This window comes from Chiloscyllium plagiosum, unplaced genomic scaffold (assembly GCF_037043375.1).
Source record: "Chiloscyllium plagiosum isolate Xiang-an unplaced genomic scaffold, Cpla_swu_hap1 HiC_scaffold_137, whole genome shotgun sequence".
NCBI classification, from domain to species: Eukaryota; Metazoa; Chordata; class Chondrichthyes; order Orectolobiformes; family Hemiscylliidae; genus Chiloscyllium; species Chiloscyllium plagiosum.
In genome coordinates, this window is record NW_028270276.1 from 1 (window position 1) to 126,366 (window position 126,366).

Sequence of the window (126,366 nt, forward strand, 5' to 3'; positions counted from 1 at the left end):
TATGTGAGTGTGTGTGTCTGTGTGCGTGTGTGTGTGTCTGTGTGTGTATGTGAGTGTGTGTGTATGTGAGTGTGTGTATGTGAGTGTGTGTGTGTGTGTGAGTGTGTTGTGTGAGTGTGTGTGTGTATGTGTGCGTGTGTGTGTATGTGAGTGTGTGTGTGTGTTAGTGTGTGTGTCTGTGTGAGTGTGTGTGTGTCTGTGTGCGTGTGTGTGTCTGTGTGCGTGTGTGTGTATGTGAGTGTGTGTGTGAGTGTGTGTGTCTGTGTGAGTGTGTGTGTGTCTGTGTGAGTGTGTGTGTCTGTGTGCGTGTGTGTGTATGTGAGTGTGTGTGTGAGTGTGTGTGTCTGTGTGAGTGTGTGTGTGTCTGTGTGCGTGTGTGTGTCTGTGTGCGTGTGTGTGTATGTGAGTGTGTGTGTGAGTGTGTGTGTCTGTGTGAGTGTGTGTGTGTCTGTGTGCGTGTGTGTGTCTGTGTGCTTGTGTGTGTATGTGAGTGTGTGTGTATGTGAGTGTGTGTATGTGAGTGTGTGTGTGTGTGTGAGTGTGTGTGTGTGTGTGAGTGAGTGTATGTGTGCGTGTGTGTGTATGTGAGTGTGTGTGTGTCTGTGTGAGTGTGTGAGTGTCTGTGTGCGTGTGTGTGTCTGTGTGCGTGTGTGTGTATGTGAGTGTGTGTGTGAGTGTGTGTCTGTGTGAGTGTGTGTGTGTCTGTGTGCGTGTGTGTGTCTGTGTGCGTGTGTGTGTATGTGAGTGTGTGTGTGAGTGTGTGTCTGTGTGAGTGTGTGTGTGTCTGTGTGCGTGTGTGTGTATGTGAGTGTGTGTGTATGTGAGTGTGTGTGTGTGTGAGTGTGTCTGTGTATGTGTCTGTGTGTGTGTGAGTGTGAGTGTGAGTGTGTGTGTCTGTGTGTGAGAGTAATGAGGTGCCCCATAGCTGAGCTGGGTTGAGGGCGGACTGATGTTGCTATTGAACTGCGGTGGGCAGCGCTCACTCCTCTGTCTCTCTGCTCTGTACTTTCCCAGGCGTGTGTCCCAGCCATACCCCCTTCCCCTGGCCCAGTATCTCTGGCCCGTGGACAGTGGGCACTGGGACCTGTTGGCTGGTCTTGGCGTTGGGGGTTGTGATGAGGCCAGAACCTGGCGATGCCCATCAGGAGAGGCACTCCATCCGGATCGAGGGAGACATTACCCTGGGGGGCCTGTTCCCGGTGCATGGGAAGGGTCTGGCCGGGATCCCGTGTGGGGATATCAAGAAGGAGAAGGGAGTCACCGACTGGAGGCCATGTTGTACGCCCTGGACCAGGTCAACAGTGACCCCACGATCCTCCCCAACCTGACGCTGGGCGCCCGGATCCTGGACACCTGCTCCCGGGATATCTACGCCCTGGAGCAGTCGCTGACCTTCGTCCAGGCCCTGATCCAGAAGGACACTTCGGATATCCGGTGCTCCGACGGAGAGCCGCCCATCATTCCCAAACCGGAGCGGGTCATCGGGGTCATAGGGGCATCAGCCAGCTCGGTCTCCATCATGGTGGCCAACATCCTGCGGCTGTTCGCGGTAAGGTCACCCAGCCCCGGCCTCTCACCTCTAACCCCTCGCCCCTCGCCTCCCTAACCCCAAACCCTCATCCCTAACCCTAACCCTAACCCCAAAACCCTAACCCCAAACCCCAAACCCTCATCCCTAACCCTATCGCAGGTCACCCAGCCCCAGCCTCTCACCTCTAACCCCTCGCCCCTCACCTCCCTAACCCCAAACCCTCATCCTAACCCTAACCCTAACCCTAACCCTAACCCTAACCCTAACCCTAACCACAAACCCTAACCCCAAACCCCAAACCCCAAACCCTCATCCCTAACCCTATCGCAGGTCACCTAGCCCCGGCCTCTCACCTCTAACCCCTCGCCCCTCACCTCCCTAACCCAAACCCTCATCCTAACCCTAACCCTAACCCTAACCCTAACCCTAACCCTATCCCTAACCCTAACCCTAACCCTAACCCTAACCCTAATCCCAAACCCTAACCCCAAACCCTCCCTAACCCTAACCCTAACACTAATCCCTAACCCTAACCTGAACCCACATCCCTAACTCCAAACCCTAACCCTAATCCCAACCCTAAACCCTAACCCAAACCGTAACCCTAACCCCAAACCCTAACCCCAAACCCTCCCTAACCCTAACCCTAACACTAATCCCTAACCCTAACCTGAACCCACATCCCTAACTCCAAACCCTAACCCTATCCCAACCCTAACCCTAACCCCAAACCGTAACCCTAATCCCAAACCCTAACACCAAGCCCGAACACCAAACCCTAACCCCAAATCCTAACCCCAAACCCTAACCCCTAACCCTAACCCCAAACCCTAACCCTAATCCCAACCCTAACCCTAACCCCAAACCGTAACCCTAATCCCAAACCCTAACACCAAGCCCGAACCCCAAACCCTAACCCCAAATCCTAACCCCAAACCCTAACCCCTAACCCTAACTCCAAACCCTAACCCTAATCCCAACCCTAACCCTAACCCCAAACCGTAACCCTAATCCCAAACCCTAACACCAAGCCCGAACCCCAATCCCTAACCCCAAACCCAAAACTGAACCCAAAACACTAACTCCAAACCCTAACCCTAACCCTAACCCCAAACCCTAATCCCAAACCCTAACCCTAACCCCAAACCCTAACCCCAAACCCTAACCCCAAACCCTAATCCCAAACCCTAATCCCAAACCCTAATCCCAAATCCTAACCCCAAACCCTAACCCCAAATCCTAACCCCAAATCCTAACCCCAAATCCTAACCCCAAACCCTAACCCCAACCCCAAACCCTAACCCCAAACCCTAATCCCAAACCCAAACCCCAAACCCTAACCCCAAACCCTAATCCCTAACTCTAATCTCAAACCCTAATCCCTAACCCTAACCCCAAACCCCAACCCCAAACCCTAACCCCAAACCCTAACCCTAATCCCAACCCCAAACCCTAACCCCAACCCCAAACCCTAACCCCAAACCCTAACCCCAACCCCAAACCCTAACCCCAAACCCCAAACCCTAATCCCAAACCCAAACCCCAAACCCTAACCCCAAACCCAAACCCCAAACCCTAATCCCTAACCCTAACCCCAAACCCCAACCCCAAACCCTAACCCCAAACCCTAACCCTAATCCCAACCCCAAACCCTAACCCCAACCCCAAACCCTAACCCCAAACCCTAACCCCAACCCCAAACCCTAACCCCAACCCCAAACCCTAACCCCAAACCCCAAACCCTAATCCCAAACCCAAACCCCAAACCCTAACCCCAAACCCAAACCCCAAACCCTAACCCCAAATCCTAACCCCAAACCCTAACCCCAAACCCTAACCCCAAACCCTAACCCCAAACCCTAACCCCAAATCCTAACCCAAAACCCTAACCCAAAACCCTAACCCCAAACCCTAACCCTAACCCTAACCCTAACCCCTAACCCTAACCCCTAACCCCAACCCCAAACCCTAACCCCAAACCCTAACCCCAAACCCTAACCCCAAACCCTAACCCCAAACCCTAATCCCAAACCCTAACCCCAAACCCCAACCCCAAACCCTAACCCCAAACCCTAACCCCAACCCCAAACCCTAACCCCAACCCCAAACCCTAACCCCAAACCCCAAACCCTAATCCCAAACCCAAACCCCAAACCCTAACCCCAAACCCAAACCCCAAACCCTAACCCCAAATCCTAACCCCAAACCCTAACCCCAAACCCTAACCCCAAACCCTAACCCCAAATCCTAACCCAAAACCCTAACCCAAAACCCTAACCCCAAACCCTAACCCTAACCCTAACCCTAACCCCTAACCCTAACCCCTAACCCCAACCCCAAACCCTAACCCCAAACCCTAACCCCAAACCCTAACCCCAAACCCTAACCCCAAACCCTAATCCCAAACCCTAACCCCAAACCCTAACCCCAAACCCTAACCCCAAACCCTAACCCCAAATCCTAACCCAAACCCTAACCCCAAACCCTAACCCCAAACCCAAACCCTAACCCCAAACCCTAACCCCAAACCCTAACCCCTAACCCCAAACCCTAACCCCAAACCCAAACCCTAACCCCAAACCCCAACCCCAAACCCTAACCCCAAACCCTAACCCCAAATCCTAACCACAAACCCTAACCCCAAACCCTAACCCCAAATCCTAACCCAAACCCTAATCCCAAACCCTAACCCCAAACCCTAACCACAAACCCTAATCCCTAATCCTAACCCCAAACCCTAACCCCAAACCCTAACCACAAACCCTAATCCCTAACTCTAATCTCAAACCCTAATCCCTAACCCTAACCCACAACCCTAACCCAAACCCCAAACCCTAAATCCTAACCCCAAACCCTAATCCCTAACACGAACCCACAAACCTAACCCGAACCCTACATCCTAACCACAAACCCTAATCCCTAACCCTAACCCCATCACTCCGTCTCCCTCATGGTCACCAACATCCTGTGGTTCTTCATGGTAAACCCAACCCCCAGCCCCTTACCCTATCACCACTAACCCCCAGCTCAAACCACCAACTCTAACCCCTGACCCGAACGCTAACCCTCACCCCTAACTCTAATCCCTAACCCTCACCTCCGGACCCACAACCCTCACCCCAACCCTCACCATAACCCTCACCCCAACACCCAACTCTAACCCCTTGCCCCAAGCCCTTATCCAAAGACCCAACCTTCACCCCTAACCCCTGAACCTCAACGCTCACCCTCAACCGTTACCATGACCCTAACCCTGAAACACAGCACTGACCCTCACACAGCACCCACTCCCTCAGCACTGACCCTCCCACAGCACCCACTCCCTCAGCACTGACCCTCCCACAGCACCCACTCCCTCAGCACTGACCCTCCCACAGCATCCACTCCCTCAGCACTGACCCTCCCACAGCACCCACTCCCTCAGCACTGACCCTCTCACAGCACCCACTCCCTCAGCACTGACCCTCCCACAGCACCCACTCCCTCAGCACTGACCCTCCCACAGCGCCCACTCCCTCAGCGCTGACCCTCCCACAGCACCCACTCCCTCAGCACTGACCCTCCCACAGCGCCCGCTCCCTCAGCACTGACCCTCCCACAGCACCCGCTCCCTCAGCACTGACCCTCCCACAGCACCCACTCCCTCAGCACTGACCCTCCCACAGCACCCGCTCCCTCAGCACTGACCCTCCCACAGCACCCGCTCCCTCAGCACTGACTCTCCCACAGCACCCACTCCCTCAGCACTGACCCTCCCACAGCACCCGCTCCCTCAGCACTGACCCTCCCACAGCACCCGCTCCCTCAGCACTGACCCTCCCACAGCTCCCGCTCCCTCAGCGTTGTGTGTCGGGTAACTCCCCTTTCCCTCTGTGTTCCTCACTTTCGTGCAGATCCCTCAGATTAGTTACGCCTCGACGGCCCCGGAGCTCAGCGACAACAATCGCTATGACTATTTCTCGCGGGTGGTGCCCCCGGACTCCTACCAGGCCCAGGCCATGGTGGACATCGTCAAGGCGCTGGGCTGGAACTACGTCTCCACCATCGCCTCGGAGGGTAACTACGGCGAGAGCGGCGTCGACGCCTTCGCTCAGATCTCCAGGGAAGCGGGTAAGGGCCCGGTCTGTCGAACCCCCCCCCACCCAACCTTGCGTCCGAACCTCACAGTGGGGCCTGGAAAATGGCGTCTGCCATCAAAGAGCACCCTGGGATACATAGGTTGAACGCAACAGGCCCTGGGCAGGTCTGGTTGGCGAACTGAGGCCTAGTCGGCGCTCCGAAGCCTCTGTAAAGTGGCCCCTCAAGATGGCCGCCGCGGAGGGCCGGAGGCGGCCTTGTTCTGTGCCGTTTTGTGCTTAACGGCCTTTCTCTTACTTTCGTTTCCTTCCAACACCCCCCCCCCGACCCCCCCACCCCAACAAATACCACACCCCCCTGCCCACTCCCCGCTGACCCCTCAGGGGGCGTCTGCATCGCCCAGTCTCTGAAAATCCCCCGGGAGCCCAAACCGGGCGAATTCGACAAGATCATCCACCGACTGATGGAGACGCCCAACGCCCGCGGGATCATCATCTTCGCCAACGAGGACGATATCCGGTGAGTGGGGGGGGCATGGGGAGGGGGGCATGGGGAGGGGGGCATGGGGAAGGGAGCCGGGGCAGGGGGCAACGGGCATTCAGCATGCGGTGTGGGGAAGGGGCAAGGGGCAAGGGGCGAGGGACGTGGGGCGAGGGGCATTGGCCTTGGGATGGGAGACAAGGGTCATGGAGTAAAGGGCGAGGGGCAAGGGGCGAGGGGCGAGGAGTGTGAGGCGTGGGGCGAGCGGCGTGGGGCGAGCGGCGTGGGGCGAGGGACGAGGGGCGTGGGGTGAGGGGCGAGGTGCAAGGGGCGTGGGGCAAGGGGCGAGGGTCGTGGGGCATGGGCCATGGGACAGGAGACAAGGGTCATGGAGTACGGGGCGAGGGGCGAGGGGCGAGGGGCGAGGGGCGAGGGGCGTGGGGCGAGGGGCGTGGGGCGAGGGGCGTGGGGCGAGGGGCGAGGGGCGTGGGGCAAGGGGCGTGGGGTTAGGGGCGTGGGGCGAGGGGCGAGGGGCGAGGGGCGTGGGGCAAGGGGCGAGGGGCGTGGGGCGAGGGGCGTGGGGCAAGGGGCGAGGGTCGTGGGGCATGGGCCATGGGACAGGAGACAAGGGTCATGGAGTACAGGGCGAGGGGCGAGGGCGAGGGGCGAGGGGCGAGAGGCGAGGGGCAAGGGGTGAGGGTGAGGGCGAGGGGCAAGGGATGAGGGCGAGGGGCGAGGGGCAAGGGGTGAGGGCAAGGGGTGAGGGCGAGGGGTGAGGGGCGAGGGGCGAGGGCGAGGGGTGAGGGCGAGGGGCGAGGGGCGAGGGGCAAGGGGTGAGGGTGAGGGCGAGGGGCAAGGGGTGAGGGCGAGGGGCAAGGGGCAAGGGGTGAGGGCAAGGGGTGAGGGCGAGGGGTGAGGGCGAGGGGTGAGGGGCGAGGGGCGAGGGGCGAGGGCGAGGGGTGAGGGGCGAGGGGCGAGGGGCGAGGGGCAAGGGGTGAGGGTGAGGGCGAGGGGCAAGGGGTGAGGGCGAGGGGCGAGGGGCGAGGGGCAAGGGGTGAGGGCGAGGGGCGAGGGGCGAGGGGCAAGGGGTGAGGGCGAGGGGCGAGGGGCAAGGGGTGAGGGCGAGGGGCGAGGGGCGAGGGGCGAGGGCGAGGGGTGAGGGGCGAGGGCGAGGGGTGAGGGGCGAGGGGCGAGGGGTGAGGGGCGAGGGGCGAGGGGTGAGGGGCGAGGGGCAAGGGGTGAGTGCGAGGGGGAAGGGGCGAGGGGTGGGGCCGAGGGGTGAGGGCGAGGGGCAAGGGGTGAAGGGCGAGGGGCAAGGGGCGAGGGGCGAGGGGCGAGGGGCGAGGAGCGATGGGCAAGGGGCGAGGGGCGAGGGGCGAGGGGTGAGGGTGAGGGGCAAGGGGTGAGGGGCGAGGGGCGAGGGGCGAGGAGCAAGGGGCGAGGGGCGAGGGGCAAGGGGTGAGGGCGAGGGGCAAGGGGTGAGGGTGAGGGCGAGGGGCAAGGGGTGAGGGGTGAGGGGCGAGGGGCAAGGGGCAAGGGGTGAGGGCGAGGGGCAAGGGGTGAGGGGCGTGGGGTGTCGGGCAAGGGGCATGGGCCTTGGGACGGGAGACAAGGGTCATGCGTACAGGGCAAAGGGCAAGGGTCATGGGGTGCAGGGCAGGGGGCAAGGGGCAAGGGGCAGGGGGCAAGGGGCAAGGGGTTACATCAACAACAACCTCAACTACCCTCACCCCCACCTCAACTACCCTCATCCCCACCTCAACTACCCTCACCCCCACCTCAACTACCCTCACCCCCACCTCAACTACCCTCATCCCCACCTCAACTACCCTCACCCCCACCTCAACTACCCTCACCCCCACCTCAACTACCCTCACCCCCACCTCAACTACCCTCATCCCCACCTCAACTACCCTCACCCCCACCTCAACTACCCTCACCCCCACCTCAACTACCCTCACCCCCACCTCAACTACCCTCATCCCCACCTCAACTACCCTCACCCCCACCTCAACTACTCTCACCCCCACCTCAACAACCCTCACCCCCACCTCAACTACCCTCATCCCCACCTCAACTACCCTCACCCCCACCTCAACTACCCTCACCCCCACCTCAACTACCCTCATCCCCACCTCAACTACCCTCACCCCCCACCTCAACTACCCTCACCCCCACCTCAACTACCCTCACCCCCACCTCAACTACCCTCATCCCCACCTCAACTACCCTCACCCCCCACCTCAACTACCCTCATCCCCACCTCAACTACCCTCACCCTCACCTCAACTACCCTCACCCCCACCTCAACTACCCTCATCCCCACCTCAACTACCCTCACCCCCCACCTCAACTACCCTCATCCCCACCTCAACTACCCTCACCCCCACCTCAACTACCCTCACCCCCACCTCAACAACCCTCACCCCCACCTCAACTACCCTCATCCCCACCTCAACTACCCTCACCCCCACCTCAACTACCCTCACCCCCACCTCAACTACCCTCATCCCCACCTCAACTACCCTCACCCCCCACCTCAACTACCCTCACCCCCACCTCAACTACCCTCATCCCACCTCAACAACCCTCACGCCCACCTCAACTACCCTCACCCCACCTCAACTACCCACACCCCCATCTCAGCTAACCACACCCCACCTCAACAACCCTCACCCCCCCTCAACTACCCTCACCCCCCACCTCAACAACCCTCACCCCACCTCAACTACCCTCACCCCCCACCTCAACTACCCTCACCCCCCACCTCAACCACCCTCATCCCCACCTCAACTACCCACACCCGACCTCAACTACCCTCACCCCACCTCAACAACCCTCACCCCCACCTCAACTACCCTCACCCCCCACCTCAACGACCCACACCCCACCTCAACTACCCTCACCCCCACCTCAACTACCCTCACCCCCACCTCAACTACCCTCACCCCCGCCTCAACTACCCTCACGCCCGCCTCAACTACCCTCACCCCACACCTCATCTACCCTCACCCCCACCTCAACTACCCTCACACCCACCTCAACTACCCACACCCCCACCTCAACTACCCTCACCCCCACCTCAACTACCCTCACCCCCGCCTCAACTACCCTCACGCCCGCCTCAACTACCCTCACCCCACACCTCAACTACCCTCACCCCCACCTCAACTACCCTCACACCCACCTCAACTACCCACACCCCCCACCTCAACTACCCTCACCCCCACCTCAACTACCCTCACCCCCCACCTCAAATACCCACACCCCCACCTCAACTACCCTCACCCCCCACCTCAACTACCCTCACCCCCACCTCAACTACCCTCACCCCCACCTCAACTACCCTCATCCCCACCTCAACTACCCACTCCCCACCTCAACTACCCTCACCCCCACCTCAACAACCCTCACCCCCCACCTCAACTACCCTCACCCCCACCTCAACTACCCTCACCCCCACCTCAACAACCCTCACCCCACCTCAACTACCCTCACCCCCCACCTCAACTACCCTCACCCCCACCTCAACAACCCTCACCCCCCACCTCAACTACCCTCACCCCCACCTCAACTACCCTCACCCCCACCTCAACAACCCTCACCCCACCTCAACTACCCTCACCCCCCACCTCAACTACCCTCACCCCCCACCTCAACAACCCTCACCCCCCACCTCAACTACCCTCACCCCCACCTCAACTACCCTCATCCCCACCTCAACTACCCTTACCCCCACCTCAACTACCCTCATCCCCACCTCAACTACCCTTACCCCCACCTCAACTACCCTCACCCTCACCTCAACTACCCACTCCCCACCTCAACTACCCACCCCCCACCTCAACTACCCTCACCCCCACCTCAACTACCCACACCCCACCTCAACTACCCTCACCCCACACCTCAACTACCCACACCCCCACCTCAACTACCCTCATCCCACCTCAACAACCCTCATCCCCACCTCAACTACCCTCACCCCACCTCAACTACCCTCACCCCACCTCAACTACCCTCATCCCCACCTCAACTACCCTCACCCCACCTCAACTACCCTCACCCCACCTCAACTACCCCCACCCCCACCTCAACTACCCACACCCCCACCTCAACTACCCTCATCCCACCTCAACAACCCTCACGCCCACCTCAACTACCCTCACCCCACCTCAACTACCCACACCCCCATCTCAGCTAACCACACCCCACCTCAACAACCCTCACCCCCCTCAACTACCCTCACCCCCCACCTCAACAACCCTCACCCCACCTCAACTACCCTCACCCCCCACCTCAACTACCCTCACCCCCCACCTCAACCACCCTCATCCCCACCTCAACTACCCACACCCCACCTCAACTACCCTCACCCCACCTCAACAACCCTCACCCCCACCTCAACTACCCACACCCCACCTCAAATACCCTCACCCCCCACCTCAACTACCCTCATCCCCACCTCAACTATCCTCATCCCACCTCAACTACCCTCACCCCACCTCAACTACCCACACCCCAACTCAACTACCCTCACCCCCACCTCAACTACCCTCACCCCCACCTCAACTACCCTCACCCCCGCCTCAACTACCCTCACGCCCGCCTCAACTACCCTCACCCCACACCTCATCTACCCTCACCCCCACCTCAACTACCCTCACACCCACCTCAACTACCCACACCCCCACCTCAACTACCCTCACCCCCACCTCAACTACCCTCACCCCCGCCTCAACTACCCTCACGCCCGCCTCAACTACCCTCACCCCACACCTCAACTACCCTCACCCCCACCTCAACTACCCTCACATCCACCTCAACTACCCACACCCCCCACCTCAACTACCCTCACCCCCACCTCAACTACCCTCACCCCCCACCTCAACTACCCACACCCCCACCTCAACTACCCTCACCCCCCACCTCAACTACCCTCACCCCCACCTCAACTACCCTCACCCCCACCTCAACTACCCTCACCCCCACCTCAACTACCCTCACACCCAGCTCAACTACCCTCACCCCCACCTCAACTACCCTCACCCCCCACCTCAACTACCCTCACCCCCCACCTCAACTACCCTCATCCCCACCTCAACTACCCTTACCCCCACCTCAACTACCCTCACCCCCGCCTCAACTACCCTCACGCCCGCCTCAACTACCCTCACCCCACACCTCAACTACCCTCACCCCCACCTCAACTACCCTCACACCCACCTCAACTACCCACACCCCCCACCTCAACTACCCTCACCCCCACCTCAACTACCCTCACCCCCCACCTCAACTACCCACACCCCCACCTCAACTACCCTCACCCCCCACCTCAACTACCCTCACCCCCACCTCAACTACCCTCACCCCCACCTCAACTACCCTCATCCCCACCTCAACTACCCACTCCCCACCTCAACTACCCTCACCCCCACCTCAACAACCCTCACCCCCCACCTCAACTACCCTCACCCCCACCTCAACTACCCTCACCCCCACCTCAACAACCCTCACCCCACCTCAACTACCCTCACCGCCCACCTCAACTACCCTCACCCCCACCTCAACAACCCTCACCCCCCACCTCAACTACCCTCACCCCCACCTCAACTACCCTCACCCCCACCTCAACAACCCTCACCCCACCTCAACTACCCTCACCCCCCACCTCAACTACCCTCACCCCCCACCTCAACAACCCTCACCCCCCACCTCAACTACCCTCACCCCCACCTCAACTACCCTCATCCCCACCTCAACTACCCTTACCCCCACCTCAACTACCCTCACCCTCACCTCAACTACCCACTCCCCACCTCAACTACCCACCCCCCACCTCAACTACCCTCACCCCCACCTCAACTACCCACACCCCACCTCAACTACCCTCACCCCACACCTCAACTACCCACACCCCCACCTCAACTACCCTCATCCCACCTCAACAACCCTCATCCCCACCTCAACTACCCTCACCCCACCTCAACTACCCTCACCCCACCTCAACTACCCTCATCCCCACCTCAACTACCCTCACCCCACCTCAACTACCCTCACCCCACCTCAACTACCCCCACCCCCACCTCAACTACCCACACCCCCACCTCAACTACCCTCATCCCACCTCAACAACCCTCACGCCCACCTCAACTACCCTCACCCCACCTCAACTACCCACACCCCCATCTCAGCTAACCACACCCCACCTCAACAACCCTCACCCCCCCTCAACAACCCTCACCCCCCACCTCAACAACCCTCACCCCACCTCAACTACCCTCACCCCCCACCTCAACTACCCTCACCCCCCACCTCAACCACCCTCATCCCCACCTCAACTACCCACACCCCACCTCAACTACCCTCACCCCACCTCAACAACCCTCACCCCCACCTCAACTACCCACACCCCACCTCAAATACCCTCACCCCCCACCTCAACTACCCTCATCCCCACCTCAACTATCCTCATCCCACCTCAACTACCCTCACCCCACCTCAACTACCCACACCCCAACTCAACTACCCTCACCCCCACCTCAACTACCCTCACCCCCACCTCAACTACCCTCACCCCCGCCTCAACTACCCTCACGCCCGCCTCAACTACCCTCACCCCACACCTCATCTACCCTCACCCCCACCTCAACTACCCTCACACCCACCTCAACTACCCACACCCCCACCTCAACTACCCTCACCCCCACCTCAACTACCCTCACCCCCGCCTCAACTACCCTCACGCCCGCCTCAACTACCCTCACCCCACACCTCAACTACCCTCACCCCCACCTCAACTACCCTCACATCCACCTCAACTACCCACACCCCCCACCTCAACTACCCTCACCCCCACCTCAACTACCCTCACCCCCCACCTCAACTACCCACACCCCCACCTCAACTACCCTCACCCCCCACCTCAACTACCCTCACCCCCACCTCAACTACCCTCACCCCCACCTCAACTACCCTCACTCCCCACCTCAACTACCCTCGTCCCAACCTCAACTACCCTCACCCCCACCTCAACTACCCTCACTCCCCACCTCAACAACCCTCATCCCCACCTCAACTACCCTCACACCCACCTCAACTACCCACACCCCCCACCTCAACTACCCTCACACCCACCTCAACTACCCACACCCCCCACCTCAACTACCCTCATCCCCACCTCAACTACCCTCACCCCCATCTCAACTACCCTCATCCCCACCTCAACTACCCTCACACCCACCTCAACTACCCTCACCCCCACCTCAACTACCCTCACCCCCACCTCAACTACCCTCACCCCCCACCTCAACTACCCTCACCCCCCACCTCAACTACCCTCACCCCCACCTCAACAACCCTCATCCCCACCTCAACTACCCACATCCCCACCTCAAGTACCCTCATCCCCACCTCAACTACCCACACCCCACCTCAACTACCCTCACCCCCACCTCAAATACCCACACCCCCCACCTCAACTACCCTCACACCCACCTCATCTACCCTTCCCCCACCTCAACAACCCTCACCCCACCTCAACTACTCACACCCCCACCTCAACTACCCTCACCCCACCTCAACTACCCTCACCCCACCTCAACTACACTCACCCCCCACCTCAACTACCCTCATCCCCACCTCAACTACCCTCACCCCCACCTCAACTACCCTCATCCCCACCTCAACTACCCTCACACCCACCTCAACTACCCTCACCCCCACCTCAACTACCCTCACCCCCCACCTCAACTACCCTCACCCCCCACCTCAACTACCCTCATCCCCACCTCAACTACCCTCGTCCCAACCTCAACTACCCTCACCCCCACCTCAACTACCCTCACTCCCCACCTCAACAACCCTCATCCCCACCTCAACTACCCTCACACCCACCTCAACTACCCACACCCCCCACCTCAACTACCCTCACCCCACCTCAACTACCCACACCCCCCACCTCAACTACCCTCATCCCCACCTCAACTACCCTCACCCCCACCTCAACTACCCTCATCCCCACCTCAACTACCCTCACACCCACCTCAACTACCCTCACCCCCACCTCAACTACCCTCACCCCCCACCTCAACTACCCTCATCCCCCACCTCAACTACCCTCACCCCCACCTCAACAACCCTCATCCCCACCTCAACTACCCTCATCCCCACCTCAACTACCCTCATCCCCACCTCAACTACCCTCACCCCCACCTCAACAACCCTCACCCCACCTCAACTACCCTCACCCCCACCTCAACTACCCTCACCCCCCACCTCAACTACCCTCACCCCCACCTCAACTACCCTCACCCCCATCTCAACTACCCTCACCCCCACCTCACCTACCCTCACCCCCACCTCAACTACCCTCACCCCCTACCTCAACTACCCTCACCTCCTCCTCAACTACCCTCACCCCACCTCAACTACCCTCATCCCAACCTCAACTACCCTCATCCCCACCTCAACTACCCTCATCTACACCTCAACTACCCACCCCCCCACCTCAACTACCCTCACCCCCACCTCAACTACCCTCACCCCCACCTCAACAACCCTCACCCCACCTCAACTACCCTCATCCCCACCTCAACTACCCACTCCCCATCTCAACTACCCTCACCCCCACCTCAACAACCCTCACCCCCCACCTCAACTACCCTCACCCCCACCTCAACTACCCTCACCCCACCTCAACTACCCTCACCCCCACCTCAACAACCCTCACCCCCCACCTCAACTACCCTCACCCCCCACCTCAACTACCCACTCCCCACCTCAACGACCCACCCCCCACCTCAACTACCCTCACCCCCACCTCGACTACCCTCACCCCCACCTCAACTACCCACACCCCACCTCAACTACCCTCACCCCACACCTCAACTACCCACACCCCACCTCAACTACCCTCACCCCCCACCACAACTACCCTCACCCCCACCTCAACTATCCTCACCCCCACCTCAACTACCCACACCCCACCTCAACAACCCTCACCCCACACCTCAACTACCCTCACCCCACCTCAACTACCCTCACCCCACCTCAACTACCCCCACCCCCACCTGAACTACCCACACCCCACCTCAACTACCCTCATCCCACCTCAACAACCCTCACGCCCACCTCAACTACCCTCACCCCACCTCAACTACCCACACCCCACCTCAACTACCCTCACCCCCCACCTCAACTACCCCCACCCCCACCTCAACTACCCTCACCCCCACCTCAACTACCCTCACCCCCACCTCAACTACCCACACCCCACCTCAACTACCCTCACCCCACACCTCAACTACCCACACCCCACCTCAACTACCCTCACCCCCCACCTCAACTACCCCCACCCCCACCTCAACTACCCTCACCCCCACCTCAACTACCCTCACCCCCACCTCAACTACCCACACCCCACCTCAACTACCCTCACCCCACACCTCAACTACCCACACCCCACCTCAACTACCCTCACCCCCCACCTCAACTACCCTCACCCCCACCTCAACAACCCTCACCCCACACCTCAACTACCCTCACCCCACCTCAACTACCCTCATCCCACCTCAACAACCCTCATCCCCACCTCAACTACTCTCACCCCACCTCAACTACCCTCACCCCACCTCAACAACCCTCACCCCCCACCTCAAATACCCTCACCCCCCACCTCAAATACCCTCACCCCCCACCTCAACTACCCTCATCCCCACCTCAACTATCCTCATCCCACCTCAACTACCCTCACCCCACCTCAACTACCCACACCCCACCTCAACTACCCTCACCCCCCACCTCAACTACCCTCACCCCCACCTCAACTACCCTCACCCCCGCCTCAACTACCCTCACGCCCGCCTCAACTACCCTCACACCCACCTCAACTACCCTCACCCCCCACCTCAACTACCCTCACCCCCACCTCAACTACCCTCACCCCCACCTCAACTACCCTCACACCCACCTCAACTACCCACACCCCCCACCTCAACTACCCTCATCCCCACCTCAACTACCCTCACCCCACCTCAACTACCCACACCCCACCTCAACAACCCTCACCCCCCACCTCAAATACCCTCACCCCCCACCTCAACTACCCTCATCCCCACCTCAACTATCCTCATCCCACCTCAACTACCCTCACCCCACCTCAACTACCCTCACCCTCACCTCAACTACCCTCATCCCCACCTCAACTACCCTCACCCCCACCTCAACTACCCTCACACCCACCTCAACTACCCTCACCCCCGCCTCAACTACCCTCACCCCACCTCAACTACCCTCACCCTCACCTCAACTACCCTCATCCCCACCTCAACTACCCTCACCCCCACCTCAACTACCCTCACACCCACATCAACTACCCTTACCCCCACCTCAACTACCCTCACCCTCACCTCAACTACCCTCATCCCCACCTCAACTACCCTCACCCCCACCTCAACTACCCTCACACCCACATCAACTACCCTTACCCCCACCTCAACTACCCTCACACCCACCTCAACTACCCTCACCCCCGCCTCAACTACCCTCACGCCCGCCTCAACTACCCTCACCCCACACCTCAACTACCCTCACCCCCACCTCAACTACCCTCACACCCACCTCAACTACCCTCACACCCACCTCAACTACCCTCACCCCCACCTCAACTACCCTTACCCCCCACCTCAACTACCCTCACACCCACCTCAACTACCCTCACACCCACCTCAACTACCCACACCCCCCACCTCAACTACCCTCATCCCCACCTCATCTACCCTCACCCCACCTCAACTACCCTCACCCCCACCTCAACTACTCTCACCCCCGCATCAACTACCCTCACCCCCACATCAACTACCCTCATCCCCGCCTCAACTACCCTCACGCCCGCCTCAACTACCCTCACCCCACCTCAACTACCCTCACCCCCACCTCAACTACTCTCACCCCCACCTCAACTACCCTCATCCCCACCTCAACTACCCTCACCCCCACCTCAACAACCCTCACCCCCACATCAACTACCCTCACCCCCACCTCAACTACCCTCATCCCCACCTCAACTACCCTCATCCCCACCTCAACTATCCTCATCCCACCTCAACTACCCACACCCCCCACCTCAAGTACCCTCATCCCCACCTCAACTACCATCACCCCCACCTCAACTACCCTCACCCCCACCTCAACTACCCTCACCCCACCTCAACTACCCTCACCCCCCACCTCAACTAACCTCACCCCACCTCAACTACCCTCACCCTCACCTCAACTACCCTCACCCCCACCTCAACTAACCTCACCCCACCTCAACTACCCACCCCCCCACCTCAACTACCCTCACCCCCACCTCAACAACCCTCACCCCCACCTCAACTACCCTCACGCCCACCTCAATACCCACCCCCCCACCTCAACTACCCTCACCCCACACCTCAACAACCCTCACCCCCACCTCAACTACCCTCATCTCCTCCTCAACTACCCTCACGCCCACCTCAACAACCCTCACCCCCACCTCAACTACCCTCACGCCCACCTCAACTACCCTCACCCCACACCTCAACAACCCTCACCCCCACCTCAACTACCCTCATCTCCTCCTCAACTACCCTCACCACCACCTCAACTACCCTCACCCCCACATCAACTACCCTCACCCCCACCTCAACAACCCTCACCCCCACCTCAACTACCCTCACGCCCACCTCAACTACCCACCCCCCCACCTCAACAACCCTCACCCCCACCTCAACTACCCTCACCCCCACCTCAACTACCCTCATCTCCTCCTCAACTACCCTCACCCCCACCTCAACTACCCTCACCCCCACATCAACTACCCTCACCCCCACCTCAACAACCCTCACCCCCACCTCAACTACCCTCACGCCCACCTCAACTACCCACCCCCCCACCTCAACTACCCTCACCCCACCTCAACTACCCACACCCCCACCTCAACTACCCTCACCCCCACCTCAACTACCCTCATCCCCACCTCAACTACCCTCACCCCCACCTCAACAACCCTCACCCCCACATCAACTACCCTCACCCCCACCTCAACTACCCTCATCCCCACCTCAACTACCCTCACCCCCCACCTCAACTACCCACACCCCCACCTCAACTACCCTCACCCCCACCTCAACAACCCTCACCCCCACCTCAACTACCCTCACCCCCACCTCAACTACCCTCACCCCCACCTCAACTACCCTCACCCCCACCTCAACTACCCTCACCCCCACCTCAACAACCCTCACCCCCACCTCAACTACCCTCACCCCCACCTCAACAACCCACACCCCACCTCAACTACCCTCACCCCCACCTCAACTACCCTCACCCCCACCTCAACTACCCTCACCCCCACCTCAACCACCCTCATCCCCACCTCAACTACCCTCACGCCCACCTCAACTACCCTCACCCCCACCTCAACTACCCTCACCCCCCACCTCAACTACCCTCACCCCCACCTCAACTACCCTCACCCCACCTCAACTACCCTCACCCCCACCTCAACTACCCTCACCCCACCTCAACTACCCTCACCCCCACCTCAACTACCCTCACCCCACCTCAACTACCCTCACCCCCACCTCAACTACCCTCACCCCACCTCAACTACCCTCACCCCCACCTCAACTACCCTCACCCCACCTCAACTACCCTCACCCCCACCTCAACTACCCTCACCCCCACCTCAACTACCCACACCCCACCTCAACTACCCACACCTCACCTCAACTACCCTCACCCCCACCTCAACTACCCTCACCCCCACCTCAACTACCCTCACCCCCACCTCAACAACCCTCACCCCAACCTCAACTACCCTCACCCCCACCTCAACTACCCTCACCCCCACCTCAACTACCCACACCCCCACCTCAACTACCCTCACCCCCACCTCAACTACCGTCACCCCCACATCACCTACCCTCATCTACACCTCAACTACCCTCACCCCCACCTCAACTACCCTCACCCCCACCTCAACTACCCTCACCCCCACCTCAACTACCGTCACCCCCACATCACCTACCCTCATCTCCTCCTCAACTACCCACACCCCACCTCAACTACCCTCATCCCCACCTCAACTACCCTCATCCCCACCTCAACTACCCTCACCCTCACCTCAACTACCGTCACCCCCACCTCAACTACCCTCACCCCCACCTTAACTACCCTCACCCCCACCTCAACTACCCTCACCCCCACCTCAACTACCCTCACCCCCCACCTCAACTACCCTCACCGCACCTCAACTACCCTCATCCCCACCTCAACTACCCTCACCCTCACCTCAACTACCGTCACCCCCACATCACCTACCCTCATCTACACCTCAACTACCCTCACCCTCACCTCAACTACCCTCACCCCCACCTCAACAACCCTCACCCCCACCTCAACTACCCTCACCCCACCTCAACTACCCTCACCCCCACCTCAACTACCCTCATCTCCTCCTCAACAACCCTCACCCCCACCTCAACTACCCACACCCCACCTCAATCACCCTCACGCCCACCTCAACAACCCTCACCCCCACCTCAACTAGCCTCACACCTCACCTCAACTACCCTCACCCCCACCTCAACTACCCTCATCTCCTCCTCAACAACCCTCATCGCCACCTCAACTACCCTCACCCCACCTCAACTAGCCTCACACCTCACCTCAACTACCCTCACCCCCACCTCAACTACCCTCATCTCCTCCTCAACAACCCTCATCGCCACCTCAACTACCCTCACCCCCACCTCAACTACCCTCATCTCCTCCTCAACTACCCTCACCCCCACCTCAACTACCCTCACCCCCACCTCAACTACCGCCACCCCACCTCAACTACCCTCATCTCCTCCTCAACTACCCTCACCCCCACCTCAACTACCCACACCCCAACTCAACTACCCTCATCCCCACCTCAACTACCCACACCCCCCACCTCAACTACCCTCACGCCCACCTCAACAACCCTCACCCCCACCTCAACAACCCTCACCCCCACCTCAACTACCCACACCCCACCTCAACTACCCACACCTCACCTCAACTACCCTCACCCCCACCTCAACTACCCTCATCTCCTCCTCAACTACCCTCACCCCCACCTCAACAACCCTCACCCCCACCTCAACTACCCACACCCCACCTCAACTACCCACACCTCACCTCAACTACCCTCACCCCCACCTCAACTACCCTCACCTCCACCTCAACTACCCTCACCCTCACCTCAACTACCGTCACCCCCACCTCAACTACCCTCACCCCCACCTCAACTACCCTCATCTCCTCCTCAACTACCCACACCCCCACCTCAACTACCCTCATCCCCACCTCAACTACCCTCACCCTCACCTCAACTACCGTCACCCCCACCTCAACTACCCTCACCCCCACCTCAACTACCCTCACCTCCACCTCAACTACCCTCATCCCCACCTCAACTACCCTCATCCCCACCTCAACTACCCTCACCCTCACCTCAACTACCGTCACCCCCACCTCAACTACCCTCACCCCCACCTCAACTACCCTCACCCCCACCTCAACTACCCTCACCTCCACCTCAACTACCCTCATCCCCACCTCAACTACCCTCACCTCCACCTCAACTACCCTCACCCTCACCTCAACTACCGTCACCCCCACCTCAATGACCCTCAACTCCACCTCAACTACCCTCACCCCCACCTCAACTACCCTCACCCCAACCTTAACTACTCTTACTCTCACCTCAACCACCCTCACCCCCACCTCAACTACCCTCACCCCCACCTCAACTACCCTCGCCCTCTCCTTAACTACCCTCATCCCAACCTCAACTACCCTCATCCCAACCTCAACTCCCCCAACTGCCTCCTCCACGACCTACCCTCCACCCACTCAAGTATGTCCCAACCCTCACCTCGACCACTCCCTCCCGCATCCCAATTACCCTCACCCTACCTTCTCTGCCCCCTCTCCCTCCTCAACATCCCCTCCCCTCCCCCACCCCTTCAGGACCCACCTCTCCAACCATGTCCAGCACCCCTGTTCAGCTCCACCTCCCCACGTCACATCCCACCACCCTCGCCTCCAACCCGCTCTTCCTGAGCGAGCTCACACCTCCCCTGAACTGTTCGACCGCGTGGTGCATCACCTGGGGCGGGCGATGAGGGTGGCCCTTGGGTAGTGCGTCATCCTTGGCGGGGGGGGGGGGGGGGGGGGGGGGAGGGAGGCGGGTCAGGTCTATGCGCCCCTCGCCATCTCCTCCTCCCACCCCGCCCCTCCTCCCCAACACCCCCTCAGCCCCACCATTTCCTCACCCTCCCCGGTTCTAACCTCTGCCTCCCTGTCTCAACCCCCACCGCCCCCCCCCCCCCCCCCACCCCCTTGCCCCGTCTCTCTCAGGAGGGTGCTGAAAGCAGCCAACGCGGCCAACCTGACTGGCCACTTCCTGTGGGTGGGCTCGGACAGCTGGGGGGCAAAGGCCTCGCCGGTCCTGCACCAGGAGGAGGTGGCCGAGGGAGCAGTGACTGTCTTGCCGAAGAGGGCGTCCATCGAGGGTAAGGAGACGACGGCGATAACTACCCCAACCTCTCCCCACCCCCCGCCCCCGAACCCCAACACCGCCCCCGAACCCCACTCCGTGAGCCCTGACCAGGCCTCCGCGAGCGACGCTCAGGAAAGTCCCAGGCTCTGGTTGAGGCCTACGGCGTTCTCAGGGCAACCGGAGCCTGGGCTGGGATTCGTTAGGCCTGGCTCAGGGATTAATCGGGTGAACTTCCACTGGGCACTCCCTCTCTTTCTCTGTCTTTCTTTCTTTCTCTCTCTCTCTCTCTCTTTCTGAGTCTCTCTATCTCTCCTTTTCTCTTTCTCTATCTCTTCCACTATTTCACTCTCTTTCTCTCCCTCTCTCTTTTTTCCCTCTCTTTCTCTTTCTCTCTCTCTCTTTCTCTGTCTCTCTCCTTTTCTGTCTCTCTCTTTCTCTCTATCTCTTTCTCTCTCTCTTTATTTCTGTCTCTCTCTCTCTCCCCTCTGTGTCTCTCCCTCTCCTTCTCTCTCTGTCTCTTTCTCTCTCTCTCTATCTCTCTCTCTCTTTATTTCTGTCTCTCTCTCCCTCCCCCTCTCTCTTTCTCTATCTCTCACTCTCCCTCTCTCTATTTTTCTCTTTCTTTCTATCTCTTTCTCTCTCTCTCGTTATTTCTGTCTGTCTCTCTCCCTTTCTCTTTCTCATTCTGTTTCTCTATATCCACCCTGACCTGCACATCCCTGGGCACTACGGGGACAATTTAGCACGGCCAATCCACCCTAACCTGCACATCCCTGGGCACTACGGGGACAATTTAGCACGGCCAATCCACCCTAACCTGCACATCCCTGGGCACTACGGGGACAATTTAGCACGGCCAATCCACCCTAACCCGCACATCCCTGGGCACTACGGGGACAATTTAGCACGGCCAATCCCACCCTAACCTGCACATCCCTGGGCACTACGGGGACAATTTAGCACGGCCAATCCACCCTAACCTGCACATCCCTGGGCACTACGGGGACAATTTAGCACGGCCAATCCACCCTAACCTGCACATCCCTGGGCACTACGGGGACAATTTAGCACGGCCAATCCACCCTAACCCGCACATCCCTGGGCACTACGGGACAATTTAGCACGGCCAACCCACCCTAACCTGCACATCCCCGGGCACTACGGGACAATTTAGCACGGCCAATCCACCCTAACCTGCACATCCCTGGGCACTACGGGACAATTTAGCACGGCCAATCCACCCTAACCCGCACATCCCTGGGCACTACGGGACAATTTAGCACGGCCAATCCACCCTAACCTGTACATCCCTGGGCACTACGGGGACAATTTAGCATGGCCAATCCACCCTAACCTGCACATCCTTGGGCAGTACGGGGACAATTTAGCACGGCCAACCCACCCTAACCTGCACATCCCTGGGCACTACGGGGACAATTTAGCACGGCCAATCCACCCTAACCTGCACATCCCTGGGCACTGCAGGAACAATTTCCCATGGCCAATCCACCCTAACCTGCACATCCCTGGGCACTACGGGACAATTTAGCACGGCCAATCCACCCTAACCTGCACATCCCTGGGCACTGCAGGAACAATTTCCCATGGCCAATCCACCCTAACCTGCACATCCCTGGGCACTACGGGACAATTTAGCACGGCCAATCCACCCTAACCTGCACATCCCTGGGCTCTACGGGACAATTTAGCACGGCCAATCCACCCTAACCTGCACATCCCTGGGCTCTACGGGACAATTTAGCACGGTCAACCCACCCTAACCTGCACATCCCTGGGCACTACGGGGACAATTTAGCACGGGCCAATCCACCCTAACCTGCACATCCCTGGGCACTATGGGACAATTTAGCACAGCCAACCCACCCTAACCTGCACATCTTTGGACTGTGGGAGGAAACCCACGCAGACACGGGGAGACTATGCAAACTCCACCCAGACAGTCGCCCGAGGCTGGGATCGAACCCGGGTCTCTGGCGCTGCCACTGAACCACCAATGGGGGGGTGGGGGGTGCCATTGGCACCGAAGTGACGGAGCTTGGGATGGAAATGTCCGGGAATATCCCATGTTTCGAAAGGGTCAGGTCCGAGAACAGCAGGAGCTGGGGGTTTTTAACTGAGGTGCTGTCACTCAGAAGGGAACTGAGGTTGAATTATCCAATCAGAGCATCCGTCGAGAGGTTGGGGGGGGAGGGGGGGGGGGGTGGGTGGAGTGGGGGTGCAAAATGATCCCAAACAACATCAGCCACTGGTGGGAGTTGCTCAGAGGCCACCAATTGGAAATGGGGATGTTAGATGTCAAGATGCTTGAAGGTGGACCCTCAGTTTGTACAGCCCAGAATGCACTCTGCCAAACCAGCCGGGCAGAGTGCATTCTGGGCTGCGGTCGGATGGGGATCTGACTCGGGATCGCTTTTCGGATTTTGTGCTGTGTCCGGAGGAAGGCCAAATCAGTCACAGAGCTGGAAACACACCCTTCGGCCCATCCCGTCCGTGCCGACCCAGATATCCCAACCCAAGCTAGTCCCCCATTTGCCAGCACTTGGCCCATCTCCCCCTAAACCCTTCCTATCCATGTCTCCCCCCCCCCCCCCCAATCCTTTTAAATGTTGGCATTGTACCAGCCCCCACCACTTCCTCTGGCAGCTCGTTCCACACACGCACCACCCTCTGGGGGAAAAAGTTACCCCTCGGGTCCCTTTCCCCCCTCTCACCTTAAACCTACCCCCCCTCTAGTTCTGGGCTCTCCCCACCCCAGGGGGAAAAGACCTTGTCTATTTACCCTATCCATGCCCCCCCCTCATGATTTTATAAACCTCTAGTTCTGGACTCCCCCCACCCCAGGGGGAAAAGACCTTGTCTATTTACCCTATCCATGCACCCCTCATGATTTTATAAACCTCTAGTTCTGGGCTCCCCCACCCCAGGGGGAAAAGACCTTGTCTATTTACCCTATCCATGCCCCCCCCTCATGATTTTATAAACCTCTAGTTCTGGGCTCCCCCACCCCAGGGGGAAAAGACCTTGTCTATTTACCCTATCCATGCCCCCCCCTCATGATTTTATAAACCTCTAGTTCTGGGCTCCCCCACCCCAGGGGGAAAGACCTTGTCTATTTACCCTATCCACACCCCCCTCATGATTTTATAAACCTCTAGTTCTGGGCTCCCCCACCCCAGGGGGAAAAGACCTTGTCTATTTACCCTATCCATGCCCCCCCCTCATGATTTTATAAACCTCTAGTTCTGGGCTCCCCCCACCCCAGGGGGAAAGACCTTGTCTATTTACCCTATCCATGCCCCCCCCTCATGATTTTATAAACCTCTAGTTCTGGGCTCCCCCACCCCAAGGGGAAAAGACTTTGTCTATTTACCCTATCCATGCCCCCCCCCCCCCCTCATGATTTTATAAACCTCTAGTTCTGGGCTCCCCCCACCCCAGGGGGAAAGACCTTGTCTATTTACCCTATCCATGCCCCCCCCTCATGATTTTATAAACCTCTAGTTCTGGGCTCCCCCACCCCAGGGGGAAAAGACCTTGTCTATTTACCCTATCCATGCCCCCCCCCCCCCCTCATGATTTTATAAACCTCTAGTTCTGGGCTCCCCCACCCCAGGGGGAAAAGACCTTGTCTATTTACCCTATCCATGCCCCCCTCATGATTTTATAAACCTCTATAAGGTCACCCCCTCAGCCTCCGACGCTCCGGGGAAAACAGCCCCAGCCTGTTCAGCCTCTCCCTGTAGCTCAGACCCTCCAACCCTGGTAACATCCTTTTCTGAACCCTTTCAAGTTTCACCTTACTGTGAAACTACCTTTGGGAATGAGAAACCCGTGTTGGAGTACACAGATCCCTGAAAGTTGCCACCCAGGTCGATCGGGTTGTTAAGAAGGCGTACGGTGTGTTAGCGTCTATTGGGAGAGGGATTGAGTTTCGGAGCCACGAGGTCATGCTGCAGCTGTACAAAACTCTGGTGCGGCCGCACTTGGGAGTATTGTGTACAGTTCTGGTCACCGCATTATAGGGAGGATGTGGAAGCTTTGGAAAGGGTTCAGAGGGGATTTCCCGGGATGTAATGGAGGGAAGGTCTTATGGGGAAAGGCTGAGGGGCTTGAGGCTGTTTCCGTTAGAGAGAAGGAGGTTGAGAGGTGACTTAACTGAGACGTATCAGATAATCCGAGGGTTAGATAGGGTGGACAGGGAGGCTTTCCCCTCGGATGGTGATGGCTAGCACGAGGGGACACAGCTTTAAATTGAGGGGGTGATAGATACAGGACAGATGGCAGAGGGAGTTTCTTTACTCGGAGAGTAGGAGGGGGTGTGGAACGCACTGCCTGCCACAGTAGTAGACTCGCCAACTTTAGGGGCATTTAAATGGGCATTGGATAGGCATATGGATGTGAATGGGATAGTGTAGGAGGGAGGGGCTTCAGATTGGTCAGCACAGCAATGGAGGGCCTGTACTGCGCTGGAACGTGCTATGATCATGTGCATGCAAAATTGTTCAGCTTTTAGGCAGGTTCTCAAAGCGGTTGAAGGGAAATGATGAAGGTGCGAGGGGTAAATTGGGGAACGACAGATTGGGAAAACACGCCAAAATATTCAACGTGAGACAAGAGGCGACGGGTATTTAAAGAAATATCAGAGGACGTACGTCAGAAACTTATGACTCTGAGGCACAGACACCTCAGGAAACATCAATTAACGCAAGTTAATGAGAGACTGCAGTGCATCGAAGGACATGTCTGATAAAAATACTTCGGAATTGGCCGGGGGATTGAGATGTGGGCAAGGAGGGGCCCAGGACGTGTAGCTCAAAAGGGAACAGAAATCCGATCGAAAAATAGAAAAAGTGGATGACAAAGTCTCCCTCAGGTACCAGAAAAGATTAGCGACAGCGAATGTAGGACATTGAGAGGTGGAGACAGCGGGTTTGTAACAGAGACCCAGGAAAGGGAGGGCGAACTGACTGCTGACTTGGCGCGGAGTGTGTAGTTCCCAATATTCCGACGACACCAAACCAACAGGGTGGAAGCAGGCCATTCGGCCCGACGTGACCGCACTTGACCCTCCGCAGAGTAACCCACCCAGACCCATTCCCCCACCCTATTCCTCAACATCCAAACCTGACCAACACACCCGAACACATCCCTGGCCACTACAGGGACAATTTAGCACGTCCAATCCACCCTAACCCGCACATCCCTGGGCACTACGGGGACAATTTAGCACGGGCCAATCCACGCGAACCTGCACATCCCTGGGCACTACGGGGACAATTTAGCACGGCCAATCCACCCTAACCCGCACATCCCTGGGCACTACGGGGACAATTTAGCACGGCCAATCCACCCTAACCTGCACATCCCTGGGCACTACAGGGACAATTTAGCACGGCCAATCCACCCTAACCTGCACATCCCTGGGCACTACAGGGACAATTTAGCACGGCCAATCCACCCTAACCTGCACATCCCTGGGCACTACAGGGACAATTTAGCACGGCCAATCCACCCTAACCCGCACATCCCTGGGCACTACGGGGACAATTTAGCACGGCGAATCCACCCTAACCGGCACATCCCTGGGCACTATGGGACAATTTAGCACGGCCAATCCACCCTAACCTGCACATCCCTGAGCACTATGGGACAATTTAGCACGGCCAATCCACCCCAACCTGCACATCCCTGAGCACTACGGGGCAATTTAGCACGGCCAATCCACCCTAACCTGCACATCCCTGGGCACTATGGGACAATTTAGCACGGCCAATCCACCCCAACCTGCACATCCCTGGGCACTCCGGGGACAATTTAGCACGGCCAATCCACCCTAACCTGCACATCCCTTGGCATTATGGGGACAATTTAGCACGGGCCAATCCACCCCAACCTGCACATCCCTGGGCACTCCGGGGACAATTTAGCATGGCCAATCCACCCTAACCTGCACATCCCTGGGCACTACGGGGACAATTTAGCACGGCCAATCCACCCTAACCTGCACATCCCTGGGCACTATGGGGACAATTTAGCACGGCCAATCTACCCTAACCCGCACATCCCTGGGCACTACGGGGACAATTTAGCACGGCCAATCCACCCTAATCTGCACATCCCTGGGCACTATGGGGACAATTTAGCACGGCCAATCCACCCTAACCTGCACATCCCTGGGCACTACGGGACAATTTAGCACGGCCAATCCACCCTAACCTGCACATCCCTGGGCACTACGGGACAATTTAGCACGGGCCAATCCACCCTAACCTGCACATCCCTGGGCACTATGGGACAATTTAGCACGACCAATCCGTCCTAACATGCACATCCCTGGGCACTACGGTGACAATTTTGCACAGCCAATCCACCCTAACCTGCACATCCCTGGGCACTACGGGGACAATTTAGCACAGCCAATCTACCCTAACCCGCACATCCCTGGGCACTACAGGGACAATTTAGCACGGCCAATCCACCCTAACCTGCACATCCCTGGGCACTACGGGGACAATTTAGCACGGCCAATCCACCCTAACCTGCACATCCCTGGGCACTACGGGGACAATTTAGCACGGCCAATCCACCCCAACCTGCACATCCCTGGGCACTACGGGGACAATTTAGCACGGCCAATCCACCCCAACCTGCACATCCCTGGGCACTACGGGGACAATTTAGCACGGCCAATCCACCCTAACCTGCACATCCCTGGGCACTACGGGGACAATTTAGCACGGCCAATCCCGATAACCTGCACATCCCTGGGCACTACGTGGACAATTTAGCACGGCCAATCCACCCCAACCTGCACATCCCTGGGCACTACGGGGACAATTTAGCACGGCCAATCCACCCTAACCTGCACATCCCTGGGCACGACGAGGACAATTTAGCACGGCCAATCCCCATAACCTGCACATCCCTGGGCACTACGGGGACAATTTAGCACGGCCAATCCACCCTAACCTGCACATCCCTGGACACTACGGGGACAATTTAGCACGGCCAATCCACCCTAACGTGCACATCCCTGGGCACTACGGGGACAATTTAGCACGGCCAATCCACCCTAACCTGCACATCCCTGGGCGCTACGGGACAATTTAGCACGGCCAATCCACCCTAACCCGCACATCCCTGGGCACTATGGGACAATTTAGCACGGCCAATCCACCCTAACCTGCACATCCCTGGGCGCTACGGGACAATTTAGCACGGCCAATCCACCCTAACCCGCACATCCCTGGGCATTATGGGGACAATTTGGCACGGCCAATCCACCCTAACCTGCACATCCCTGGGCACTACGGGGACAATTTAGCACGGCCAATCCACCCTAACCTGCACATCCCTGGACACTACGGGGACAATTTAGCACGGCCAATCCACCCCAACCTGCACATCCCTGGGCACTACGGGGACAATTTAGCACGGCCAATCCACCCTAACCTGCACATCCCTGGACACTACGGGGACAATTTAGCACGGCCAATCCACCCTAACGTGCACATCCCTGGGCACTACGGGGACAATTTAGCACGGCCAATCCACCCTAACCTGCACATCCCTGGGCACTACGGGACAATTTAGCACGGCCAATCCACCCTAACCTGCACATCCCTGGGCATTATGGGGACAATTTAGCACGGCCAATCCACCCTAACCTGCTCATCCCTGGGCACTACGGGGACAATTTAGCACGGCCAATCCACCCTAACCTGCACATCCCTGGGCACTCCGGGGACAATTTAGCACGGCCAATCCACCCTAACCTGCACATCCCTGCGCACTACAGGGACAATTCAGCACGGCCAATCCACCCTAAACTGCACATCCCTGGGCACTATGGGGACAATTTAGCACGGCCAATCCACCCTAACCTGCACATCCCTGGGCACTACAGGGACAATTCAGCACGGGCCAATCCACGCGAACCTGCACATCCCTGGGCACTATGGGGACAATTTAGCACGGCCAATCCACCCTAACCTACACATCCCTGGGCACTACGGTGACAATTTAGCACGGGCCAATCCACGCGAACCTGCACATCCCTGGGCACTATGGGACAATATAGCACGGCTAATCCACCCTAAACTGTACATCCCTGGGCACTACGGTGACAGTTTAGCACGGCCAGTCCACCCTAACCTGCACATCCCTGGGCACTACGGTGACAATTTAGCACGGCCAATCCACCCTAACCTGCACATCCCTGGGCACTACGGGGACAATTTAGCACGGCCAATCCACCCTGACCCGCACATCCCTGGGCACTATTGGACAATTTAGCACGGCCAATCCACCCGAACCTGCACATCCCTGGGCACTACGGTGACAATTTACCACGGCAAATCCACCCTGACCCGCACATCCCTGGGCACTATGGGAACAATTTAGCATGGCCAATCCACCCTAACCTGCACATCCCTGGGCACTACGGGGACAATTTAGCACGGCCAATCCACCCTAACCTGCACATCCCTGGGCACTATGGGAACAATTTAGCATGGCCAATCCACCCTAACCTGCACATCCCTGGGCACTACGGGGACAATTTAGCATGGCCAATCCACCCTAACCTGCACATCCCTGGGCGCTACGGGACAATTTAGCATGGCCAATCCACCCAGACCCGCACATCCCTGGGCACTACAGGGACAATGTAGCACGGCCAATCCACCCTAACCCGCACATCCCTGGGCACTATGGGACAATTTAGCACGGCCAATCCACCCTAACCTGCACATCCCTGGGCACTAGGGGACAATTTAGCACGGCCAATCCATCCTAAACCGCACATCCCTGGGCACTATGGGACAATTTAGCACGGCCAATCCATCCTAACCTGCACATCCCTGGGTACTACGGGGACAATTTAACACGGCCAATCCACCCAACCCTGCACATCCCTGGGCACTACAGGGACAATTTAACACGGCCAATCCATCCTAACCTGCACATCATTACTGAGAGAGAGTAACAGAGGGACGTAGTTATCGAGAGAGAGAGTTACAGACGGAGATAGTTATCGAAAGAGAGAGATACAGAGAGAGATAGTTATCGAGAGAGAGAGTTACAGAGGGAGGTAGTTATCGAGAGAGAGAGAGAGAGAGTTACAGAGGGAGATAGTCATGGAGAGAGAGAGAGTTACAGAGGGAGATAGTTATCGAGAGAGAGAGAGAGAGTTACAGAGGGAGGTAGTTATCGAGAGAGAGAGAGAGAGTTACAGAGGGAGGTAGTTATCGAGAGAGAGAGTTACAGAGGGAGATAGTTATCGAGAGAGAGAGAGTTACAGAGGGAGATAGTTATTGAGAGAGAGACAGTTACAGAGGGAGATAGTTATCGAGAGAGAGAGAGAGAGTTACAGAGAGAGGTAGTTATCGAGAGAGAGAGAGAGTTACAGAGGGAGGTAGTTATCGAGAGAGAGAGTTACAGAGGGGGATAGTTATCGAGAGAGAGAGAGTTACAGAGGGGGATAGTTACTGAGAGAGAGACAGTTACAGAGGGAGATAGTTATCGAGAGAGAGAGAGAGAGTTACAGAGAGAGGTAGTTATCGAGAGAGAGAGAGAGTTACAGAAGGAGATAGTTATCGAGAGAGAGACAGAGTTACAGAGGGAGATAGTAATCGAGAGAGAGAGTTACAGAGGGAGATAGTTATCGAGAGAGAGAGTTACAGAGGGAGATAGTTATTGAGAGAGAGAGTTACAGAGGCAGATAGCAATCGAGAGAGAGAGTTACAGAGGGGGATAGTTATCGAGAGAGAGAGAGAGAGTTACAGAGGGAGATTGTTATCGAGAGAGAGAGAGTTACAGAGGGAGATTGTTATTGAGAGAGAGAGTTACAGAGGGAGATATTTATCGAGAGAGAGAGAGTTACAGAGGGAGATAGTTATTGAGAGAGAGAGAGTTACAGAGGGAGATAGTTATCGAGAGAGAGAGAGTTACAGACGGAGATAGTAATTGTGAGAGAGAGAGTTACAGAGGGAGATAGTTATCGAGAGAGAGAGTTACAGAGGGAGAGAGTTATCGAGAGAGAGAGAGATTTACAGAGGGAGATAGTTATCGAGAGAGAGAGAGAGAGAGAGTTACAGAGGGAGATAGTTATCGAGAGAGAGAGAGTTACAGAGGGAGATCGTTATTGAGAGAGAAAGTTACAGACGGAGATAGTTATCGAGAGAGAGAGAGTTACAGAGGGGAGATAGTTATTGACAGAGTGAGAGAGTTTCAGAGGGAGATAGTTATCGAGAGAGAGAGAGTTACAGACGGAGATAGTAATTGAGAGAGAGAGAGTTACAGAGGAAGATAGTTATTGACAGAGAGAGAGTTACAGACGGAGATAGTAATTGAGAGAGAGAGAGTTACAGAGGGAGATAGTTATCGAGAGAGAGAGATACAGAGGGAGGCAGTTATCGAGAGATAGAGAGAGTTACAGAGGGAGATAGTTATTGACAGAGAGAAGTGACAGAGGGAGATAGTTATCGAGAGAGAGAGAGAGTTACAGAGGGAGATAGTTATCGAGAGAGAGAGTTACAGAGGGAGATAGTTATCGAGAGAGAGAGAGTTACAGAGGGAGATAGCTATTGAGAGAGAGAGTTACAGAGGGAGATAGTTATTGACAGAGAGAAGTGACAGAGGGAGATAGTTATCGAGAGAGAGAGAGAGTTACAGAGGGAGATAGCTATTGAGAGAGAGTGTTACAGAGGGAGATAGTTATCGAGAGAGAGAGTTACAGAGGGAGATAGTTATCGAGAGAGAGAGAGGGAGTTACAGAGGGAGATAGTTATCAAGAAAGAGAGTTACAGAGGGGGATAGTTATCGAGAGAGAGAGTTACAGAGGGAGATAGTTATCGAGCGAGAGAGAGTTACAGAGGGGGATAGCTATCGCGTGAGAGAGAGTTACAGGGGGACATAGTTATCGAGAGAGATAGAGTTACAGAGCGAGATAGTTATCGAGAGAGACAGAGATAGTTACAGAGGGACATAGTTATCGAGAGAGAGAGAGAGTTACAGAGGGGGTTAGTTACTGAGAGAGAAAAGGTTACAGAGGGCGATAGTTATCGAGAGAGAGAGAGAGGGAGTTTCCGAGGGAGATAGTTATGGAGAGAGAGAGAGTTACGGAGGGAGATAGTTATCGAGAGAGAGAGAGTTACAGAGGGAGATAGTTATTGAGAGAGAGAGTTACAGAGGGAGATAGTTATCCAGAGAGAGAGTTACAGAGGGAGATAGTTATGGAGAGACAGACAGAGTTGCAGAGGGAGATAGTTATCGAGAGAGAGACAGAGTTACAGAGGGAGATAGTTATCGAGAGAGAGAGAGTTACAGAGGGAGACAGTTATCGAGAGAGAGAGAGTTACAGAGGGAGATAGTTATCGAGAGAGAGAGTGTTACAGAGGGAGATAGTTAATGAGAGAGAGAGAGAGAGAGTTTCCGAGGGAGATAGTTATGGAGAGTGAGAGAGTTACGGAGGGAGATAGTTATCGAAAGAGAGAGAGAGTTAGAGAGGGAGGTAGTTATCAAGAGAGAAGAGTTACAGAGGGAGATAGTTATCGAGAGAGAGTGAGAGAGAGTTACAGAGGGAGGTAGTTATCGATAGAGAGAGAGTTACAGAGGGAGATAATTATCGAGAGAGAGAGTTACAGAGGGAGATAGTTATCGAGAGAGAGAGAGTTACAGAGGGAGATAGTTATCGAGAGAGAGAGAGAGAGTTACAGAGGGAGATAGTTATCGAGAGAGAGAGAGTTACAGAGGGAGATAGTTATCGAGAGAGAGAGAGAGAGTTACAGAGGGAGATAGTTATCAAGAGAGAGAGAGTTACAGAGGGAGATAGTTATCGAGAGAGAGAGGTACAGCGGGAGATATTTATTGAGAGAGAGAGTTACAAACGGACATAGTTATTGAGAGAGAGAGTTATAGAGGGAGATATTTATCGAAAGAGAGAGCGTTACAGTGGGAGATAGTTATCGAGAAAGTGAGAGAGTTACAGAGGGAGATAGTTATCGAGAGAGAGAGAGTTACAGAGGGAGATAGTTATCGAGAGAGAGTTACAGAGGGAGATAGTTATCGAGAGAGAGAGTTACAGAGGGAGATAGTTATCGAGAGAGAGAGAGAGTTAGAGAGGCAGACAGTTATCGAAAGTGAGTGAGAGTTACAGGGGGAGGTAGTTATCGAGAGAGAGAGTTACAGAGGGAGATAGTTATCGAGAGAGAAAGTTACAGAGGGAGATAGTTATCGAGAGAGTGAGAGAGAGAGTTACAGAGGGAGATAGTTATCGAGAGAGTGAGAGAGAGAGTTACAGAGGGAGATAGTTATCGAGAGAGAGTGAGAGAGAGAGTTACAGAGGGAGATAGTTATCGAGAGAGAGTGAGAGAGAGTTACAGAGGGAGATAGTAATCGGGAGAGAGAGTTACAGAGGGAGATAGTTATCGTGAGAGAGAAAGTTACAGAGGGAGATAGTAATCGAGAGAGTGAGAGTTACAGAGGGAGATAGTTATCGAGAGTGAGAGAGAGTTACAGAGGGAGATAGTTATCGAGAGAGAGAGAGTTACAGAGGGAGATAGTTATCGAGAGAGAGAGTGAGTTACAGAGGGAGATAGTTATCGAGAGAGAGTGTTACAGATGGAGATAGTTATTGAGAGAGAGAGAGAGTTACAGAGGGAGATAGTTATCGAGAGAGAGTGAGAGAGAGTTACAGAGGGAGATAGTAATCGAGAGAGAGAGTTACAGAGGGAGATAGTTATCGTGAGAGAGAAAGTTACAGAGGGAGATAGTAATCGAGAGAGTGAGAGTTACAGAGGGAGATAGTTATCGAGAGTGAGAGAGAGTTACAGAGGGAGATAGTTATCGAGAGAGAGAGAGTTACAGAGAGAGATAGTTATCGAGAGAGAGAGTGAGTTACAGAGGGAGATAGTTATCGAGAGAGAGTGTTACAGATGGAGATAGTTATTGAGGAAGAGAGAGAGTTACAGAGGGAGATAGTTATCGAGAGAGAGAGAGTTACAGAGGGAGATAGTTATTGAGAGAGAAAGTTACAGAGGGAGATAGTTATCGAGAGAGTGATAGATACAGAGGGAGATAGTAATCGAGAGAGAGAGTGTTACAGAGGGGAGATAGTTATCGAGAGAGAGAATTACAGAGAGAGATAGTTATCGAGAGAGAGAGAGAGTTACAGAGGAAGATAGTTATCGAGAGAGTGAGAGAGTTACAGAGGGAGATACTTATCGAGAGAGAGAGTGAGTTACAGAGGGACATAGTTATCGAGAGAGAGAGTTACAGATGGAGATAGTTATCGAGAGAGAGAGAGTTACAGAGGGAGGTAGTTATCGAGAGAGTTACAGAGGGAGATAGTTATTGAGAGAGTGAGAGATACAGAGGGAGATAGTTATTGAAAGAGTGAGTTACAGAGGGAGAGAGTTATCGAGAGAGAGAGTTACAGAGGGAGATAGTTATTGAGAGAGTGGGAGATATAGTGGGAGATAGTTATAGAGAGAGAGAGTTACAGAGAGAGCTAGTTATCGAGAGAGAGTTACAGAGGGAGATAGTAATCAAGAGAGAGGGAGAGAGTAACAAACGGAGAAAATTATCGAGAGAGAGAGATTTACAGAGGGGGATAGTTATTGAGAGAGAGAGAGGTACAGAGGGAGATAGTTATCGAGAGAGAGTTACAGAGGGGGATAGTTATCGAGAGAGAGAGAGTTACAGAGGGAGATAGTTATCGAGAGAGAGAGAGATACAGAGGGAGATAGTTATCGAGAGAGAGAGAGTTACAGAGGGAGATAGTTATCGAGAGAGAGAGGTACAGCGGGAAATATTTATTGAGAGAGAGAGTTACAAACGGACATAGTTATTGAGAGAGAGAGTTATAGAGGGAGATATTTATCGAAAGAGAGAGAGTTACAGTGGGAGATAGTTCTCGAGAGAGAGAGTTACAGAGGGAGATAGTTATCGAGAAAGTGAGAGAGTTACAGAGGGAGAGAGTTATCGAGAGAGAGAGAGTTACAGAGGGAGATAATTATCGTGAGAGAGAAAGTTCCAGAGGGAGATAGTTATCGAGAGAGAGTTACAGAGGGAGATAGTTATCGAGAGAGTGAGAGAGAGAGTTACAGAGGGAGATAGTTATCGAGAGAGAGAGAGAGAGAGTTACAGACTGTGATCGTTATCGAGAGAGAGAGTTACAGAGGGAGATAGTTATCGTGAGAGAGAGTTACAGAGGGGGATAGTTATCAAGAGAGAGAGAGTTACAGAGGGAGATAGTTATCAAGAGAGAGAGAGTTACAGAGGGAGATAGTTATCGTGAGAGAGAGTTACAGAGGGGGATAGTTATCAAGAGAGAGAGAGTTACAGAGGGAGATAGTTATCGAGAGAGAGAGAGTTACAGAGGGAGATAGTTATCGAGAGAGAGAGAGTTACAGAGGGAGATAGTTATCGAGAGAGAGAGTGTTACAGATGGAGGTAGTTATTGAGAGAGAGAGAGAGTTACAGAGGGAGATAGTTATCAAGAGAGAGAGAGTTACAGAGAGAGATAGTTATTGAGAGAGAGAGAGTTACAGAGGGAGATAGTTATTGAGAGAGAGAGTTACAGAGGGAGATAGTTATCGAGAGAGAGAGTTACAGAGGGGAATAGTTATTGAGAGAGAGAGAGTTACAGAGGGAGATAGTTATTGAGAGAGAGAGAGTTACAGAGGGAGATAGTTATCGAGAGAGAGAGAGTTACAGAGGGGGATAGTTATTGAGAGAGAGAGTTACAGAGGGAGATAGTTATCGAGAGAGAGAGAGTTACAGAGGGGGATAGTTATTGAGAGAGAGAGTTACAGAGGGAGGTAGTTATCGATAGAGAGAGAGTTACAGAGGGAGGTAGTTATCGATAGAGAGAGAGTTACAGAGGGAGATAGTTATCGAGAGAGAGTGAGAGAGAGAGTTACAGAGGGAGATAGTTATCGAGAGAGAGTGAGAGAGAGTTACAGAGGGAGATAGTTATCGAGAGAGAGAGAGTTACAGAGGGAGATAGTTATCGAGAGAGAGACAGTTACAGAGGGAGATAATTATCGTGAGAGACAAAGTTACAGAGGGAGATGGTTATGGAGAGTGAAAGTTCCAGAGGGAGATAGATATCGAGACAGAGAGAGAGTGAGAGAGAGTTACAGAGGGAGATAGTTATCGAGAGAGAGAGAGTTACAGAGGGAGATAGTTATCGAGAGAGAGAGTGAGTTACAGAGGGAGATAGTTATCGAGAGAGAGTGTTACTGATGGAGATAGTTATTGAGAGAGAGAGTTACAGATGGAGATAGTTATCGAGAGAGAGAGTTACAGAGGGAGATAGATATCGAGACAGAGAGAGAGAGAGTGAGAGAGAGTTACAGAGGGAGATAGTTATCGAGAGAGAGAGAGTTACAGAGGGAGATAGTTATCGAGAGAGAGAGTGAGTTACAGAGGGAGATAGTTATCGAGAGAGAGTGTTACTGATGGAGATAGTTATTGAGAGAGAGAGTTACAGAGGGAGATAGTCATCGAGCGAGAGAGTTACAGAGGGAGATAGTTATCGTGAGAGATAAAGTTCCAGAGGGAGATAGTTATCGTGACAGTGATAGATACAGAGGGAGATAGTAATCGAGAGAGAGAGTGTTACAGAGGGGAGATAGTTATCGAGAGAGAGAGTTACAGAGGGAGATAGTTATCGAGAGAGTGAGAGATACAGAGGGAGATAGTTATCGAGAGAGAGAGAGTTACAGAGGGAGATAGCTATTGAGAGAGAGAGTTACAGAGGGAGATAGTTATTGACAGAGAGAAGTGACAGAGGGAGATAGTTATCGAGAGAGAGAGAGAGTTACAGAGGGAGATAGCTATTGAGAGAGAGTGTTACAGAGGGAGATAGTTATCGAGAGAGAGAGTTACAGAGGGAGATAGTTATCGAGAGAGAGAGAGGGAGTTACAGAGGGAGATAGTTATCAAGAAAGAGAGTTACAGAGGGGGATAGTTATCGAGAGAGAGAGTTACAGAGGGAGATAGTTATCGAGCGAGAGAGAGTTACAGAGGGGGATAGCTATCGCGTGAGAGAGAGTTACAGGGGGACATAGTTATCGAGAGAGATAGAGTTACAGAGCGAGATAGTTATCGAGAGAGACAGAGATAGTTACAGAGGGACATAGTTATCGAGAGAGAGAGAGAGTTACAGAGGGGGTTAGTTACTGAGAGAGAAAAGGTTACAGAGGGCGATAGTTATCGAGAGAGAGAGAGAGGGAGTTTCCGAGGGAGATAGTTATGGAGAGAGAGAGAGTTACGGAGGGAGATAGTTATCGAGAGAGAGAGAGTTACAGAGGGAGATAGTTATTGAGAGAGAGAGTTACAGAGGGAGATAGTTATCCAGAGAGAGAGTTACAGAGGGAGATAGTTATGGAGAGACAGACAGAGTTGCAGAGGGAGATAGTTATCGAGAGAGAGACAGAGTTACAGAGGGAGATAGTTATCGAGAGAGAGAGAGTTACAGAGGGAGACAGTTATCGAGAGAGAGAGAGTTACAGAGGGAGATAGTTATCGAGAGAGAGAGTGTTACAGAGGGAGATAGTTAATGAGAGAGAGAGAGAGAGAGTTTCCGAGGGAGATAGTTATGGAGAGTGAGAGAGTTACGGAGGGAGATAGTTATCGAAAGAGAGAGAGAGTTAGAGAGGGAGGTAGTTATCAAGAGAGAAGAGTTACAGAGGGAGATAGTTATCGAGAGAGAGAGCGTTACAGATGGAGATAGTTATTGAGAGAGAGAGTTACAGAGGGAGGTAGTTATCAAGAGAGAAGTGTTACAGAGGGAGATAGTTATTGAGAGAGAGAGTTACAGAGGGAGATAGTTATCGAGAGAGTGAGAGAGAGAGTTACAGAGGGAGATAGCTATCGAGAGAGAGAGTTACAGAGGGAGATAGTTATCGAGAGAGAGAGTTACAGAGGGAGATAGTTATCGAGAGAGAAAGTTACAGAGGGAGATAGTTATTGAGAGAGAGAGTTACAGAGGGAGATAGTTATCGAGAGAGTGAGAGAGAGTTACAGAGGGAGATAGCTATCGAGAGAGAGTGAGAGAGAGAGTTACAGAGGGAGATAGTTATCGAGAGAGAGTGAGAGAGAGTTACAGAGGGAGGTAGTTATCGATAGAGAGAGAGTTACAGAGGGAGATAATTATCGAGAGAGAGAGTTACAGAGGGAGATAGTTATCGAGAGAGAGAGAGTTACAGAGGGAGATAGTTATCGAGAGAGAGAGAGAGAGTTACAGAGGGAGATAGTTATCGAGAGAGAGAGAGTTACAGAGGGAGATAGTTATCGAGAGAGAGAGAGAGAGTTACAGAGGGAGATAGTTATCAAGAGAGAGAGAGTTACAGAGGGAGATAGTTATCGAGAGAGAGAGGTACAGCGGGAGATATTTATTGAGAGAGAGAGTTACAAACGGACATAGTTATTGAGAGAGAGAGTTATAGAGGGAGATATTTATCGAAAGAGAGAGCGTTACAGTGGGAGATAGTTATCGAGAAAGTGAGAGAGTTACAGAGGGAGATAGTTATCGAGAGAGAGAGAGTTACAGAGGGAGATAGTTATCGAGAGAGAGTTACAGAGGGAGATAGTTATCGAGAGAGAGAGTTACAGAGGGAGATAGTTATCGAGAGAGAGAGAGAGTTAGAGAGGCAGACAGTTATCGAAAGTGAGTGAGAGTTACAGGGGGAGGTAGTTATCGAGAGAGAGAGTTACAGAGGGAGATAGTTATCGAGAGAGAAAGTTACAGAGGGAGATAGTTATCGAGAGAGTGAGAGAGAGAGTTACAGAGGGAGATAGTTATCGAGAGAGTGAGAGAGAGAGTTACAGAGGGAGATAGTTATCGAGAGAGAGTGAGAGAGAGAGTTACAGAGGGAGATAGTTATCGAGAGAGAGTGAGAGAGAGTTACAGAGGGAGATAGTAATCGGGAGAGAGAGTTACAGAGGGAGATAGTTATCGTGAGAGAGAAAGTTACAGAGGGAGATAGTAATCGAGAGAGTGAGAGTTACAGAGGGAGATAGTTATCGAGAGTGAGAGAGAGTTACAGAGGGAGATAGTTATCGAGAGAGAGAGAGTTACAGAGGGAGATAGTTATCGAGAGAGAGAGTGAGTTACAGAGGGAGATAGTTATCGAGAGAGAGTGTTACAGATGGAGATAGTTATTGAGAGAGAGAGAGAGTTACAGAGGGAGATAGTTATCGAGAGAGAGTGAGAGAGAGTTACAGAGGGAGATAGTAATCGAGAGAGAGAGTTACAGAGGGAGATAGTTATCGTGAGAGAGAAAGTTACAGAGGGAGATAGTAATCGAGAGAGTGAGAGTTACAGAGGGAGATAGTTATCGAGAGTGAGAGAGAGTTACAGAGGGAGATAGTTATCGAGAGAGAGAGAGTTACAGAGAGAGATAGTTATCGAGAGAGAGAGTGAGTTACAGAGGGAGATAGTTATCGAGAGAGAGTGTTACAGATGGAGATAGTTATTGAGGAAGAGAGAGAGTTACAGAGGGAGATAGTTATCGAGAGAGAGAGAGTTACAGAGGGAGATAGTTATCGAGAGAGAGAGTTACAGAGGGAGATAGTTATTGAGAGAGAAAGTTACAGAGGGAGATAGTTATCGAGAGAGTGATAGATACAGAGGGAGATAGTAATCGAGAGAGAGAGTGTTACAGAGGGGAGATAGTTATCGAGAGAGAGAATTACAGAGAGAGATAGTTATCGAGAGAGAGAGAGAGTTACAGAGGAAGATAGTTATCGAGAGAGTGAGAGAGTTACAGAGGGAGATACTTATCGAGAGAGAGAGTGAGTTACAGAGGGACATAGTTATCGAGAGAGAGAGTTACAGATGGAGATAGTTATCGAGAGAGAGAGAGTTACAGAGGGAGGTAGTTATCGAGAGAGTTACAGAGGGAGATAGTTATTGAGAGAGTGAGAGATACAGAGGGAGATAGTTATTGAAAGAGTGAGTTACAGAGGGAGAGAGTTATCGAGAGAGAGAGTTACAGAGGGAGATAGTTATTGAGAGAGTGGGAGATATAGTGGGAGATAGTTATAGAGAGAGAGAGTTACAGAGAGAGCTAGTTATCGAGAGAGAGTTACAGAGGGAGATAGTAATCAAGAGAGAGGGAGAGAGTAACAAACGGAGAAAATTATCGAGAGAGAGAGATTTACAGAGGGGGATAGTTATTGAGAGAGAGAGAGGTACAGAGGGAGATAGTTATCGAGAGAGAGTTACAGAGGGGGATAGTTATCGAGAGAGAGAGAGTTACAGAGGGAGATAGTTATCGAGAGAGAGAGAGATACAGAGGGAGATAGTTATCGAGAGAGAGAGAGTTACAGAGGGAGATAGTTATCGAGAGAGAGAGGTACAGCGGGAAATATTTATTGAGAGAGAGAGTTACAAACGGACATAGTTATTGAGAGAGAGAGTTATAGAGGGAGATATTTATCGAAAGAGAGAGAGTTACAGTGGGAGATAGTTCTCGAGAGAGAGAGTTACAGAGGGAGATAGTTATCGAGAAAGTGAGAGAGTTACAGAGGGAGAGAGTTATCGAGAGAGAGAGAGTTACAGAGGGAGATAATTATCGTGAGAGAGAAAGTTCCAGAGGGAGATAGTTATCGAGAGAGAGTTACAGAGGGAGATAGTTATCGAGAGAGTGAGAGAGAGAGTTACAGAGGGAGATAGTTATCGAGAGAGAGAGAGAGAGAGTTACAGACTGTGATCGTTATCGAGAGAGAGAGTTACAGAGGGAGATAGTTATCGTGAGAGAGAGTTACAGAGGGGGATAGTTATCAAGAGAGAGAGAGTTACAGAGGGAGATAGTTATCAAGAGAGAGAGAGTTACAGAGGGAGATAGTTATCGTGAGAGAGAGTTACAGAGGGGGATAGTTATCAAGAGAGAGAGAGTTACAGAGGGAGATAGTTATCGAGAGAGAGAGAGTTACAGAGGGAGATAGTTATCGAGAGAGAGAGAGTTACAGAGGGAGATAGTTATCGAGAGAGAGAGTGTTACAGATGGAGGTAGTTATTGAGAGAGAGAGAGAGTTACAGAGGGAGATAGTTATCAAGAGAGAGAGAGTTACAGAGAGAGATAGTTATTGAGAGAGAGAGAGTTACAGAGGGAGATAGTTATTGAGAGAGAGAGTTACAGAGGGAGATAGTTATCGAGAGAGAGAGTTACAGAGGGGAATAGTTATTGAGAGAGAGAGAGTTACAGAGGGAGATAGTTATTGAGAGAGAGAGAGTTACAGAGGGAGATAGTTATCGAGAGAGAGAGAGTTACAGAGGGGGATAGTTATTGAGAGAGAGAGTTACAGAGGGAGATAGTTATCGAGAGAGAGAGAGTTACAGAGGGGGATAGTTATTGAGAGAGAGAGTTACAGAGGGAGATAGTTATCGAGAGAGAGAGAGTTACAGAGGGAGATACTTATCGAGAGAGAGAGTGAGTTACAGAGGGACATAGTTATCGAGAGAGTTACAGATGGAGATAGTTATCGAGAGAGAGAGAGTTACAGAGGGAGGTAGTTATCGATAGAGTTACAGAGGGAGATAGTTATTGAAAGAGTGAGTTACAGAGGGAGATAGTTATCGAGAGAGAGAGTTAGAGGGAGATAGTTATTGAGAGAGTGGGAGATATAGTGGGAGATAGTTATAGAGAGAGAGAGTTACAGAGGGAGCTAGTAATCGAGAGAGAGGGAGAGAGTTACAAACGGAGAAAATTATCGAGAGAGAGAGATTTACAGAGGGGGATAGTTATTGAGAGAGAGAGAGGGACAGAGGGAGATAGTTATCGAGAGAGAGTTACAGAGGGAGATAGTTATCGAGAGAGAGAGAGAGATACAGAGGGAGATAGTTATCGAGAGAGAGAGAGTTACAGAGGGAGATAGATATCGAGAGAGAGAGGTACAGCGGGAGATATTTATTGAGAGAGAGAGTTACAAACGGACATAGTTATTGAGAGAGAGAGTTACAGAGGGAGATATTTATCGAAAGAGAGAGTGTTACAGTGGGAGATAGTTATCGAGAAAGTGAGAGAGTTACAGAGGGAGATAGTTATCGAGAGAGAGAGTTACAGAGGGAGATAGTTATCGAGAAAGTGAGAGAGTTACAGAGGGAGAGAGTTATCGAGAGAGAGAGAGTTACAGAGGGAGATAATTATCGTGAGAGAGAAAGTTCCAGAGGGAGATAGTTATCGAGAGAGAGTTACAGAGGGAGATAGTTATCGAGAGAGTGAGAGAGAGAGTTACAGAGGGAGGTAGTTATCGAGAGAGAGTGAGAGAGAGAGTTACAGAGGGAGATAGTTATCGAGAGAGAGTGAGAGAGAGTTACAGAGGGAGGTAGTTATCGATAGAGAGAGAGTTACAGAGGGAGATAGTTATCGAGAGAGAGTGAGAGAGAGAGTTACAGAGGGAGATAGTTATCGAGAGAGAGTGAGAGAGAGTTACAGAGGGAGGTAGTTATCGATAGAGAGAGAGTTACAGAGGGAGGTAGTTATCGATAGAGAGAGAGTTACAGAGGGAGATAGTTATCGAGAGAGAGTGAGAGAGAGAGTTACAGAGGGAGATAGTTATCGAGAGAGAGTGAGAGAGAGTTACAGAGGGAGATAGTTATCGAGAGAGAGAGAGTTACAGAGGGAGATAGTTATCGAGAGAGAGACAGTTACAGAGGGAGATAATTATCGTGAGAGACAAAGTTACAGAGGGAGATGGTTATGGAGAGTGAAAGTTCCAGAGGGAGATAGATATCGAGACAGAGAGAGAGTGAGAGAGAGTTACAGAGGGAGATAGTTATCGAGAGAGAGAGAGTTACAGAGGGAGATAGTTATCGAGAGAGAGAGTGAGTTACAGAGGGAGATAGTTATCGAGAGAGAGTGTTACTGATGGAGATAGTTATTGAGAGAGAGAGTTACAGATGGAGATAGTTATCGAGAGAGAGAGTTACAGAGGGAGATAGATATCGAGACAGAGAGAGAGAGAGTGAGAGAGAGTTACAGAGGGAGATAGTTATCGAGAGAGAGAGAGTTACAGAGGGAGATAGTTATCGAGAGAGAGAGTGAGTTACAGAGGGAGATAGTTATCGAGAGAGAGTGTTACTGATGGAGATAGTTATTGAGAGAGAGAGTTACAGAGGGAGATAGTCATCGAGCGAGAGAGTTACAGAGGGAGATAGTTATCGTGAGAGATAAAGTTCCAGAGGGAGATAGTTATCGTGACAGTGATAGATACAGAGGGAGATAGTAATCGAGAGAGAGAGTGTTACAGAGGGGAGATAGTTATCGAGAGAGAGAGTTACAGAGGGAGATAGTTATCGAGAGAGTGAGAGAGAGAGTTACAGAGGGAGATAGTTATCGAGAGAGAGTGAGAGAGAGAGTTACAGAGGGAGATAGTTATCGAGAGAGAGTGAGAGAGAGTTACAGAGGGAGATAGTAATCGAGAGAGAGAGTTACAGAGGGAGATAGTGATCGTGAGAGAGAAAGTTACAGAGGGAGATAGTTATCGAGAGAGAGAGAGAGTTACAGAGGGAGATAGTTATCGAGAGAGAGAGAGTTTCCGAGGGAGAAAGTTATCGCGAGAGAGAGAGTTACAGAGGGACATAGTTATCGAGAGAGAGAGTTACAGATGGAGATAGTTATCGAGAGAGAGAGAGTTACAGTGGGAGGTAGTTATCGAGAGAGAGTTACAGAGGGAGATAGTTATCGAGAGAGAGAGTTACAGAGGGAGATAGTTATCGAGAGAGTTACAGAGGGAGGTAGTTATCGAGAGAGAGAGTTACAGAGGGAGATAGTTATCGAGAGAGAGAGTTACAGAGGGAGATAGTTATCGAGAGAGTGAGAGAGAGAGTTACAGAGGGAGATAGTTATCGAGAGAGAGTGAGAGAGAGAGTTACAGAGGGAGATAGTTATCGAGAGAGAGTGAGAGAGAGTTCCAGAGGGAGATAGTAATCGAGAGAGAGAGAGTTACAGAGGGAAATAGTTATCGAGAGAGAGAGTGAGTTACAGAGGGAGATAGTTATTGAGAGAGAGAGTTACAGAGGGAGATAGTTCTCGTGAGAGAGAAAGTTACAGAGGGAGATAGTTATCGAGTGAGTGATAGATACAGAGGGAGATAGTAATCGAGACAGAGAGTTACAGAGGGAGATAGTTATTGGGAGAGAGAGAGAGTTACAGAGGGAGATAGTTATTGGGAGAGAGAGAGAGTTACAGAGGGAGATAGTTATTGAGAGAGAGAGTTACAGAGGGAGATAGTTATCGAGAGGGAGAGTTACAGAGGGAGATAGTTATCGAGAGAGAGAGTGAGTTACAGAGGGACATAGTTATCGAGAGAGAGAGTTACAGATGGAGATAGTTATCGAGAGAGAGAGAGTTACAGAGGGAGGTAGTTATCGAGAGAGCGTTACAGAGGGGGGTAGTTATCGAGAGAGAGAGTTACAGAAGGAGATAGTTATCGAGAGAGAGTCACAGAGGGAGATAGTTATCGAGAGAGAGAGTTACAGAGGGAGATAGTTATCGAGAGAGAGAGTTACAGAGGGAGATAGTTATCGAGAGAGAGAGTTACAGAGGGAGATAGTTATCGAGAGAGAGAGTTACAGAGGGAGATAGTAATCGAGAGAGAGAGAGAGAGTTACAAATGGAGAAAATTATCGAGAGAGAGAGATTTACAGAGGGGGATAGTTATCGAGAGAGAGAGAGTTACAGAGGGAGATAGTTATCGAGAGAGAGAGTGAGTTACAGAGGGAGATAGTTATCAAGAGGGAGAGAGTTACAGAGGGAGATAGTTATTGAGAGAGAGAGAGTTACAGAGGGAGATAGTTATCGAGAGAGAGAGTGAGTTACAGAGGGAGATAGTTATCGAGAGAGAGAGTTACAGAGGGAGATAGTTATCGAGAGAGAGAGTTACAGAGGGAGATAGTTATCGAGAGAGAGAGAGATTTACAGAGGGAGATAGTTATCGAGAGAGAGAGAGATACAGAGGGAGATAGTTATTGAGAAAGAGAGAGTTACAGAGGGAGATAGTTATCGAGAGAGAGAGTTACACAGGGAGATAGTTATCGAGAGAGAGAGTAACAGAGGGAGATAGTTATCGAGCGAGAGAGAATTACTGAAGGAACTAGTTATCGAGAGAGAGAGTTACAGACAGAGATCGTTATCGAGAGAGAGAGAGTTACAGAGGGGGATAGTTATCAAAGGAGAGAGAGTTACAGAGGGAGATAGTTATCGAGAGAGAGAGAGTTACAGAGGGGGATAGTTATTGAGAGAGAGAGTTACAGAGGGAGATAGTTATCGAGAGAGAGAGAGTTACAGAGGGGGATAGTTATTGAGAGAGAGAGAGTTACAGAGGGAGATAGTTATCGAGAGAGAGAGAGTTACAGAGGGAGATAGTTATTGAGAGAGAGAGAGTTACAGAGGGAGGTAGTTATCGAGAGAGAGAGAGTTACAGAGGGAGATAGTTATCGAGAGAGAGAGAGAGAGTTTCCGAGGGAGAAAGTTATTGAGAGAGAGAGAGAGTTACAGAGGGGGCAAGTTATCAAGAGAGAGAGACAGAGTTACAGAGGGAGATAGCTATCGTGAGAGAGAAAGTTACAGAGGGAGATGGTTATCGAAAGAGCGAGTTACCGAGGGAGATAGTTATCGAGAGCGAGAGAGAGAGAGTTACAGAGGGAGATAGTTATCGAGAGAGAGAGAGTTACAGAGGGAGATAGTTATCGAGAGAGAGAGAGAGTTTCAGAGGGAGATAGTTATCGAGAGAGAGAGAGAGTTTCAGAGGGAGATAGTTATCGAGAGAGAGAGTTACAGAGGGAGATTGTTATCGAGAGAGAGAGAGTTACGGAGGGAGATAGTTATCGAGAGAGTTACAGAGGGAGATAGTTATCAAGACAGAGAGAGTGTTACAGAGAGAGGAAGTTATCGAGAGAGAGAGTTACAGAGTGAGATAGTTATCGAGAGAGAGAGAGTTACAGAGGGAGATAGTTATCGAGAGAGAGAGTTACAGAGGGAGATAGTTATCGAGAGAGAGAGAGTTACACAGGGAGATAGTTATCGAGAGAGAGAGAGTTACACAGGGAGATAGTTATCGAGAGAGAGAGAGAGTTACAGAGGGAGATAGTTATTGAGAGAGAGTTACAGAGGGAGATAGTTATCGAGAGAGAGAGAGTTACAGGGGGACATAGTTATCGAGAGAGAGAGAGAGAGAGTTACAGGGGGAGATAGTTATCGAGAGAGAGAGAGGGAGTTACAGAGGGAGATAGTTATCGAGAGAGACAGAGATAGTTACAGAGGGAGATAGTTATCGAGAGAGAGAGAGTTACAGGGGGACATAGTTATCGAGAGAGAGAGAGAGAGAGTTACAGGGGGAGATAGTTATCGAGAGAGAGTGAGAGAGTTACAGAGGGAGATAGTTATCAAGAAAGAGAGTTACAGAGGGGGATAGTTATCGAGAGAGAGAGTTGCAGAGGGAGATAGTTATCGAGCGAGAGAGAGTTACAGAGGGGGATAGCTATCGAGAGAGAGAGAGTTACAGGGGGACATAGTTATCGAGAGAGAGAGAGAGTTACAGAGCGAGATAGTTATCGAGAGAGACAGAGATAGTTACAGAGGGACATAGTTATCGAGAGAGAGAGAGAGTTACAGAGGGGGATAGTTACTGAGAGAGAAAAGGTTACAGAGGGAGATAGTTATCGAGAGAGAGAGAGGGAGTTTCCGAGGGAGATAGTTATGGAGAGAGAGAGAGTTACGGAGGGAGATAGTTATCGAGAGAGAGAGAGTTACAGAGGGAGATAGTTATTGAGAGAGAGAGTTACAGAGGGAGATAGTTATCCAGAGAGAGAGTTACAGAGGGAGATAGTTATGGAGAGACAGACAGAGTTGCAGAGGGAGATAGTTATCGAGAGAGAGACAGAGTTACAGAGGGAGATAGTTATCGAGAGAGAGAGAGTTACAGAGGGAGATAGTTATCGAGAGAGAGAGAGTTACAGAGGGAGATAGTTATCGAGAGAGAGAGTGTTACAGATGGAGGTAGTTATTGAGAGAGAGAGAGAGTTACAGAGGGAGATAGTTATCAAGAGAGAGAGAGAGTTACAGAGGGAGATAGTTATTGAGAGAGAGAGAGTTACAGAGGGGGATAGTTATTGAGAGAGAGAGAGAGTTACAGAGGGAGATAGTTATCAAGAGAGAGAGAGAGTTACAGAGGGAGATAGTTATTGAGAGAGAGAGAGAGTTACAGAGGGAGATAGTTATCAAGAGAGAGAGAGAGTTACAGAGGGAGATAGTTATTGAGAGAGAGAGAGTTACAGAGGGAGATAGTTATCAAGAGAGAAGAGTTACAGAGGGAGATAGTTATCGAGAGAGAGAGCGTTACAGAGGGGGATAGTTATCGAGGGAGAGAGTGAGTTACAGAGGGAGATAGTTAATGAGAGAGAGAGAGAGAGAGTTTCCGAGGGAGATAGTTATGGAGAGAGAGAGAGTTACGGAGGGAGATAGTTATCGAGAGAGAGAGAGAGTTACAGAGGGAGATAGTTATCGATAGAGAGAGAGTTACAGAGGGAGATAGTTATCGAGAGAGAGAGTTACAGAGGGAGATAGTTATCGAGAGAGAGAGAGAGTTACAGAGGGAGGTAGTTATCAAGAGAGAAGAGTTACAGAGGGAGATAGTTATCGAGAGAGAGAGAGTTACAGAGGGAGATAGTTATCGAGATAGAGAGGTACAGCGGGAGATATTTATTGAGAGAGAGAGTTACAAACGGACATAGTTATTGAGAGAGAGAGTTATAGAGGGAGATATTTATCGAAAGGGAGAGCGTAACAGTGGGAGATAGTTATCGAGAAAGTGAGAGAGTTACAGAGGGAAATAGTTATCGAGAGAGAGAGAGTTACAGAGGGAGATAGTTATCGAGAAAGTGAGAGAGTTACAGAGGGAGATAGTTATTGAGAGAGAGAGTTACAGAGGGAGATAGTTATCGAGAGAGAAAGTTACAGAGGGAGATAGTTATTGAGAGAGAGAGTTACAGAGGGAGATAGTTATCGAGAGAGTGAGAGAGAGAGTTACAGTGGGAGATAGTTATCGAGAGAGAGTGAGAGAGAGAGTTACAGAGGGAGATAGTTATCGAGAGAGAGTGAGAGAGAGTTACAGAGGGAGGTAGTTATCGAGAGAGAGAGTTACAGAGGGAGATAGTTATTGAGAGAGAGAGAGAGAGTTACAGAGGGAGGTAGTTATCAAGAGAGAAGAGTTACAGAGGGAGATAGTTATCGAGAGAGAGAGAGAGAGTTACAGAGGGAGATAGTTATCGAGAGAGAGAGAGTTACAGAGGGAGATAGTTATTGAGAGAGAGAGAGAGAGAGAGAGTTACAGAGGGAGATAGTTATCAAGAGAGAGAGAGTTACAGAGGGAGATAGTTATCGAGATAGAGAGGTACAGCGGGAGATATTTATTGAGAGAGAGAGTTACAAACGGACATAGTTATTGAGAGAGAGAGTTATAGAGGGAGATATTTATCGAAAGAGAGAGCGTTACAGTGGGAGATAGTTATCGAGAAAGTGAGAGAGTTACAGAGGGAGATAGTTATCGAGAGAGTGAGAGTTACAGAGGGAGATAGTTATCGAGAGAGAGTTACAGAGGGAGATAGTTATCGAGAGAGAGAGTTACAGAGGGAGATAGTTATCGAGAGAGAGAGTTACAGAGGGAGATAGTTATCGAGAGAGAGAGTTACAGAGGGAGATAGTTATCGAGAGAGAAAGTTACAGAGGGAGATAGTTATTGAGAGAGAGAGTTACAGAGGAAGATAGTTATCGAGAGAGTGAGAGAGAGAGTTACAGAGGGAGATAGTTATCGAGAGAGAGTGAGAGAGAGAGTTACAGAGGGAGATAGTTATCGAGAGAGAGTGAGAGAGAGTTACAGAGGGAGATAGTAATCGAGAGAGAGAGTTACAGAGGGAGATAGTTATCGTGAGAGAGAAAGTTACAGAGGGACATAGTAATCGAGAGAGTGAGAGTTACAGAGGGAGATAGTTATCGAGAGTGAGAGAGAGTTACAGAGGGAGATAGTTATCGAGAGAGAGAGAGTTACAGAGGGAGATAGTTATCGAGAGAGAGAGTGAGTTACAGAGGGAGATAGTTATCGAGAGAGAGTGTTACAGATGGAGATAGTTATTGAGAGAGAGAGAGAGTTACAGAGGGAGATAGTTATCGAGAGAGAGTGAGAGAGAGTTACAGAGGGAGATAGTAATCGAGAGAGAGAGTTACAGAGGGAGATAGTTATCGTGAGAGAGAAAGTTACAGAGGGAGATAGTAATCGAGAGAGTGAGAGTTACAGAGGGAGTTAGTTATCGAGAGTGAGAGAGAGTTACAGAGGGAGATAGTTATCGAGAGAGAGAGAGTTACAGAGGGAGATAGTTATTGAGAGAGAGAGTGAGTTACAGAGGGAGATAGTTATCGAGAGAGAGTGTTACAGATGGAGATAGTTATTGAGGAAGAGAGAGAGTTACAGAGGGAGATAGTTATCGAGAGAGAGAGTGAGTTACAGAGGGAGATAGTTATCGAGAGAGAGTTACAGAGGGAGATAGTTATCGAGAGAGAAAGTTACAGAGGGAGATAGTTATTGAGAGAGAGAGTTACAGAGGAAGATAGTTATCGAGAGAGTGAGAGAGAGAGTTACAGAGGGAGATAGTAATCGAGAGAGAGAGAGAGAGTTACAAATGGAGAAAATTATCGAGAGAGAGAGATTTACAGAGGGAGATAGTTATCGAGAGAGAGAGAGTTACAGAGGGAGATAGTTATCGAGAGAGAGAGTGAGTTACAGAGGGAGATAGTTATCAAGAGGGAGAGAGTTACAGAGGGAGATAGTTATTGAGAGAGAGAGAGTTACAGAGGGAGATAGTTATCGAGAGAGAGAGTGAGTTACAGAGGGAGATAGTTATCGAGAGAGAGAGTTACAGAGGGAGATAGTTATCGAGAGAGAGAGTTACAGAGGGAGATAGTTATTGAGAGAGAGAGTTACAGAGGGAGATGGTTATCGAGAGAGAGAGAGTTACAGAGGGGGATAGTTATTTAGAGAGAGAGAGTTACAGAGGGAGATAGTTATCGAGAGAGAGAGAGATTTACAGAGGGAGATAGTTATCGAGAGAGAGAAAGTTACAGTGGGGGATAATTATCGAGAGAGAGAGAGGTACAGAGGGAGATAGTTATCGAGAGAGAGAGAGTTACAGAGGGAGATTGTTATCGAGAGAGAAAGTTACAGAGGGGGATAGTTATCGAGAGAGAGAGAGAGTTACAGAGGGAGATAGTTATCGAGAGAGAGAGAGTTACAGAGGGAGATTGTTATCGAGAGAGAAACAGAGTTACAGAGGGGGATAGTTATCGAGAGAGAGTGAGTTACAGAGGGGGATAGTTATTGAGAGAGAGAGAGTTACAGAGGGAGATAGTTATTGAGAGAGAGAGAGTTACAGAGGGAGATTGTTATCGAGAGAGAGAAAGTTACAGATGGAGATAGTTATCGAGAGAGAGAGAGTTACAGAGGGGGATAGTTATCGAGAGAGAGAGAGAGTTGCAGAGGGAGATAGTTATCGAGAGAGAGAGAGTTACAGAGGGAGATAGTTATCGAGAGAGAGAGAGTTACAGAGGGAGATAGTTATCGAGAGAGAGAGAGTTACAAATGGAGATAGTTATCGAGAGAGAGAATGAGTTACAGCGGGATGAAGTTATCGAGAGAGTGAGAGAGTTACAGAGGGAGATAGTTATCGAGAGAGAGAGAGTTACAGAGTTAGAAACTTATCGAGAGAGAGAGTTACGGAGGGAGATAGTTATCGAGAGAGAGAGAGAGATACAGAGGGAATTTGTTATCGAGAGACAGAGTTACAGAAGGTGATAGCTATTGAGAGAGAGAGTTACAGAGGGAGATAGTTATCGAGAGAGTGAGAGAACCAGACGGAGATAGTTATCGAGAGAGAGAGAGTTACAGAGGGAGATAGTTATCGAGAGAGAGAGAGTTACAGAGGGAGATAGTTATCGAGAGAGAGAGAGAGTTACAGAAGAAAATAGTTATTGAGAGAGAGAGAGAGTTACAGAGGGAGGTAGTTATCGAGAGAGAGAGTTACAGAGGGGGATAGTTATCGAGAGAGAGAGTTACAGAGGGAGCTAGTTATCGAGAGAGAGTTACAGAGGGAGATAGTAATCGAGAGAGAGGGAGAGAGTTACAAACGGAGAAAATTATCGAGAGAGAGAGATTTACAGAGGGGGATAGTTATTGAGAGAGAGAGAGGTACAGAGGGAGATAGTTATCGAGAGAGAGTTACAGAGGGAGATAGTTATCGAGAGAGAGAGAGTTACAAAGGGAGATAGTTATCGAGAGAGAGAGTTACAGAGGGAGATAGTTATCGAGAGAGAGAGAGTTACAGAGGGAGATAGTTATCGAGAGAGAGAGGTACAGCGGGAGATATTTATTGAGAGAGAGAGTTACAAACGGACATAGTTATTGAGAGAGAGAGTTATAGAGGGAGATATTTATCGAAAGAGAGAGCGTTACAGTGGGAGATAGTTATCGAGAAAGTGAGAGAGTTACAGAGGGAGAGAGTTATCGAGAGAGAGAGTTACAGAGGGAGATAATTATCGTGAGAGAGAAAGTTCCAGAGGGAGATAGTTATCGAGAGAGAGTTACAGAGGGAGATAGTTATTGAGAGAGAGAGAGATACAGAGGGAGATAGTTATCGAGAGAGAGAGAGTTACAGAGAGAGATAGTTATCGAGAGAGTGAGAGAGAGAGTTACAGAGGGAGATAGTTATCGAGAGAGAGTGAGAGAGAGAGTTACAGAGGGAGATAGTTATCGAGAGAGAGAGAGAGAGTTACAGACTGAGATCGTTATCGAGAGAGAGAGTTACAGAGGGAGATAGTTATCGTGAGAGAGAGTTACAGAGGGGGATAGTTTTCAAGAGAGAGAGAGTTACAGAGGGAGATAGTTATCGAGAGAGTGAGAGAGTTACAGAGGGAGATTGTTATTGAGAGAGAGAGAGTTACAGAGGGTGATAGTTATTGAGAGAGAAAGAGTTACAGAGGGAGATTGTTATTGAGAGAGAGAGAGAGTTACTAGAGATAGATACTTATCGAGAGAGAGAACAACAGAGGGAGATAGTTCTCGAGAGAGAGAGAGTTACAGAGGGAGATGGTTATCGAGAGAGAGAGTTACAGAGGGAGATAGTTATCGAGAGAGAGAGTTACAGAGGGAGATAGTTATTGAGAGAGAGAGTTACAGAGGGAGATGGTTATCGAGAGAGAGAGAGTTACAGAGGGGGATAGTTATTTAGAGAGAGAGAGTTACAGAGGGAGATAGTTATCGAGAGAGAGAGAGATTTACAGAGGGAGATAGTTATCGAGAGAGAGAAAGTTACAGTGGGGGATAATTATCGAGAGAGAGAGAGGTACAGAGGGAGATAGTTATCGAGAGAGAGAGAGTTACAGAGGGAGATTGTTATCGAGAGAGAAAGTTACAGAGGGGGATAGTTATCGAGAGAGAGAGAGAGTTACAGAGGGAGATAGTTATCGAGAGAGAGAGAGTTACAGAGGGAGATTGTTATCGAGAGAGAAACAGAGTTACAGAGGGGGATAGTTATCGAGAGAGAGTGAGTTACAGAGGGGGATAGTTATTGAGAGAGAGAGAGTTACAGAGGGAGATAGGTATTGAGAGAGAGAGAGTTACAGAGGGAGATTGTTATCGAGAGAGAGAAAGTTACAGATGGAGATAGTTATCGAGAGAGAGAGAGTTACAGAGGGGGATAGTTATCGAGAGAGAGAGAGAGTTGCAGAGGGAGATAGTTATCGAGAGAGAGAGAGTTACAGAGGGAGATAGTTATCGAGAGAGAGAGAGTTACAGAGGGAGATAGTTATCGAGAGAGAGAGAGTTACAAATGGAGATAGTTATCGAGAGAGAGAATGAGTTACAGCGGGATGAAGTTATCGAGAGAGTGAGAGAGTTACAGAGGGAGATAGTTATCGAGAGAGAGAGAGTTACAGAGTTAGAAACTTATCGAGAGAGAGAGTTACGGAGGGAGATAGTTATCGAGAGAGAGAGAGAGATACAGAGGGAATTTGTTATCGAGAGACAGAGTTACAGAAGGTGATAGCTATTGAGAGAGAGAGTTACAGAGGGAGATAGTTATCGAGAGAGTGAGAGAACCAGACGGAGATAGTTATCGAGAGAGAGAGAGTTACAGAGGGAGATAGTTATCGAGAGAGAGAGAGTTACAGAGGGAGATAGTTATCGAGAGAGAGAGAGTTACAGAAGAAAATAGTTATTGAGAGAGAGAGAGAGTTACAGAGGGAGGTAGTTATCGAGAGAGAGAGTTACAGAGGGAGATAGTTATTGAGAGAGTGGGAGATATAGTGGGAGATAGTTATAGAGAGAGAGAGTTACAGAGGGAGCTAGTTATCGAGAGAGAGTTACAGAGGGAGATAGTAATCGAGAGAGAGGGAGAGAGTTACAAACGGAGAAAATTATCGAGAGAGAGAGATTTACAGAGGGGGATAGTTATTGAGAGAGAGAGAGGTACAGAGGGAGATAGTTATCGAGAGAGAGTTACAGAGGGAGATAGTTATCGAGAGAGAGAGAGTTACAAAGGGAGATAGTTATCGAGAGAGAGAGTTACAGAGGGAGATAGTTATCGAGAGAGAGAGAGTTACAGAGGGAGATAGTTATCGAGAGAGAGAGATACAGCGGGAGATATTTATTGAGAGAGAGCGTTACAAACGGACATAGTTATTGAGAGAGAGAGTTATAGAGGGAGATATTTATCGAAAGAGAGAGCGTTACAGTGGGAGATAGTTATCGAGAAAGTGAGAGAGTTACAGAGGGAGAGAGTTATCGAGAGAGAGAGAGTTACAGAGGGAGATAATTATCGTGAGAGAGAAAGTTCCAGAGGGAGATAGTTATCGAGAGAGAGTTACAGAGGGAGATAGTTATTGAGAGAGAGAGAGATACAGAGGGAGATAGTTATCGAGAGAGAGAGAGTTACAGAGAGAGATAGTTATCGAGAGAGTGAGAGAGAGAGTTACAGAGGGAGATAGTTATCGAGAGAGAGTGAGAGAGAGAGTTACAGAGGGAGATAGTTATCGAGAGAGAGAGAGAGAGTTACAGACTGAGATCGTTATCGAGAGAGAGAGTTACAGAGGGAGATAGTTATCGTGAGAGAGAGTTACAGAGGGGGATAGTTTTCAAGAGAGAGAGAGTTACAGAGGGAGATAGTTATCGAGAGAGAGAGTTACAGAGGGAGATAGTTATCGAGAGAGAGAGAGAGTTACAGAGGGAGATAGTTATCGAGAGAGAGAGAGAGTTACAGAGGGAGATAGTTATTGAGAGAGAGAGAGTTACAGAGGGAGATAGTTATTGAGAGAGAGAGTTACAGAGGGAGATAGTTATCGAGAGAGAGAGAGTTACAGAGGGGAATAGTTATTGAGAGAGAGAGAGTTACAGAGGGAGATAGTTATTGAGAGAGAGAGAGTTACAGAGGGAGATAGTTATCGAGAGAGAGTGAGTTACAGAGGGGGATAGTTATTGAGAGAGAGAGAGTTACAGAGGGGGATAGTTATCGAGAGAGAGTGAGTTACAGAGGGGGATAGTTATTGAGAGAGAGAGAGTTACAGAGGGAGATAGGTATTGAGAGAGAGAGAGTTACAGAGGGAGATTGTTATCGAGAGAGAGAAAGTTACAGATGGAGATAGTTATCGAGAGAGAGAGAGTTACAGAGGGGGATAGTTATCGAGAGAGAGAGAGAGTTGCAGAGGGAGATAGTTATCGAGAGAGAGAGAGTTACAGAGGGAGATAGTTATCGAGAGAGAGAGAGTTACAGAGGGAGATAGTTATCGAGAGAGAGAGAGTTACAAATGGAGATAGTTATCGAGAGAGAGAATGAGTTACAGCGGGATGAAGTTATCGAGAGAGTGAGAGAGTTACAGAGGGAGATAGTTATCGAGAGAGAGAGAGTTACAGAGTTAGAAACTTATCGAGAGAGAGAGTTACGGAGGGAGATAGTTATCGAGAGAGAGAGAGAGATACAGAGGGAATTTGTTATCGAGAGACAGAGTTACAGAAGGTGATAGCTATTGAGAGAGAGAGTTACAGAGGGAGATAGTTATCGAGAGAGTGAGAGAACCAGACGGAGATAGTTATCGAGAGAGAGAGAGTTACAGAGGGAGATAGTTATCGAGAGAGAGAGAGTTACAGAGGGAGATAGTTATCGAGAGAGAGAGAGTTACAGAAGAAAATAGTTATTGAGAGAGAGAGAGAGTTACAGAGGGAGGTAGTTATCGAGAGAGAGAGTTACAGAGGGAGATAGTTATTGAGAGAGTGGGAGATATAGTGGGAGATAGTTATAGAGAGAGAGAGTTACAGAGGGAGCTAGTTATCGAGAGAGAGTTACAGAGGGAGATAGTAATCGAGAGAGAGGGAGAGAGTTACAAACGGAGAAAATTATCGAGAGAGAGAGATTTACAGAGGGGGATAGTTATTGAGAGAGAGAGAGGTACAGAGGGAGATAGTTATCGAGAGAGAGTTACAGAGGGAGATAGTTATCGAGAGAGAGAGAGTTACAAAGGGAGATAGTTATCGAGAGAGAGAGTTACAGAGGGAGATAGTTATCGAGAGAGAGAGAGTTACAGAGGGAGATAGTTATCGAGAGAGAGAGATACAGCGGGAGATATTTATTGAGAGAGAGCGTTACAAACGGACATAGTTATTGAGAGAGAGAGTTATAGAGGGAGATATTTATCGAAAGAGAGAGCGTTACAGTGGGAGATAGTTATCGAGAAAGTGAGAGAGTTACAGAGGGAGAGAGTTATCGAGAGAGAGAGAGTTACAGAGGGAGATAATTATCGTGAGAGAGAAAGTTCCAGAGGGAGATAGTTATCGAGAGAGAGTTACAGAGGGAGATAGTTATTGAGAGAGAGAGAGATACAGAGGGAGATAGTTATCGAGAGAGAGAGAGTTACAGAGAGAGATAGTTGTCGAGAGAGTGAGAGAGAGAGTTACAGAGGGAGATAGTTATCGAGAGAGAGTGAGAGAGAGAGTTACAGAGGGAGATAGTTATCGAGAGAGAGAGAGAGAGTTACAGACTGAGATCGTTATCGAGAGAGAGAGTTACAGAGGGAGATAGTTATCGTGAGAGAGAGTTACAGAGGGGGATAGTTTTCAAGAGAGAGAGAGTTACAGAGGGAGATAGTTATCGAGAGAGAGAGTTACAGAGGGAGATAGTTATCGAGAGAGAGAGAGAGTTACAGAGGGAGATAGTTATCGAGAGAGAGAGAGAGTTACAGAGGGAGATAGTTATTGAGAGAGAGAGAGTTACAGAGGGAGATAGTTATTGAGAGAGAGAGTTACAGAGGGAGATAGTTATCGAGAGAGAGAGAGTTACAGAGGGGAATAGTTATTGAGAGAGAGAGAGTTACAGAGGGAGATAGTTATTGAGAGAGAGAGAGTTACAGAGGGAGATAGTTATCGAGAGAGAGAGAGTTACAGAGGGGGATAGTTATTGAGAGAGAGAGAGAGTTACAGAGGGAGATAGTTATTGAGAGAGAGAGAGTTACAGAGGGAGGTAGTTATCGAGAGAGAGAGAGTTGCAGAGGGGGATAGTTATTGAGAGAGAGAGAGTTACAGAGGGAGATAGTTATCAAGAGCGAGAGAGAGAGTTTCCGAGGGAGAAAGTTATTGAGAGAGAGAGTTACAGAGGGGGCAAGTTATTGAGAGAGAGAGAGACAGAGTTTCAGAGGGAGATAGCTATCGTGAGAGAGAAAGTTACAGAGGGAGATAGTTATCGAGAGACAGAGAGTTACAGAGGGAGATAGTTATCGAGAGAGAGTTACAGAGGGAGATAGTTATCGAGAGAGAGAGAGGGTTACAGAGGGAGATAGTTATCGAGAGACAGAGAGTTACAGAGGGAGATAGTTATCGAGAGAGAGAGAGTTACAGAGGGGGATAGTTATTGAGAGAGAGAGTTACAGAGGGAGATAGTTATCGAGAAAGAGTGAGAGTGACAGAGGGAGATAGTTATCGAGAGAGAGAGTTAAAGAGGGACATAGTTATCGAGAGAGAGAGTTACAGAGGGAGATAGTTATCAAGAGAGAGATTTACAGAGGAGGATAGTTATCGAGAGACAGAGAGTTACAGAGGGAGATAGTGATCGAGAGAGAGAGAGTTACAGAGGGAGATAGTTATCGAGAGAGAGACAGTTACAGAGGGAGATAATTATCGTGAGAGACAAAGTTACAGAGGGAGATGGTTATGGAGAGTGAAAGTTCCAGAGGGAGATAGATATCGAGACAGAGAGAGAGAGAGTGAGAGAGAGTTACAGAGGGAGATAGTTATCGAGAGAGAGAGAGTTACAGAGGGAGATAGTTATCGAGAGAGAGAGTGAGTTACAGAGGGAGATAGTTATCGAGAGAGAGTGTTACTGATGGAGATAGTTATTGAGAGAGAGAGTTACAGAGGGAGATAGTTATCGAGAGAGAGCGAGTTACAGAGGGAGATAGTTATCGAGAGAGAGAGTGAGTTACAGAGGGAGATAGTTATCGAGAGAGAGAATTACAGATTGAGATAGTTATCGAGAGAGAGAGTTACAGAGGGAGATAGTTATTGAAAGAGTGAGTTACAGAGGGAGTTAGTTATCGAGAGTGAGAGATACAGAGGGGGATAGTTATCGAGAGTGTGAGAGATACAGAGGGAGATGGTTATCGAGAGAGAGAGTTACAGAGGGAGATAGTTATCGAGAGAGAGAGGTACAGCGGGAGATATTTATTGAGAGAGAGAGTTACAAACGGACATAGTTATTGAGAGAGAGAGTTATAGAGGGAGATATTTATCGAAAGAGAGAGCGTTACAGTGGGAGATAGTTATCGAGAAAGTGAGAGAGTTACAGAGGGAGATAATTATCGTGAGAGAGAAAGTTCCAGAGGGAGATAGTTATCGAGAGAGTTACAGAGGGAGATAGTTATTGAGAGAGAGAGAGATACAGAGGGAGATAGTTATCGAGAGAGAGAGAGTTACAGAGAGAGATAGTTATCGAGAGAGTGAGAGAGAGAGTTACAGAGGGAGATAGTTATCGAGAGAGAGTGAGAGAGAGAGTTACAGAGGGAGATAGTTATCGAGAGAGAGAGAGAGAGTTACAGACTGAGATCGTTATCGAGAGAGAGAGTTACAGAGGGAGATAGTTATCGTGAGAGAGAGTTACAGAGGGGGATAGTTTTCAAGAGAGAGAGAGTTACAGAGGGAGATAGTTATCGAGAGAGTGAGAGAGTTACAGAGGGAGATTGTTATTGAGAGAGAGAGAGTTACAGAGGGTGATAGTTATTGAGAGAGAAAGAGTTACAGAGGGAGATTGTTATTGAGAGAGAGAGAGAGTTACTAGAGATAGATACTTATCGAGAGAGAGAACAACAGAGGGAGATAGTTCTCGAGAGAGAGAGAGTTACAGAGGGAGATGGTTATCGAGAGAGAGAGTTACAGAGGGAGATAGTTATCGAGAGAGAGAGTTACAGAGGGAGATAGTTATTGAGAGAGAGAGAGTTACAGAGGGAGATAGTTATCGAGAGAGAGAGAGTTACAGAAGAAAATAGTTATTGAGAGAGAGAGAGAGTTACAGAGGGAGGTAGTTATCGAGAGAGAGAGTTACAGAGGGGGATAGTTATCGAGAGAGAGAGTTACAGAGGGAGATAGTTATTGAGAGAGTGGGAGATATAGTGGGAGATAGTTATAGAGAGAGAGAGTTACAGAGGGAGCTAGTTATCGAGAGAGAGTTACAGAGGGAGATAGTAACCGAGAGAGAGGGAGAGAGTTACAAACGGAGAAAATTATCGAGAGAGAGAGATTTACAGAGGGGGATAGTTATTGAGAGAGAGAGAGGTACAGAGGGAGATAGTTATCGAGAGAGAGTTACAGAGGGAGATAGTTATCGAGAGAGAGAGTTACAAAGGGAGATAGTTATCGAGAGAGAGAGTTACAGAGGGAGATAGTTATCGAGAGAGAGAGAGTTACAGAGGGAGATAGTTATCGAGAGAGAGAGGTACAGCGGGAGATATTTATTGAGAGAGAGAGTTACAAACGGACATAGTTATTGAGAGAGAGAGTTATAGAGGGAGATATTTATCGAAAGAGAGAGCGTTACAGTGGGAGATAGTTATCGAGAAAGTGAGAGAGTTACAGAGGGAGAGAGTTATCGAGAGAGAGAGAGTTACAGAGGGAGATAATTATCGTGAGAGAGAAAGTTCCAGAGGGAGATAGTTATCGAGAGAGAGTTACAGAGGGAGATAGTTATTGAGAGAGAGAGAGATACAGAGGGAGATAGTTATCGAGAGAGAGAGAGTTACAGAGAGAGATAGTTATCGAGAGAGTGAGAGAGAGAGTTACAGAGGGAGATAGTTATCGAGAGAGGGAGTTACAGAGGGAGATAGTTATCGAGAGAGTGAGAGAGTTACAGAGGGAGATAGTTATCGAGAGAGAAAGTTACAGAGGGAGATAGTTATCGAGAGAGAGAGAGTTACAGAGGGGGATAGTTATTGAGAGAGAGAGAGAGTTACAGAGGGAGATAGTTATTGAGAGAGAGAGAGTTACAGAGGGAGGTAGTTATCGAGAGAGAGAGAGTTGCAGAGGGGGATAGTTATTGAGAGAGAGAGAGTTACAGAGGGAGATAGTTATCAAGAGCGAGAGAGAGAGTTTCCGAGGGAGAAAGTTATTGAGAGAGAGAGTTACAGAGGGGGCAAGTTATTGAGAGAGAGAGAGAGACAGAGTTTCAGAGGGAGATAGCTATCGTGAGAGAGAAAGTTACAGAGGGAGATAGTTATCGAGAGACAGAGAGTTACAGAGGGAGATAGTTATCGAGAGAGAGTTACAGAGGGAGATAGTTATCGAGAGAGAGAGAGAGTTACAGAGGGAGATAGTTATCGAGAGACAGAGAGTTACAGAGGGAGATAGTTATCGAGAGAGAGAGAGTTACAGAGGGGGATAGTTATTGAGAGAGAGAGTTACAGAGGGAGATAGTTATCGAGAAAGAGTGAGAGTGACAGAGGGAGATAGTTATCGAGAGAGAGAGTTAAAGAGGGACATAGTTATCGAGAGAGAGAGTTACAGAGGGAGATAGTTATCAAGAGAGAGATTTACAGAGGAGGATAGTTATCGAGAGACAGAGAGTTACAGAGGGAGATAGTTATCGAGAGAGAGAGAGTTTCAGAGGGACATAGTTATCGAGAGAGAGAGAGATACGGAAGGAGATAGCTATCGAGAGAGAGAGACTTTTACAGAGGGAGGAAGTTCTTGAGAGAGAGAGAGAGTTCCAGAGGGAGATAGTTATCGAGAGAGTGAGTTACAGAGGGAGATAGTTATCGAGAGAGTGAGAGAGTTACAGAGGGAGATAGTTATCGAGAGAGAAAGTTACAGAGGGAGATAGTTATCGAGAAAGTGAGAGAGTTACAGAAGGAGATAGTTATCGAGAGAGAGAGAGTTACAGAGGGAGATAGTTATCGAGAGAGTGAGAGAGTTACAGAGGGAGATAATAATCGAGAGAGAGAGAGTTACAGAGGGAGATAGTAATCGAGAGAAAGAGAGTTACAGAGGGAGATAGTTATCGAGAGAGAGAGAGAGAGTTACAAACAGAGATAGTTATCGAGAGAGAAAGTTACAGAGGGAGATGGTTATCGAGAGAGAGAGAGAGTTACAGAGGGAGATAGTTATCGAGAGAGAGAGAGTTACAAAGGGAGATAGTTATCGAGAGAGAGAGAGTGAGTTACAGAGGGAGATAGTTATCGAGAGAGAGAGTTACAGATGGAGATAGTTATCGAGGGAGAGTTACAGAGGGAGATAGTTATCGTGAGAGAGAAAGTTACAGAGGGAGATAGTTAGCGAGAGAGACAGTTACAAAGTGAGATAGTTATCGTGAGAGAGAAAGTTACAGAGGGAGATAGTAATCGAGAGAGAGAGAGTTACAGAGGGAGGTAGGTATCGAGAGAGAGAGACAGAGTTACAGAGGGACCTAGTTATCGAGAGTGAGAGAGAATTACAGTGGGAGATAGTTATCGAGAGAGAGAGAGAGTTACAGAGGGAGATAGTTATCGAGAGAGAGAGAGTTACAGAGGGAGGTAGTTATCGAGAGTGAGAGAGAATTACAGAGGGAGATAGTTATCGAGAGAGAGAGAGAGTTACAGAGGGAGATAGTTATCGAGAGAGAGAGTGAGTTACAGATGGAGATAGTTATCAAGAGAGAGAGTTACAGAGGGGGATAGTTATTGAGAGAGAGACAGTTACAGAGGGGAATATTTATCGAGAGACGGAGAGTTACAAACGGAGAAAAGTATCGAGAGAGAGAGATTGACAGAGTGGTATAGTTATCGAGAGAGAGAGGTACAGCGGGAGATATTTATTGAGAGAGAGAGTTACAAACGGAGATAGTTATCGAGAGAGGGAGTTACAGATGGAGATATTCATCGAAAGAGAGATCGTTACAGAAGGAGATAGTTATCGAGGGAGAGAGAGAGTAACAGAGGGAGATAGTTATCGAGAGACAGAGTTACAGAGGGAGATAGTTAGCGAGAGAGACAGTTACAAAGTGAGATAGTTATCGTGAGAGAGAAAGTTACAGAGGGAGATAGTAATCGAGAGAGAGAGAGTTACAGAGGGAGGTAGGTATCGAGAGAGAGAGAGAGAGTTACAGAGGGAGATAGTTATCGAGAGAGAGAGTGAGTTACAGAGGGAGATAGTTATTGAGAGAGAGAGTTACAGATGGAGATAGTTATCGAGAGAGAGAGTTACAGAGGGAGATAGTTATCGAGAGAGAGAGAGTTACAGAGGGGGATAGTTATCAAGAGAGAGAGAGTTACAGAGGGAGATAGCTATCGAGAGATAGAGAGTTACAGAGGGGGATAGTTATCAAGAGAGAGAGAGTTACAGAGGGAGATAGTTATCGAGAGAGAGAGAGTTACAGAGGGAGATAGTTATCGAGAGAGAGAGTTACAGAGGGAGATAGTTATCGAGAGAGAGAGTTACAGAGGGAGTTAGTTATCTAGAGAGAGAGAGTTACAGAGGGGATAGTTATTGAGAGAGAGAGTGAGTTACCGAGGGGGATAGTTATCGAGAGTGAGAGTTACAGAGGGAGATAGTTATCGAGAGAGAGAGAGTTTCAGAGGGACATAGTTATCGAGAGAGAGAGAGATACGGAAGGAGATAGCTATCGAGAGAGAGAGACTTTTACAGAGGGAGGAAGTTCTTGAGAGAGAGAGAGAGTTACAGAGGGAGATAGTTATCGAGAGAGTGAGTTACAGAGGGAGATAGTTATCGAGAGAGTGAGAGAGTTACAGAGGGAGATAGTTATCGAGAGAGAAAGTTACAGAGGGAGATAGTTATCGAGAAAATGAGAGAGTTACAGAAGGAGATAGTTATCGAGAGAGAGAGAGTTACAGAGGGGGATAGTTATTGAGAGAGAGAGAGTTACAGAGGGAGATTGTTATCGAGAGAGAGAGTTACAGAGGGAGATAGTTATCGAGAGAGTGAGAGAGTTACAGAGGGAGATAATAATCGAGAGAGAGAGAGTTACAGAGGGAGATAGTAATCGAGAGAAAGAGAGTTACAGAGGGAGATAGTTATCGAGAGAGAGAGAGAGTTACAAACAGAGATAGTTATCGAGAGAGAAAGTTACAGAGGGAGATGGTTATCGAGAGAGAGAGAGAGTTACAGAGGGAGATAGTTATCGAGAGAGAGAGAGTTACAAAGGGAGATAGTTATCGAGAGAGAGAGAGTGAGTTACAGAGGGAGATAGTTATCGAGAGAGAGAGTTACAGATGGAGATTGTTATCGAGGGAGAGTTACAGAGGGAGATAGTTATCGAGAGAGAGAGTTACAGAGGGAGATAGTTATCGAGAGAGTGAGAGAGTTATAGAGGGAGATAATAATCGAGAGAGAGAGAGTTACAGAGGGGGATAGTTATTGAGAGAGAGAGAGTTACAGAGGGAGATTGTTATCAAGAGAGAGAGTTACAGAGGGAGATAGTTATCGAGAGAGTGAGAGAGTTACAGAGGGAGATAATAATCGAGAGAGAGAAAGTTACAGAGGGAGATAGTAATCGAGAGAAAGAGAGTTACAAACAGAGATAGTTATCGAGAGAGAAAGTTACAGAGGGAGATGGTTATCGAGAGAGAGAGAGAGTTACAGAGGGAGATAGTTATCGAGAGAGAGAGAGTTACAAAGGGAGATAGTTATCGAGAGAGAGAGAGTGAGTTACAGAGGGAGATAGTTATCGAGAGAGAGTTACAGATGGAGATAGTTATCGAGAGAGAGTTACAGAGGGAGATAGTTATCGAGAGAGAGAGTTACAGAGGGAGATAGTTATCGTGAGAGAGAAAGTTACAGAGGGAGATAGTTATCGAGAGAGTGATAGATACAGAGGGAGATAGTAATCGAGAGAGAGAGTGTTACAGAGGGGAGATAGTTATCGAGAGAGAGAGTTACAGAGGGAGATAGTTATCGAGAGAGAGAGTTACAGAGGGAGATAGTTATCGAGAGAGAGAGAGAGTTACAGAGGGAGATAGTAATCGAGAGAGTGAGAGTTACAGAGCGAGGTAGTTATCGAGAGTGAGAGAGAATTACAGAGGGAGATAGTTATCGAGAGAGAGAGAGTTACAGAGGGAGATAGTTATCGAGAGAGAGAGTGAGTTACAGATGGAGATAGTTATCGAGAGAGAGAGTTACAGAGGGGGATAGTTATTGAGAGAGAGAGAGTTACAGAGGGGGATATTTGTCGAGAGACGGAGAGTTACAAACGGAGAAAATTATCGAGAGAGAGAGATTGACAGAGTGGTATAGTTATCGAGAGAGAGAGGTACAGCGGGAGATATTTATTGAGAGAGAGAGTTACAAACGGAGATAGTTATCGAGAGAGGGAGTTACAGATGGAGATATTCATCGAAAGAGAGAACGTTACAGAAGGAGATAGTTATCGAGACAGAGAGAGAGTAACAGAGGGAGATAGTTATCGAGAGATAGAGTTACAGAGGGAGATAGTTTGCGAGAGAGACAGTTACAAAGTGAGATAGTTATCGTGAGAGAGAAAGTTACAGAGGGAGATAGTAATCGAGAGAGAGAGAGTTACAGAGGGAGGTAGGTATCGAGAGAGAGAGAGTTACAGAGGGAGATAGTTATCGAGAGAGAGAGTGAGTTACAGAGGGAGATAGTTATCGAGAGAGAGAGTTACAGAGGGAGATAGTTATCGAGAGAGAGAGTGAGTTACAGAGGGAGATAGTTATCGAGAGAGAGAGTTACAGATGGAGATAGTTATCAAGAGAGAGAGAGAGAGTTACAGACGGAGATAGTTATCGAGACAGAAAGAGAGAGAGTTACAGAGGGAGATAGTTATCGAGAAAGTGAGAGATAATGAGGGAGATAGTTATCGAGAGAGAGAGACTGTTACAGAGGGAGGAAGTCATTGAGAGAGAGAGAGTTACAGAGGGAGATTGTTATCGAGAGAGTGAGAGAGTTACAGAGGGAGATAGTTATCGAGAGAGAAAGTTACCGAGGGAGATAGTTATCGAGAAAGTGAGAGAGTTACAGAAGGAGATAGTTATCGAGAGAGAGAGAGTTACAGAGGGGGATAGTTATTGAGAGAGAGAGAGTTACAGAGGGAGATAGTTATCGAGAGAGAGAGAGAGTTACAGAGGGAGATAGTTATCGAGAAAGTGAGAGATAATGAGGGAGATAGTTATCGAGAGAGAGAGACTGTTACAGAGGGAGGAAGTCATTGAGAGAGAGAGAGTTACAGAGGGAGATTGTTATCGAGAGAGTGAGAGAGTTACAGAGGGAGATAGTTATCGAGAGAGAAAGTTACCGAGGGAGATAGTTATCGAGAAAGTGAGAGAGTTACAGAAGGAGATAGTTATCGAGAGAGAGAGAGTTACAGAGGGGGATAGTTATTGAGAGAGAGAGAGTTACAGAGGGAGATTGTTATCGAGAGAGAGAGTTACAGAGGGAGATAGTTATCGAGAGAGAGAGAGAGTTACAGAGGGAGATAGTAATCGAGAGAGAGAGAGAGTTACAGAGGGAGATAATAATCGAGAGACAGAGAGTTACCGAGGGAGATAGTAATCGAGAGAAAGAGAGTTACAGAGGGAGATAGTTATCGAGAGAGAGAGAGTTACAAACAGAGATAGTTATCGAGAGAGAAAGTTACAGAGGGAGATGGTTATCGAGAGAGAGAGAGAGTTACAGAGGGAGATAGTTATCGAGAGAGAGAGAGGGAGTTACAGAGGGAGATAGTTATCGAGAGAGAGAGTTACAAAGGGAGATAGTTATCGAGAGAGAGAGAGAGTTACAGAGGGAGATAGTTATCGAGAGAGAGAGAGTGAGTTACAGAGGGAGATAGTTATCGAGAGAGAGAGTTACAAAGGGAGATAGTTATCGAGAGAGAGAGAGAGTTACAGAGGGAGATAGTTATCGAGAGAGAGAGTGAGTTACAGAGGGAGATAGTTATCGAGAGAGAGAGTTACAGAGGGAGATAGTTATCGTGAGAGAGAAAGTTACAGAGGGAGATAGTTATCGAGAGAGTGATAGATACAGAGGGAGATAGTAATCGAGAGAGAGAGTGTTACAGAGGGGAGATAGTTATCGAGAGAGAGAGTTACAGAGGGAGATAGTTATCGAGAGAGAGAGTTACAGAGGGAGATAGTTATCGAGAGAGAGAGAGAGTTACAGAGGGAGATAGTAATCGAGAGAGTGAGAGTTACAGAGCGAGGTAGTTATCGAGAGTGAGAGAGAATTACAGAGGGAGATAGTTATCGTGAGAGAGAAAGTTACAGAGGGAGATAGTTATCGAGAGAGTGATAGATACAGAGGGAGATAGTAATCGAGAGAGAGAGTGTTACAGAGGGGAGATAGTTATCGAGAGAGAGAGAGTTACAGAGGGAGATAGTTATCGAGAGAGAGAGTGAGTTACAGATGGAGATAGTTATCGAGAGAGAGAGTTACAGAGGGGGATAGTTATTGAGAGAGGGAGAGTTACAGAGGGGGATATTTATCGAGAGACGGAGAGTTACAAACGGAGAAAATTATCGAGAGAGAGAGATTGACAGAGTGGTACAGTTATCGAGAGAGAGAGGTACAGCGGGAGATATTTATTGAGAGAGAGAGTTACAAACGGAGATAGTTATCGAGAGAGGGAGTTACAGATGGAGATATTCATCGAAAGAGAGAACGTTACAGAAGGAGATAGTTATCGAGAGAGAGAGAGAGTAACAGAGGGAGATAGTTATCGAGAGACAGAGTTGCAGAGGGAGATAGTTAGCGAGAGAGACAGTTACAGAGTGAGATAGTTATCGTGAGAGAGAAAGTTACAGAGGGAGATAGTAATCGAGAGAGAGAGAGTTACAGAGGGAGATAGTTATCGAGAGAGAGAGTGAGTTACAGAGGGAGATAGTTATCGAGAGAGAGAGTTACAGAGTGAGATAGTTATCGTGAGAGAGAAAGTTACAGAGGGAGATAGTAATCGAGAGAGAGAGAGTTACAGAGGGAGATAGTTATCGAGAGAGAGAGTGAGTTACAGAGGGAGATAGTTATCGAGAGAGAGAGTTCCAGAGGGAGATAGTTATCGAGAGAGAGAGTTACAGATGGAGATAGTTATCGAGAGAGAGAGTTACAGAGGGAGATAGTTATTGAAAGAGTGAGTTACAGAGGGAGATAGTTATCGAGAGAGTGAGAGATACAGAGGGAGATAGTTATCGAGAGTGTGAGAGATACAGAGGGAGATAGTTATTGAGAGAGTGAGTTACAGAGGGAGATAGTTATTGAAAGAGTGAGTTAGAGAGGGAGATAGTTATCGAGAGAGTGAGAGATACAGAGGGAGATAGTTATCGAGAGAGTGAGTTACAGAGGGAGATAGCGATCGAGAAAGAGAGAGTTACAGAGGGAGATAGTTATCGAGAGAGTGAGAGATAGAGAGGGAGATAGTTATTGAGAAAGTGAGTTACAGAGGGAGATAGCTATCGAGAAAGAGAGAGTTACAGAGGGTGATAGTTATCGAGAGAGAGAGTTACAGAGGGAGATAGTTATGGAGAGAGAGAGAGATACAGAGGGAGATAGTTATCGAGAGAGTGAGAGATACAGAGGGAGATAGTTATCAAGCGAGAGAGAATTACTGAGGGAACTAGTTATCGAGAGAGAGAGAGAGAGTTACAGACAGAGATCGTTATCGAGAGAGAGAGAGTTACAGAGGGAGATAGTTATCGAGAGAGAGAGTTACACAGGGGGATAGTTATCGAGAGAGAGAGAGTTACAGAGGGAGATAGTTATCAAGCGAGAGAGAATTACTGAGGGAACTAGTTATCGAGAGAGAGAGAGAGAGTTACAGACAGAGATCGTTATCGAGAGAGAGAGAGTTACAAAGGGAGATAGTTATCGAGAGAGAGAGAGTTACAGAGGGGGATAGTTATCAAGAGAGAGAGAGTTACAGAGGGAGATAGTTATCGAGAGAGAGAGTTACAGAGGGAGTTAGTTATCTAGAGAGAGAGAGTTACAGAGGGGATAGTTATCGAGAGAGAGAGAGAGTTACAGAGGGGGATAGTTATCGACAGAGAGTGAGTTACCGAGGGGGATAGTTATCGAGAGAGAGAGTTACAGAGGAAGACAGTTATCGAGAGAGTGTTACAGAGGGAGATAGTTATCTTGAGAGAGATTGTTACAGAGGGAGATAGTTATCTTGAGAGAGAGAGTTACAGAGGGGGATAGTTATCGAGAGAGGGAGAGTTACAGAGGGAAATAGTTATCGAGAGACGGAGAGTTACAAACGGAGAAAATTATCGAGAGAGAGAGATTGACAGAGTGGTATAGTTATCGAGAGAGAGAGGTACAGCGGGAGATATTTATTGAGAGAGGGAGTTACAGATGGAGATATTCATCGAAAGAGAGAAGGTTACAGAGGGAGATAGTTATCGAGAGACAGAGTTACAGAGGGAGATAGTTATCGAGAGAGAGAAAGTTACAGAGGGAGATGGTTATCGAGAGAGAGAAAGTTACAGAGGGAGATAGGTATCGAGAGAGAGAGTGTTACAGAGAGAGGAAGTTATCGAGAGAGAGGGAGTAACAGAGGAAGATAGTTATCGAGAGAGAGAGAGTTACAGAGGGGGATAGTTATTGAGAGAGAGAGTTACAGAGGGGGATAGTTATTGAGAGAGAGTTACAGAGGGAGATTGTTATCGAGAGAGAGAGAGAGTAACAGAGGGGGATAGTTATCGAGAGAGTTACAGAGGGAGATAACTATCGAGAGAGAGAGTTACAGAGGGAGATAGTTATTGAGAGAGAGAGAGATACAGAGGGAGATAGTTATCGAGAGAGAGAGTTACAGAGGGAGATAGTTATGGAGAGAGAGATACAGAGGGAGATAGTTATCGAGAGAGTGAGAGATACAGAAGGAGATAGTTATCGAGAGAAAGAGTTACAGACAGAGATCGTTATCGAGTGAGGGAGAGAGAGAGTTACAGACGGAGATAGTTATCGAGACAGAAAGAGAGAGAGTTACAGAGGGAGATAGCTATCGAGAGAGAGAGTTACAGAGGGAGATAGTTATCGAGAGAGAGAGTTACAGAGGGAGATTGTTATCGAGAGAGAGAGTTACAGAGGGAGATAGTTATTGAGAGAGAGTTACAGAGGGAGATTGTTATCGAGAGAGAGAGAGAGTAACAGAGGGGGATAGTTATCGAGAGAGTTACAGAGGGAGATAACTATCGAGAGAGAGAGTTACAGAGGGAGATAGTTATTGAGAGAGAGAGAGATACAGAGGGAGATAGTTATCGAGAGAGAGAGTTACAGAGGGAGATAGTTATGGAGAGAGAGATACAGAGGGAGATAGTTATCGAGAGAGTGAGAGATACAGAAGGAGATAGTTATCGAGAGAAAGAGTTACAGACAGAGATCGTTATCGAGTGAGGGAGAGAGAGAGTTACAGACGGAGATAGTTATCGAGACAGAAAGAGAGAGAGTTACAGAGGGAGATAGCTATCGAGAGAGAGAGTTACAGAGGGAGATAGTTATCGAGAGAGAGAGTTACAGAGGGAGATTGTTATCGAGAGAGAGAGTTACAGAGGGAGATAGTTATCGAGAGAGAGAGAGTTACAGAGGGAGATAGTTATCGAGAGAGAGAGTTACAGAGGGAGATAGTTATCGAGAGAGAGAGAGTTACAGAGGGAGATAGCTATTGAGAGAGAGAGAGTTACAGAGGGAGATAGTTATCGAGAGAGTGAGAGAGTTACAGAGGGAGATAGTTATCGAGAGAGAGAGAGTTACAGAGGGGGATAGTTATTGAGAGAGAGAGTTACAAAGGGAGATAGTAATCGAGAGAGAGAAAGTTACAGAGGGAGACAGTTATCGAGAGAGTGATAGATACAGAGGGAGATAATTTCGAGAGAGGGCGAGTTACAGAGGGAGATAGTTATCGAGAGAGAGTTACAGAGGGAGATAGTTATCGAGAGAGAGAGTTACAGAGGGAGATAGTTATCGAGAGAGAGTTACAGAGGGAGACAGTAATTGAGAGAGAGAGAGTTACAGAGGGAGACAGTTATCGAGAGAGAGTTACAGAGGGAGACAGTAATTGAGAGAGAGAGAGTTACAGAGGGAGACAGTTATCGAGAGAGAGTTACAGAGGGAGATAGTTATCGAGAGAGAGAGAGAGTTACAGAGGGAGATAGTTATAGAGAGAGGGCGAGTTACAGAGGGGGATAGTTATTGAGCGAGAGAGAGTTACAGAGGGAGATTGTTATCGAGAGAGAGAGAGAGTTACAAAGGGAGATAGTAATCGAGAGAGAGAGAGTTACAGAGGGAGACAGTTATCGAGAGAGAGTTACAGAGGGAGATAGTTATCGAGAGAGAGAGAGAGTTACAGAGGGAGATAGTTATAGAGAGAGGGCGAGTTACAGAGGGGGATAGTTATTGAGCGAGAGAGAGTTACAGAGGGAGATTGTTATCGAGAGAGAGAGAGAGTTACAAAGGGAGATAGTAATCGAGAGAGAGAGAGTTACAGAGGGAGACAGTTATCGAGAGAGTGATAGATACAGAGGGAGATAATTCCGAGAGAGAGAAAGTTACAGAGGGGGATAGTTATCGAGAGAGAGAGGTACAGAGGGAGATTGTTATCGAGAGAGAGACAGAGTTACAGAGGGAGATAGTTATCGAGAGAGAGAGAGTTACAGAGGGAGATAGTTATCGAGAGAGAGAGTTACAGAGGGAGATAGTTATCGAGAGAGAGAGAGTTACAGAGGGAGATAATAATCGAGAGAGAGAGAGAGTTACAGAGGGAGATAGTAATCGAGAGAAAGAGAGTTACAGAGGGAGATAGTTATCGAGAGAGAGAGAGTTACAAACAGAGATAGTTATCGAGAGAGAAAGTTACAGAGGGAGATGGTTATCGAGAGAGAGAGAGTTACAGAGGGAGATAGTTATCGAGAGAGAGAGAGAGTTACAGAGGGAGATAGTAATTGAGAGAGAGAGAGTTACAGAGGGAGATAGTTATCGAGAGAGGGCGAGTTACAGAGGGGGATAGTTATTGAGCGAGAGAGAGTTACAGAGGGAGATTGTTATCGAGAGAGAGAGAGAGTTACAAAGGGAGATAGTAATCGAGAGAGAGAGTTACAGAGGGAGACAGTTATCGAGAGAGTGATAGATACAGAGGGAGATAATTCCGAGAGAGAGAAAGTTACAGAGGGGGATAGTTATCGAGAGAGAGAGGTACAGAGGGAGATTGTTATCGAGAGAGAGACAGAGTTACAGAGGGAGATAGTTATCGAGAGAGAGAGAGTTACAGAGGGAGATAGTTATCGAGAGAGAGAGTTACAGAGGGAGATAGTTATCGAGAGAGAGAGAGTTACAGAGGGAGATAATAATCGAGAGAGAGAGAGAGTTACAGAGGGAGATAGTAATCGAGAGAAAGAGAGTTACAGAGGGAGATAGTTATCGAGAGAGAGAGAGTTACAAACAGAGATAGTTATCGAGAGAGAAAGTTACAGAGGGAGATGGTTATCGAGAGAGAGAGAGTTACAGAGGGAGATAGTTATCGAGAGAGAGAGAGAGTTACAGAGGGAGATAGTAATTGAGAGAGAGAGAGTTACAGAGGGAGATAGTTATCGAGAGAGAGAGAGAATTACAGAGGGAGATAGTTATCGAGAGAGAGAAAGTTACAGAGGGGGATAGTTATCGAGAGAGAGAGGTACAGAGGGAGATTGTTATCGAGAGAGAGAGAGAGTTACAAAGGGAGATAGTAATCGAGAGAGAGAAAGTTACAGAGGGAGACAGTTATCGAGAGAGTGATAGATACAGAGGGAGATAATTTCGAGAGAGGGCGAGTTACAGAGGGAGATAGTTATCGAGAGAGAGTTACAGAGGGAGACAGTAATTGAGAGAGAGAGAGTTACAGAGGGAGACAGTTATCGAGAGAGAGTTACAGAGGGAGATAGTTATCGAGAGAGAGAGAGAGTTACAGAGGGAGATAGTTATAGAGAGAGAGAGTTACAGAGCGAGATAGCTATCGATAGAGAGAAAGTTACAGAGGGGCATAGTTATCGAGAGAGAGAGGTACAGAGGGAGATTGTTATCGAGAGAGAGACAGAGTTACAGAGGGAGATAGTTATCGAGAGAGAGAGAGTTACAGAGGGGGATAGTTATTGAGCGAGAGAGAGTTACAGAGGGAGATTGTTATCGAGAGAGAGAGAGAGTTACAAAGGGAGATAGTAATCGAGAGAGAGAGAGTTACAGAGGGAGACAGTTATCGAGAGAGTGATAGATACAGAGGGAGATAATTCCGAGAGAGAGAAAGTTACAGAGGGGGATAGTTATCGAGAGAGAGAGGTACAGAGGGAGATAGTTATCGAGAGAGAGAGAGTTACAGAGGGAGATAGTTATCGAGAGAGAGAGTTACAGAGGGAGATAGTTATCGAGAGAGAGAGAGAGAGTTACAGAGGGAGATAGTTATCGAGAGAGAGAGAGTTACAGAGGGAGATAGTTATCGAGAGAGAGAGAGTTACAGAGGGAGATAGTTATCGAGAGACAGAGAGTTACAGAGGGAGATAGTTATCGAGAGAGAGAGTCACAGAGGGAGATAGTTATCGAGAGAGAGAGAGAGTTACAGAGGGAGATAGTTATCGAGAGACAGAGAGTTACAGAGGGAGATAGTTATCGAGAGAGAGAGAGTTACCGAGGGAGATAGTTATCGAGAGAGAGAGTTACAGAGGGAGATAGTTATCGAGAGAGAGAAAGTTACCGAGGGAGATAGTTATCGAGAGAGAGAGTTACAGAGGGAGGTAGTTATCGAGAGAGAGAGAGAGTTACAGAGGGAGATAGTTATCAAGAGAGAGAGAGATTTACAGAGCGAGACAGTTATCGAGAGAGAGAGAGAGTTACAGAGGGAGATAGTTATCGAGAGAGAGAGTTACAGAGGGAGATAGTTATCGAGAGAGAGAGAGAGTTACAGCGGGAGATAGTTATCGAGAGAGAGAGAGAGTTACAGCGGGAGATAGTTATTGGGAGAGAGAGAGAGTTACAGAGGGAGATAGTTATTGGGAGAGAGAGAGAGTTACAGAGGGGGATAGTTATCGAGAGAGAGAGAGTTACAGAGGGAGATAGTTATCGAGAGAGAGAGAGTTACAGAGGGAGATAGTTATCGAGAGACAGAGAGTTACAGAGGGAGATAGTTATCGAGAGAGAGAGTCACAGAGGGAGATAGTTATCGAGTGAGAGAGAGTTACAGAGGGAGATAGTTATCGAGAGAGAGAGTTACAGAGGGAGATAGTTATCGAGAGAGAGAGAGTTACAGAGGGAGGTAGTTATCGAGAGAGAGAGAGAGTTACAGAGGGAGATAGTTATCGAGAGAGAGAGAGATTTACAGAGCGAGACAGTTATCGAGAGAGAGAGAGAGTTACAGAGGGAGATAGTTATCGAGAGAGAGAGAGATTTACAGAGCGAGACAGTTATCGAGAGAGAGAGAGAGTTACAGAGGGAGATAGTTATTGGGAGAGAGAGAGAGTTACAGAGGGAGATAGTTATCGAGAGACAGAGAGTTACAGAGGGAGATAGTTATCGAGAGAGAGAGTCACAGAGGGAGATAGTTATCGAGTGAGAGAGAGTTACAGAGGGAGATAGTTATCGAGAGAGAGAGTTACAGAGGGAGATAGTTATTGTGAGAGAGAGAGTTACAGAAGGAGATAGTTATCGAGAGACAGAGAGTTACAGAGGGAGGTAGTTATCGAGAGAGAGAGAGAGTTACAGAGGGAGATAGTTATCGAGAGAGAGAGAGATTTACAGAGCGAGACAGTTATCGAGAGAGAGAGAGAGTTACAGAGGGAGATAGTTATTGGGAGAGAGAGAGAGTTACAGAGGGAGATAGTTATCGAGAGAGAGAGAGAGTTACAGAGGGAGATAGTTATCGAGAGAGAGAGAGAGTTACAGAGGGAGATAGTTATCGAGAGAGAGAGAGTTACAGAGGGAGATAGTTATCGAGAGAGAGAGAGAGAGTTACAGAGGGAGATAGTTATCGAGAGAGAGAGAGATTTACAGAGCGAGACAGTTATCGAGAGAGAGAGAGAGTTACAGAGGGAGATAGTTATTGGGAGAGAGAGAGAGTTACAGAGGGAGATAGTTATCGAGAGAGAGAGAGAGTTACAGAGGGAGATAGTTATCGAGAGAGAGAGAGTTACAGAGGGAGATAGTTATCGAGAGAGAGAGAGAGAGTTACAGAGGGAGATAGTTATCGAGAGAGAGAGAGAGAGTTACAGAGGGAGATAGTTCTTGGGAGAAGGATGAATAGATGGATGGATGGAGTGACTGATGGAGGTGGAGGTGGAGCGAGGGACATATGGAGAGCGAGCGAGGGATAGACGGAGGGTGTGTTGACAGAGGGAGATGACTGTTGGGCAGGGCTGGGAAACCCAGAGCAGTTCGGGCCGATGGTGAGGGGAATCTCTGGGGGTGATGTGGTAATGTCCGTCCCTCTGGGGGGAGGTGGTAATGTCCGTCCCTCTGGGCGGAGGTGGTAATGTCCGTCCCTCTGGGGGTGGTGGCCAAGCCCGTCCCTCTGGGGGAAGGTGGTAATGTCCGTCCCTCTGGGGGGAGGTGGTAATGTCCGTCCCTCTGGGGGGAGGTGGTAATGTCCGTCCCTCTGGGGGTGGTGGCCAAGCACGTCCCTCTGGGGGGAGGTGGTAATGCCCGTCTCTCTGGGGGGAGGTGGTAATGTCCGTCCCTCTGGGGGAGGTGGTAATGCCCGTCTCTCTGGGGGGAGGTGGTAATGTCCGTCCCTCTGGGGGGAGGTGGTAATGTCCGTCCCTCTGGGGAAGGTGGTCATGTCCGTCCCTCTGGGGGGAGGTGGTAATGCACGTCCCTCTGGGGGGAGGTGGTAATGCCCGTCCCTCTGGGGGAGGTGGTCATGTCCGTCCCTCTGGGGGAGGTGGTAATGTCCGTCCCTCTGTGGGGAGGTGGTCATGTCCGTCCCTCTGGGGGGAGGTGGTAATGCCTGTCCCTCTGGGGAAGGTGGTCATGTCCGTCCCTCCTGGGGGAGGTGGTCATGTCCGTCCCTCCTGGGGGAGGTGGTAATGTCCGTCCCTCTGGGGGAGGTGGTAATGTCCGTTCCTCTGGGGGGAGGTGGTAATGTCCGTCCCTCTGGGGGGAGGTGGTAATGTCCGTCCCTCTGGGGGGAGGTGGTAATGTCCGTCCCTCTGGGGGAGGTGGTAATGTCCGTCCCTCCTGGGGGAGGTGGTAATGCCCGTCCCTCTGGGGGGAGGTGGTAATGTCCATCCCTCTGGGGGGGAGGTGGTAATGTCCGTCCCTCTGGGGGGGAGGTGGTAATGTCCGTCACTCTGGGGGGAGGTGGTAATGTCCGTCCCTCTGGGGGGGAGGTGGTAATGTCCGTCACTCTGGGGGGAGGTGGTAATGTTCGTCCCTCTGGGGGGAGGTGGTAATGTCCGTCCCTCTGGGGGGGAGGTGGTAATGTCCGTCCCTCTGGGGGGAGGTGGTAATGTCCGTCCCTCTGGGGGGAGGTGGTAATGCCCGTCCCTCTGGGGGAGGTGATAATGTCCGTCCCTCTGGGGGGGAGGTGGTAATGTCCGTACCTCTGGGGGGGAGGTGGTAATGTCCGTCCCTCTGGGGGGAGGTGGTAATATCCGTCCCTCTGGGGGGAGGTGGTAATGCCCGTCCCTCTGGGGGGGAGGTGGTAATGTCCGTCCCTCTGGGGGGCGGTGGTAATGTCTGTCCCTCTGGGGGGAGGTGGTAATGCCCGTCCCTCTGGGGGGAGGTGGTAATGTCCGTCCCTCCTGGGGGAGGTGGTCATGTCCGTCCCTCCTGGGGGAGGTGGTAATGTCCGTCCCTCTGGGGGAGGTGGTAATGTCCGTTCCTCTGGGGGGAGGTGGTAATGTCCGTCCCTCTGGGGGAGGTGGTAATGTCCATCCCTCTGGGGGGAGGTGGTAATGTCCGCCCCTCTGGGGGGAGGTGGTAATGTCCGTCCCTCTGGGGGGGGAGGTGGTAATGCCCGTCCCTCTGGGGGGAGGTGGTAATGTCCGTCCCTCTGGGGGGGAGGTGGTAATGCCCGTCCCTCTGGGGGGCGGTGGTAATGCCCGTCCCTCTGGGGGGAGGTGGTAATGCCCGTCCCTCTGGGGGGAGGTGGTAATGTCCGTCCCTCTGGGGGGCGGTGGTAATGTCTGTCCCTCTGGGGGGAGGTGGTAATGCCCGTCCCTCTGGGGGGAGGTGGTAATGTCCGTCCCTCTGGGGGGAGGTGGTAATGTCCGTCCCTCTGGGTCGGTGGTAATGTCCGTCCCTCTGGGTCGGTGGTAATGTCCGTCCCTCTGGGGGGGGGGTGGTAATGCCCGTCCCTCTGGGGGGAGGTGGTAATGCCCGTCCCTCTGGGGGGCGGTGGTAATGTCCGTCCCTCTGGGGGGCGGTGGTAATGCCCGTCCCTCTGGGGGGCGGTGGTAATGCCCGTCCCTCTGGGGGGAGGTGGTAATGTCCGTCCCTCTGGGGGGCGGTGGTAATGTCTGTCCCTCTGGGGGGAGGTGGTAATGCCCGTCCCTCTGGGGGGAGGTGGTAATGTCCGTCCCTCCTGGGGGAGGTGGTCATGACCGTCCCTCCTGGGGGAGGTGGTAATGTCCGTCCCTCTGGGGGAGGTGGTAATGTCCGTTCCTCTGGGGGGAGGTGGTAATGTCCGTCCCTCTGGGGGAGGTGGTAATGTCCATCCCTCTGGGGGGAGGTGGTAATGTCCGCCCCTCTGGGGGGAGGTGGTAATGTCCGTCCCTCTGGGGGGGGAGGTGATAATGCCCGTCCCTCTGGGGGGAGGTGGTAATGTCCGTCCCTCTGGGGGGGAGGTGGTAATGCCCGTCCCTCTGGGGGGCGGTGGTAATGCCCGTCCCTCTGGGGGGAGGTGGTAATGCCCGTCCCTCTGGGGGGAGGTGGTAATGTCCGTCCCTCTGGGGGGCGGTGGTAATGTCTGTCCCTCTGGGGGGAGGTGGTAATGCCCGTCCCTCTGGGGGGAGGTGGTAATGTCCGTCCCTCTGGGGGGAGGTGGTAATGTCCGTCCCTCTGGGTCGGTGGTAATGTCCGTCCCTCTGGGTCGGTGGTAATGTCCGTCCCTCTGGGGGGGGGGGTGGTAATGCCCGTCCCTCTGGGGGGAGGTGGTAATGCCCGTCCCTCTGGGGGGCGGTGGTAATGTCCGTCCCTCTGGGGGGCGGTGGTAATGCCCGTCCCTCTGGGGGGCGGTGGTAATGCCCGTCCCTCTGGGGGGAGGTGGTAATGTCCGTCCCTCTGGGGGGAGGTGGTAATGCCCGTCCCTCTGGGAGGGGAGGTGGTAATGTCCGTCCCTCTGGGGGGAGGTGGTAATGTCCGTCCCTCTGGGGGGGAGGTGGTAATGTCCGTCCCTCTGGGGGGGAGGTGGTAATGTCCGTCCCTCTGGGGGGGAGGTGGTAATGTCCGTCCCTCTGGGGGGGAGGTGGTAATGCCCGTCCCTCTGGGGGGAGGTGGTAATGTCCGTCCCTCTGGGGGGAGGTGGTAATGTCCGTCCCTCTGGGGGGGAGGTGGTAATGTCCGTCCCTCTGGGGGGGAGGTGGTAATGTCCGTCCCTCTGGGGGGGAGGTGGTAATGCCCGTCCCTCTGGGGGGCGGTGGTAATGCCCGTCCCTCTGGGGGGCGGTGGTAATGTCCGTCCCTCTGGGTCGGTGGTAATGCCCGTCCCTCTGGGGGGGGGTGGTAATGCCCGTCCCTCTGGGGGGGAGGTGGTAATGTCCGTCCCTCTGGGGGGAGGTGGTAATGTCCGTCCCTCTGGGTCGGTGGTAATGTCCGTCCCTCTGGGTCGGTGGTAATGTCCGTCCCTCTGGGGGGGGGGTGGTAATGCCCGTCCCTCTGGGGGGAGGTGGTAATGCCCGTCCCTCTGGGGGGCGGTGGTAATGTCCGTCCCTCTGGGGGGCGGTGGTAATGCCCGTCCCTCTGGGGGGCGGTGGTAATGCCCGTCCCTCTGGGGGGAGGTGGTAATGTCCGTCCCTCTGGGGGGCGGTGGTAATGTCTGTCCCTCTGGGGGGAGGTGGTAATGCCCGTCCCTCTGGGGGGAGGTGGTAATGTCCGTCCCTCCTGGGGGAGGTGGTAATGTCCGTCCCTCTGGGGGAGGTGGTAATGTCCGTTCCTCTGGGGGGAGGTGGTAATGTCCGTCCCTCTGGGGGAGGTGGTAATGTCCATCCCTCTGGGGGGAGGTGGTAATGTCCGCCCCTCTGGGGGGAGGTGGTAATGTCCGTCCCTCTGGGGGGGGAGGTGATAATGCCCGTCCCTCTGGGGGGAGGTGGTAATGTCCGTCCCTCTGGGGGGGAGGTGGTAATGCCCGTCCCTCTGGGTCGGTGGTAATGCCCGTCCCTCTGGGGGAGGTGGTAATGTCCGTCCCTCTTGTCTCTCTCTCTCCCCCACACCGTGATTGAGCAGGCTTTGACGAGTACTTCACCAGCCGGACACTGCAGAATAACCGCAGGAATATCTGGTTCGCCGAGTTCTGGGAAGATGATTTCGCCTGCACCCTGACCATCCCCCAGGGACGGCACAATCACGGTGTCAACAAATGTACAGGTACTCCGCGGCACATCGACTAGGGCAGGCATCGCCCAGAGACACGGGGAGCTGGGGGGAGCTGAGGGGGGCAGGGGAGGAGGGGAAGGCGAGGGGGGGGGGGAAGGGGAGGGGGAATGGGAGGGGGAATGGGAGGGGGAAGGGGAGGGGGGAAGGGGAGGAGGGAAAGGGGAGGGGGAATGGGAGGGGGAATGGGAGGGGGAATGGGAGGGGGAATGGGAGGGGGAATGGGAGGGGGAATGGGAGGGGGTGAAGGGGAGGGGGAAGGGGAGGAGGGAAAGGGGAGGGGGAAGGGGAGCAGGGAAAGAGGAGGGGGAATGGGAGGGGGTGAAGGGGAGGGGGGAAGGTGACGAGGGAAAGGAGAGAGGATGAAGGGGAGGGGGAAAGGGAGGAGGGAAAGGCGAGGGGGAATGGGAGGGGGTGAAGGGGAGGGGGAAGGGGAGAAGGGAAAGGGGAGGGGGTGAAGGGGAGGGGGAAGGGGAGGGGGGAAGGGGAGGGGGGAAGGGGACGGGGAAGGGGGAATGGGAGGGGGAAGGGGAGGGGGAAGGGGGGAAGGAGAGGTGCGAAGGAGGAAGAGGGGTAAGAGGAGGGGGAAAGGGGGGGAGGGGGAAGAGGGGAAAGAGTGGGGAAGGGGAGGGGGAATGGGGTAGGGGGAAGAGGGTGAAGGGGAGGGGGAAGGGGAGGGGGAAAGAGGGGGGAAAGAGGGGGAGGGGGAAGGGGTGGGGAAGGGGATGAGGAGGAGGAAGGGGAAGGGGACGGGGGAAAGGGGAAGGGGAGAGGGAAGAGTGAGAAGGGGCGGGGGAATGGGGAAGGGGGGAAGGGCAGGGGGAAGAGGAGGGGGAAGGGGAGGGGCAAGGGGAGGGAGAAGAGGTGAGGAAGAGGAGGGGGAGGGGGAAGGGGACGGGGAAGAGGGGAGTGGGGCAAAGCGAGGGGGGAGAAGAGGGGGGAGGGGGAAGGGGAGTAGGAAGGGGACGGGGAAGAGGAGGGGGGGGAAATGATCTCCGATCCCTTCCTCTCACTCTCTCTCTGTCTCTCCTCCCTCTCTCGCTCTCCCTTCCCTCCTCTCTCCACCTCCCTTTCTCACACTCTCTCCATCCATCTCTGCCCCTGTTTTAATCTTCCTCACTCCCGCTCTCTCTCTCATTTCCCTCTCTCCACCTCTCTCCTTGTCTCTCACTCTCCTTGCCCCCCCTCTCCCTCCGTCCCTCTCTCCTCCCTCTCTCTCGCTCTCCCTTCCCTCCTCTCTCCACCTCCCTTTCTCACACTCTCTCCATCCATCTCTGCCCCTGTTTTAATCTTCCTCACTCCCGCTCTCTCTCTCATTTCCCTCTCTCCACCTCTCTCCTTCTCTCTCACTCTCCTTGCCCCCCCTCTCTCTCTCTCTCTCGTCGTTCACCACCCCCCTCCTCAACCCTCGCTCTGTTTCCCCCCACCCCTTCACTTCCTCTCCCTGCCCTCTCTGTCTCTCTCTCTCTCTCTCTCTCTCTCTCTCTCCCCACCCGTTGCCATGGCACCGAATCGGGCCTACTGCACAGGTCAGGAGCAGATCGGCCTGGACTCAGCCTACGAGCAGGAGGGGAAGGTGCAGTTCGTCATTGACGCTGTCTACGCCATGGCGCACGCCCTCCACAACCTGCAGCGCGACGTGTGCGCGGGGGCCACCGGGCTCTGCGCCAACATGGACGCCATCGATGGCAAAACGCTCCTGGAGTACATTCGCGCCGTCAACTTCAACGGTGAGCCTCCAGGGTCGGGGACGTGGGACTGAGGGGCACGGGGTGTCGGGGTGGAAGAGGGGAAAAGGGGCAACTAGGGGGCCGCGTGCCTTCCCATCATGCTCGGCGTTGCCTTCGAACTTGACCTCTGACCTCTGCCCACCAACTACAGGCCAACGCGCCCTTCCCCACAAACTCCCATAACATGCCCCACTCCCATCCCGCCAGGAGGTGGTGTAGGGGGCTGGAGGAGGGGACGGGGATAGGGAGGGGGTGTAGGGGGCTGGAGGAGGGGACGGAGATAGGGAAGGAGTGGAGGGGCTGGAGGAGGCAACGGAGATAGGGAGGGAGTGTAGGGGCTGGAGGAGGGGACAGAGATAGGGAGCGGGTGTAGGGGGCTGGAGGAGGGGACGGAGATAGGGAGGGGGTGTAGGGGCTGGAGGAGGGGACGGAGATAGGGAGGGAGTGTAGGGGCTGGAGGAGGGGACGGAGATAGGGAGGGAGTGTAGGGGCTGGAGGAGGGGACGGAGATAGGGAGGGGGTGTAGGGGCTGGAGGAGGGGACGGAGATAGGGAGGGAGTGTAGGGGCTGGAGGAGGGGACGGAGATAGGGAGGGGGTGTAGGGGCTGGAGGAGGGGACGGGGATAGGGAAGGGGTGTAGGGGGCTGGAGGAGGGGACGGAGATAGGGAGGGGGTGTGGGGGCTGGAGGAGGGGACGGAGATAGGGAGGGGGTGTAGGGGCTGGAGGAGGGGACGGGGATAGGGAGGGGGTGTAGGGGCTGGAGGAGGGGACGGAGATAGGGAGGGGGTGTAGGGGGCTGGAGGAGGGGAAGGGGATAGGGAGGGGGTGTCGGGGGCTGGAGGAGGGGACAGGGATAGGGAGGGGGTGTAGGGGGCTGGAGGAGGGGACGGAGATAGGGAGGGAGTGTAGGGGCTGGAGGAGGGGACGGAGATAGGGAGGGGGTGTAGGGGCTGGAGGAGGGGCAGGGGGTTAGATACAGAGTAAAGCTCCCTCTACACTGTCTCCCCACTCCCAGGGACAGGGGGTTAGATACAGAGTAAAGCTCACTCTACACTGTCTCCCCCCACTCCCAGGGACAGCGGGTTAGATACAGAGTAAAGCTCCCTCTACACTGTCCCCCACTCCCAGGGACAGGGGGTTAGATACAGAGTAAAGCTCCCTCTACACTGTCCCCCACTCCCAGGGACAGGGGGTTAGATACAGTGTAAAGCTCCCTCTACACTGTCCCCCACTCCCAGGGACAGGGGGTTAGATACAGAGTAAAGCTCCCTCTACACTGTCCCCCACTCCTAGGGACAGGGGGTTAGATGCAGAGTAAAGCTGCCTCTACACTGTCCCCCACTCCCAGGGACAGGGGGTTAGATACAGAGTAAAGCTCCCTCTACACTGTCCCCCACTCCCAGGGACAGGGGGTTAGATACAGAGTAAAGCTGCCTCTACACTGCCCCTCACTCCCAGGGACAGGGGGTTAGACACAGAGTAAAGCTGCCTCTACACTGTCCCCCCACTCCCAGGGACAGGGGGTTAGATACAGAGTAAAGCTCTCTCTACACTGTCCCGCACTCCCAGGGACAGGAGGTTAGATACAGAGTAAAGCTCCCCCTACACTGTCCCCCCACTCCCAGGGACAGGGGGTTCGATACAGACTAAAGCTCACTCTACACTGTCTCCCCCACTCCCAGGGACAGGGGGTTAGATACAGAGTAAAGCTCCCTCTACACTGTCCCCCACTCCCAGGGACAGGGGGTTAGATACAGAGTAAAGCTGCCTCTACACTGCCCCTCACTCCCAGGGACAGGGGGTTAGACACAGAGTAAAGCTGCCTCTACACTGTCCCCCCACTCCCAGGGACAGGGGGTTAGATACAGAGTAAAGCTTCTTCTACACTGTCCCGCACTCCCAGGGACAGGAGGTTAGATACAGAGTAAAGCTCCCCCTACACTGTCCCCCCACTCCCAGGGACAGGGGGTTCGATACAGACTAAAGCTCACTCTACACTGTCTCCCCCACTCCCAGGGACAGGGGGTTAGATACAGAGTAAAGCTCTCTCTACACTGTAACCCCATTCCCAGGGACAGGGGGTTAGATACAGAGTAAAGCTCTCTCTACACTGTACCCCCATTCCCAGGGACAGGGGGTTAGATACAGAGTAAAGCTCTCTCTACACTGTACCCCCACTCCCAGGGACAGGGGGTTAGATAAAGAGTAATGCTCCGTCTACACTGTCCCCACACTCCCATGGACAAGGGGTTAGATACAGTGTAAAGCTTCCTCTACATTGTCCCCCAATCCCAGGGACAGAGATAGGGAGGGGGTGTTGGGGCTGGAGGAGGGGACAGAGATAGGGAGAGGGTGTTGGGGCTGGAGGAGGGGACAGAGATAGGGAGGGGGTGTAGGGGGCTGGAGGAGGGGACGGAGATAGGGAGGGGGTGTAGGGGGCTGGAGGAGGGGACGGGGATAGGGAGGGGGTGTAGGGGGCTGGAGGAGGGGACGGAGATAGGGAGGGTGTGTAGGGGCTGGAGGAGGGGACGGAGATAGGGAGGGTGTGTAGGGGCTGGAGGAGGGGACAGAGATAGGGAGGGGGTGTAGGGGCTGGAGGAGGGGACGGAGATAGGGAGGGGGTGTAGGGGGCTGGAGGAGGGGAACGGAGATAGCGAGGGGGTGTAGGGTCTGGAGGAGGGGACTGGGATAGGGAGGGGGTGTAGGGGCTGGAGAGCGTGACGGCCAGTTTTGGAATCGGTGTTGTTGCCGAGAAGTGAATGGGTTGGGGAGGTGTACCACGGGCAGTCTGAACAGTTGGCACGCGCCCAGACAGATGACCTGAGTTGGCGAGGGCCGTTGCTGGGGAGCGTGCAAGCGAATGTAGGTTAATAGAAGCCCCGGGCCTTCAATTATCTTTATCATCTTGCGACTGACTAGCGTCCCAGCGAGATTCTTCGTAATTAGTTCAAGGCCTAACCCCCGTGGGGCCTGGAAGTTGAAGCTGCAGCCTGATTGACCAAAACAAAATGGAGCCTGGACCACTTGACGTGTCAAAGCAGCGCCTGACCGGTGGCGAGGTCGGGCGGGTGTATCCAGGGGCCTGGTTTTTAGGCCCCTCTCCATCGGTTACTATGGAAACCAGGCCCACAATCAAAAGGCAGGCCTTCTCTCTCTCTCTCTCTCTCTCTCTCCCCCTCCCCGTTTCCGGGAGACCGTGGTCAGGAAGGGATCATGGGAGGGGTGGACGCAGGGGCGTCTATCGGACGTTGCCCCGATCCTCCCACGCGGCCTCCTGTTCTCCGCCTGGGGCAAGGCATGCTGGGTGTTTCCAGAGGTCAGGGCGGTCTGTACAACAGACGAGGGACTCCGAGAGAGGGAGTCTGCACTGAGATCTCCTCAAAATGGCCGGTGGGGGTGGCGTCCGAAGGCGCACGTTGACACGAACGAGAGAAAAAATTGGTGGAAGGCATTACTCACGAGCACGGTGAAGGGAGAGAGAGAGAGAGAGAGAGGGGGAGAGAGAGAGAGACAGACAGAGAGAGAGAGGGAGAGAGAGCAGGGTTGGAATTTCTCTTCCAACAGTGGGTCAACGTTGAATGAGAATTCAGACCATGAAGTGCAGGTTCATAGCCCCTTGAAAGTGGAGTCGCAGGTAGATAGGATAGTGAAGGAGGCGTTTGGTATGCTTTCCTTTATTGGTCAGAGTATTGAGGACAGGAGTTGGGAGGTCATGTTGTGGCTGCATTGGTGAGGCCACTTTGGGAATACTGCGTTCGATTCTGGTCTCCCCGCTACAGGGAAGGATGTTGGGAAAGGGTTCAGGAAAGGGTTTGAGCTACAGGGAGAGGCTGGATAGGCCGAGGGCTGTTTTCCCCGGAGCGTCGGAGGCTGAGGGGTGACCTTATAGAGGTTTATAAAATCATGAGGCGGGGGGCCATGGATAGGGTAAATAGACAAGGTCTTTTCCCCCTGGGGTGGGGGAGCCCAGAACTAGAGGTTTATAAAATCATGAGGGGGGCATGGATAGGGTAAATAGACAAGGTCTTTTCCCCCTGGGGTGGGGGAGCCCAGAACTAGAGGTTTATAAAACCATGAGGGGGCATGGATAGGGTAAATAGACAAGGTCTTTTCCCCCTGGGGTGGGGGAGTCCAGAACTAGAGGGGGTAGGTTTAAGGTGAGAGGGGGAAAGGGACCCGAGGGGTAACTTTTCCCCCCAGAGGGTGGTGCGTGTGTGGAACGAGCTGCCAGAGGAAGTGGTGGGGGCTGGGACAATGCCAACATTTAAAAGGTTGGGGGGGGGGGACATGGATAGGAAGGGTTTAGGGGGAGATGGGCCAAGTGCTGGCAAACGAGGACTGGGTTAGGTTAGGGTATCTGGGTCAGCACGGACGGGATGGGCTGAATGGAATGTCTCCGCGCTCTGGGACTGGATGAGTATCTGTAAGGGATGACGCTGGGATAACAGGGAGGGTTTTGCCAAGTGTGAGATGTTCTCTGACAGTTTCTGGCCTCCAACAGGGAGTGCGGGTACGTCAGTGATGTTCAACGAGAATGGGGACGCACCAGGGCGTTATCACATCTTCCAGTATCACCACACCAACACCAGCCACCCCAGGGTACAAGGTCATCGGGCAGTGGACAGACCAACTCAGGATGAATGTAAGTAACACTGCTGTGGGAGGGTCAGTGCTGAGGGAGGGTCAGTGCTGAGGGAATGGGTGCTGTGGGAGGGTCAGCGCTGAGGGAGTGGGTGCTGTGGGAGGGTCAGTGCTGAGGGAGGTCAGTGCTGAGGGAATGGGTGCTGTGGGAGGGTCAGCGCTGAGGGAGTGGGTGCTGTGGAGGGTCAGTGCTGAGGGAGTGGGTGCTGTGGGAGGGTCAGTGCTGAGGGAGTGGGCGCTGTGGGAGGGTCAGTGCTGAGAGAGTGGGTGCTGTGGGAGGGTCAGTGCTGAGGGAGCGGGTGCTGTGGGAGGGTCAGCGCTGAGGGAGTGGGTGCTGTGGGAGGGTCAGTGCTGAGGGACTGGGTGCTGTGGGAGGGTCAGCGCTGAGGGAGCGGGTGCTGTGGGAGGGTCAGTGCTGAGGGAGTGGGTGCTGTGGGAGGGTCAGTGCTGAGGGAGTGGGCGCTGTGGGAGGGTCAGTGCTGAGGGAGTGGGTGCTGTGGGAGGGTCAGTGCTGAGGGAGTGGGTGCTGTGGGAGGGTCAGTGCTGAGGGAGCGTGTGCTGTGGGAGGGTCAGTGCTGAGGGAGTGGGTGCTGTGGGAGGGCCAGCGCTGATGGAGTAGGCGCTGTGGGAGGGCCAGCGCTGAGGGAGGGTCAGTGCTGAGGGAGTGGGTGCTGTGGAAGGGTCAGTGCTGAGGGAGTGGGTGCTGTGGGAGGGTCAGTGTTGAGGGAGTGGGCGCTGTGGGAGGGCCAGTGTTGAGGGAGGGTCAGTGCTGTGGGAGTGGGTGCTGTGGGAGGGTCAGCGCTGAGGGAGTGGGTGCTGTGGGAGGGTCAGTGCTGTGGGAGTGGGTGCTGTGGGAGGGTCAGCGCTGAGGGAGTGGGTGCTGTGGGAGGGTCAGTGCTGTGGGAGTGGGCGCTGTGGGAGGGTCAGTGCTGAGGGAGTGGGTGCTGTGGGAGGGTCAGTGCTGAGGGAGCGGGTGCTGTGGGAGGGTCAGTGCTGAGGGAGTGGGTGCTGTGGGAGGGTCAGTGCTGAGGGAGTGGGTGCTGTGGGAGGGTCAGTGCTGAGGGAGCGGGCGCTGTGGGAGGGTCAGCGCTGAGGGAGTGGGTGCTGTGGGAGGGTCAGCGCTGAGGGAGGGGGTGCTGAGGGAGGGTCAGTGCTGAGGGAGTGGGTGCTGAGGGAGGGTCAGTGCTGAGGGAGTGGGTGCTGTGGGAGGGTCAGTGCTGAGGGAGTGGGTGCTGTGGGAGGGTCAGTGCTGTGGGAGTGGGCGCTGTGGGAGGGTCAGTGCTGAGGGAGTGGGTGCTGAGGGAGGGTCAGCGCTGAGGGAGTGGGTGCTGTGGGAGGGTCAGTGCTGAGGGAGCGGGTGCTGTGGGAGGGTCAGTGCTGAGGGGGTGGGTGCTGTGGGAGGGTCAGTGCTGAGGGAGTGGGTGCTGTGGGAGGGTCAGTGCTGAGGGAGCGGGTGCTGTGGGAGGGTCAGCGCTGAGGGAGGGTCAGTGCTGAGGGAGTGGGTGCTGTGGGAGGGTCAGTGCTGAGGGAGTGGGTGCTGTGGGAGGGTCAGTGCTGAGGGAGCGGGCGCTGTGGGAGGGTCAGTGCTGAGGGAGTGGGTGCTGTGGGAGGGTCAGCGCTGAGGGAGTGCGTGCTGTGGGAGGGTCAGTGCTGAGGGAGCGGGTGCTGTGGGAGGGTCAGTGCTGAGGGAGCGGGTGCTGTGCGAGGGTCAGTGCTGAGGGAGTGGGTGCTGTGGGATGGTCAGTGCTGAGGGAGTGGGTGCTGTGGGAGGGTCAGTGTTGAGGGAGCGGTCGGAGGAGAGGGTGAGGAGAGATGAGGCCTGTGTCCTGGGGTGAGGGGGGGATTTGAGTTTGACCCCAGGGTATTGCGAACATGGGCATCTCCCTCTCAGGCAGCCCCAGCCTCCAGGAATCCCTATTGCTCCAGTTCACAGAGGGACACAGGGCCGGGCGGATTTTCCCAAGGCCGAGGGAGGTCGGAGTGCCGATTGCTGGGGGCTGGGATTGGACAGACCCCTGAGGTCAGCGAAATTCCCAGCGATGAGGGGGCTCATGGAGGTCTGTTTGGTTCGACTTGAACCATAAATGAACGACTGGGGCCTAGCCGAGATCAGTGCGAAACGCAGCCTGCCTCAGTTTGACACTTGGCAAGCTCCGAACGATTGGATAGCGACGTTGTCAAACTGAGCAGCGAGGGATTTACCATCTCATCAAAATAGGTTAAATCCCACAGCTCTGCTACACTCAAACCGAGCTGCTTAAACCATTTATTCGATTTGACAATTAAATTGATGTTTTAACAGCTTGAAGAGGTGACTCAGTTTAACCAGATGGGAACCGATCCCATAATCTACTCGACCAGGGCTGATGGGTTTCCAGATTTACTCTGCATCTGACCCCCTTTCCCTGGGAGTGGGGGGTCAGTGTAGAGGGAACTTTATTCTGCATCTCACCCCCTATCTCTGGGAATGGGGGACAGTGTAGAGGCAGCATTACTCTGCATCTGACCCCCTTTCCCTGGGAGTGGGGGGACAGTGTAGAGGGAGCTTTACTCTGTGTCTAACCCCCTGTCCCTGGGAGAGGGGACAGTGTAGAGGGAGCTTTACTCTCTATCTAACCCCTGTCCCTGGGAGTGGGGGACGGAGTAGAGGAGCTTTACTCTCTATCTAACCCCCTGTCCCTGGGAGTGGGGGACAGTGTAAAGGGAGCTTTACTCTGTATCTAACCCCCTGTCCCTGGGAGTGGGGGACGGTGTAGAGGGAGCTTTACTCTCTGTCTGTCTAACCCCCTGTCCCTGGGAGTGGGGGGACAGTGTAGAGGGAGCTTTACTCTCTGTCTGTCTAACCCCCTGTCCCTGGGAGTGTTTGATGGCGATGGCGATGAGGAAGCATTGTGTTCAAGTTAATAGAGTAGAGCAAGCTTTACATTTTGTTTAACCGAATAAAGGGAGCTCTCCATTTATGGTGCCACAGCGCCTCAGGGGTTAGCACCACTGACCCCAGCATCAAAATCCCAAGTTCGATCCCACCCTTGGGCGACTGACTGTGTGGAGTTTGCACATTCTCCCCGTAACTGCGTGGGTTTCCTCCCAAAGTCTGAAGATGTGCAGGTGAGGGTGGATTGGCCGTGCTAAACTGTCCCCGTAGTGCCCAGGGATGTGCAGGTTAGGGTGGATTGGCCGTGCTAAACTGTCCCCGTAGTGCCCAGGGATGTGCAGGTTAGGGTGGATTGGCCGTGCTAAATTGTCCCCGTAGTGCCCAGGGATGTGCAGGTTAGGGTGAATTGGCCGTGCTAAATTGTCCCCGTAGTGCCCAGGGATGTGCAGGTTAGGGTGGATTTGCCGTGCTAAATTGTCCCCGTAGTGCCCAGGGATGTGCAGGTTAGGGTGGATTGGCCGTGCTAAACTGTCCCCGTAGTGCCCAGGGATGTGCAGGTTAGGGTGGGTTGGCCCGTGCTAAATTGTCCCGTAGTGCCCAGGGATGTGCAGGTTAGGGTGGATTGGCCGTGCTAAATTGTCCCCATAGTGCCCAGGGATGTGCAGGTTAGGGTGGATTGGCCGTGCTAAATTGTCCCCGTAGTGCCCAGGGATGTGCAGGTTAGGGTGGATTGGCCGTGCTAAATTGTCCCCGTAGTGCCCAGGGATGTACGGGTTAGGGTGGATCGGCCGTGCTAAATTGTCCCCATAGTGCCCAGGGATGTGCAGGTTAGGGTGGATTGGCCCGTGCTAAATTGTCCCCGTAGTGCCCAGGGATGTGCAGGTTAGGGTGGATTGGCCATGCTAAATTGTCCCGTAGTGCCCAGGGATGTGTAGGTTAGGGTGGATTGGCTGTGCTAAATTGTCCCGTAGTGCCCAGGGATGTGCGGGTTAGGGTGGATTGGCCGTGCTAAATTGTCCCCGTAGTGCCCAGGGATGTGCAGGTTAGGGTGGATTGGCCGTGCTAAATTGTCCCCGTAGTGCCCAGGGATGTGCGGGTTAGGATGATTGGCCGTGCTAAATTGTCCCGTAGTGCCCAGGGATGTGCAGGTTAGGGTGGATTGGCCGTGCTAAATTGTCCCCGTAGTGCCCAGGGATGTGCAGGTTAGGGTGGGATTGGCCATGCTAAATTGTCCCCATAGTGCCCAGGGATGTGCAGGTTAGGGTGGATTGGCCTTGCTAAATTGTCCCGTAGTGCCCAGCAATGAACAGGGTAGAGGGAGCCCTCTGTTCAGTGGGGAGTGGGGTAGAGGGAGCCCTCCGTTCGGGGTGGAGCGGGGTAGAGTGTGTAGAGGAAGCCCTCCATTTGGAGTAGAGTGGGGTAGAGGGAGCCCTCTGTTTGGGGTGTAGTGGGGTAGAGGTAGCCCTCCATTTGGGGTGTATCGGGGTAGAGAGAGCCCTCCGTTTGGGGTGTATCGGGATAGAGAGAGCCCTCCGTTTGGGGTGTAGTGGGGTAGAGGTAGCCCTCCATTTTGGGTATATCGGGGTCGAGGGAGCCCTCCGTTTGGGGTGTAGTGTGGTAGAGGTAGCCCTCCATTTGGGGTATATCGGGGTAGAGGGAGCCCTCCGTTCGGGGTGTAGTGGGGTAGAGGTAGCCCTCCATTTGGGGTATATCGGGGTAGAGGGAGCCCTCCGTTCGGGGTGTAGTGGGGTAGAGGTAGCCCTCCGTTCGGGGTGTAGTGGGGTAGAGGTAGCCCTCCATTTGGGGTATATCGGGGTAGAGGGAGCCCTCCGTTCGGGGTGTAGTGGGGTAGAGGGAGCCCTCCGTTCGGGGTGTAGTGGGGTAGAGGTAGCCCTCCATTTGGGGTATATCGTATAGAGGGAGCCCTCCGTTTGGGGTGTATCGGGGTAGAGGGAGCCCTCCATTTGGGGTGTATCGGGGTAGAGGGAGCCCTCCGTTTGGGGTATATCGGGGTAGAGGGAGCCCTCCATTTGGGGTGTAGTGGGGTAGAGGGAGCCCTCCGTTTGGGGTGTATCGGGGTAGAGGGAGCCCTCCGTTTGGGGTGTATCGGGGTAGAGGGAGCCCTCCGTTTGGGGTGTATCGGGGTAGAGGGAGCCCTCCGTTTGGGGTATATCGGGGTAGAGGGAGCCCTCCATTTGGGGTATATCGTGTAGAGGGAGCCCTCCGTTCGGGGTATATCGGGGTAGAGGTAGCCCTCCATTTGGGGTATATCGTGTAGAGGGAGCCCTCCGTTTGGGGTGTACCGGGGTAGAGGGAGCCCTCCGTTTGGGGTGTATCGGGGCAGAGGGAGCCCTCCGTTTGGGGTGTATCGGGGTAGAGGTAGCCCTCCATTTGGGGTGTATCGGGGTAGAGGGAGCCCTCCATTTGGGGTGTATCGGGGTAGAGGGAGCCCTCCGTTTGGGGTGTATCGGGGTAGAGGGAGCCCTCCGTTTGGGGTGTATCGGGGTAGAGGGAGCCCTCCGTTCGGGGTATATCGGGGTAGAGGTAGCCCTCCATTTGGGGTATATCGTGTAGAGAGAGCCCTCCGTTTGGGGTGTATCGGGGTAGAGGGAGCCCTCCGTTTGGGGTGTATCGGGGTAGAGGGAGCCCTCCGTTTGGGGTGTATCGGGGTAGAGGTAGCCCTCCATTTGGGGTATATCGTGTAGAGGGAGCCCTCCGTTTGGGGTGTATCGGGGTAGAGGGAGCCCTCCATTTGGGGTGTATCGGGGTAGAGGGAGCCCTCCGTTTGGGGTGTATTGGGGTAGAGGGAGCCCTCCGTTTGGGGTGTATCGGGGTAGAGGGAGCCCTCCGTTTGGGGTGTATCGGGGTAGAGGGAGCCCTCCGTTTGGGGTGTATCGGGGTAGAGGGAGCCCTCCATTTGGGGTATATCGTGTAGAGGGAGCCCTCCGTTTGGGGTGTATCGGGGTAGAGGGAGCCCTCCGTTTGGGGTATATCGTGTAGAGGGAGCCCTCCGTTTGGGGTGTATTGGGGTAGAGTGAGCCCTCCGTTCGGGGTGTATCGGGGTAGAGGGAGCCCTCCGTTTGGGGTGTATCGGGGTAGAGGGAGCCCTCCGTTTGGGGTGTATCGGGGTAGAGGGAGCCCTCCGTTTGGGGTGTATCGGGGTAGAGGGAGCCCTCCGTTCGGGGTGTAGTGGGGTAGAGGGAGCCCTCCATTTGGGGTGTATCGGGGTAGAGGGAGCCCTCCGTTCGGGGTGTATCGGGGTAGAGGGAGCCCTCCGTTTGGGGTGTATCGGGGTAGAGGGAGCCCTCCATTTGGGGTGTATCGGGGTAGAGGTAGCCCTCCGTTTGGGGTGTATCGGGGTAGAGGGAGCCCTCCGTTCGGGGTATATCGGGGTAGAGGGAGCCCTCTGTTTGGGGTGTATCGGGGTAGAGGGAGCCCTCTGTTCGGGGTGTATCGGGGTAGAGGGAGCCCTCCGTTTGGGGTGTATCGGGGTAGAGGGAGCCCTCCATTTGGGGTGTATCGGGGTAGAGGGTGCCCTCCGTTTGGGGTGTATCGGGTAGAGGGAGCCCTCCGTTCGGGGTATATCGGGGTAGAGGGAGCCCTCCGTTCGGGGTGTAGTGGGGTAGAGGAAGCCCTCCGTTTGGGGTGTATCGGGGTAGAGGGAGCCCTCCGTTTGGGTGTATCGGGGTAGAGGGAGCCCTCCATTTGGGGTATATCGTGTAGAGGGAGCCCTCCGTTTGGGGTGTATCGGGGTAGAGGGAGCCCTCCGTTTGGGGTGTATCGGGGTAGAGGGAGCCCTCCGTTTGGGGTGTATCGGGGTAGAGGGAGCCCTCCGTTTGGGGTGTATCGGGGTAGAGGGAGCCCTCCGTTTGGGGTGTATCGGGGTAGAGGGAGCCCTCCGTTTGGGGTGTATCGGGGTAGAGGGAGCCCTCCGTTCGGCCTGTAACACCCCCCCCCCTCCCGCCCACCCCTGTGTTTGGTGCCTTGCAGCTGGAGGAGATGCAGTGGGGCGGAGGGGGTAGAGGGATCCCGACGTCGGTGTGCAGTTTGCCGTGCCAGGCTGGTGAGAGGAAGAAGATGGTGAAGGGGGTGCCGTGCTGCTGGCACTGTGAGCTCTGTGACGGTTACCGCTACCAGATCAGCGAGTCCGAGTGCGCCTCGTGCCCCCTGGACATGAGGCCTGGACGCAACCGCACCGGCTGCGTCCCCACCCCCGTGGCCAAGCTGGAGTGGCACTCCGCCTGGGCGGCGGTGCCCGTGGCTCTGGCCGGGGTGGGCGTCCTGTCAACCGGCGCCACCGCCCTGGTGTTCGCCCGCCACCAGCACACCCCCATCGTCCGCGCCTCCGGCCGGGAGCTGAGCGGCGTGCTGCTCTGCGGGATCTTCCTGAGCCACGCCACCGCCTTCCTGATGGTGGCGGAGCCGGGCGCCGCCGTCTGCGCCCTGCGGCGCCTCCTGCTGGGCCTGGGCACTGCCATCACCTACTCGGCGCTGCTGACCAAGACCAACCGCATCTACCGCATCTTCGAGCGGGGCAAGCGCTCGGTGACGCCGCCCCGGTTCATCAGCCCGGCCTCCCAGTTGGTCATCACCGCGGCGCTGGTCTCCGTGCAGCTCCTGGGGGTCTCGGTCTGGCTGGGGGTTCGGCCACCGCACGCCACCGTGGATTACGAGGAGCAGCGCCCACCAGAGCCGGAGCTGGCCCGAGGGCTCCTCAAGTGCGATATGTCGGAGCTCTCCATCCTCGGTTGCCTCGGCTACAGCCTGCTCCTGATGGTCACCTGCACCGTCTACGCCATCAAGAGCCGCGGCGTCCCCGAGACCTTCAACGAGGCCAAGCCCATCGGCTTCACCATGTACACCACCTGCATCATCTGGCTCGCCTTCGTCCCCATCTTCTTTGGCACAGCCGGCTCCGCGGAGAAGGTAATGCGCCAGGCAACGGGAGACGGGGCACGGTCTCGCTGCGCAATCCCCTCACCGTCCACCGGCTCACCGTACACCCCCCTCACCCCCATCACCGTCCACCGGCTCACCGTCCACTGGCTCACCGTACACCCCCCTCACCGTACATCCCCCTCACCGTGCACCCCCCTCACCGTAAACCCCCCTCACCCCTATCACCGTCCACCGGCTCACCGTCCACCGGCTCACCATACACCCCCCTCACCGTACACCCCCATCACCGTCCACCGGCTCACCGTACACCCCCCTCACCGTACACCCCCCTCACCGTACACCCCATCACATTACACCCCCCTCACCGTACATCCCCCTCACCGTACACCCCCATCACCGTACACCCCCCTCACCGTACACCCCCCTCACTGTACACACCCCTCACCGTACACCGCCCTCACCGTACATCCCCCTCACCGTACACACCCAAACCGTACACCCCCCAAACCATACACCCCCCTCACCGTACACCCCCCTCACCGTACACCCCCACACCGTACACCCCCACACCGTACATGCCCTCACATTACACCCCCATCACCGTACACCCCCCTCACATTACACCCCCCTCACCGTACACCCCCCTCCCCGTACACACCCCTCACTGTACAGCCCCCTCCCCGTACACCCCCCTCCCCGTACATCCCCATCACCGTACACCCCCCTCACCGTACACCCCCCTCGCCCCCATCACCGTCCACCGGCTCACCGTACACCCCCCTCACCGTAAACCCCTCTCATCCCCCTCACCGTACACACCCCTCACATTACACCCCCTCACCGTACACCCCCCTCACCGTACACACCCCTCACCGTACACCCCCCTCACTGTACACCCCCCTCACCGTACACCCCCCTCACATTACACCCCCCTCACCGTACACCCCCCTCACCGTACACCCCCCTCCCCGTACACCCCCCTCACCATACACCCCCCTCACCATACACCCCCCTCACATTACACCCCCCTCACCGTACACCCCCCTCCCCGTACACCCCCCTCACTGTACACCCCCTTCCCCGTACACCCCCCTCCCCGTACACCCCCCTCACCGTACACCCCCCTCACCGTACACCCCCCTCCCCGTACACACCCCTCCCCGTACACACCCCTCACTGTACACACCCCTCCCCGTACACCCCCCTCACCGTACACCCCCCTCCCCGTACACCCCCCTCCCCGTACACACCCCTCCCCGTACACACCCCTCACTGTACACCCCCCTCCCCGTACACTCCCCTCCCCGTACACCCCCCTCCCCGTACACTCCCCTCCCCGTACACCCCCCTCACATTACACCCCCCTCACTGTACACCCCCCTCACATTACACCCCCCTCACTGTACACCCCCCTCACTGTACACACCCCTCACATTACACCCCCCTCACTGTACACCCCCCTCACATTACACCCCCCTCACTGTACACCCCCCTCACTGTACACACCCCTCACATTACACCCCCATCACATTACACCCCCCTCACCGTACACCCCCCTCACCGTACACACCCCTCACATTACACCCCCCTCACCGTACACCCCCCTCACCGTACACACCCCTCACATTACACCCCCCTCACCGTACACCCCCCTCACCGTACACACCCCTCACATTACACCCCCCTCACCGTACACCCCCCTCACCGTACACACCCCTCACATTACACCCCCCTCACCGTACACCCCCATCACCGTACACCCCTCTCACCGTACACCCCCCTCCCCGTATACCCCCCTCACATTACACCCCCCTTCCCGTACACCCCCCTCACCGTACACCCCTCACCGTACACCCCCCTCACCGTACACCCCCCTCACCGTACACCCCTCACCGTACACCCCCCTCACCGTACACCCCCCTCACCGTACACACCCCTCCCCGTACACCCCCCTCACTGTACACCCCCCTCCCCGTACACCCCCCTCACTGTACACCCCCCTCCCCGTACACACCCCTCACATTACACCCCCCTCACTGTACACCCCCCTCACCGTACACCCCCCTCACCGTACACACCCCTCCCCGTACACCCCCCTCACTGTACACCCCCATCACCGTACACCCCCATCACCGTACACCCCCCTCACCGTACACCCCCCTCCCCGTATACCCCCCTCACATTACACCCCCCTCCCCGTACACCCCCCTCCCCGTACACTCCCCTCCCCGTACACCCCCCTCACATTACACCCCCCTCACTGTACACCCCCCTCACTGTACACCCCCCTCACCGTACACTCCCCTCCCCGTACACCCCCTCACATTACACCCCCCTCACCGTACACCCCCCTCACCGTACACCCCCATCACCGTACACCCCCCTCACCGTACACCCCCCTCCCCGTATACCCCCCTCACATTACACCCCCCTCCCCGTACACACCCCTCACATTACACCCCCTTCACTGTACACCCCCCTCACCGTACACCCCCCTCACCGTACACCCCCCTCACCGTACACCCCTCACCGTACACCCCCCTCACCGTACACCCCCCTCACCGTACACCCCCCTCCCCGTACACCCCCCTCACTGTACACCCCCCTCCCCGTACACCCCCCTCACTGTACACCCCCCTCACCGTACACCCCCCTCACCGTACACCCCCCTCACCGTACACCCCCCTCACCGTACACCCCCCTCCCCGTACACCCCCCTCACTGTACACCCCCCTCCCCGTACACACCCCTCACATTACACCCCCCTCACCGTACACCACCCTCACCGTACACCCCCCTCCCCGTACACCCCCCTCACATTACACCCCCCTCCCCGTACACCTCCCTCACCGTACACCCCCCTCACCGTACACACCCCTCACATTACACCCCCCTCACCGTACACCCCCCTCACCGTACACACCCCTCACATTACACCCCCCATCACCGTACACCCCCCTCACCGTACACCCCCCTCACCGTACACTCCCTCACCGTACACCCCCCTCACTGTACACCCCCCTCCCCGTACACACCCCTCCCCGTACACACCCCTCACCGTACACACCCCTCACCGTACACCCCCCTCCCCGTACACCCCCCTCACCGTACACCCCCCTCACTGTACACACCCCTCACCGTACACCCCCCTCACCGTACACCCCCCTCACTGTACACACCCCTCACATTACACACCCCTCACATTACACACCACTCACCGTACACCCCATCACCCTCACCGTCCACCTCACCACCATCGTTACACACTCCCTACCTCCCTCCCTCTCCCTGACCCCTCACTCCCTCACTATCCCACTGTGAGGCAGCAGTGGTTAGCACTGCTGCCTCACAGCGCCTGAGACCCGGGTTCAATTCCCGCCTCAGGCGACTGACTGGGTGGAGTTTGCACGTTCTCCCCGTGTCTGCGTGGGTTTCCTCCGGGTGCTCCGGTTTCCTCCCACAGTCCGAAGATGTGCAGGGTCAGGTGAATTGGCCATGCTAAATTGCCCGTAGTGTTAGGTAAGGGGTAAATGTAGGGGTATGGGTGGGTTTCGCTTCGGCGGGTCGGTGTGGACTTATTGGGCCGAAGGGCCTGTTTCCACACTGTAAGTAATCTAATCTAATCTAATCTAATCTAATCCCTCTCACTGACCCCCCTCTCCCTTCACTCTCCCTCACTAACTGGATAAACGTGAGGTGGTGCGTTTTGGAAGGTCAAGTACAGGTGGAAATTATACAGTGAAGACCCTTCGGGGTATTGATATGCAGAGGGATCTGGGTGTGCGGGTTTACAGATCACTGAACGCGCCAGCGCAGGTAGGTAAGGTAATAAAAGAGGCACACAGTATGCTCGCCTTCATTGGAGAGGAGAAAGTGAGGTCTTCCTGAAGAAGGGCTTATGCCCGAAACGTCGATTCTCCTGTTCCCTGGATGCTGCCTGACCTGCTGCGCTTTTCCAGCAACACATTTTCAGCCCTTCATTGGAGAGGCTTGAGTACAAGGATAGACAGGTTATGCTGCAGCTTTATAGAACTTTAGATCGGCCATACTTGGAATATTGCATACAATTCTGGTCACCACACGACCGGAAGGATGTGAATATTTTGGAGAGGGGACAGAGAAAGTTTCCCAGGATGTTGCCTGGTATACGGGATTTTAGTGATGAAGAAAGATTGGATAGGACTGGGGTCACTTTCCCTGAAAGGTTGAGGGGCGAGGTTTATAAGGTTGTGAACGGCATGGATAGAGTGGAAGATATGAGGCTGTTTTTCCCAGGGTGGAGGGGTCAGTCACTAGGGGACACAGGTTCAAGGTGTGGGGGGGGGGTTGAAGTTTAAAATAGATGTGCGAGGCAAATTTTTCACACGAGGGGCGGTGAGTGAGTTGCCAGAGGAGTTGGTGGAAGCAGACACAATAAATAGCAGCGTTCGAGGAGCACCTGGACAAATACATGAATAGGAAGGGAATAGAGTGATACGGATCCGGAAAGGGAAGATGGTTTTAGTGTGGATGGGCAGAATGTGCTGGCACAGGAGGGGCCGAAGGGTCTGTTCCAAATTGCCCTCACTCCCCCGCCCTCTCAGTGTCCCACTTCCCTCACTCCCTCCCACTCTGACTCCCACTCCCTATCTCCCTCCCTCCTGCTCACACCCAGATCACCCTCAATTAGCCCTCACTCCACGAGCGACTCAATCTCAGTCTCCCCGCTCCCCGGCCTCGCACCTCCATTCCCTTCTCTCTCCCTCTCTCTCTCCGTCTCTCACACTCTCTCTGTGTGTCTCTCTCTCTCCATCTCTCTCCCATTTCTTTCTCTCTTGTCTGCTTCTCTCTCTCTGTCTTTCTCTCTCTCTCCCTCTGTGTGTGTGTGTGTCTCTCTCTCTCTCTCTCTGCCTCACACTCTACTTCTCTCTCTCTTTCTCTGTCTCTCTCAGTCTTTCACTCTCTCTCTCTCTGTGTCTCTCTCTCTGCCTCTCTTTGTCTCTCCGTCTCTTTCTCTCTCTCTGTCTCACCCCATCTCTCTCTGTCTCACCCCACCCCCTCTCTGTGTGTCTCTCTCTGTCTCTCTGTCTCTCTCTCTCTCTGTCCCCGTCTCGCTCATTCGCTCTCTCCATGTCTTTCTCTCTGTCTCTGTCTCTCTCCGTCTCTCCCCCAACTCTCTCTCTCTCTGTCTCTCTCTGTCTCTGTCTCCGTCTCTCTCTCTCTCTCTCTGCCTCTCTCTTTCTCTCTGTCTCTCTGTCTCTCTCTCTCTCTCTCTCTGTCTCTCTCTCTCTGTCTGTCTCTCTCTCTCTCTGCCTCTCTCTCTCTCTCTGTCTCTCTCTCTCTCTCTCTCTGCCTCTCTCTCTCTGTCTCTCTCTCTCTCTCTCTCTCTCTCTCCCACTTTCGCCGTACAATCCTGCGATTAGACCGCACTCTCCCATTAATCCCATTAATCCTCCCCTAACGCCATCACTCCCCACCCCAGCCAGGCATCTGCTCGCACCAGCTGTCCGAGAAAGCCCAGAGGTCAGCTTGGAAAATATCCCGGGACATCAGGAAGGAAACAGAGAAAGCAGGGAGGGGGAAACACTCTGAAATATTCAGGGAGTGGCAGATATTAGGGAGGGGGTGTAGGGGCTGGAGGAGGGGACAGGGATAGGGAGGGGGTGTAGGGGGCTGGAGGAGGGGACGGAGATAGGGAGGGGGTGTAGGGGCTGGAGGAGGGGACGGAGATAGGGAGGGGGTGTAGGGGCTGGAGGAGGGGACGGAGATAGGGAGGGGGTGTAGGGGCTGGAGGAGGGGACAGAGATAGGGAGGGGGTGTAGGGGCTGGAGGAGGGGATGGAGATAGGGAGGGGGTGTAGGAGCTGGAGGAGGGGACGGGGATAGGGAGGGGGGTGGAGGGGGGTGTAGGGGCTGGAGGAGGGGACGGAGATCGGGAGGGGGTGTGGGGGCTGGAGGAGGGGACAGAGATAGGGAGGGGATGTAGGGGGCTGGAGGAGGGGACAGAGATAGGGAGGGGGTGTAGGGGGCTGGAGGAGGGGACGGAGATAGGGAGGGGGTGTAGGGGGCTGGAGGTGGTGATGGAGATAGGGAGGGGGTGTAGGGGCTGGAGGAGGGGACGGGGATAGGGAGGGGTTGTAGGGGCCTGGAGGAAGGGACGGAGATAGGGAGGGGGTGTAGGGGCTGGAGGAGGGGACGGGGATAGGGAGGGGGTGTAGGGGCCTGGAGGAAGGGACGGAGATAGGGAGGGGGTGTAGGGGCTGGAGGAGGGGACGGGGATAGGGAGGGGGTGTGGGGGCTGGAGGAGGTGTGATGCCCAGCTAGCTGATTTATCTCCCTGTCCCTGTGTAAGTACCGGGGCTACATTCGCTGTCCTTCAATCTGTAGGAATTTCTCCTGAGTCTATTTAATTTTGGTCTGTAGCAACCAATCCAACCAATATTCCTAGGACCGCCACAGCAAGGAAACAGACCCTTCGGCCCAGCCAGTCCGTGCTGACCATGATGCCCCTTGCCCATATCCCTCCCTTCCCATATTTTCCTCAATACCTTTAAAACGTTGTAACATTTCCCCCATCCCCCACTTCCTCAGGACGTTCATTCCAGACGCGAACCACTCCCCGTCTGAGAAAAATTGCCCCTCGTGTCTCGTTTCAATCTTCGTCCTCTCACCTTCAAAATTTGACCCCCCCACCCCCCCCTAGTTTTGAACACCCACACCATATGGAAAAGATGCTTTCCATTCTCCTTATCCTTAATGTCATCTCCCTCCTATGCTCCAGGGAAAACAGTCCCGGCCTCTCCTTCTAACTCAAAACCCTCCATCCCCGGCACCGTCCTGGTAAATCCCTTCCCGAACCCTCTCCGGGTGAATCATGTCCTTCCTGTAACGGGGTGCCCCGGAACTGGACACACTGCTCCAGACGGAGCCTCACCAACGTCCTGTATAACCCCCATCGTGTCGTCCCCCAGCTCCCTGCACTCAAAGCTCTGAGCGATGGAGGCGAGCTAAACACCTCCTTACCCGCCCTGTCTCCCTGTGAGGCCAACTTCAAAGAATGACGTCCCCGAACCCCACCCCTGGGGCTCCCTGTTCTCCAACACGACCCGAAGGCCTTGCTGTAACCCCTGCCCTTTGGCTGTTTGACCAAAATGCCACCCCTCGCGTTTATCAGAATTAAACTCCCGTCTGCCACCTCTCGGCCCATTGACCCGATCGATTGAGCTCCCCGCCTGCCCTTCGTCAGTGTGGACTGTGACCATGAGAACTCTGGGCCGTTATAAGGAACGGTTCATTACCTCTGCATTTGACTCCCATTAATGGCTCCAGCTCCCTTTTCGCTTGATGACGAGGAAGTCAGTGTTGCACTGGGGGCTTGGACTGGGGGCTTGGACTGAGGCCTGGACTGTAGGGCCTGGACTGGGGGGCCTGGACTGGGGGGCCTGGACTGGGGGCCTGGACTGGGGGGCCTGGACTGGGGGGCCTGGACTGGGGACTTGGACTGGGGGCCTGGACTGGGGACTTGGACTGGGAGCCTGGACTGGGAGCCTGGACTGGGGGGCCTGGACTGGGGGGCCTGGACTGGGGGGCCTGGACTGGGGGGCCTGGACTGGGGGGCCTGGACTGGGGGCCTGGACTGGGGGCCTTGGACTGGGGGCCTGGACTGGGGACCTGGACTGGGGGCCTGGACTGGGGGCCTTGGACTGGGGGCCTTGGACTGGGGGCCTTGGACTGGGGGCTGGACTGAGGGCCTTGGACTGAGGGCCCTGGACTGAGGGCCTGGACTGGGGACTTGGACTGGGGGCCTGGACTGGGGGGGGCTGAACTGGAGGCCTGGACTGGAGGCCTGAACAGTGTAAAACCTCACATAGCACCAGGTAATCATCCAGCAGTGTTCTCACTACCCGCTCTCTCACTACCCGCTCTCTCATCAGGTTCACCACCCTCACTACCCTGTCCCTCACTGCCCACTCCCTCACTGCCCACTCCCTCACTACCCTGTCCCTCACTGCCCACTCCCTCACTACCCTGTCCCTCACTGCCCACTCCCTCACTGCCCACTCCCTCACTACCCTGTCCCTCACTGCCCACTCCCTCACTACCCTGTCCCTCACTGCCCACTCCCTTACTGCCCACTCCCTCACTACCCTGTCCCTCACTGCCCACTCCCTCACTACCCTCTCCCTCACTGCCCACTCCCTCACTACCCTCTCCCTCACTACCCTGTCCCTCACTGCCCACTCCCTCACTGCCCACTCCCTCACTGCCCACTCCCTCACTACCCTCTCCCTCACTGCCCACTCCCTCACTGCCCACTCCCTCACTACCCTCTCCCTCACTGCCCACTCCCTCACTGCCCACTCCCTCACTACCCTCTCCCTCACTGCCCACTCCCTCACTACCCTGTCCCTCACTGCCCACTCCCTCACTGCCCTCTCCCTCACTACCCTGTCCCTCACTGCCCACTCCCTCACTACCCTGTCCCTCACTACCCTCTCCCTCACTGCCCTCTCCCTCACTGCCCACTCCCTCACTACCCTGTCCCTCACTGCCCACTCCCTCACTACCCTCTCCCTCACTGCCCACTCCTTCACCACCCTCTCCCTCACTACCCTCTCCCTCACTGCCCACTCCCTCACTGCCCACTCCCTCACTACCCTCTCCCTCACTGCCCACTCCCTCACTACCCTGTCCCTCACTGCCCACTCCCTCACTGCCCACTCCCTCACTACCCTGTCCCTCACTGCCCACTCCCTCACTACCCTCTCCCTCACTGCCCTCTCCCTCACTGCCCACTCCCTCACTACCCTCTCCCTCACTGCCCACTCCTTCACCACCCTCTCCCTCACTACCCTCTCCCTCACTGCCCACTCCCTCACTGCCCACTCCCTCACTACCCTCTCCCTCACTGCCCACTCCCTCACTACCCTCTCCCTCACTGCCCACTCCATCACTACCCTCTCCCTCACTGCCCACTCCCTCACTACCCTGTCCCTCACTGCCCACTCCCTCACTGCCCTCTCCCTCACTACCCTCTCCCTCACTGCCCACTCCCTCACTACCCTCTCCCTCACTGCCCACTCCCTCACTGCCCACTCCCTCACTACCCTCTCCCTCACTGCCCACTCCCTCACTGCCCACTCCCTCACTGCCCACTCCCTCACTACCCTGTCCCTCACTGCCCACTCCCTCACTACCCTGTCCCTCACTGCCCACTCCCTCACTACCCTGTCCCTCACTGCCCACTCCCTCACTGCCCTCTCCCTCAATACCCTGTCCCTCACTGCCCACTCCCTCACTACCCTGTCCCTCACTGCCCACTCCCTCACTGCCCACTCCCTCACTGCCCTCTCCCTCACTACCCACTCCCTCACTACCCTGTCCCTCACTGCCCACTCCCTCACTGCCCACTCCCTCACTACCCTGTCCCTCACTGCCCACTCCCTCACTGCCCTCTCCCTCACTGCCCACTCCCTCACTACCCACTCCCTCACTGCCCACTCCCTCACCACCCTCTCCCTCACTGCCCACTCCCTCACTGCCCTCTCCCTCACTGCCCACTCCCTCACTACCCACTCCCTCACTACCCACTCCCTCACTGCCCACTCCCTCACCACCCTCTCCCTCACTGCCCACTCCCTCACTACCCTCTCCCTCACTGCCCACTCCCTCACTACCCTGTCCCTCACTGCCCACTCCCTCACTACCCTGTCCCTCACTGCCCACTCCCTCACTACCCTCTCCCTCACTGCCCTCTCCCTCACTACCCACTCCCTCACTACCCACTCCCTCACTGCCCACTCCCTCACTACCCACTCCCTCACTACCCTGTCCCTCACTGCCCACTCCCTCACTGCCCTCTCCCTCACTGCCCACTCCCTCACTGCCCTCTCCCTCACTACCCTGTCCCTCACTGCCCACTCCCTCACCACCCTCTCCCTCACTGCCCACTCCCTCACTACCCTGTCCCTCACTGCCCACTCCCTCACTACCCTGTCCCTCACTGCCCACTCCCTCACTACCCTCTCCCTCACTGCCCACTCCCTCACTAACCTGTCCCTCACTGCCCACTCCCTCACTACCCTCTCCCTCACTGCCCTCTCCCTCACTACCCACTCCCTCACTACCCTCTCCCTCACTACCCACTCCCTCACTGCCCACTCCCTCACTGCCCTCTCCCTCACTACCCACTCCCTCACTACCCTGTCCCTCACTGCCCACTCCCTCACTACCCTGTCCCTCACTGCCCACTCCCTCACTGCCCTCTCCCTCACTGCCCACTCCCTCACTACCCTGTCCCTCACTGCCCACTCACTCACTGCCCACTCCCTCACCACCCTCTCCCTCACTGCCCACTCCCTCACTACCCTCTCCCTCACTGCCCACTCCCTCACTACCCTCTCCCTCACTGCCCACTCCCTCACTACCCTCTCCCTCACTGCCCACTCCCTCACTACCCTCTCCCTCACTGCCCTCTCCCTCACTGCCCACTCCCTCACTACCCTCTCCCTCACTACCCACTCCCTCACTACCCTCTCCCTCACTGCCCACTCCCTCACTACCCTGTCCCTCACTACCCACTCCCTCACTACCCTCTCCCTCACTGCCCACTCCCTCACTACCCTCTCCCTCACTACCCTCTCCCTCACTGCCCACTCCCTCACTACCCACTCCCTCACTACCCTCTCCCTCACTGCCCACTCCCTCACTACCCACTCCCTCACTGCCCACTCCCTCACTACCCTCTCCCTCACTGCCCTCTCCCTCACTGCCCACTCCCTCACTGCCCACTCCCTCACTACCCTCTCCCTCACTGCCCACTCCCTCACTGCCCACTCCCTCACTGCCCACTCCCTCACTACCCTCTCCCTCACTGCCCACTCCCTCACTGCCCACTCCCTCACTGCCCACTCCCTCACTACCCTCTCCCTCACTGCCCTCTCCCTCACTGCCCACTCCCTCACTGCCCACTCCCTCACTACCCTCTCCCTCACTGCCCTCTCCCTCACTGCCCTCTCCCTCACTGCCCACTCCCTCACTGCCCTGTCCCTCACTGCCCACTCCCTCACTACCCACTCCCTCACTGCCCACTCCCTCACTACCCTGTCCCTCACTGCCCACTCCCTCACTGCCCTCTCCCTCACTGCCCTCTCCCTCACTACCCTGTCCCTCACTGCCCACTCCCTCACTGCCCACTCCCTCACTACCCACTCCCTCACTACCCTCTCCCTCACTGCCCACTCCCTCACTGCCCACTCCCTCACTGCCCACTCCCTCACCACCCTCTCCCTCACTGCCCACTCCCTCACTACCCACTCCCTCACTGCCCACTCCCTCACTACCCTGTCCCTCACTGCCCACTCCCTCACTACCCTCTCCCTCACTGCCCACTCCCTCACTGCCCACTCCCTCACTGCCCACTCCCTCACTGCCCACTCCCTCACCACCCTCTCCCTCACTGCCCACTCCCTCACTACCCTCTCCCTCACTGCCCACTCACTCACTACCCTGTCCCTCACTCCACACTCCTTCACCACCCTCTCCCTCACTGCCCACATTCTCACTACCCTGTCCCTCACTACCCTGTCCCTCACTACCCACTCCTTCACCACCCTCTCCCTCACTGCCCTCTCCCTCACTACCCTCTCCCTCACTGCCCACTCCTTCACCACCCTGTCCCTCACTCCACACTCCTTCACCACCCTCTCCCTCACTGCCCACTCCCTCACTACCCTGTCCCTCACTGCCCACTCCCTCACTACCCACTCCCTCACTACCCTGTCCCTCACTGCCCACTCCCTCACCACCCTCTCCCTCACCGCCCACTCCCTCACTACCCTCTCCCTCACTACCCTGTCCCTCACTGCCCTCTCCCTCACTGCCCACTCCCTCACTGCCCTCTCCCTCACTACCCTCTCCCTCACTACCCTCTCCCTCACTGCCCACTCCCTCACTACCCTCTCCCTCACTGCCCACTCCCTCACTACCCTGTCCCTCACTGCCCACTCCCTCACTACCCTCTCCCTCACTGCCCTCTCCCTCACTGCCCTCTCCCTCACTGCCCACTCCCTCACTGCCCTCTCCCTCACCACCCTCTCCCTCACTGCCCTCTCCCTCACTGCCCACTCACTCACTACCCACTCACTCACTACCCTCTCCCTCACTGCCCACTCCCTCACTACCCTCTCCCTCACTGCCCACTCACTCACTACCCTGTCCCTCACTCCACACTCCTTCACCACCCTCTCCCTCACTGCCCACTCACTCACTACCCTGTCCCTCACTGCCCACTCCTTTTCTCAGTAACGCCTCCTTCCTTCAGTTGTCCCCTCTCACTACACCCTTGGCTCCCTCCCATTTCGAGGTCAATATCCTCTTCTGAGAGGACGGAACCGAAGCCAGTGTTCAATTCTTCTGCTTTTCCCTCGTTACATAAGCCCCTCCCCCCACCTTTCCAGACGGCATGTTTGTCCTCGGTCGTCTTTTCCTGTTGGCAGAAGCTCTTACAGTCCGTTTGGATGTTGCTTGCGATAGTCCGCTGCAGCCCCTGTTCTCACCCAGCCCCTGGATCAAACCCTTTTGCCAAGCGCTCCCGATCCTCAGGGTGGCTGCTCGCCACCGCTACTTTACGCGGTTGTAAGACTGACAGCGGTGTTGGGGGGGGGGGGTGGAGACGGGAACGGCAGTCGCGTTTGCGGAGTCGGTCCGTTTGCGAACGATCGGCGGTGCCTGTCTCTCGCAGATGTACATCCAGACGACGACACTGACGGTGTCCATGAGTCTAAGCGCCTTCGTTTGCCTGGGGATGCTCTACCTGCCCAAGGTCTACGTCATCGTCTTCCACCCGGAGCAGAACGTCCAGCGCCGCAAACGCAGCTTCAAGGCCGCGGCCACCATGGTGAGCGTCGCCTCCCGCCTGTCCCAGCGCTCGCACAACGGCGACGCCGCCAAAGATGGGAAGACATGAACCCGACGGCGTGGGGAGCAGGGAGAGAGCCAGCCGCCGTCCAACTCGGGCATCTGGCATTCTCCACCTGGTGTCCCTTGCCCCTTGCCCCTTGACCTCCTCGCTCGTGCCCAAATGGATTGCCTCCTCCACCACCATCACACCCCCAATTCACACAATCATCGCCCCCTTGACGTTCAATGGCGTTACCATCACTGAATCCCCTCCCCCCACTATCAACATCCTGGGGGTTACCGTCTCCAACAAGAGAGAGAGAATCTAACCATCGCCCCCTTGATGTTCAATGGCGTTACCATCACTGAATCCCCTCCCCCCACTATCAACATCCGGGGGGTTACCGTCTCCACCGAGAGAGAGAGAGAATCTAACCATCGCCCCCTTGACGTTCAATGGCGTTACCGTCACTGAATCCCCCTCCCCCCACTATCAACATCCTGGGGGTTACCGTTGAGCAGAAACTGAACCGGACCCAGCCCCATATCAATCCAGCGGCTCCGAGAGCAGGTCAGAGGCTGGGAATCCTGCAGCGAGTAACTCCCCTCCTGACCCTCTCCCCACAAAGCCCTGTCCCACCATCGACAAGGCCCAAGTCAGGGAGGGGGAGGGAATATTCCCCACTTGCTGTGGACGGGGTGGGGGGTGGGGGCAGCTCTGACAACACTCGAGAAGCTCTACACTGTCCATAGACAAACTTCCCCCCGGTCAATTGATACGTTAAACCCCACCTTCAGCACTCCCTCCCTCCCCCGAGGTAGCTGGGCTCATTAGGAATGCCCGGCTGAGCTCCAACACTCCCTCCCTCCCTCCCCCGAGGTAGCTGGGCTCATTAGGAATGCCCGGCTGAGCTCCAACACTCCCTCCCTCCCTCCCCCGAGGTAGCTGGGCTCATTAGGAATGCCCGGCTGAGCTCCAACACTCCCCCTCCCCTCCATCACCGATGCAGAGAGACTGCAGTGTGTGTACCATCTACAGGACACACTGCAGCAACTCTCCTCCGACAATACCTTCCCAACCCAACTCTCTCTACCCTCCCCGCCTTGGAAGGACAGAGGGGCAGCAGATGCGGGGATGGGGAGTGGGGGGGGAGGGGGGAATGCCACCCCTGCAAGTTCCCCTCGCTCCCCCCACCCCCCCAAAAACACACTCCATTCTGACTGGGAATGGAATCGGCCGTTCCTTCAGCGTAGCCGGGGTCAGAATCCTGGAACGCCATCCGAAAGGGGGGGAACGTTGTGAGGTGTAGCCCACACGGGGAAGACAGAGGGGAATGCAGCTCAAACCCCACCGAATCCAGGGGTGGGGCAATTAAGGACGGTGGAGAATTATTGGGCCAGGCTAGTGAAAGCGGAAAACAGGGAGCGAGTGAAAGAGGGAGAGACACACAGGGAGGGAATGATCGATTCAGAGATACACACAGGAAATGAGAGAGAGAGCAACGAAGCAACTGCAGGCAGTGAGGGAGACACAGAGAGAGAGAGAGTTGAATGGGAGACACACAGACATACAGGGACAGATACAGAGAGATAGTGACAGAAAGATAAAGAGAGAGATGGAGACACTGAGAGATGGTGAGAGAGAGATGGAGACCCAGATAGTGACAGAGAGATATAGAGAGAGTTGGTGAGAGAGAGATGGGGACCCAGATAGTGACAGAGAGATATAGAGCGAGATGGTGAGAGAGAGATGGGGACCCAGATAGTGACAGAGAGATACAGAGAGAGATGGTGTGAGAGAGAGAGATGGAGACACAGATAGTGACAGAGAGATACAGAGAGAGATGGTGTGAGAGAGAGAGATGGAGACACAGATCGTGACAGAGAGATACAGAGAGAGAGATGGTGTGTGTGTGAGAGCGAGATGGAGACCCAGATAGTGACAGAGAGATACAGAGAGAGATGGTGTGAGAGAGAGAGATGGAGACACAGATAGTGACAGAGAGATATAGAGAGAGATGGTGAGAGAGAGAGATGGAAACCCACAGAGTGACAGAGAGATACATAGAGAGATGGTGAGAGAGAGATGGAGACCCAGATAGTGACAGAGAGATATAGAGAGAGATGGAGACCCAGATAGTAACAGAGAGATATAGAGAGAGATGGTGAGAGAGAGAGATGGAAACCCAAATAGTGACAGAGAGATACAGAGAGAGATGGTGTGAGAGGGAGATGGAGACCCAGATAGTGACAGAGAGATACAGAGAGAGATGGTGTGTGTGTGAGAGGGAGATGGAGACACAGATAGTGACAGAGAGATATAGAGAGAGATGGTGTGAGAGAGAGAGATGGAGACACAGATAGTGACAGAGAGATACAGAGAGAGATGGTGTGAGAGAGAGAGATGGAGACACAGAAAGTGACAGAGAGATACAGAGAGAGATGGTGTGTGAGAGAGAGATGGAGACCCAGATAGTGACAGAAAGATATAGAGAGAGATGGTGTGAGAGAGAGATACAGAGAGAGATGGTGTGAGAGAGAGAGATGGAGACACAGATAGTTACAGAGAGATACAGAGAGAGATGGTGTGTGAGAGAGAGATGGAGACACAGATAGTTACAGAGAGAGATGGTGTGAGAGAGAGAGATGGAGACACAGATAGTGACAGAGAGAGATGGTGTGAGAGAGAGAGATGGAGACCCAGATAGTAACAGAGAGATATAGAGAGAGATGGTGTGAGAGAGAGAGAGATGGAGACACAGATAGTGACAGAGAGATACAGAGAGAGATGGTGTGTGTGTGAGAGGGAGATGGAGACCCAGATAGTGACAGAGAGATACAGAGAGAGATGGTGTGAGAGAGAGAGATGGAGACACAGATAGTGACAGAGAGATATAGAGAGAGATGGTGTGAGAGAGAGATACAGAGAGAGATGGTGTGAGAGAGAGAGATGGAGACACAGATAGTGACAGAGAGATATAGAGAGAGATGGTGTGTGTGTAAAAGAGAGATGGAGACCCAGATAGTGACAGAGAGATACAGAGAGAGATGGTGTGAGAGAGAGAGATGGAGACACAGATAGTGACAGAGAGATATAGAGAGAGATGGCGAGAGAGAGATGGAGACACAGATAGTGACAGAGAGATATAGAGAGAGATGGTGAGAGAGAGATATAGAGAGAGATGCTGTGAGAGAGAAAGAGATGGAGACCCAGATAGTGACAGAGACATACAGAGAGAGATGGGCACACAGAGAGATAGTGAGAGAGAAATTGAGTCAGAGAGAGTTAGAGAGACACACACACACATAATGAAAGATAGAGACAGAGAGAGCGAAATAGTGACAGTGGGATGAAGAGACACATACAAGGGAAGGTGGGGTCACAGCTGGGCTGGCAGGTGGATGTGCCTGAATGGGAATGCAGGGTGGGGATGGGGGGAACGGGAACGCGGAGCTGAATTCTGCTCGCCGACTACCGACCTTCCCCCCGGAGGCTGAAGCGCCGATGGGATCCCAAGCTGACGGTGGGGAAATGAGCACGTCACTCACACATTACCCAGGGAGGCACTGATCTAATTTACAGCAGGCCTGTCTGGGCAGATTACCATCGCCTCTTCCTCTCTCTCTCTCACATCAGGGAGCCAGAGCCTCAAACATCCCTCCTTCGTCCCTCCTGTGCGGTCAGCCTTTATTTCACCTGCTGTTTCTCCCACTGTCTTCCTCTCTCTGCATCCCTTTCTCTCCCCGTTTTCTCAACATCTGACTTATTTCCTCTTCCTCATGCATCCTCTCATTGCCTCGCTCCCCCTCCCTCTCAATCGCTCTCCTGAACTGCCCCAGCACTGCAGGTCAAAGACACCTCTCTCTCATTCCCCGAAACGTCGACTTTTCCCAGCGTCATGGACTCCGACTCGGATCTGCAGTCCTCCCTTCTCCCCCCCACCCTCTCTCCGAAGCAGAGAGAGAGCACGTTCAGGTTGGTGGGTGGGCGGGATGAAGAAGGGCGGGAGGGGAGTGCTGGGAAATTGGGAGCTCCAGGATCAGCGCAGAGCCCGAGGGGAAAGTGGAACGCCACCTCTGGTGCCCGTTTCCCTCAGTACGATCCCACAGCTTGGCGTCTGCTTGCCCACAGCAATGGCCACCCCCAGTGAGGTGGGCATGGGGGGGGGGGAAGAGCAGTGAGGGCGTCCGCCATTTTGAACGCGGTTTTCCAGTCACCTCTTGGATTCTCTCCTCCTTGATGGAACGGGACGGGACCGTTCGCGTGTACTAGCCCTCTGAGGTCACTGCTGCTTTGCCCTTGCCCCCACCCCACAGTTGCTCTGTTGTTTCTTGGGCTAATTTCTAGCCCCACCTCCCCCCCTCAACGTTGAAAGTTCCTCCAATGATCTGCTTCTGCCGCCAAATCGCACCAACTCTGACATCTCTCTCTCTCTCTCCGTGGTCCCCATTCCCTGGCATCTCCTGGGTAAACCTCCACTTCCCATGCATTCCAGGGCCCAGAACTGAACCCGTCGGAACCACTCCGATCGCCCAGTTGGCTCACGGGGGCTGCGTTATGCCGCCACCCCCCACCACCGAGAGATAACCACATCTGCCCCTTCCCTCAACCCCCCCCCCAACCACCGCCTCGATGGCTGAACGCCTACCCCCACCCCAGACTGGTAGCCCCGCAGGAATCACCCAGGCTTCGGCCTAGTGACTAGGCCTTGGTTGTGAGGCTGATGCCGCCTTGGGGGTGGGTGGGTGCTGCTCAGCAGGACGGCGAAGGAGGGAATTGATGTCGACAAAGGCAAAACGGCTGGGAGATTTCCAGCCCGCATTAGTCTGGGCCCAAGCTGAATTGGTCAATGGCTATTGGGCGGCCATTTTGAATCTCGTCAAGAGCACCACACAGATATATAAGCAATTTAATGAATGTAAAAGCATAGAGAATACTATATAAATATATATAATGTATAGAGTGCATCAATAAAGTGTTTATCCAGTTCAGAAATGGAACAGGCTGAGTTGCAGTGAACAACTATGTGATGTTAGTGACACGGAGGTACACAGACACATCTCACTGAAGCCCCATCTTTCCCTCCTTCAGCTGTGGGACTGTCAGGGGAATCAGACAGAGCAATGGCAATGCAACCTGAGAAAGATAATCTCACTTCGCAGGCTGGGGGTCAGTGCTGAGGGAGTGGGTGCTGTGGGAGGGTCAGTGCTGAGGGAGCGGGGGCTGTGGGAGGGTCAGTGCTGAGGGAGCGGGTGCGGTGGGAGGGTCAGTGCTGAGGGAGTGGGTGCTGTGGGAGGGTCAGTGCTGAGGGAGCGGGTGCTGCAGGAGGGGCAGTGCTGAGGGAGCGGGTGCTGCGGGAGGGTCAGTGCTGAGGGAGCGGGTGCTGGGGGAGGGTCAGTGCTGAGGGAGCGGGTGCTGTGGGAGGGTCAGTGCTGAGGGAGCGGGTGCTGTGGGAGAGTCTGTGCTGAGGGAGCGGGTGCTGCGGGAGGGTCAGTGCTGAGGGAGTGGGCGCTGTGGGAGGGTCAGTGCTGAGGGAGCGGGTGCTGTGGGAGGGTCAGTGTTGAGGGAGTGGGTGCTGTGGGGGGGTCTGTGCTGAGGGAGCGGATGCTGTGGGAGGGTCAGTGCTGAGGGAGGGTCAGTGCTGAGGGAGTGGGCGCTGTGGGAGGGTCAGTGCTGAGGGAGTGGGTGCTGTGGGAGGGTCAGTGCTGAGGGAGTGGGTGCTGTGGGAGGGTCAGCGCTGAGGGAGTGGGTGCTGTGGGAGGGTCAGTGCTGAGGGAGCGGGCGCTGTGGGAGGGTCAGCGCTGAGGGAGTGGGTGCTGTGGGAGGGTCAGTGTTGAGGGAGTGGGTGCTGTGGGAGGGTCAGCGCTGAGGGAGTGGGTGCTGTGGGAGGGTCAGTGCTGAGGGAGTGGGGGGCTGTGGGAGGGTCAGTGCTGAGGGAGTGGGGGCTGTGGGAGGGTCAGTGCTGAGGGAGTGGGTGCTGTGGGAGGGTCAGTGCTGAGGGAGTGGGTGCTGTGGGAGGGTCAGTGCTGAGGGAGAGGGTGCTGTGGGAGGGTCAGTGCTGAGGGAGTGGGTGCTGTGTGAGGGTCAGTGCTGAGGGAGTGGGTGCTGTGGGAGGGTCAGTGCTGAGGGAGCGGGCGCTGTGGGAGGGTCAGTGCTGAGGGAGCGGGCGCTGTGGGAGGGTCAGTGCTGAGGGAGTGGGGGCTGTGGGAGGGTCAGTGCTGAGGGAGTGGGGGCTGTGGGAGGGTCAGTGCTGAGGGAGTGGGCGCTGTGGGAGTGTCAGTGCTGAGGGAGTGGGTGCTGTGGGAGGGTCAGTGCTGAGGGAGTGGGTGCTGTGGGAGGGTCAGTGCTGAGGGAGCGGATGCTGTGGGAGGGTCAGTGCTGAGGGAGGGTCAGTGCTGAGGGAGCGGATGCTGTGGGAGGGTCAGTGCTGAGGGAGGGTCAGTGCTGAGGGAGTGGGCGCTGTGGGAGGGTCAGTGCCGAGGGAGCGGGTGCTGTGGGAGGGTCAGTGCCGAGGGAGCGGGTGCTGTGGGAGGGTCAGTGCCGAGGGAGTGGGCGCTGTGGGAGGGTCAGTGCTGAGGGAGCGGGTGCTGTGGGAGGGTCAGTGCTGAGGGAGCGGGTGCTGTGGGAGGGTCAGTGCCGAGGGAGCGGGTGCTGTGGGAGGGTCAGTGCCGAGGGAGCGGGCGCTGTGGGAGGGTCAGTGCTGAGGGAGTGGGCGCTGTGGGAGTGTCAGTGCTGAGGGAGTGGGCGCTGTGGGAGGGTCAGTGCTGAGGGAGTGGGGGCTGTGGGAGGGTCAGTGCTGAGGGAGTGGGTGCTGTGGGGGGGTCAGTGCTGAGGGAGTGGGCGCTGTGTGAGGGTCAGTGCTGAGGGAGTGGGTGCTGTGGGAGGGTCAGTGCTGAGGGAGTGGGTGCTGTGGGAGGGTCAGTGCTGAGGGAGTGGGCGCTGTGGGAAGGTCAGTGCTGAGGAAGTGGGCGCTGTGGGAGGGTCAGTACTGAGGGAGTGGGTGCTGTGGGAGGGTCAGTACTGAGGGAGTGGGTGCTGTGGGAGGGTCAGTGCTGAGGGAGCGGGTGCTGTGGGAGGGTCAGTGCTGAGGGAGTGGGTGCTGTGGGAGGGTCAGTGCTGAGGGAGCGGGTGCTGTGGGAGGGTCAGTGCTGAGGGAGCGGGTGCTGTGGGAGGGTCAGTGCTGAGGGAGGGGACGCTGTGGGAGGGTCAGTGCTGAGGGAGTGGGTGCTGTGGGAGGGTCAGTGCTGAGGGAGCGGGCATTGTGGGGGGGTCAGTGCTGAGGGAATGGGTGCTGTGGGAGGGTCAGTGCTGAGGGAGTGGGGGCTGTGGGAAGGTCAGTGCTGAGGGAGTGGGTGCTGTGGGAGGGTCAGTGCTGAGGGAGCGGGCATTGTGGGGGGGTCAGTGCTGAGGGAATGGGTGCTGTGGGAGGGTCAGTGCTGAGGGAGCGGGCGCTGTGGGAGGGTCAGTGCTGAGGGAGTGGGGGCTGTGGGAGGGTCAGTGCTGAGGGAGTGGGTGCTGTGGGAGGGTCAGTGCTGAGGGAGCGGGTGCTGTGGGAGGGTCAGTGGTGAGGGAGTGGGGGCTGTGGGAGGGTCAGTGCTGAGGGAGTGGGTGCTGTGGGAGGGTCAGTGCTGAGGGAGTGGGTGCTGTGGGAGGGTCAGTGCTGAGGGAGTGGGTGCTGTGGGAGGGTCAGCGCTGAGGGAGTGGGTGCTGTGGGAGGGTCAGCGCTGAGGGAGTGGGCGCTGTGGGAGGGTCAGTACTGAGGGAGTGGGTGCTGTGGGAGGGTCAGTACTGAGGGAGCGGGTGCTGTGGGAGGGTCAGTGCTGAGGGAGTGGGCGCTGTGGGAGGGTCAGCGCTGAGGGAGTGGGTGCTGTGGGAGGGTCAGTGCTGAGGTGTGCTGTGTCAGAATAGGGAATCAAACACTGCATTCTGTCTCTCTCAGTGTCGGTGAGAGAAATGAGTGCTCCCTGATTTCCCACGGCGTAGAGCAGTGTTGTGTGTGATTTCTGATATCTGCCTCCCCATTGCCGAAGGAACAGGAGACTAACTCCACTCCTGAACAGCAGCCCCCTCTCTCTGCTCCCCTTGGGGCAGCTCGGAGTCAGTTGTGTCAAACTCGATCAGGATCACAGGGAAGCTCTGACCGAGGGCCTGCAGGGAATTTTCACGCCAGAGTCGGTACGCGAACACGTGGAGACACACACTCTCGAATCCAAACCACAACACCGCTGGATGCTGAAAATCCCAAACGAGGATTGCTGGAAAAGTTCGGCAGCTCTGTGGAGTTCTCAGGGTCCCTGGATTCCAAATGTTAACTCTGCCTTCTCTCCACACATGCTGCCAGACCCACTGAGCTTTTCCAGCAACTGCTGCATTTTTGGTTTTTCTCACACATACACACGCCCCCCACACACTCACACATACACACGCCCCCCACACACACTCACACATACACACGCCCCCCACACACACTCACACATACACACGCCCCCCACACACACTCACACATACACACGCCCCCCACACACACTCTCACATACACACCCCCCACACACTCTCATATACACACCCCCCACACACACTCTCACATACACACGCCCCCCACACACACTCTCACATACACACCCCCCACACACTCTCATATACACACCCCCCACACACTCACACATACACACCCCCCACACACTCACACATACACACCCCCCACACACACTCACACATACACACGCCCCCACACACACTCACACATACACACGCCCCCACACACACTCACACATACACAGGCCCCCACACACACTCACACATACACACGCCCCCACACACTCTCACATACACACGCCCCCACACACACTCTCACATACACACGCCCCCACACACTCTCACATACACACCCCACACACACTCCCACATACACACCCCACACACACTCTCACATACACACCCCCCACACACTCTCACATACACACCCCCCACACACTCTCACATACACACCCCCCACACACACTCCCACATACACACACCCCCCACACTCTCACATACACACCCCCCACACACTCTCATATACACACCCCCCACACACTCTCATATACACACCCCCCACACACTCTCATATACACACCCCCCACACACACTCCCATACACACCCCCCACACACACTCCCACATACACACACCCCCCACACTCTCACATACACACCCCCACACTCTCACATACACACCCACACACACTCACATACACACCCCCCACACACACTCACATACACACCCCCCACACACACTCCCACATACACACACCCCCCACACTCTCACATACACACCCCCCACACACTCTCATATACACACCCCCCACACACTCTCATATACACACCCCCCACACACACTCCCATACACACCCCCCACACACACTCCCATACACACCCCCCACACACACTCCCACATACACACACCCCCCACACTCTCACATACACACCCCCACACTCTCACATACACACCCCCACACTCTCACATACACACCCCCCACACACACTCACATACACACCCCCCACACACACTCACATACACACCCCCCACACACACTCCCACATACACACACCCCCCACACTCTCACATACACACCCCCCACACACTCTCACATACACACCCCCCACACACACTCCCACATACACACACCCCCCACACTCTCACATACACACCCCCCACACTCTCACATACACACCCCCCACACACTCTCATATACACACCCCCCACACACACTCCCACATACACACCCCCCACACACACACCCCCCACACACTCTCATATACACACCCCCCACACACTCTCATATACACACCCCCCACACACACTCCCATACACACCCCCCACACACACTCCCATACACACCCCCCACACACACTCCCACATACACACACCCCCCACACTCTCACATACACACCCCCACACTCTCACATACACACCCCCACACTCTCACATACACACCCCCCACACACACTCACATACACACCCCCCACACACACTCACATACACACCCCCCACACACACTCCCATACACACCCCCCACACACACTCCCACATACACACACCCCCCACACTCTCCCACATACACACACCCCCCACACTCTCACATACACACCCCCCACACACTCTCACATACACACCCCCCACACACACTCCCACATACACACACCCCCCACACTCTCACATACACACCCCCCACACACTCTCATATACACACCCCCCACACACACTCCCATACACACCCCCCACACACACTCCCATACACACCCCCCACACACACTCCCACATACACACACCCCCCACACTCTCACATACACACCCCCACACTCTCACATACACACCCCCACACTCTCACATACACACCCCCCACACACACTCACATACACACCCCCCACACACACTCACATACACACCCCCCACACACACTCCCACATACACACACCCCCCACACTCTCCCACATACACACACCCCCCACACTCTCACATACACACCCCCCACACACTCTCACATACACACCCCCCACACACACTCCCACATACACACACCCCCCACACTCTCACATACACACCCCCCACACACTCTCATATACACACCCCCCACACACTCTCATATACACACCCCCCACACACACTCCCACATACACACACCCCCCACACTCTCACATACACACCCCCCACACACTCTCACATACACACCCCCCACACACACTCCCACATACACACCCCCCACACACACTCCCACATACACACACCCCCCACACTCTCACATACACACCCCCCACACACTCTCATATACACACCCCCCACACACTCTCATATACACACCCCCCACACACTCTCATATACACACCCCCCACACACTCTCATATACACACCCCCCACACACACTCCCATACACACCCCCCACACACACTCCCACATACACACACCCCCCACACTCTCACATACACACCCCCACACTCTCACATACACACCCCCACACTCTCACATACACACCCCCCACACACACTCCCATACACACCCCCCACACACACTCCCATACACACCCCCCACACACACTCCCATACACACCCCCCACACACACTCCCATACACCCCCCCACACACACTCCCATACACACCCCCCACACACACTCCCATACACACCCCCCACACACACTCCCATACACCCCCCCACACACACTCCCATACACACCCCCCACACACACTCCCATACACACCCCCCACACACACTCCCATACACACCCCCCACACACACTCCCACATACACACACCCCCCACACTCTCACATACACACCCCCCACACACTCTCATATACACACCCCCCACACACACTCCCATACACACCCCCCACACACACTCCCATACACACCCCCCACACACACTCCCATACACACCCCCCACACACACTCCCACATACACACACCCCCCACACTCTCACATACACCCCCCCCACACTCTCACATACACACCCCCCACACACTCTCATATACACACCCCCCACACACACTCCCATACACACCCCCCACACACACTCCCATACACACCCCCCACACACACTCCCACATACACACACCCCCCACACTCTCACATACACACCCCCCACACACACTCCCACATACACACACCCCCCACACACACTCCCACATACACCCCCCACACACACTCCCACATACACACACCCCCCACACTCACATACACACACCCCCCACACTCACATACACACACCCCCCACACTCTCACATACACACCCCCCACACTCACATACACACACCCCCCACACTCTCACATACACACCCCCCACACTCTCACATACACACCCCCCACACTCTCACATACACACCCCCCACACTCTCACATACACACCCCCCACACTCTCACATACACACCCCCCACACTCTCACATATACACCCCCCACACACACTCACACATACACACCCCCCACACACACACACACATACACACCCCCCACACTCTCACATACACACCCCCCACACACTCTCACATACACACCCCCCACACACTCTCACATACACACCCCCCACACACTCTCACATACACACCCCCCACACACACTCCCACATACACACCCCCCACACACACTCCCACATACACACACCCCCCACACTCTCACATACACACCCCCCCACACTCTCACATACACACCCCCACACACTCTCACATACACACCCCCACACACTCTCACATACACACCCCCCACACACACTCTCACATACACACCCCCCACACACACTCCCATACACACACCCCCCACACTCTCACATACACACCCCCCACACTCTCACATACACATCCCCCACACTCTCACATACACACGCCCCCCACACTCTCACATACACACCCCCCACACACACTCACACATACACCCCCCCCACACTCTCACATACACACCCCCACACACTCTCACATACACACCCCCCACACACTCTCACATACACACCCCCCACACACACTCCCATACACACCCCCCACACTCTCACATACACACCCCCCACACTCTCACATACACACCCCCCACACACACTCACACATACACACCCCCCACACACACACACACATACACACCCCCCACACTCTCACATACACACCCCCCACACACTCTCACATACACACCCCCCACACACTCTCACATACACACCCCCCACACACACTCCCACATACACACACCCCCCACACTCTCACATACACCCCCCCACACTCTCACATACACACCCCCCACACTCTCACATACACACCCCCCACACACACACGCACCCTCACACACACAGACCCTCACACACACAGACACACGTTCCCACACACACAGACACACGTTCCCTCACACACAGACACACGTTCCCTCACACACTCACAGACACACACACAAACACACACACAGACCCTCTCACACACAGACACACGCTCCCTCTCTCTCACTCTGACACACACAGACACACACACCCTCACACGCTCCCTCACACATACAGACACACACCCTCACACACACCCTCACACACACCCTCACACATAGACACACACCCTCACACACACCCTCACACATACAGACACACACCCTCACACACACTCTCACATGCACACCCCACACACACTCCCTCACACACAGACACACCCCACACACACCCCACTCACACACACACACACCCCACTCACACAGACACATACACGCTCACTCACAGACATACACCCCACACACTCTCACATACACACCCCCCACACACAGACACACGCTCCCTCACACAGACACACACCCCTCACACACTGACATACACACACTGACATACACACCCCACACTCTCACATACACACACTCACACACATACACACATGCTCCCTCATACACAGACACACACACACATACAGACACACGTTCCCTCACACACACACCCTTTCACACAAACACAGACACAGGTTCCCTCACACACACACCCTTTCACACAAACACAGACACACACACCCTCACACACACAGACACTCACCCTCACACACACCCTCTCTCACACAGACACACACCCTCACACACACACTCTCCCTCACACACACAGACACACGTTCCCTCACACACAGACACGTGCTCTCTCACACCCTCGGCGACACGTGCTTTCTCACACCCTCGGCCACACACACACTCTCACACACACACCCTCTCACACACATATCCTCAAACACAGATACACAATCTCTCTCACACACCCTCTCACACAGACACACACACCCTCTCACACAGACACGTTCCCTCGCGCACACACACGCTCCCTCACACAGACACACACACACACACACGTTCCCTCACATACACACCCTTTCACACAAACACAGACACATGCTCCCTCACACATACGATCCCACTCTCACACACACACGTTCCCTCACACACACACCCTTTCACACAAACACAGACACACGCTCCCTCACACACAGACACACGTTCCCTCACACACACAGACACATGTTCCCTCACACACACTGGCACATGTTCCCTCACACACACAGACACACACTCTTTCACACACAGACACAGGGTCTCTCACACACACACACGCTCCCTCATACACATATCCTCACACACACAGACGCACACTCTCTCACACACACAGACACACACACCCTCTCTCACACACACACCCTCTCTCACACACACACACGTTCCCTCACACACATTCCCTCACACACAGACACACACTCTCACACACACATACACACCCTCTCTCACACACACATACACACCCTCTCTCACACACACACCCTCACACACACACCCTCACACACACAGACACACACCCTCACACACACAGACACACACACCCTCACACACACAGACACACACACCCTCACACACACAGACACACACACACACACACACCCTCCCTCTCTCACACATACACACACACCCTCACACACACATACACACACACACACACCCTCTCTCACACACACACACACACACCCTCTCTCACACACACACATACACACCCTCTCTCACACACACACATACACACCCTCTCTCACACACACACATACACACCCTCTCTCACACACACACATACACACCCTCTCTCACACACACACACACATACACACCCTCTCTCACACACCGACACACGCTCCCTCACACTCACACCGACATACGCTCCCTCACACTCACACCGACACACGCTCCCTCACACACCTTCTCTCACACACACACCCTCTCTCACACACATTCCCTCACACACAGACACACACTCTCTCTCATACAGACACACTCTCTGACCCTCACACACTCTCTCACACACACAGACACACACACACACACACTCACACACACAGACACATGCTCTCTCACACACACACTCACACACACCCTCATACACAGACACACACACCCTCTCACACACAAACACACGCTCCCTCATACACATACCCTCACACACAGACACACACTCTCACAGACACACACACACTCTCACACACACACACAGACAGACACGCTCCCTCTCTCACACTCTCAGACACACTCTCACACACCCTCACATGCTACCTCACATATGCACACACACACCCTGACACACACATGCTCCCTCACACAGACACACACATCCTCACACAGACACACACACCCTCACACACCCGCTCCCTCACAGACACACACACTCACAGACACACGCACCCTTGCGCACACACACGCTCCCTCACACAGACACACGCTCCCTCACACAGACACACGCTCCCTCACACAGACACACGCACCCTTGCGCACACACACGCTCCCTCACACAGACACACGCTCCCTCACACAGACACCCTCACACAGACGCATGCCCTCTCACACACACAGACACACACACCCTGACACACACATGCTCCCTCACACACAGACACACGTTCCCTCACACACACAGACACACGTTCCCTCACACACACAGACACACGTTCCCTCACACACACAGACACACACTCTTTCACACACAGACACATGGTCTCTCACACACACACGCTCCCTCATACACATCCTCACACACACAGACACACACTCTCTCACACACACAGATACACACACCCACACACACCCTCACACACGCAGACACACACACCCTCACACACGCAGACACACACACCCTCACACACGCAGACACACACACCCTCACACACGCAGACACACACACCCTCACCCTCACACACACATACACACACACCCTCACACACACATACACACACACCCTCACACACACACACCCTCTCTCACACTCACACACACACACCCTCTCTCACACACACACATACACACCCGCTCTCACACACACACATACACACCCTCTCTCACACACACACATACACCCTCTCTCACACACACACCCTCTCTCACACACACACACACGTTCCCTCACACACATTCCCTCACACACAGACACACACTCTCTCTCATACAGACACACTCTCTGACCCTCACACACTCTCTCACACACATACACACCCTCTCTCACACACACATACACACCCTCTCTCACACACACAGACACACACACCCTCACACACAGACACACACACCCTCACACACACAGACACACACACCCTCACACACACAGACACACACACCCTCACACACACCCTCTCTCACACACACACACCCTCTCTCACACATACACACACACCCTCTCTCACACATACACACACACCCTCACACACACATACACACACACATACACACATACCCTCACACACACATACACACACACACACACACACACATACACACACACCCTCTCTCACACACACACATACACACCCTCTCTCACACACACACATACACACCCTCTCTCACACACACACATACACACCCTCTCTCACACACACACATACACACCCTCTCTCAGACACACACACCGACACACCCTCTCTCACACACACACCCTCTCTCACACACACACCCTCTCTCACACACACACCCTCTCTCACACACACACCCTCTCTCACACACACACACGTTCCCACACACACGTTCCCTCACACACATTCCCTCACACACAGACACACACACACCCTCTCACACACAAACACACGCTCCCTCATACACATACCCTCACTCACAGACACACACACACTCTCACAGACACACACACTCTCACAGACACACACACACAGACACACACACACACAGACACACGCTCCCTCTCTCACACACCCTCACATGCTCCCTCACACACGCACACACACACCCTGACACACACATGATCCCTCACACAGACACACACATCCTCACACAGACATACACACCCGCTCCCTCACAGACACACGCACCCTCACGCGCGCACACGCTCCCTTACACACACACCCACACACGCTCCCTCACACACACACCCACACTCCCTCACACAGACACACGCTCCCTCACACAGACACACACTCCCTCACACAGACACACGCTCCCTCACACAGACACACAGACACACACACCCTCCCTCACACACACCCTCACACACACACACCCGCTCCCTCACACAGACACACGCTCCCTCACACAGACACAGACACATGCTCCCTCACACACACCCTCCCTCGCACACAGACACACTCTCACACAGACACGTTCCCTCACACACACACCCTCACACAAACACGTTCCCTCCCGAGCACACACACAGACACACGGTGCCTCACACACAGACACACACCCTCACACACACAGACACTCTCTCTCACACACACACACCCTCACACACAGACACACACCGACACACGCTCTCACAGACACACACCCTCACACAGAGACACACGTGCCTTCACACACACACGCTCCCTCACACAGACACGCTCCCTCACACAGACACGCTCCCTCACACAGACACGCTCCCTCACACAGACACATGCTCCCTCACAGACGCACGCGCTCCCTCACACACAGACACACGCTCCCTCTCTCTCACTCACACCGACACACGCTCCCTCACACTCACACCGACACACGCTCCCTCACACTCACACCGACACACGCTCCCTCACACACCCTCTCTCACACACGTTCCCTCACACACAGACACACACTCTCTCTCATACAGACACACTCTCTGACCCTCACACACTCTCTCACACACACAGACACACACACTCTGACACACACACAGACACATGCTCTCACACACAGACACATGCTCTCACACACAGACACACACACCCTCTCACACACAAACACACGCTCCCTCATACACATACCCTCACACACAGACACACACACACTCTCACAGACACACACACACTCTCACAGACACACACACACTCTCACAGACACACACACACAGACACACGCTCCCTCTCTCACACACCCTCACATGCTCCCTCACACACGCACACACACACCCTGACACACACATGCTCCCTCACACAGACACACACATCCTCACACACACACCCGCTCCCTCACAGACACACACTCACAGACACACGCACCCTCGCGCACACACACGCTCCCTTACACACACACCCACACACGCTCCCTCACACACACACCCACACACGCTCCCTCACACACACACCCACGCTCCCTCACACAGACACACGCTCCCTCACAGACACACGCTCCCTCACAGACACACGCTCCCTCACACACACACACACCCGCTCCCTCACACAGACACACGCTCCCTCACACAGACACACGCTCCCTCACACAGACACAGACACATGCTCCCTCACACACACCCTCCCTCACACACAGACACACACTCTCACACAGACACGTTCCCTCACACACACACCCTCACACAAACACGTTCCCTCCAGAGCACACACACAGACACACGGTGCCACACACACAGACACACACCCTCACACACACAGACACACACCCTCACACACACAGACACACACCCTCACACACACAGACACACACCCTCACACACACAGACACACACCCTCACACACACAGACACTCTCTCTCACACACACACCCTCACACAGAGACACACACCGACACACCCTCACACAGAGACACACGTGCCTTCACACACACACGCTCCCTCACACAGACATGCTCCCTCACACAGACACATGCTCCCTCAGACACATGCTCCCTCACACAGACACATGCTCCCTCACACAGACGCACGCGCTCCCTCACACACACAGACGCGCTCTCTCTCACACAGACACACGCTCCCTCTCTCACACTCAGACACACACACCCTGACACACACACCCTGACACACACATGCTCCCTCACACACACAGACACACACACCCTCTCACACAGACACGTTCCCTCGCGCACACACACGCTCCCTCACACAGACACATGATCCCTGACTCACACACAGACACACACACACACACGTTCCCTCACACACACACCCTTTCACACAAACACAGACACATGCTCCCTCACACACAGACACACTCTCACACACACACGTTCCCTCACACACACACCCTTTCACACAAACACAGACACACGCTCCCTCACACACACACACACTCATACAGACGCATGCTCTCACACATACACACACACCCTGACACACACATGCTCTCTCACACACAGACACACACATGCTCCCTCACACACACACACACACACTCATACAGACGCATGCTCTCTCACACACACAGACACACACACCCTGACACACACATGCTCCCTCACACACAGACACACACATGCTCCCTCACACACACAGACACACACACCCTCACACAGACAGATGCTCTCTCACACACACAGACATACACATGCTCCCTCACACACACCCTCCCTCACACACAGACACACACTCTCACACAGACATGTTCCCTCACACACACACCCTCACACAAACACGTTCCCTCCCGAGCACACACACACGGTGCCTCACACACAGACACATACCCTCACACACACAGACACACTCTCTCACACACACAGACACACACCGACACACGCTCTCACAGACACACACACCCTCACACAGAGACACACACGCTCCCTCACACATACAGACACATGCTCCCTCACACACACGCACGCGCTCCCTCATACACACAGACCGCTCTCTCTCACACAGACACACGCTCTCGCTCTCACACTCTCAAACACACACACACACACCCTCAGACACACACACCCTGACACACACATGCTCCCTCACACACACAGACACACACCCTCTCACACAGACACACACACACCCTCTCACACAGACACACACACACCCTCTCACACAGACACACACACACCCTCTCACACAGACACGTTCCCTCGCGCACACACACGCTCCCTCACACAGACACACGATCCCTGACACACACGTTCCCTCACACACACACCCTTTCACACACAGACACACGATCCCTGACACACACAGACACATGTTCCCTCACACACACAGACACACACTCTTTCACACACAGACACATGGTCTCTCACACACAGACACGCTCCCTCATACACACACCCTCACACACACACACATACACACCCTCTCACACACACACACACACACCCTCTCTCACACACACACACACACCCCCTCTCTCACACACACACACCCCCTCTCTCACACACACACACCCCCTCTCTCACACACACACACCCCCTCTCTCACACACACACCCCCTCTCTCACACACACACACCCTCTCTCTCACACACACACACCCTCTCTCACACACACAGACACACGCTCCCTCACACACACAGACACACGCTCCCTCACACACACAGACACACGCTCCCTCACACTCACACCGACACACGCTCCCTCACACTCACACCGACACACGCTCCCTCACACTCACACCGACACACGCTCCCTCACACACCCTCTCTCACACACACACCCCCTCTCTCACACACGTTCCCTCACACACAGACACACACTCTCTCTCATACAGACACACTCTCTGACCCTCACACACTCTCTCACACATACAGACACACACACTCTGACACACACACACACTCTCACACACACAGACACATGCTCTCACACACACAGACACATGCTCTCACACACACAGACACATGCTCTCACACACAGACACATGCTCTCACACACAGACACACACACACTCACAGACACACACACACACTCACAGACACACACACTCTCACAGACACACACAGAC

At 53.8% G+C, this 126,366-nt stretch overlaps 1 protein-coding gene across 1 annotated transcript; it reads left to right on the forward strand.

Annotated features, from left to right (window-relative positions):
* The first annotated feature begins 1,273 nt into the window (after positions 1–1,273).
* Positions 1,274–106,385, forward strand: LOC148133997 (metabotropic glutamate receptor 6-like). The gene is given in 10 exon segments (XM_087985709.1): positions 1,274–1,549; positions 5,425–5,641; positions 5,992–6,127; positions 21,506–21,660; positions 78,590–78,730; positions 80,266–80,466; positions 84,969–85,056; positions 85,058–85,109; positions 91,974–92,909; positions 105,603–106,385. Coding segments are annotated over 10 exon segments (2,427 nt in total). The 3' UTR covers positions 105,828–106,385.
* The last annotated feature ends 19,981 nt before the right edge of the window (positions 106,386–126,366 follow it).